Below are 144179 nucleotides of genomic sequence, written 5' to 3'. Positions count from 1 at the left end.
TCCCTCTTAAATTCCACATGGATTCTATAGATTTTATTTAAGCAGGGCCAAGTTGCATGAACAGATCTGCCCTAGAGAAGTTTGCCTCTTTTAGCATGCAACCCAGCACTAATGCTCCTTTTTCATTTAGGTTTTCAATTTGGATGAATTCCAAATTACCATTTATTCCAATAGAAATGCAACTAATTACACAAAGCATCTTAATAAAGAATGGAAACAAGATTAAAAGCCCTCCTCCTTCTGGTGTGTCAATGTGTAGAATTTATAAAATACAGAAAGTTGCTTAATATCAGTTGTAGTTAAGCCTCTTAAACAATCTTTTATCCATTTTTTGCTACTAACCAAATAGAACTGTATTCAAGTTGAAGGCAAAATATAATCACCTTACATTTATCTATTACACAGGCTTTTCCTTAATCACTGTGCTTTCTCATGTTTTGAGAAAAAAAACAAAACAGAGAGGCTCTTCACACATGGTGTGTTCAAAGCACCTATTCTGACCTAGAAAATTCCTTGCCTTGTCTGTCTTCAAGAGCTTTGCATACCTGAAGAGATAAACAAGAATGCAACTGGGGCAAAGAACAGTAATAGATATTTTACAGGTCAGCTTAACTGAATGCAGTCAAAACACAGATTTATACAGCCTCTAGGAGCACTGTCCAGTTGGACAAAGAGACTTCAAACAAGCTTAGGTGTAATGGTCCTAAGCAGAAAGGAGAATGAGGAAGGAAATGACCAGATCAGAAAGAAATTATGAGAGATGGAGAAGAGCAGCAAAAGAAGAGATATTTAAGGAAGATAAATATTATGTGAGTCATAAAAGCAATGACGCTGATACAAAAAGAGATGTGAAGATGGTGACGGAAATACAAAAGGGAATAACATGCTCTGCAAGTGACCAGGTCTGATGACAAGCTTTTATACTTGAAATTACCCAACATGTACAATGAAGGTCAAAGAATTTATTTTTCCCATGTAGTTATTGCCCACAGACAAGCCTATATAATTACAGATTTGTGCTGGCAAGAACAGATTGTGAGTACAAAGGAAGGAGGTATTTCCTTCTGCTACCTCCTCTGCGCCACAAAGAAGCTCTGGCAGGATCCAGAGAAAACAGTCACTGTTCACCACAGTACATCATTTATGCAATGTTGAAGAGTCAAACTCAATCTGTGCAGGAGGAATCTCTCTTATACTCCATGTGTTGAAAAAAATACAGTGTGGTGGTCAAGTATGTAGAAAAAATCTGATACTGAACTAAATGAGACAGCTATAACTCAAGAGGAACTTGTGGAAATACTGAAAAACATTACAGCTGGACAGGAAATTTGAGCAAGGATGTACTTTAAATCAGATAATATGTCTCTCTGAATATTCATGTTTGCAAGAATTCTGCATTTATTTTAAGGCTACTTGTGAATGGGTGCTATGGAAATTTAAAGAATATCAAAGGAAAATGGTCTGGCCACACAGCATGACCACAGCAGCTGCTGGCCTCTACTCCTCCTGCATTCAGTGTCTGTATGTCCTTTCACAAATACACAGCACAATGTTTGTTTCTTTCCTTGTCAGTTATTCAGCTCATGGTTATACGCAGCTTGGTCAAAAATAGCATCTCCTGGTGCTACAGCAAGTGAGCATGTAGGAATTTTGAAGAGGTCAAAAATGGGATGTGGCCCAGGTTGTTTTCTTTCTCCTATGTTTAGCTTTCAGAGGGATCACCATGGGAAACAAATGACTATGCAGAAGAGATTTCCAGATCACACTGAAAGGGCCAGTGAGATTGAACAGGGCCTTATACAGACATACACAGACACCAGTAAGATTCATCATGCTCTCTGGTATTACATTCAGTTTATAGCAGCAAGCAAATAAAATATCTGAGTTAGGGGGTACACAAGAGGAAAAAAGGCTCTTCAGTTATTTTAGTCAATCTATTGCTTTTAAACCTTTGAAAGTGTCAGTTGCATTGGCAGTTCATGGGGGAAAGCAGTACAAAATAGATTTCAATTATTCTAGGGGAACTGGTCTTTCAGTACAAGTAAGAGGATAGCACAAAAAAGTGAAAAAGGTCTCTTTATCTATAGAAGGTAAAAATTAGTTATTTTCATCTTACACTTCCTAAGCATCACTTCCTCAAATGTAGGGCTCTGCTAGCTAGTAAGCAGCTACTTACAAAATCAGCTCACAGTACTTCCTGGTACTATATTCCTGACTGGTCTTTGCAGGGCTGTTAAACATAGGACGACTAGGAAATCCCACAATCTAACAGCATAAAGGTCAATAGCTGGGAGTGAAACACAGTAGAAATATGCCAGAGGCTACAGTAAAATGGTCATTATAGAGCCACAGCTTTAACCTTTTAGTTCCCTCTCCCCAGCAGCTTACAGCAAGCATGGCCTTTGTTTCCACAACAGCTTCCTTGAAAACTCAGTATTCCCACTCTTCCCCACAATATTATCACAATAAACAGGATATAGCTATTAATAACAGTGTTATGGAAATTATGGAAGTGTGGTATTTTTTGTTGTAGCATAGGCTATGCCCAACTGTAATTCAGTGCTAATTCTGTTCTCAGTAATCTTTTTATGGGCAATAAGGAAACACCAAAACCACTATGCACATCGCAGCTGAGTATCCATTAAAGAATACCAGTGCAATATCCACCTATATTTTTTATAGGGTATATAGGCTGTCTTCATAAAACTGTTTTCTGAGACCTAACACTGCAGCTCCCTGTTCCCTTTGGGCAGCTCTATATACTTTTATCTATTTTAAAGATCTAACAAGAATGTATAACTGAAACCTTCATCAGCCCAGTTCTGCAAACCTTTTCCAGGTAAGGTATTCCTGAGAATCTGCAAAACTAAACAGCTCCAGAGCAGGGTGAATTCAGACCATCAATCTTTTTACTGCAGATTTTCATGTCAGTGGCCATTGCAAAAACACCCATTTTTTGTTAATCAAGCTTCCAAGACATTAAGAACTAACAATTAATTTTCTGTGGAGACATATATGATGTAAATAAAAAAAGTTATGAAAAAAGAGCAAATGATTAACATCACTGTTCCTGGCTCTTGAGATCATCCTTTTAATGTCCCTGTGGTTTTCAATATTGTATCAATTGGTTACTGCTGTCATGTTTTCATCTGAAGAGACTTTAGGAAATACAGATTGTTGCAAGAGCTTCTGGACTTATCTAGTGTTTGAATCATATGAAGGCAAATTGAATATGAGCTGACTAGTGCTAATACATTATTTTTCTACAACAATTACTGAGCTATTAATTATTTCATATGAATTAATGAATGTTTACATGGTCTAATTGCATGTTAGTTCCTTTGGTCTACAAATTAATTTTAAGAAATATTTTCTCTATGTGTGAAGAATCACATTTATTGAAAATTTAAGAAATCTGAAATTCGTATCTAGTTTTACTCTCATCTTGAGAAAATATCAAAACCTTGCTACTTGATCCAATAGTGCTATAGTAATTTAATGATAAACCTACATTTTACATTGATCTTGGAATAGATTCTATTTCTTTTTCAAATAACTAAAATTTTACTTTGGTACTACAAAAATAAAAGTGACACATATCAAGAGTCATATCATGGCTACTTAAGTCTGGTTAATTATATAGCTGTAGACTGAGTTATCCGCAAAAAATGCATTCACAAATCCAGCTAAGATAAAAATATATATAAGTATCTTGTGAAGGCAGTATTTTATGGATAATGAATACAAATAGATGAGTCTACATGTAAGACTGTTTTAACTCTGTGTGTGGAAAAAAAAGAACAGAAGTTAATGATAGTTCAGAACACAAAGAAGGGAGAGGATCCTTAGTTATAATTTAATACTAGAAATAGTATCCCAAATGTATACAGCACAGCAAAGGCTTCCCAGCTGTTATATGAACCAAGACATCTGTGAATGTGTTAAACTGTCCAAAGATGGTTTGCTTATGCTCCATTAATACAGCAATGCTCTGCTTATCATCTCAATAACAAGTGGAAATCCCACCTGAAGTGTTATCTCAAAAGAGAGAGCAAACTGCATTAAATGCTGAACTGACAATCCAGTAAATTATTTGATTGACCCAACTATTTTCCTAAAGATAAAAATTAATACTGTCAGAATGTTTCTGAATTCACCACTTGCTCTTTTTATACTGAATGGGAGAGATGGCACTTAACTAGCTGACTAAAAGGGTATCCAAAAGCTGTGTTAAAGCTGTCAGGAAGAAGCAGGGAAAGACACAAAGACCAAGAAGCTATCAGGTAGCATTTGTAAACTGCCCCTGTAAAGCCTCATAGACTAATTCCAGTGAGGGGCTAGTTCCTGGCAGTGGGATCACATAGGAGAAGATTATCAAAATCATTTAAAGTCTGTGAATGGAACTAGACTGAAGCTGAAGCAGTGGGACAGGCTTGAAGGAAACAGCAGCTTCTGTGTACTCTGAGGGAAGATAGGAACACCAGCAGCATCCCAAACACTTCTGGGACATCATTGCATGGCTGGGCACCCTGAGAAAGATGCTCAGAAGGAATATGAGCAGCAGAGCTGACAATTAAAGGTACAAATATTAGAAAAATAAGAGGAAAAGGCTGCAACAAGGAGACATGGCCCCTCCTCAGGAGTGATTTAATCACTAAAAACTGTGTCTCTAGTTTTTTCTTTTCACACTGTCACCCTTCAATGCATAATGTAAAATAACAGACATTTGATCCTTGTTAGAACTTCCTCCCCTACTAATTTTGTACTGAGGGATAACTCCTGTCCAATAATTCACACAGAAGAGGCAGCATGATCTCTCTTCCATACCAACTGGGGATGCGTTGAAGACTGGCATCATTGCAACACCCTGTTGGAATAGGCTGAGATACAAAATGTTTTCTCACATCCCTCCTGAAATGAAAACGTTAACACATAAGTTCTTTGTAGATGCCAGAGCTTAGAAACTGGAGCTCTTATTAAAAGTGAAAAAAAAAAAAAAATAAAGAAAAAAATGCAACAAAACCCAACAAAAAACCCAGAAGTAGCTATTGACATCAGCTAATTGCCATGTGGAAGGATCTGGGAGGAACAGCTACAACAGCATGTGCCTTCTCCAGATGTTGCCAAGAATGACTTTTGCACATTTATATGTGTAAGGACATACATGGGCTGTAGGCTGCAGTAAATGATGAGGCTGGTAGTGTTTGGAATAGTGCTCAAGGGTTTAGGTATGATGTGTTTAGGTATGATGTGTTTAGCTTTTCTATGATTCCCACTTGGAATGGAGTTTAAGGGCTAGATTGCCAGTGGTTAAGCATGAATTAGTGGTTGGTAGTACTTTTTGGAGTCCTCCTGTTTTTTGAATGTCCTGTTCTCTGATGAGAACTGAGTACTTTCCAAAACCCTTTGATACATCACTTAATTCTGCCTCACCTTTCTGTTCACACCCCCTTTCTCCTGTTTCCCATTTCCATGCCTTTTTTGTCCCCAAACAAAACCCTACCTCTTTGAGTTTTATAAAGGTGCAAAAACAGTGTTGTGGTAATAATATGACATCTCAAAATGTCACTATTTTACATGTTTTATCCCCTCCTACCCAAATCCTCTCTCCATCTTGTCTCTTCAACTGTAAGTTCTCTCAGATGGGAAGTTCCCATACCTTGTCTGACACAAGTAGAACCATTCTCAACTGCAATTTCCTGGCACCATTGTAAATGTTAATGCTAATAAACTCCTATCTTGGATTTCCCTGAGTATAAATGCAGATAACATCATAACACAGATTAAATCTTTTAATGAAAAAGTTTCTCATACTCTCTCCTGTTTCCCCTCCTGCTCATTACTTTTAAGTATTCTACCAAAATAGCCGTTTAAGGTGTTTTTTTTTTTTCTCAAGTACTGTAGATTTTGGAGATGCAACTTTTGAGGCATTTCTTTCATTTTTTTCTATATATCTTTATGCTGGTTTTGTCTGCTTTTATTGCATATGCTTTCTCGGGTGGAAGCTGCTGTCATGTGCATTTCAAAGCACTTGACCGAGTCCTGGAGAATTCACACACAGCTATGCTAAACAATACATCCTCATCGGTGACAGACGGCAGAATAATAAATCTAAGAGATGCCAGTGGAGAGTCACTGGCACTAGGGAATGATCCAAGCCCTGTCTAAGGATTCCAGCTTTCTGAGCTTTCAGGCAATGCACCTAGAAGGTGCCACTGTAAATTTATCAGTCGCATCACTGATTCACTGCCTCCATCAGAGGACCAAGACTCTGCCAGAGCGTTGCCAAGCAACATCGTCTTGGGCTAACACAAATATAGGTGCCACAAAGGCTTCATGATTGACTGCAGTCCATTTTCTTCACACTGAGAATCTTGCCTTCAGTTACCATGCAGGTCCACATTGCCCTAAAAATGTTTCTGCTCAAAGCTCTGCATGAGATGTGTGGGAATCCAGAGCCGTAACTCACTGTTGCAGTCGTGTAAACAAAAGGCCTTTACTCAGCCATTCTGCTTTTGCAAGAACATTTAGCTCAAATTATGTTTTTGATGCTGCTGCCATTTGCCATACAACCAGCAAAAGATCTCTAGGCTTTTGGATCACATGCTGTATATAAGATTGTAATGAGGTCTATCATCACAGAGTCTCAATCTATGTCACAGAGCAGAAATGATAAATAGGTGTTTGCATTCATTTGTTTATTTCCAGCCGCCTTGATAAATACCAGTTCTTTCCCAATGCTATTCCTTAGCACCATTTTGAGAACACCATGAATAAAAATGTCTCCTTTTTGGAAGGGAGAGGGTAATGAAAGAATCAGCTTTTACATACCTTTTTATTACAGAGAGCTTAGGTAATGATTTATTTTAGTGTGGTTGCTCTTGGTAGTATTTTGGTTTTTAATGTTACTGTCTGGTTGTCCATTTTTATCCGAATTATTCACAAGGGTGTTTTGTTTAAAAATGCACAAAGGTATCTTATTAAATAATGTCACAAACATGAAGTTCATTATTATGCAAATGCCATCCTCAGAACAGATTTGTTAATTGCAACTCATTTGCATAATTAATGAACTCTCAAATGAATAATGCCTTTGCAGATTTGTGCAGCATTGTTTTAAAATAAATTATAAAATACATGTCAAATGAAGAGTGCTTCTTAGATTCCCATAGCATTGTTTGAAAATTAATTACCAAATGCTTGTCAAATTAAAATGAGTTTATAGTTTTTACAATGTTTTTTTAAATTAATCACAAAATAAAATGTCACCATAGTAAAGCTGATAACTTGTTCTATTTTTTCAAAAAATAAATGTGTAGAAATACATTTAAACTTCAGTTACATTGTTTGTTATCGTGGTCCTGAGTTTTGTCATAGTGTTATGATTTAACAAAGTTGGTAGCTGCTGGTATGTTAATGTTTTAGTAAATTGAGATTAATTTAGTTATATTGTGTTGCTCTTTAATAGTACTAATGATTAATGATGGTGAATGTAAAATTTTGTGCAGGCAAGGTCATGATATATTAGTAAAAAAAAAAGCCTGGACATCCAAGAACTGTAGATTCATGCTTGTTTCTATAAAGGGTTATGGATCTTCAACAGTCATTTGGTATCTGAATATTTTCTAAAGAGTGCCTTGGGCCAGAACTCTTATTTCTTGTCATTTTAATATATAGTTCCCTTTTTTTTTTCCATAGAGAAAAACAACTAAAAGTTCAGGAAGCTAAAAATTTCCCTGCATTCATAACCATACAGTCTAAATTAAGTCAGATCTATCCCAGGAGTTCAATGCTACATCTTGATATCCCTTAACTTGTCTTATATTCTAAAACCCAAATTATGGATGAACTTCTATTCTGAGACACAAAACCTTAGGCAGATTCTCTGCCTTCTTTAAATTTGTGTTCACAGATTCTGCAGCAGGAAAAACTCATGGTGTCCTGAGTACCTGAACATCTCTGTAAATGCACTGTTAGGTGAAGCAAAAAAAGGCTATGGAAGCACTTTATTACTCTTTAGGTTTATCCTTGCTAGTTAAAGAGAGAGCTTTCAACCAACAACCTTCTGAGTTATGCTAAAATCCATCCCAAGTAATAAATAAGGTCCACGGGTTTTTTTTTTAAGCATTCTGGAGGAGGAACCATTCCTGTTTTCACATTTACCTTGGCCATAATTCTTAAGAACAGTTCCATTCTTTAGATGCAATCTTATTTATGATTTTACTAAGCACTGTGTTGGTAACACATGAACATACATATGTGTATACATATACAGATATATGTGTGTCTGTATGTGTGTAAGGAAGTATCATTTTAACTTAAGATGAGAAGTTAAGGGTAAATTTCGTATATTTAAAAAAAAATCCAGTTTCTGGAATATTTTCTGTGTTACTTAAGGTTGCTGATGACTGTGGTGTGACAAATGAAAACATAAATGTCGAAAATAGATTGAGCCATTTCAAAGAATTTTTCAAACTGACAGTTCTTGGGATATCAGTAGGTTAAATAAAGATCAGGTATGTGATGTGATCAAAGGGAATAATCTTTTCTGGCTTTCCAAAGCAGCAGCCTTGGGATTCATGCTTCTAAAGAATGAATAGGGACTATGAGTAAAAAAGGACAAGACTTCTCTTGGGTTAGGTTGGTTTAAACTTGAAGCAATGACATTTGTTTCATAGCCTGTAAAACAGACTAAAAGCATGCAACGCATACAAGAGATTGCAGTAAATTATATCAAATGAAGGAACACATTTTTCAAATTTTGGAAGAAGTAATGGGGGTCAGATGATAACCAAATGAGGGGTACAGTTATAGGCACACACACTTGGTCATGCAGATGACAGAATGTCATTCTGTGCCTTCAGATGCCCACGGATGCCACAGCAGTACTGCTGCTAAGGGAGAAGGATTTGTAAAACACAGTAAAGCTGCTGCAGAACAGGCTTCTGCAGATCTTTAGCGTGGTGTGGCTTCTGACCATAGATAACCCATGAAATATACTGGGGACAGGGACACACCAAAACTCTGAGGTGATAAAAGATTACATTCAAGAAACGTTAAGCTCTTGATCTTAGATGTCATCAAGTCAGTCGCAGGTGTGAGAGCTTCTAATGAAGAGTATAGCCACTATCACTTTAAAGTTTATTCACTTGATTGCTCAAGAGCTGACTTGTTGGGTACGAGTCATCTATCACCATGTCTGCTGCCCTGGAGATTTAAAATGCTTAATGTGCTGTTGCTTTATTGTGTCAGTGAGTTTCCTGATGTACAGGAAGTTCGTTATGTCTTTGCACTGAAAGTACATGTAGAGAATACTAGTGAGATTAAATTCCCTGCTTGCCTTTCAGACTAATCCCAGCCCCTTAACAACAGGCAGAAATATTTCCTCTGATGATACAAAGCCTGTTTGATTGCCACAAATAACTGATCTGCACTAAGCAGTCTGGAAAGAGTCATCAGTTTTAGAAATTTCACTGGATTAAGCAAGGAAATGGTTCCTCTTAGCAGTCTCACAGATATTAAAGGACCCTGGATTACTTTTTATTATAATATACATTCCTTGTTTATAAATCCTTGGTTATAAAGTCTTTCTGCATTCCTTGTTTATAAAAGCTTCAATTAGATAAAGAAAGGAGCAGTTCAACTTAACTTTGCAACTGTGTCTTCTTTCTTCCTCCTTTCATCTGCAAAATAGTTATAGAATTTCTGGAACATGGGGCATAAAGTTTCTGGACATCCAGAAGGATGATATATTCTGCAAATTCTCCGAATGGTTGAGAAAAAAAACATTAAGGCTGTCACATGCAGGTACAGGTCACATTGCATTTCCACTAATGCATGCTGCCAACGATGCTGCATTGACAGAGATGCTGTCCAGATCATAGGCAGTGTCCTGTGTGGATTAAAATCTAACCTCCACAAGAAAATCACCTCTGTACCAAAAATAACATATATTGCAACAAAATTAAAAGCATATATATATATATTGCAACAAAATTAAAAGTAACAAAGATGAATATGACACACTTTATATGTCCACATATGTACTGATTAATTAAAAAACTGCTTGCAAAGATTATGAAGTACCTCAATCTTAACTAACACTTGGAGAGACAGGAGAAAAAAATAGTTAAAGATCTTGCCTGGAACAAGGCAGTTCAAGAAAAATAAGAACAAGATCAGTATCTTAATCTTAATCATGTGTGCTTTATCTTGATTCTACATCTTCACTGCAATGAGAATTCTAACATGGTCATTTCTTCTGAGCTCGAATTTTCTAAATTCACCGCTGTTTCTGTGTGCATTATTATAAAAAATAAAATATTTTATCTAATTATGTAGCTAAATTTTCTGTTAATGCAAAAATTTACATTAATTTATATGAAGTTTTGAAACACGCAGAGTTGAAAGAGAGTTTTGGCTGTTAACCACTCTGACTTCAGCTTCAATGCATTCAGTGAAATTACACTGAAGTGAATGAGATATGGCACTGCTGCACTGCTGTTACACAAACACTTCTATTACTCCACCTTCTTCCCCTTCTATGAAGTCAGTTTTTCTTGTTCATTTAAATCTTCTCTTAATCCAATAAAATTCAATGAGAATACATTAATAAATCTATTATTTATTTTCCCTGAGACTTTTGTGAGTGAAGGACCAGAATTACTGCTATTCAGCAGACCAGAGAGCAAGCCTGTGGAAGAGGCTCTGGCAGCAGAGAGGAAGCAAGCTGAGCACGCAGCAGTGGTGTGTCCCAACTGCACACACAGCCACCAGCACCCTGCCCAACCCAGCCTGGTGCGACATTCTTTAATCAAAGCCAGACATGCAAAAGATTTTATTCTAATAACTTATTCTTTAAATTTGCTTAGGGAACGAAATGCAGGGAGAGATGTTGGAAAACTGTTTTTTTTGCTTTTAAAAACACTCAACCCTCTTCTTAAAGGGAATCAAGGTGCAGATTTCACTATGAGTTATAAAAAAAGTGGAAAAGGATTTTTTCAATCCTATCAGAACTGAAGTGAACTAGTTATATAAGACAACTCAGTGCTCTGGAAAATAATAAAAAAAAAATTGGTGAAGGAATTAAACTCTAATAGACCTGCCTTTAGAAAGTCACACATCCAATGTCAACTATAGAAGGATTACAGGGGACTTACTCTGCAGTAATCTTCAATTTATAATCACTTAGTTTCTTTTGGATTAGATTCAGTCCATTTCATTAACCTGTAGTAAGGTTTTTTTCCTTTCTTGCATTTTAATCCACTCTAGCCTGATTTACAAAGATTAACTTCAGATTGAAGTTCTTGAGATCCACATCCCTAAATCAGAATATTTGACTTGGAAACGCACAACTCATAAAATATGCATTGAATAATGGCTCCTTTAAATTTTAATAATTAAAAACATATCCGTCTGAAAATTATAGATAAGTTTGTAAGGACATCATTCTTCTCAGACATTCCAAAACCTACTGTTGAACCCAAAAACAAACACCAAATTTGAATATGCATTTAGTGACCTTAAGGATAAAAATTATTCATTCTGATCTAATGAATTAAATTATAATTAATGAAAATATATATAGATAGATATAGATATATAGATATAAATAAATATATATATATATAAGAAATAAATGAGAATTAGAATGAGATATCAACAGCAAGCAAGATAGTTCCTATTAGGTAATAAAATCTGGAAGATGCTGTGATTTGCTTATCTTCCGCAAGTTGGAGGAAAAAGTGTATAACCAGGTAGTATGACAACCTAGTTCTGTTTTCAATTATCATGTTGCAAATTGAGTCAAACATTACTGGACTCCAGTGGACTTAAGCTGAATACTTGACAGCCCCTTAGCTCATATATTTTACATATTAAACTCCACCTGAAAAGAGGATGCAGGTAGCTGTATTTTGGAAATGTAATAAGATACTTATATAACTGTTCCTATGGATGGTGACTGTTGCCGCTGAAGATGAATAGATCACACAGACATAGCTTGAGGTGTGGTGAAAGGGAGAGTTTATTTTTTCTCCCTGGATTTATAGGTTTCTGACCACGGCCAGGGATTGGATGGCCAGGATAACACTTTCCCACTGCACTGGCCAGGAGAGATGTCCATCACAAGATGTGTAACAGAAGGAATGCATACCTATCTCTATGTTTAGTTACTGTCCTGGGAAAGTCTTAGAAAACTATGTCAGCAAGCTCATAAGCTGAGTTTTCAGGGCCACAGTGACAATGAATGAATCGATTCCAGATGTTATAATACAACTTCATTTGTGAAAAAAGAAAATCAAAATGTTAAAATGCTGTTGTGTTAAGATACTGTGCATTCATTCTAGCTGTTTTGTATGTAATCTTGATATTTCAGTATTTCTGTATTGCTTTTAATCATAGATATTTCCTTCCAAAATATTTCTATTTCACGGTAGTATTTGGATTTCTAAGTATTTTCATGCAAAATAATAAAGAAAACATAAGCCTTTAAGCCTTCTGCAATGACTGACATTTTTTCAATCCAACCTGCATTTTTTATTCCGAAAGTCCTGTATTAGAATGTAAATGGATTACCAGTTTGCTTAATGTATTTTGTCAACTGAGATCATTAGAATTACAAAAAAATCAGAACTCATGAACTTAGTCTGCACTGTTGCCAGTGACAAACATAGTAGGCTTCAGGGGGTATTTTTCTCTGACTCATTCGTATCTTTGCCTAGAATGATGTCAAAAGCAGTGGGAATGTATTACAGAGAAAGCATGTGAGTTTAAAATCACGTACATTATAAAAAAAGAACTTGAAGCAGAAAAAACCCTTTGTATTTTTCATTTCAGATTTGGTTTTGTCTCTGCCCTTGGCTGACTCCAAGGAGGCAGCCCCACCTCTGTGTGGCTCCAGCAACACCAGGATCCTCTCTCAGCACAGGGTGTTGTTGTGGGTAGCCCTCAGTCAGTTGTTGCTCTCCAGGCCCTTCATATCCAATCATCATGATCTCTTTGGAGGCAGGTGCTTCACAGTACTTTTTCTAAACAGTACTGTCAAAGTAGGTATATTTTTGCATCTTTTTACTTCACTAAATTTATGTACAAATTAATTCAATTCCAAAATATAAACTTTTGTGTGGGAAAAATTCCTGACCAACCTGAACTCCTGTGAGCTCCGGGATGAGGCATTACTTAGGCAAATGTCTTAGGCATTACTGAAGCTACTTAGGCTGAGTTGTTTTGGGGTCAGGGTTGTTTCGTGGGCTTGGTTTTTGGGGGGGTTTTGAACTTCTGGAATCACATCCTGTAAATTACCAGGAAATCATTTAAAAAACACTTTTTCCATACTAAAGGTACTTTGTTATTGGAATTTTGTCAGCTTCAGGCTACACTGTCATGCTAATGTAAAAAATCAAACAATTTGGAGCACCAGGATTCCTGATATATTGAGTTCCCAATACACTGGATTCCCAAATTCATCAAGAATATGACTCATCAGGAATAAGCCTTTCTCACACAGAGAAGATAGAGATTTCAACATGAACCCCTACTTTCTAGATGAACATATTGGCCACTTGCTTATTTGTTATTTGGATAGCTCTCAGTTATGTTGTTTAATTTTAAAAAATTGAAAGCTCAAGGTTGTGGGTTGTTTTCTTTTCCCCCAATGTAGAATGAAGGCCAAATGCTTGAAATCATTCACTAAACAGAATTCTTGTTTTACAGCCAATCTCACAGCTGACTTCACTGGAGTTACTTAGGTGAATAGGGGAAGCAGAATTTGACCAGAGTAGCTGTGTCTAGACTAGTAGACTTAAAAGTGCCAGGAAAATGCTTCCAAGCACTGGAATTTGATTGTCTACACTGTTAAATTGTTAGAAGAGTCCCTGACACACTCGCAGCTACAGCAGTTCCAAACTATTCTCAGGGATATTTCCCCACATGTAGCATGAACACTAACACCCTTTGGACAAGTGAGACAGTTTCATAGCGTGGATGTGGGCCAGTTTGCTCCATATGCCAGAGAGCAGTCACAAGTAAATTTAATTTACTGGTGTGGAAACAACCAGTGTAGATCAAAAAAGAAAATCAAAATGTTGACCTTCTCTTCATGAAAGGGAAGAGAAGGAGGAAAAGGTGGGAAGGGGAAAAAAACAATTATTTAGTTTAAACAACCAGAATTTTTTAAATAGAATATCCCTTTCACTCATCTTCTTGATGCTAGGAAAACCTGATATTTCTTCTGACCTTGTCCATGTTTTATTTTTATTTGATATAGTTATAGATATAGATATAGATATATAGACATAGGTTATATAGATACAGATATGGATATAGGTATATAATATTATTGTGAATATTTATCTAATTTTTTTATTTTCCTACTTTGTAGTTAGATATCAAGAAACAGACAATTTAAAAATGTGAATTAAATTAATTCGTTCATTTAAAAATTAATTTATTAATAAGCTTCTCAACAAAAAGCACAGCTATATTAATTCTGAGCAGGCCATTGTCCAACCTAAACATTCTATTAAAGTTTCTGTGCCAAAGGGCAAAAAAGGAGGCGCTTCTCCTCCAAATAACCTATGGTCAAAAGAGGCTTTTAAATAACGCGGATTGGCTTGGTTGGGGAACTAAAAGCTAAATTGTGTCCATGTCTGCAGAGATACACAAGGGCAAAGGGGCACTCTCAGGCATTCAGCCTCGGCACAGGGCTGAGCACAATGGCAGAGATTGTACTCTTGGAATGACAGGACTCGGCAGGGCTAAAGCCCCTGAAATGATGTGTGAGAAGTGCTATGCCTTCCCACCCACTTTACTGCACCACGGATATGGCTGGGTTTGAAGCAGAGTTTCCAGCCACTTAAGTATTTCTTTTGCCTGTAGTGATCATGTTCACCTTTAATATTCCTAGGACTGCATTGAATGCATTGAAAGTGTCTGAACTCTCCATTGTCACTGCTGCTGTTCAGGTTCTTTTCAAGGACCCCAGGAAAAGGCAGTGTGTGCTTATCCTGATAGAAACAGATTCCTTGCAGCAGGAAGCTCTGCTAGATTCAGTTTGAAGTGGCTCACAGAATCAAGATCAAGATTCCGCTTTTCCTTTATCTTTCTTCTAATTGGAATGAGGCAGAACCCCAAGTAAATGCCCATTGATAGTTTCCCATCTGTGCACTGCAATCTATCCCACGGAACTGCTTTCTGCCAGAGTTTGGGAATGAAAAACAGTCAGCTACATAATATCTATCTTTTCTGAGAGCACAGGACAGCCTGAATATAAAAGCTGTCTTAAATAATGAAAGGTCACGTGAATTAGTTGTTTTGAGGATTTCTCCAGCATTTCAGTGGGAATTTATTTCAAATCATGTATATTAATAAAGCAAAGCCCATGGTGTTTCCAAGCATGCTTGGTGACATGTGCAGAACTGCCAAATGGTCCATTATTTCTAAAAATTATGTGTCCCAAGGCAGTAGCAAACTTGTTTTCCAGACTGTGGGCATCAGTTTATGTGCTACATTTAGCATGTCCCTTTTTCTTGTGTTTTCCAAGATAAGTTTGGTTTTAAAAATCCCATTCTTTGAGTAACATGTCTTGTTTTTTTTTGAAAATACATCTTAAAGTGCCTGCCTATTCTGTTGTCCACTAAGCATTAGCACAGTTTAAGATGCAGGGTGAAAAAAGTGAAGTATAATAATTAAAGATATGAAATGTAATGGCTGTGTTATAACAGTATATAAAGGTCTATATTGTAGTCAAAAAATAAGATATGGCTGCACTTTTATATGCCCTGTGTATTTTATCATGTTAATTATCTGATCATTAATACTGGTGAGAGCAATTATTTTCTTTAGGGGCATAGCATTCCATATAAATCATGGTGCCTGAGGATTTTTAGAGGTTTTGCCTTTGGTTTCAGCATCTACTGGATTATTTTCTACTGTAGTGACAACATTTCAGACCATCTACTTAGGAAAAAAAACAACAGAATTTCCTTGCCTAAGAAAAAGCTTTTAAGGAAGCACATAGCATTAAATTCAGTCAAAACTTCCAGTAATGGCATCCTGTTAAAGATAAAAATACAGTGTACCAGTGACAAATGCTTATCAGGATTTTAGATTTTATACAAAAGCAGGGAAAAAAAAACAGGCAAAATAATGCAACAGGGCACATCACACTTCAGATCCAAGGGCTACTTGTGAGCATGTCAGCCATGCTGGGTATTAATTCAGAAACTAAAATGCATGAATTTTCAATTTTAACAGGTCTGCACTTTGGTGCAGCAGACCTCTACCAGGTCAACCCATTTATAAAGCAGTTTCCTCCATGAATTTCATATTCATGAGAAATCATGGAACAGATCTCAGCTGACCCTTCAGCCTATAAACTAGATTTCAGGGTTAAGTTGTGATCAAAAGCTTGATAAATAATTTACCAAATAGCTACATTTTCTCAGCACAGTATGTTCCTTCCTGCTTTTAAATAGGTGACCTTCCAGTTTTATAGAGCAGTGCTTGATGTAGAAGACATATCTCTGGCTAAATATCTGACTTCAGGAAAGCCCCTCTATCCATTTGTCTGCCTCACTCATGTTCTGTCATGTGCATGAGTCATGTGCACAAACACAGACATTAACTCTGCCTCAGTTTCTTCTCTTTACAGATACACATAATGCTAATGACCTCTGTAAAGTTCTTTGGAACTGCTGATATGAAAGATCATGTATAAGTGCTACTCATGTACAACTACTCCTCCTTTTCCCTTTCTGGAGATTATAGTGCCTCAAAAATAAGGAAAAAATAAAACTTTTGTATTTGTAAACTAGTAATGTGGTAGAAGGATGAATGCTTAGAGTTGATCAGTTCTGCCCTCACCAGCAGAGCTGATAATAATCAGTCACTTATGTGCTATTTCACAGCTGATACCTCCTCCAAAAAAAATTAATTGCAAAAGTTTCACAGATGTCTGCAGCAGTTGACCAGAGCTCTTGGGTTATTGCTTGTCAGACTATTAATGGGTTTGGCTAACCATGACAGTCATTACTTTCCCCCTCCTGTGAGCTACTTTCTGTGTAATTTATGCATAGGTTTTGCCAAGATTTGACAACTTTCAGGATATTAACATAAAATTAGACTGCAGAGCTGAACAATGGGTGGCATTAAAATTAGCAGCAGTGGAAACCCATCAAAGAGAATTGGTTTCTCTCCTGCTTTGCTTTTAAGTTAATATTTTTTTTTATTTATTTAATCTTATTTCATTATCATTTTGGAAGGAAGAGTAAAAGAATAAATGCTGAAAACTGTTTTGTTTTGCTAGGTACCTTAGGAACCTTCAGAATGGGGGAGAAATTTCAATTAGACAAAATGCCTGGCAGCATCTTAAACAACAGCTAACCTGAAATCAATCACAGAGGAAGAAAAGTTAGAAGTGTTTTTTTGAAAAAGGGACTTTAAACAGGGCAGAGTGTGCTCTACACAGATTGTTTAGTGAATGCCATTACAGAATGCGATGTGTGTGTTAATAAGTAAGGACATCTGGTAACCAGCTTTTTTCTGATTCATTAACTGACTGCTTCTGTGGCCACAGGGCTTGATAGGGAAGGCTGCAAGACTTTTGCTCATAGAAAATGGGACTTCGATGTATGCTTTGTTCCTTTGACCCAACCATATCCTCTAAATTTTCTCCTATGCTGCCATTACAAATATTCCAATTTGAAATCTAGCAGAAAACACTTAAAAGCTCAGAAGAATACTTCCTCCTGTTTAATTGTACAGAAAAAAGAAGTCATGCTTCCTATTCCTTCATTGATCTACATCAATTCACCCCATCAACACACATCAATAAGTGTTCTCTACTTGTTAGCATTTACCATGGCTGTGTATAAACTGTTTCTCAATGATTATACATTTTCAAATATGATTCATTACCATGGATGACAATAATTCTGAAAAGGAATTTAGAAATTATTGCTTTTTTGTAACACAACGGGTTTTGCCAAACCAATAAGGATGTTGGGTTTTTTTTAAACCCTCCATGAGATTAACGAGCTCGGACAGAGAAAGTAAAACCATCACATTGCTCATATCAAGTGCCGTTTTTCTCCATATAATACAAGTGAAACAGCTCCAAATGCTCTAGAGAGAATGATTGAGCAAAAGAAATCTAACTTGATAGTACATGTTGAGGGATGAAATGGACAATGAAGTTTCCATATGTTGTTTTTACGCAGTAATTAGAAACTGTCACACACCGTTTCATTTTTTAGTTTCCTTGGGCTTATTTGCATGTATGAGGCTTTCCTTAGAGCAGAATTGCAAACATCAAACTGGCACCCAGTTGAAATCTGAGGCAGTGATACGTGGGCTTCTTCCACCTTATGGACAAGAAGCCAGCGGCAGGTACTGTGACAGCCCTGAGCACAGCTCATCAAGAGCCAGCTGCAGCCTCACCCACCTCTTTGCCTCTGCCAAATTTTCTTTTGGAGGTATTGGTCATTCCTGTAGTGTGAGTCTGTACAGTCTTGGGCATGTAGACTAGCTTTTTTTTTCCAACAGAAACAAGGAATTTAATATATTAATATGCATGTACATTCAGCAGGAGTTTGGCTCCTTATTCCCTAAGGTTCCTTTGAAAATCCTAACACAGTATCTCAAAGGCAAGTCAGGAAAACAGTGCTCTGGCTCTCAGTTTTCCTCATGCCTACAAGATTTTGACAAATTTTTCCAGTTCTTTGGTAATGATTCCTTTCTATATCCTGGTAAACAATTGGTTCACTTAAAGCATCTGAATCTGGCCCTCAGAATTACACCAAAGAAAGACCAATAATACTATTTGCATTTTATCTTCATTATCCTGGTGATAATAATGACTGAGAATATACTGGATGCTTTTTCCCTAAAATAAGGGACATATATATGTATATTTTTAATTCAGCTAAGAAACTAAGTCAGTGTGTGTGTTGTGTAAGTGGGTTAATGTTTCCTGCCTCTGTTTTCCAAGAATTTTTAAAATCCCAGAAAGCTGGATGTGTATCTCTCTTGTCCATGCAAGACATATCAGCTTTCTGGATAGCTGTTAAATCCTAATTCTTAAAGGATCTTAAAGGATCTATAAGATCCCAAGATTACTGGGACTGAAAAACATCAAAGGATGTTGATTACATTTATGGTTGCATCTGAAAAGCAAAATTCAATGATCTTCCATGAAACTACTGTTTTTTAAACACTGAACCAGATCCCTGATGTTAATGATGCTTTTTTGTTCATTCCTGACTAAGGCAAAATTAGGTTTCTTTTGAAAAAAAAAGTCTGAATCAAGTTTTTCAGCAATCAGAAATTTTTGCAGTGTAATAGCACTGAAATGCTCCCTTTGTCAGCTACTCTGCAACTTGCCAGAGATTCCATCTTCACACTTGATTCAGAGATGGCTCTAATATAAGTCTAATTCTTCCATCCAAATGAGCCTTTTAGAGGAATAGGTCATGCTTATTCACAGTCATTTAAAACTGCATAACATAAAATTATTTAAAACTTTTATGGGTTTTTTGCTGAATATTTTTAGTTTTTACCTATACTACATTCAAACTACAGCTAGAAGCTTTTTCTAAACATGGAGGCAGAGATCCACAGAAAGCCATGAAGATAGGCTATTGATTTATACCAGAAAAAGAGATGGATATTATATTATACAGGAGCTTTCAAAGGCAGTTACAGTATCTTGCTATATTTTTGCAATCAGAAAGATAATGAAAAAATTCAGAAAGGAAAATGTTCAAATGGAAATGATCTAAAGCTAGTTTGAGAGATAGCAGAGATATTGGTCAACACAGTGGAAGGCATGTCATTGGTTATAGCACAGCTGCTGGAGGTGACTGTGTTGGTATCTGTAGCATGTTGATGTGTGAAGTGCAAAAATGAATCTTATTCCTCAGGAGAGTCCTGCATATGTCACGTATATTGTCTCATTAAGCCAATCCATTTATCAACCCACTGAATGCCAATTAAATTGCACAGGATGGTGCAGGTATATGGTGGGCTGATGGTGCCAAACTTTATTACAGCTGAGCTTTTCTGGCTCAGTACATTCCTGCATAGCAAAATGGCAGACATATCAAAGCCAAATTAAATGTTCTTGAAATAATGCCTTTAAAGAGGAAGAAATGCTACAGTCTGGCACAAAAGAGTATGAAATGTAATGTCACTTCTTAGTGTACTTTTAGTTCCAATGAAGATGTCACGGCTCAGATCCAGCCAGTGCCAAATGTCTTCACAGCGTGCAAATTAGATCAGTGTAATTTCATCAGGATGATGATCAGACTCTGTTGCAGTTCTATGGCTGCATACACAACTTCTGCTGACTGCTGCAGTCAGACTGGCACAGCTGAGCTAATGCTGCCATCCTCAGAAAGAGACAGAAGTTGATTTTATAGCATTCTCCTGATGCCAGAGTCCAAAGGATATTCCTAATATCCTGGGAATATGTTGATTAGTATTTATTCTGAAGTTTTGACTCAAAGTACTCCCTTTTTTTCTCTGACTACAGTAACATGAATACCTTTATTCATTATATTCTTATTATACATTATCAGATGATCAGGCTTTGACTGAAAGTATTCCAACTGTTAAAATGTGTGCAACAATAACCTCACTGACAAATCCATTGCGCCCCACAGCATAAAGGCAGTGTCTGGGACAAGATCAGCTTTAGGAAAGATCTGAAGCCTATCATGTGAACACAAACCTACCCTCTTTGGCACTACTCATTAAGGGCCCTAACAGATGTATTCTGTTTGATTTAGTATCAGTCAGTATTTTTCTGACTGTCCACATGACTCCTTTGCTGGAGGTTAAGGCCTGTATAGCAGGGATGCGAAAAATGAACATTTTCCTTCAGCTCACAGTTCACAATTCACCATATTAACTTGACTTGTGAATGTTTCACCCAGTGTATCTTATCTGCTGAATCCTTGGATATCAAACCCTCTCCTAGAGTGGCCGGCGCACACATTTTCTTCTGCTAACGTGGTGTGGGGCCAGTAACCCTGAATGCTGCGGAAGGACAGACAGATGGGATAAGTATGGGTTTAAAAAGACTCTGCCTGCTGCCTTTTTTGTATGCCAGGTCTCCAGGTATGCAACATGAGCCTGGCTGTTCTCATAAATATCATTGTTGTACAGCAAGATTGAATCTACTGAGACAATAATTTGCAGATAAATGCTGTCAGAAGCTGGAACATGGTGTTTGGTGCTAGAAAACAGTCCCAGTGCCAAAGCTTACCTTAAATATATTGAAGGTTTGGGTTTGCTTTAGCTTTTTGCGTGGGGAATTTTATGTGTTAAATTTTTAGATTTGGTGATTTTTCTTCTCCCTAAAGCATTTGGTAAAGAGCAATTACTTATACATATAACAGCTAAAATCCCCATACACCATGGCACACAGCCATTTGAGGCAAGTTGCCAAGTCTGTAGCTTCAATTAACCTTCATATATCCCCCCAAACTTGGAACACTATCAGAAGGCTATTATGTTCAAGCCTTACTCATGTGGTGAGCACTTAGACACTGAAGTCTGAAGTATTGAAATCAATAGCACTGGTGGATACATGATTGCTCATGCATTCAGGTTTACACAAGCAGACTTGTCTTTGACTTTTTCAGTCTGAAGCAGGCAGATGCAGAAACTTGCAAATACACAACTATTTCAGGATTTTGGCACAGAGATCAAGTTCATTGTCCCTCATACAGCATCTGTCCTTTACTAACCTGTTTGGTCTCAGAGAGTAGCCACCAAAGGCAGGCAAAGGGAAAGGAACACAGCAAGATTTGGATATCCCATTAAATCTTTGAAGTAACCACTGATTCCAGTAATAGCTCTGTGTTCACCAGACATACTGTGCAAATGGGTTGCTCTCCCTGGAGATTGGAACAGAGACTCTGCATCCCAGATGTTCCTAAGCAGTTTACTTACCCTCCCCTGTGTGCATTTAATTCTCAAGATGGATGGAGATGGAGCAGAAATGGGAAATGAAATAAAAAGTCATTTTTGGCTGTAAAGTGCAAATGTTACTTATGCTCACATGGAAAATGTAAAGCTTCAATAAAAGCAGATAAACACAGTTTTTATGTGGGGGCAGACAAAGGGCTAAATGCCCAGCTGGTACAAACTGGCATAGCTTCACACTGAAGTTGATTAAGCATAGTGCAGCTTGTGCCAGCTGAAGATCTGGCTTACAGCTACTGCTCAGTATCCCTATTGTGTGGGTGAAACCCTATCTGTCTAGGACAGAATATGGCAACCAACGATGGATATATCCTGTGCAAAGGCTACAAGAACCTCATGAGACTCAGCCTGAAAACTTACACAGTTTTTTAACTTCATGAATGCCATTACAACTCCCTATAAATTGAGAGACAGCGCTACTACACAGAGCCTGAAGTCTGGGGGAGGGGGGTGTGTGTGTGAAGAGCTTCTTGCCAATAGAAAAAAAGGAAATCAAATTTAATAGATGTACATGTTTTTACATAGAGTGAGAAATATTTAATCTGTGGCACTTTTACTCAAATATTTCATATTTGTGGTCTAGAGGATCTACACTCTGAAGCAAATCAGATCTTTCAGCTGAGACGAGAAGCAATTCACTCAGCCTTTATGTTTGTGCACCTACCCTAATGAGGGGGTAGCACCCCAGGCTGCTCCTGGGGCATGCCAGGACCCAGATGCCAAGCTTGGGAAGACTCTAGCAGCAACATCTGGCTGTGTGGCGAGGTCTAAAGGCAGTTGTGCTAACAGATCTGGAATAGCCTCTGGGTCTGGGCTCACTCACGCTCTCCTAGGACACATTTTCCTTCTGCTTACCTTTGTTTCGTCAAATGTGTGGGGTTTTCATTTATTACACATTAAAGTAATATGGACAGGCTTTCTATCTGATCAGCAAGGATGTTTCCTATACAGTACTTTTTATTTTCCCACACATCCTTGCCTCAATAACTGCTGCCCATGTAAATTCTCTCAATTTTTGCATCTTTCATTTTATCAACAAATACTTTGTAAGATTGAATTGCTGACTGAAAACTTGTGACATGAATTTTTCATCTAATTTTTAAACAAAAAAATGTATTTTGACAAATCAGTTTGCTAAAGTTGAAAAATGGCAAGGTTCCTAGCATCTTTTGATTCCACTTACATTTTTGGACACATAGAGGTAGAATTAAGCAATATTGATTGCACACTAGAATTTGCTCAAGCTGCTTCTGTAAATACAAAAATACCAACAAAGGACATTTAGCTACAAAAGTTGGTACTGCATTACATTAGAGGTAAACCCTTTCATGGTAATCTTATGTCTTTAAGCTTTTGCTGTGCATTTTACATGCAACACAAAACTTAGGAAAAGATAGGTCCTCGCATCATTAATATAGAATGAAAAGTTAAGGACTTCTGAATTCATGGTAAACATTGTTCCTGTAATTTCTCAAAATGTACTTATATGACCTACAGAAAAGAAAATTTCCAATGGCACCAAGTCTGCTGCATCTATACTTGTGTGCTTCCAAAAATTGTGAGTTCTCTTTATATCCTTTAATTTACGACAAAAATTTATTAAAAATGGCCAAACATTTTTAAATAGTATCTATTAGGCTTAAATGGATCATGGCTTAGGAACTCACTAGGTAAGCTAAACAATATCTTGCAAATAGGGCACTAGCTTTTGGCCCTGAGCTAGCAAGAAATATGTCATCGCACATCTAACATTCGCTAATATTTAATAAATTAATGCTTACAGTATGTGATTTTTTCCACAGGCAGAGTACAAAAAGAAGTATCATGGGATGGCATATGTTAGGTGTAACACTCTGTGCACTGCTAAAGGTATTCAACAAATTTTAATGCAAGCTGAAATTTGCTTTTATAAGCCTCTACAAAGCAAACCAAGAAATATATGATAGAAAAATTATGCTGCAAGCATTGTAGGTGTCTAATGGCAAAAAATTATTTTTCCCTTTTTCTTGTGGGAATGAAATATATATCATATATATATCATATATATCATATAACTATGATAGTTATAATTCTGTAGAACTAAGGAGATCTTATTCTTCATGGATCAAAAAAAAAAAAAATCAAGAAAGCATAAATCCAGAAAACATAATCCAAGGGAATCAGAAAGGACATGTGGATTAATATGGAGAAAATTAATTGGAGCATTAAATGTTAAAGAAACCATGAAATGAATAAACAAGAGATCTCTAACTTAACATGTTTTTTAGGGATTTATGTGCAGCTCTGCTTAGCTACAGGCCAATTCATGGGCTCAGGTTCACTTTGTCTTGAATTCAGAGTGAAGCTTATGGTACATTTAAGTACCCACACTAGGGTTATATCACGTGTGTCAGAGAGCTGGAGCTGGGGATAGAGATGGTGCAGTGACAGTCATTGCCATGATATTGTGCTGTATTTGAAACTGTCTCATGGAAACTCAGTTGACCATGACAACCCCATTTATGCAGGTTTATGACTGAGGTAATTAATAATCTGGGGTTATCACTAAAAATAACTTGGAAAAGAGTGAGAAAGAGATGCTGTTAGTCTGCAAACCATATTTACACACACAAATTGAAATTTTGGGAAGGTGTTTACTAATAACCTAGTTATTAGAAACCCCCAGCTATGTGCCCTTGCATCTCTAGGAGGAATGTAGCCTGCTGTTCACAATCTCCTAGTATATCAAATACTAAGCTTTTCTGCTATTTGCATGCATCTGTAGGTGGGTAGACCACTGAGAGAAGCCATTCCTTCTAAATGAATTCAAAATGACTGGAGCTAACTTCATAGGAAAATGAAATGTGGAAAAGAATTTTGGCACTGAAAAAATGGTAAGTATCTCTGACAGATTTTTCTTTAATGTCTAAACACAGCTGAACTATACTAGGGTGAGTGGTTAACTATGATTAAGAGGTGATGTCACTAATTTTTACCACATAGGAAAAACTACATTTACTCAATGAGAAGGAATTTATAACTGACTGTTACAGTCTTGCCTGCCCTTTGCTACACAAAAAGCATCAAAATAACTCCAAAAGAGTAAGAATAATGATCAAAGCTTCACCCTGAAGGAGATTTCACACCAGTTTCCCTTGACAAGGGAAAGCTTATCCTCATAACAAAACTTGCCTCTCTTCCAGGAAAAACAATGAAAGTCATTAGTTTAATTCCCCTTCTGTGACATATTGAAGAAGCACGGCACTAACCCCAGAGGGCGTGGGGGGCCAGCCCTAGGGAGGCAAGAAGAAACAGCACATGACCTTTTGGATCAGCTAAGAGTGGTTAAATCTGCTTCTTGTCATAAGTGTCGACATCTAGGTGATATTACACAGAGCTTTATGAAATAAAATCACCTCACTCACTGTTCTCCATATTGTTTTTCTTAAATAATGTGCTCCAGTGAGAGGAATTTGTCCAAATCTCTTCACAGAGTGGTGCCTAGTAGGTGGCTTTGCCAGAAGCCCTGACACAGCAATATTTTCTTTATAGCAAATCCAGATACAAATACATGTACATTATCTGGTCCTCAGCTACTCTTCTCCTTCTTCAGAGATGATGTATCTAGCCCTGTCTAATGAGTGGTGAGGGTAGGTAGGAAATCCAGGGAATCTTTAGCAGTAATAAGTGTCTCACATTTCTGAGACACTCACATTTCTCGTTGGACTCTGAATTTCTTCATAGGGCACACATCAAAGTCCTACTTTAATTTTCAGTACATCAGTATTGTTTAATTTCACTTTAAGAAAAGCAAAGGCCATAGTAATGGATACTCTAATCCTTGTCTATTTCTATTTATAGTTTCTCTGTTCATCTCATTCCTCTGATATTACTCCAAACAGCAGAATGCAGTCTGTTCTTTTTAATTTAAAGGAGTCTCACAAGACTATTGAAGACATGAGCAAAGCCTGTCCAACTTTGCAACCGTGATCCAACATTTCCATCTTAGGCACAACTCCAATTTACACAACTGCAGCTAGAAGTTTGATTCTATTCTAATTGAGACATTCACAATATAACTGCTCAGGGCACCAAAATCCAGGTAATTTGGAGAAATTTTCACAGAATCTTTCTTCTCTCCTGGGCACACATTTTCCTGAAAGTTAATAAAGGTTTCAGATTTTATGATTTCTACTCTTCCAACAAAAAAAATTGTTAAGTTTCTTCTATAATACTTAGAGTAGAACTTCCTTTTTTAATTAATGCATACTACAAATCAACTTAGTCCACTGAGTGACATACAACATTTGATAACAGATCCCTTATTTACAGTGATGCATCTGCTAACAAGAGTGGTCTCCTTGACGCATCCAGATCTTTAGGACTGTTTTGTTACATAAGTACTCTCCAAACTGAAAATTAATATGAAATATTGTATCATGTTCATCTTTTCTAAATTAACATTCTTCAATATGCCTCTTTGGTTAATGCAAAGAAGGCACGGATTACAGTCTTTTCCATTGGGAATAACAAGGGGAATATTCTGTCACAAGATACTAATTTGGAATGTATTTGGCAGATTTATGGCAATGACTTTGGAAAATGCTGGGTTAGAGAAGTAATTTCAAGCATTCTTTTCAATTCAAGCAACTTGGCTGCTCTGGGGAATTTCCTCTTGTTGGTACCAATATTGACTGTATAAACTACAGGGGACTTGGAGCAAATACTTGGATGTACAAAAATGAGCTTTCACAAAGGCCATATAAAATAAGCCCTTGTCACTTTATAAGTAACATGATCAGATCTGCTATTTATTAAACGTGCTAGATCCAGGGGAACTTTACTTCAAACATCCTTGTGGAAGGATAAGAGCTGTAGCATGGCTCTGCTCTGTCATAACCCTGAGGCTGATTTACACAGGCTCTGTCCTGCCACAATTTATTCTAACTTGATGGCCAAGAAGATCAGTACTGAAACAGCAATAACATAGCTATCATTACTAAATGCTTTTTCCCTTGGGCAGTCCAGCCTGAGCAGTTGAGGAAACTTGAAGTGAAAAGCTGACTTCATAACTTTCCAATTTCTTTGATCCAGGTCACGAAGGGAATCAGAGTAGGAACAACAAAAAGAGTATATCAGACAGTGATCCTCTTAAACAGAAACAGTCATTTAAGCCCACCCTGGGGCTGGCCTGCAGAACCAAAAGAAGCTAAACATGCTGGAATACTTAAGAAAAGGACTCAGTTTTAAAATGTGTGATTGATACCTGAAATTGTTGCTGAATTACACAAAAAAACCTATTTTTTGGCCCTAACTGTACTGGAAACCTCCTTCCTCTGTTGGGAATTATCTAAATTAACCTTGTTGTTTCTTTAAATACTTTTATATCATTTACAGAGACTTGACTGTCATAATAGGTTACTCTAAGGTTTGTGGACAACATACAGATGCTTACCCCTGTAGCTCTGTCTGAGGTTAGCAGGACTCTGTATGGTTAAATATCACTCATTGCCTTGACAGTACATAATACCCTTAATTCTTTACATAGAGATCAAATGTTAGTAGTGGAGAACATCTGTTTCTTCTCATATATTATGGAAGAAAACCCAAAGACTAAAAATTGGTAGCAGAGTTGCAAAATTTTCTCTCAGAACTTAAGCAATCGTAATGTTAGCAATCCCTTCTTTTCTGGGTTACCTGGTTTCTGGGCTTTATTTATATATATATATATGTATATGTATATATGTTTAGTATTTCATTACTGATTTATTACATAATTCTCACTTTAAATTAAGCAGCAAAAGATACTCTTGTTAATACTGAATAAATATATTTTGCACTTGAAACTTGAACAGGAAAATAAGATAGTTGAAGATATTTAGGAGTGTCAGCCTATTTCAATCTATCATGGGGCATTAAGAAAGCAGCAGCAGCAGGAACAGAACCACATCACTCAGTGGCACAAAATCTCCAGTCTGTCTACTAAGCAAAATGGCAATAGCATGTACATGGTGATTTCTGCTCTATGACCGCTGTTCCATGACATGTCACACTCTTTGGAGACACACAACTGCCAAGGGCTTGCGCCACGATTCAAGGGAGCACAATGCTCCAACAACCAGCACATCCACATCCACCCAGACTTCAAGGTATAGTACTGCAGCCTCTGGCTTTGCATGGGCTTGGGCTTTGAGGAGGTGTGCCCAGTCAAACTATTTTCCCACGATTTACTGATTTCTAAGCTGGATGGTCAGGATAAGCCACCAATGGCCTTATTAATCCACTTATTAAATCCCCTAGCATGTCATTAAAAGGCACAGGCAGGAATCTCTGGAGCCAGAGCCCAAGGATAAGGTGAGCCCATTAAGTGGGCCTTTCACTGTCCCTGCAGGAAGCTCTGTGGGCTTCCAGCCTTCCCACCCTGAAAGGCAGCAGCTCTCCAGTGACCAAAGTCCCCAGGGCAAAGGGGGATGAGCCTCTCTCAGGGTCACAGTCCCATCCTGAGGCAGTCCTGGCTCCACTGTGGCTTTGCTGCGTGAACAGGCAAGGATTCACAAATCCAAGGAACCACATCTTTCTTTTTTTATTTCCCCTGTAAAAATTGTAATGAATATTAAAAATTTCAATCCATTTGACCAAACTGAGACTGTATGTCTCAACAGAAAAGGATTCTCACGGGAAATTTCTACCTAGACACAGTAGCTTCTGATGGTGACTGAGAGATTTTCTTCCTAGCTTTTCCATGTATCACTTTTTTTCAACATATATGTCACAGATACTGATTTACTAAATCAAGGTTTTTCAACAGAAGCCTAGACTTTTTTTAATTCAATGGGAAAAACTCCAGGGTCTTGCCTCCACCATTTATCTGGATTATTTAAACAGTTTAAAATCACATTATTACATAATATATGTTCTATTTGTCACAAACGGTGATGATTTAATTTAATACAGTAGCTCTTCAGTTTGCATATTTTTAAAAATACTTAACAAGTTAACTTTACAAAAATGTTCATGCTTGTTTCTTTTCATCAATGTTTCATTGTTGCAAAATTGTTCAGTAACATAATAAAATCATTTTATAGCATGCAAGACATTAAACATTTTATAAGAGGTTTTATTTGGTGAGTTAGCCAGGTGTTACCTCCTAGATAAAAATTCATCTGCAGATGAAATACCTTCCTTTGTGTCCTTCATTCCTTTTTCCACCTACTGCTACTGTACTACTGTATTGTACTTATCTTAAGAAAAAAATTCTAGAGATAATTGAGAAAATACTGTATCAGTTTCAACATTTTCTCTTCTTTGTTTTCTGTATCTGCTTCCTATTCAGTACGGGAGTCATGCTTAGAGCAGACGTCAGCTGGATTTTTCTCATGTATGGTAGAAGGTTATCGTGTAGATAACTCCAATTAGTGTAATAATACTTCAAAGTTTTGCTTAGAAAATGTTTTACTTTCAGAGAGGAAATAGAACAGTATAGGTAACGGAATAAATAAGCTGTGTTCCTTTCTTCTAGTTCAAAACCAAAGTGGCTTGCACAGTTTCAGAAATGAAATATTCATGAAAGCTGTTGTCTCCCTACATTTTAGAGGGAGCTGCTGGTAGTGAGACCTTTATCTTGAACTACTTCCACCTGGCTTCATTTCTAACCCACGGGTACATGACATGATCAAACCTTTGAGTGAGAAAATTGTTCCTCTGTTTTTGGCCCATGCAATTTCATTTTGATTTCTGTTGACAGCAACCATAATAATGTCTAACAACAATTCTAATGCAATCTCCATCTGAATACATGAGAAAATACTATATACCAGCAGTCCTGAACTTCCTTTACCCCATTCTCCCACCTATTTTATTGTGTCCTTCAGAAATCAGCCCACTTTACCACTTACATAAAATAATCTCTTTGTTCTTCACTTGAAATCAGATATAACTTTCATTTATAAGCACTGCTTCTGCTCAGTAGTATTTAAAGAATTTTAAGCCTTCTTTATTGTTGTTTGTAACTAAAGTCTCTGTTACCTCCAAGCCCCTTCACAAAATTTTATCCACTACTAAAATATATATAGAGAGGAAAGTGCTGTCTTCCAAAAACCCAGGCCTTATGGAAAAGTGACCTGGAATGGCTTTTCCCTGGGTCTTTTCAAAAAGCACTCAGCTATGCATTCTGTAGGGCAGCAGAGCTTAGATTTTCTCTAGGGCAAGTCAGAAGACAGTAAGAACAAAAATTCACTAACAGGAAATAAGAATTGGTAAAAACTAATCTGAAATAAAAAGATATTCCATCCCTTCTACTCCCTTTAAAAATGTCACCAAATCTGGAAATAGAATTCTCTTAATTTGTTTTAAATTAAAAGTTTCTAAAGAGGAGGGAAATTATGTTTTATTATTTGAAAACAGCAAATTTGGTTGCATGAATATTGTTGTACTGAAATAGGAGTTTTGAGTGCTTCACAATTTTCCCTGCTTTGTACAGGCTGAGTTACTGGTTTGGATGTACCTTCCTTAATGCATTTTATACTGTTTAGTATAAGATATTTGCAGGACAGAAGACTTTTTTTTCTTGCACATCCCTGGAGACATAAGCTAGCTTGTATCTGTGCTTATTTCAGCATAAAGAAATAGATGAAGTCAAACCACATGTTTGAAGCAGACCAGAAAGACCTATTAAAAAAGAAATAGTTCATTTTAGCTGCTGTGTCACTTCATTGCCCTCTGAGATGGTTAAAGTACTTGGCAAATTCATGTTACAAAAATTCTAGTTAAGAAGAAATTATCCCAAGAATCTAAAATACTAGCATGAGCAAGGTTTATTTTTCCATAAGCCCCACATCAAAATTGTTCTTGATTAATCACTTTCAGGAAGACCAAAAGAAGCATGAATATTTTGGCATTACATCCTCCTGATTGACCTTGGCTTTGCTGAAGTTTAGAAACCAAACTTAATTCAGTAAGTGCCTAGCTTTGGTTGCTTCAAATATACTCTGTAAAATAATAGAGAGAAGTGTTGTACTGCGCAAACAGAAGAAAGAAGAAAATGAGAGACTAAGCTTAGATACAGAGTTAAGATACTGAGTCTTTTCATGTTTCCTGTATGCATGCTGTGTATTTTTGCAGTTCATTAAAACATCTAAAATGCCTTGCCTTCCTGGTGTTGCTGTGTTATGCTATATGCTTTGAGAATGAGTGAATTACAAAATATTTCAGTTAGAAGGGAAAAACATAAATTTGCAGTGAAGTGAAAAATATGCATCATAGAGCATAGTAAAGAGGAAACCCACTTTGTTTTTTTCTTTTATGCTTTACTTTCAGCTCAAGAACATCCTAATCTGCATTGAAAAAAATCACAAAACTGAGGACTGTTTTAGTACAGATGAATGCCTTAACAAAAATACCATTTACTAGCAGAAGTGATGCTTTTTCTTTCAGAGGAATTTCCCCAGATTCATTCTGCTTAAAAATGCATGAAATTTACACTAGAGTATAAAAATCAGCAAACCCCCACCACAGGATATCGTGATAACTGAGATGCAGCAGTGTATGGCAGCTCTCCTTTGCGAGAAGATAGGAGAAACACCATTTCTATGGGGTTGCAGTTGACACTTTTAGTGTTGAAAGCTGTGCCTCTATGAAGAAAACTGATCCTACATGGATACCAGACCACACTTAACCTTAGATGGTCACCTGGGAACAGGGTCCACGAAAGGAGCAGCTACGTAACCCTACCATCCACTGTTTCTCTAACACAAAATGACAAAAATGATTAAGCAAAGGTTTGTAATGCAAGCAAGCTTTAAGCCAAGGATGGCTGTAGAAGATCAGAGCGTGATTCAAAAGGTGAAAGCAAACTTGTGTAATATGGAAAAAAGGACAAACAGCATCATTACCTGTAGGTTTAAGGTTGGACTCAGTACTCATAATAATTAAAGCAAGCTAAAAAATAATTTATGCTATACTATGTCTCTCAGATCCTATGATTTTTATTCTAAATTTCTGAAATTTCATACTTAAATGATGTCAGATAATTTGGAGTGCTCTCCAGTGTACCTTGGCTCCTGAAAACAAAAATCTTTAGGAGACAAAAACTGGAACACAAAACTCACAAGAAAAGCACACATGAAAATATTATACATTTGGATTAATGCTGTCACCAAAGAATGTTTTATTGTACACACAGCTAGAGTTGCTCATATTGTAAAGAGCATTCTTGACTTGCTGTCTATGACTTATTTGCAATAAAGAAATGAATGGCTAAAAATGAGAACTGAAACCTTGTCATCTTTTTCCTTCTAGCAGAATTAGATGAACATTCAAAATTAACACTGTTTACTACATGTCATTTTTCCTGTTAGAACTGAACCACAAACTAATAATGATTTTACAAAATTTGCTTGCTATTCATGGCTGCTCACTGACACTTGTTTAAACAAATAACTGCTTATGGATTATCTGAAATGTAAGGCTATCATTTGCACATAATTATATGTGATAGATCACTCAAGTCACATGTTATTTAGCTGTTAATTAGTTGATCTCTGTTCCATAAAAGTGAGCATACCTGAAAATAATTTACCTTTAGAATCCCTAAGTCATTAGACAAAGATCCAATTCCTTGGTTTGGGGTTGGAGTTTCATATTCTTTTATTTTTTAATTTTTAATTTTTTTATTTTGTGCAGAAGAGACATCTTTCCTGGTAATATATGGAGACATCAGATTTCAAAGCTCATCCTGGTCTGAGTAAGCTGCCTAACCAATTTTTCATTTCCTTTTTCCTTGACATAGTAACAAGTATATATAGGAGAGACATGCTTGATGCCATTCATATACACCGCTCACAGATCCTGCTCTCACTTTGATTGCCTATATGTGCATGCTGGTCTCACTCTATCCCTCCTCAATGGCACACCATTTCAGACACCTGTTTCATGCTTGGTCTGAAACTTTTGCCCTTTGTATTACCTTGAAGAGTCTTACCCAATATTGCTCTTACTTTGCTCATTTTAGAATTCATTACACCTGTCCCAAATCAAAAAAACCGTATGTAGTGATTATCAGTCCAGTGGTAATCAGCCCAGTGGTGGCTCCTATACTAGTGGTTAACAGTGGCAAAGGCTGTAGCCCAGAGTCCTGCTGGAACTCTGAGAATCCCAAATAGCACCCATACCCCTCTCCTCCTGCCAATGAAAACTTGGACAGAAGACAGAAAACCAAGACAAATGTTAGCTTTATGATTCTCTCTGCAGCAAAGATCCCCAAACATAATTTTACTGATGAGTGGTTGCAACCTTTTCAGTACCTATTTATGCTTTCTTTTCAATACCTAATTTTTTCTTCTTTTCAGCAATTACCTTGAGGATGGGTTTTAGCTTCAGATCTACCACTTGGATCTAAAAGAGTTATACATGATTTATACTTGGAGTTCCTCACAGTTGTTGAACATTATATTTATGTTAAAGTTACTATAAGCAGTCTGTTTCATCTGGCATTTCATCCTGATCTCTGTCATTCTATTCAGGCAACACATTCACTTCATTCAATGATACTTTTGTGGAAGAGCTAAAAGTGTGAGCCCAAGACTTTCTCCCACTATTTTACAATGGTGTATCTGTATTTCAAACAGAAACTAAACACAGTTTTCTTTCTTTTTGATATGAAGAAAATTGAAGAAATATTGTAGGTTCTTTAACATGATATTGTGCAGGCCAAATACTACTAATAGTTTAAGAAAATATGTAATTTATATGTTTTATATGGAGGCCAAATGGCATTCAAAGTATTTCCAATATGATTAAAACCATCCTAACACAAAGATTTCAATATATTTCCTTAAGCACTTCAAGTATTTTCTTTACTTACTTTCTTTATCTCCAATAGTTCTTCTTTGTCGAAGATTCAGTAGCTACATGCTGTGGGAATTTCCTCTCATTTTTGGGAGTAATTTCCAATGTTTTATGATTATTATATTTGTATGGGACAGTGATTATAGCATAAGAGATTACTGAAATACAATTATTTTTAGACATCAGGGAGTTGTACATTGTTCTTGACTGCATCTGTTAAGATCCTGTAAAAACCAAGCCAGATGCTGCGTGGTATGCAAACACTCTGAGTTGCAGAGATCATATGTGCAAAGACTATGAAAATACTCTCTAAAAAGTAACTGTGATTATGATCAACGTGACAGGCAGCTAACACTGAATTCTGTCCATTTAAATTGCATAATTCACGTAAGTTTATGGGAAAACTTCAGCTGTCACTGAATCTGGTACTACTTGTGGCAAAATTGCTCTCAAATATTTAATGTCAGCAAAAGCATGCTAACAGAGGCAAGTGGAGGAAAATATTTTAGAAAGATAAAAATAAATACCTACTGCTCAAGAAGTGATTGAAAATATTTCACCATACCAGATTCTCAGCAGGTATAAATCAGTTTAACTCCACTGACCTCTCATCCTCTACCCCCTCTCACTCACACACCATTTAGCTCAGACATGGAATAAAAGTCTGCAGTCTACCTAACAAACTGTAGTGCTGCATGGTATAGTTTTTAATATATGATCTGCATGATTTACTATGGTGCATTTCTCTACAAGTCACGGCTCACTGTAAGCTCAGCTGGCTGTTACAGCCTTAGATGGCAAACACTTACTCCTACACACGCATCTATTGAAATCAGACCCTGTGCTCAACTGATTGGATCCAGAGCTGCAATTCTGATCTAAATACCAGAACTATACATGACACTTCCTTTGTGTTTATGAATCTGCTTCAGATATCACCCCAGATTTAAACAAAGATTTCCCTACTTATACGTAGCACAGTGCTTGCTGCATTCTCTCTTTACAGCTACAACAGCCCTTGCTGAAATAGTTTGCCATATTTAAAATGCAATTTTAAAAGATGCGTAGGCACCAGTTTTAACCCTTTTAAAAGATAGTTATTTTCCCTTTCATGGGTGTATGTGTGTGTATACAGCTGTATCTATAGCTACATCTGCATCTTCTATATTTACATATGCTACATCTGCATATAGCTACATTCCCCATCTTCCTGTATTTAAATTACATGCCCTCAAGGATTACTACTGAGCACATTGCTCTTCAATATTTTCATAAATTATCTGGATGATGGGATCAAGTGTACCCTTATGAAATTTCCTGATAATACCAAACGGACGAGGGAAGTGGACATTTCAGAAGGGAGAGCCACACTGCAGGAATAGGCTGGAAGAGTGGGCTAACAAGAACTGTAAAGGCCTTACACCTGGGAAAGCATAATGCAGGAGGCACAGCACAGGCTGGGATCTCCCTGGGGAGCAGCCCTGTGAAAGGGACCTGAGGATCCTGGTGGACAAGCAGCTCAGTGGGAGTGAAGAGTGCTGCCACTGTGGCAAAGAAAGCCAGCAGGAAGGACACTGGGCTGCACCAATAGGGGCATCACCAGCAAAGATACAGAAGTCCTTATCCCACACAGTATCCTAGCATCATCTTTCACCAGGAAGGGGCTACTTCCTGGTCACACTTGGAATACTGTGCTGGCTGAAGAGGATCCAGAGTAGGGCCACAGAGATGATCCAAGGACTAGGAAGACTGCCATATGAGTAAATGTTGTGAGAACTGGGTTTGTTCACCCTTGGAGAAAGGCTTAGGTAAGACCTTATCAACATGTTCTCATATTTAAAGGATGGATATAAAGAAAATGAAAATTCCCCTTTTACAAGGACTTATATGGAAAAGACAAGTGGTAATGGTTACAAGTTGATCTTGGAGAGATTCCAATTGGACACAAGGAAAATTTTTCACGAGAACAATCAGCCATTGGAATAATCTCGCCAGTGAAGTGATGGATTCCCCAACACTGCACAGTTTTAAGATTCAGCTGCACAGAATGCTGAGCCATCTTGTCTAGACTGTGCTTTTGCCAAGAAAGGTTGGGCCAGATGATCCTTGAAGTCCCTTCAAATCTGATATTCTAAGGTTCTGTGATTCTTTGACTCATTATGGTAATAGACTCCAAATAATTCATGATTGTAAGTGAAACATTTCTGTTTCTGATTACTCTCTTTTCTCTGAAATTTTAATACAAATACTTCCTTTTGCTTTATCTTTTGTATAAATTAATATGCAAAGGAAGGAAAATCAAAATCCCTTTTGAAAAATTACCTATTGCTTATACTTAACAACAAGGAGACATGAACCATGATAAACAGAAGAAAACCACAATAAAGCAAACTTCAGGGAACACAAACATTTGCACTAAGATTTCCATCAGTCAATTTGTTTCATTTAAACATGAAGACATTTGAAAAGCTACAATTCTTTTTTCTTGTGGAAAGCAGGCCCCATTACCATTAACTTTTGGGATTGTTCTACCCCTCTCTGAAAAATAAACCTGAAATCCAGAAGTCATTGCAGCCTCTAATGGTTTAAGAAGCACTCCATTGCCTTTTTTATAGAAACTTTAAAAAGTGTTTAATATTTTATGGCTACACCTGTAAAACTGAGTGAGTGTGAACACTGGACCCAAGTATCTGTTTTGGGGCAGAATTGTACTACTGGACTGACATATGTGATTAAACAGAACTATTTGATTTCAGTCATCACAAACTCTGTCTAATAGCATTTTCAAGAGCTAAACCATGAAAGAAGAAGAAGCAGCCAACACTAGATGAATATTCAAAAAGCTTCTGAAAACTGAGAAGACACAAATCTAAGTTTAATTTAAGAATAAAAGTAGACAGTTCTGGCCTTGAAAACCAGAGATGAATAAAAGAATGGATCTAGACAAGAAGAAAGAAAAGTAATGCAGATATTTCTGCATGTGACTCAGTTGGGTTGAGTAGGCAATTACTGTATTTATGAAGAGATATACCAAACTGAAGCTTTCCAAAATATAAAAATTTGGTTGATTATTAGGTTTGCTCATGTATGCCTCATTTATTGCCTCAGACAAGCAATAACTTTGAAAATGACTAAGTGGTAAAATGGTCAAAATTATCTGGAACAGATTTCTTTTTAAACTGATGGCTGCCTTTATAACTCTGTATTTTCATAAATTTTATGTTTGTAAAGACCTTTAAGCTCGCCTTTGAGAGATTTACAATCAATGGGACATGAGGAAGGCTGTTTATTGATTTGTTCCTCATAGTAACTGCAATAGATTTATAGCAGAAACAAAATTTGTTCAGAAAGAGATGTACAATATTACACTTCCTTCTACTTCTGAAGAAAAAAATGTAGCAGCTTTTCACAAAAGAGAAGGTTTATAACACTGATACCATGTAGTAAATTATAGCATACTGTATCATTTCAAAATAGAAATATCTTGGGAAAACTCCTCTGACTAGAGAACTTACTTTTCACACTTTTGCCAAGTATTTATGTAATCATATTTTAAATAAGTATGCCAGAATTTTTGTGAGAGTTTTAATTAGAAGATTGATTTTCATTAGCCAGAAAAACCTAAAAAACAACAACAACAACAAAAATTTTAAAAAATCACACTTCAAAACACATTAATCTGATTTCATCAAATGATCATGCTTTAGTTTTCACACAGTCCCAGACAAATACACAGATTGTGGCCTGGTTGAAAACAATGGAAAAACTCCATTAGCTATTAAAAAAGCTAGAATTTCAAACCCAGTCTTAAGTAGTAAATAGTATGGGCAAATCTCTGTTTCATTAAGTAAAATGCCAAACAGCTGTAAAGGCTACTGAAGGTCACAGAGACATGGCCCATTGCTGGAGATGATCAGCCTGTAGTAGCTCTAGATCTGAGTTTGTTTCTCTGTGAAATACACAGTTTTGTCTTAGCTACATGAAAATACATATTCAACATCTTATTTTTATCCATCTGTGATGACACTTAAATTCTGGTTTACTTTTCTCCAAACTGCCTTCTGTGATCTCAGTAAAGAGAATTTTTTTTTTGGATCAGTAACACTCATTTCTCAAAACAGATATTATGTTTTATTACCCCACAGGCATGTCTGTGGTGCAAACTGTATGCTCATTTATGGTCAGTTTTGTGCATGAAATAATCCTGACTGTGAGAATAAAGAGAGAACTGTGATTCAGATATGTCACAAAAAAGAAGAAGGCTAAGTTATTTTTGTTGTTTTCTTATGTGGCAGATTAATACCAACATAATTTTTCATAGAAAATGAAAAATCACTTAGGATTTATAATAATGTATATATAGGTGTGGGGTTTTTTTTAGTAATCTTTTCACATGCTCTAAAATCATGACATAAAAAGATGACTATTTGCCTAAAGGAAGAAAATATTTTGTTCTTAAAATTATGGTGCATTTTCATATCTTTAAGCATTATGTCATAAATACTGTAGATTCTTCACTCACCTTATCTCAAACTGACAAAATTCACACATAGAGGACAAGACCCTCAATTGTTTTTAAATTCTGCAACCCTCTGTACAGGCCCAGGAAGGATCGTCATGGGGAAGACTTGGTAGGGAAGGGCTACCAGAGGTGAGATCCCAAGATATAATACTGAGATTGTAACAGCTGTAAACCTCAGTGAGATATTTGGATAACCAAGAGCTGGAACCTTTGCTTATACATTATATGAGAAACTCAACATCACTTTAAAGTCTGTAAAAAAAATGTGTGGTTTCTTACTGCTTAATTGTGAAGAACTACCTTGATTCTTCTGCAGGTACTAGATCTTGATTAAGCCTTCATTTATCATGACTCTCACGGAACACTGCACAAAAAAAAAAAAAAAAAAATTAAAAAAAAAGCCCTAAGTCATGTTTTATGTAAGAGAGTTAATTAGAGAACATAGTTGTGATATGACATATTTTAATTTACATATACATTGAAAATTGTCCTGAATATTGGTTATACCTCAAATTTTATAGTCCCAGTCTACTTACACTGAAAGCAGCATTGTGGAATACGAAAAGGCCTGGAACTTCATGTTGGGTTGACTTTGGCTGCCAGAGAGCCACTTAGCTTCTTTCTCACTGTCCTGCTCAAGGAGCACTTGTAAAGTATAAGGGGAGAAAATATGATGAAAAAGCTTTTGGGTCAAGGTAAAGCCATGGAAATCACAAGTCACTGGTATCAAGAAAAGATTGAACAAGTTGTGGGAAAATAATTTCATGTCAGTTAATATAGATTTGGAGGCAAATGAAAACACCATCTTCCCTAACACAAACACTTTTGTCACCCACTCAGTTTCACGCTTTCATTCCCAGGTCCTCTACATCCCCCAGCCACGTCCAAGAGGTACAGAGGGGATGGGGTGTGTGAAGTTACTGTGAGTACATGACAGCCCCTTTCTGTCTCTCCCTCTTCCTCACGTTTTACCCCAGCTCCAATGATTGGGCCCTGTCCACCAGCTGCAGCCATGGGTCTCAGTTCTTGTCAGGAGAAGCGGCTCCAGTGTAGCCTCCTCAGGGCCACAGTGACTGTCACAAGAACCTCCTCCAGCACAGGTATAATTCCTGTCACTTGCTACAATGTGTGCTTTATGGGGACATAGTTCCTGTCAGGGAAACCAGCTCCAGCATGGGCAGTCCATGGCCACAGTTCTTGTCAGGAAAGCTCTGCACTAGTGTGAGCTCTCCAGGGCCACAGCTTCTTCCAGGAAAGCTAGCTACAGAATGGGCTCTCCACAGGCAGCAGCTCTTCCAGGTCATAACTACTGGTTCCAAGATGGGGTCCCGGAGGAGCCACAGCCTGGGTACCTCTAATGGTTTTTTGTCTTCCCAGGCCGCAGGTGAGTCTCTTCTCTGGCACCTGTGGCACCTTTTCCTGCCCCTGGTGCTTGCAGGGCTGTCCCTCACTCTTTTCCAGTCCCACCTCACCAGCTGAGCAGCGCTCTGCCCTTTGTCAGGGACTGTCAGAGGTGCCCTCAGCATGGCTGCCTGGCACAGCCCTCAGGAGCTGGCTGGAACCGGCTGGAACCGGCTGGAACCGGCTGCGTGCAATGCAGGGTGGCTGCCGGCCTCTCCCACAGGGCACCTGCAGCCACCCTGGTGCCCATGCCCTGCCAGGGACGGCCTAAGTGACCTGCTGGCAATCCCTCAAGGCTCAAGGGCAAACCTGGCAATCCCTCAAGGCTCAAGGCACAACACCTTCCCTGCCAGGTGTCATGGATTCGGCCAAGCCTCTTCGGCCTCGGGACAAGATGGGACAGAACACAGGGAACATGTGGAGGACACGGCCACGGCCTGAGCTCCCCAGTGCAGCAGCTGGGGGAAAACAAATACAGCTCCCCTCATCTTTAACGAGGAGCTCATGAGCTGAACTTTCAGTTCACTAAAATTCAGAGCCATGCTACAGCTGAGCACACACCTGCATGGTCCTCCAGGACATGAGCAATTTTCTCACTGGAGTTATTACACAGCCAGTTTCACTGTGCTTTCCGCTCCTTAATAAATTTATATGCAGAGAGCAACTGTTCTATGCGTCTGTATGGCTCTCCCCACAAAAACAGAGACCAGCAAACATAGTTGGATGCAAACCATCACTTATGTGCAAGACACACACATGGCCTTTCCTTGACTTTTGGAAGTACTGTTTCACTAAAAGGAAAGAAAATGATAGCTCTTATTCCTTCCTTAGGAAATCACTGGCGTCTTTGAATTATAATATATTGTTTTTATGGGAAGACTCCTTTGCTAAAGTTTGTTAAGGTATCTTATTTATTGTGTTGCTGCAAAAACAAAATTGTTTTTGAAATGATGTATTTTAGCCACAAAAGCTGAATATCAATATTCTTTGAAGAAAAAATACACTCAGAACAGATATACTGTGGTGCACCTGCTCAGGTATAATAAGCACTCACTGAAAAGGGATATAACATTTTTCAGACCTGATCCCAGTGTATCTAGGATGTGTAAATTTTTAGAGTAAGTACATGGAAAAGCATGAGTGTGCTATGAATGCTCAGGTCCATTTTACAACAGAAGACATAACCCATGTAATATGAGATTAAAATACATATGTACATAGTTTATACATGTATATTGGGCAATAAGTCTATAGCTTTTACATGTGCACAAAAGGCCACATACATTTCAAATACATCCAGCTGCAATTAAACCATTTCAGAAATAAACTGAGAACTAGGACATGTCAAAATCAAACCTAAAAAAGAAAACATTAAAGCTACTACATGCATTACTCTAAAACAGAGCAAGGACAACTCAGAAACTTTGTCAAGTAAAACATTGGTTTATTTCATTACTAGTTTTCTAGCAATGACATTTAACATGGTTTATGCTACCCATTATATAGATTACTGTACTGAGAAAAAAACAGCCAAACAGGCAAATAGACACAGCCTACTCTGGCAAAATAACAGGAACCAGGACAGCTAAGTTTACCTGTTAGTGTATGAACTCTTAGTAGTATATCCTCTATATACTTGGTTGTCTACCTAGTCTCAATACTACTGCATTTTCCTTTAATGCAAGTGTAACTTGAAAAAAAATCTCTTTTAAATTACATGACAATGATACAGATTTGGTCTTGTTCCTGCAAGCCAACAAAAATTCTTAATGTTTAAATTAAATTTAAATTGTCTGGGTTGAAACTTGGACTGGACCTGAAAACTATGAAATCACAGATACACAGCTGGCAAATAACTACTTACTAATGTGATGCCAATACTAAGGTCATTTTAAGTTGACATTTTGACAACTAGAGCTCTGATAGCTTGCCAGAAAATTTTTGTTTTCCCTAATTTTTAAAGAGGTTAATAAATCCATGGAGACACAGTATGAGGAATTGATGGGTTTTGGAATCATATTAAGAGTGTCCATGAAAGGAATGCTAGAAAAATATTAATATACATACATAAGAAACATAACAATCTAGAAAAATCTTGTATTTTCATCTCTTTTGAAGAGTTCCAGAAGTGTCATGTTATTCATACAGATATACAAAATCACTCAGTTTTCACTGCTTTCTACCATAATTCCTTCTTATCATATTGTTGTTCTGGATTTAGTTGTGGCTTGTCTTAGACTTTTCTCTGCAACTCTCTTGAACTCTCAGGGCTGGCTCCTGTTTTGAGATGCCTGCTTCCATCCTCACATAGATTAGGAGCTTGTGCAGCAATCATTTTGTGCATATCTAGGATTTCATGCTAGCATCAAAGAAATGACCAATTGATGAGAAATATTTTTAATATATTCTCTCAGGAAGCAGAATCAGACATAATGATTACCATCCTTCATATAGGTGACCTGGAGTCCATATTCAGAAGTATGATCTCATTGTGATGTTGTCTGATGAAGCACAGTATCACATCTTGAAAAATGTATGTTATGGTATACTGAAGACAAAACTGAAATTGGAATGGCATTTCCTCCAGATGTTTCCTTTCAACAGTTCTGTTCCAACAACTGTTTCAGTTTGGGTTTTTGGTGGATTGTTTTTCAAGAAATAAGGGGCTCTTGTGAGGAATTTTTCCTATCTAAAATATAGCTGTTGTCACTGCTGAAACAACATGGTCCACACACATTCCCCCTTTCTAATTTGGGAGCTGTTTTCATAGTGTTTAGTTTTTCTATGTAGCCAAAGGCTTCCAGACTCAGGATTATTTGACTCAGTTTCTAAACCATTAATTGTCCAATTTGCACCAATCCTTGACCACACATATTTTTTTGTTAGAAATTATCAAAAAGAAACTTAAGAAGAAATGAGAGAGACAACAAAGAACCTTACATTCCTCTCAAAATATTCAGTCATTTAAGTGTGTTTGTGTGGAAACAAGCCTTTGGGAAATAGCAACAATTAAGACAGTCCTGTATAACATAACACTGTCATTGTATTGACATATGCACATACAAACACTGATGCAAATCAAATTGAAACTAACATTGATGGTAATTGCTACATAAATTCATACCTTAGTACAGAACTGATCCTCCTTTTCAGTAAAACTAATATCTACTTGTTTAAATAACCAAGGCTTGTGCTTTTACCTTGTCCTCTAATTTATCTTGCTTAGCAGATGCAACAGACCAATGTCTAAGTTAAAGTTGCTTTGCAGCTAAGAAATGCATCTAGGCAAAGTTTTTTCAGATTCTGTTCCATTCCCAATGCATTCAATCTCATCAGCAGACATATGGAACCTACGGAAGAGAAGAAATATGAAAAAGTTATAAACACAATATCAAGAAATGGTCAGAATTTTTTTCTGTAATGAGATGAATATGTTGAAACTTTAATTAATTATGGAAAATTAATTCTAGAGAAGTGTTGATCAAATAAATTATTAATTTTAGAAAAAAAGAAAACCACATTTTTTATGTTGAAATTCTCTGACCATACATATTTCCTTTTTATCTCAAATAAACTATATCTAACTAAAATATTTCTTTTAAAAAGTGATAATCATGAAAAAATGCTACAACTGTGCTGAGCCAGACTTTTACAAGGGAAGACACAGAAATGGTGCATGAAAACATTCTTTGTTTGAATTTCAGATGGAAAAGTTTCAAAAGCTCAGCAATTCCTTTGGGATGGGAAAATAAATTACTGCCCAGTTCTGCTCAGAACCAGTTATTTACTTGCATTATGTTGATCTTGCAACTCAAGAATCTTAGACAAAATTTTAAGAAATAAAAATAGATATGCAATGCATCAATCACACATACACATATAATGACTAATTTCCAGTCCTACCTATCTGTAAATCAAAACACAGTTATTAGTTAAGCTGTTGTTAACTATAATCTTTTGTTTGCTTCTTCTAGTCATGTTGCCATAGGCATTGTCTGTATGACACTATTATATGTTTAAATACTGGAAAGCTCTTTTGGCAGATCAGTCTTTACTTCAGCAGCACAATTGCTCAAGGGAAGAAAAAACTTCTTTAAAGTATTTCCTAAAAGGACATCATATGAGTGTAAATATATTATAAGCTGATTAAATTAAAAGATTGTTTCTTTTTAACTGATTCTAAATGATATTCAGTTCTCTAAAGTGAATATAAGTGAAATGATAAAATTAAGACCCTTGCTAACATTTGCTTCTTTTTGGTGCCTCAGACATCTGTGTTTAATTATACTTGTCAGTGGACAATATAACCTCTTCATGCGAGCTCACATGTATCTTAAAGCAGAGGGAAGATGAAGTTTCTTGAAGGGAGCCTTAGAGGTAAGTGTAAGAGTATATTTGCCTTCTATAATTTCTCAGATTACAGCATATGAAAATAGACTTTGTGGCCCACTGCCATTGTTGGGGGGTGGCAGAGGAGAAACTTGCATGAAAACAAGACACAGTCTGACCAAAACCCTAGATTTTCCATGTTTCAGTAAATCAGAAAGGTTCAGAAATTTCAAATTTGAAATAGCACTATTTAAATATTTGGACAATTTAAAAAATAAACTTTCAAGTCTTTCTAATTAGGAACACGAACTCAACCACTGATTGTTTTTATTTCTAATTCAGAGTAGATTTTAGACACTCTTTCATAAGCAATGGAAGGCTTACATGACACACAGGAGACCAGGGACAGACACTGAAAGCAGCCATATCCATGAATATTTTTAGCAGTATGTGCTTTCATTTATTTGCAACACAGCAAATGCAGTCATGTGATCAGTTACCCAACACCAGCCCATACGCAGGACTTAATTGAATACAAATGTCTTCCAGCTTAGGGAATCAAAAAGTATATGTTCCAAAGAAGAAAGCTGACAGACACTCAGAATCTGTATGTTCTTCCTTCAGTACTTTTCTTTCCCTTCTTCTCACCAGCGCTGGGATGTATTACAGGTAAACAATGCTGACAGTGAATAAAGACTCCCACCACTGCTTTTCCTAAATTGAACAGCTATGGATGGGGAAGGCAGATTTTTTGTTTGCTCGTTTTCCAGTGACTTTCTTTCACACTGCTCCCAAATGCAAAAACTAACAAATTAAAATCTCAGCACTAGCTACTATTTCATAATTGCATTTGAAATATTACATCTTGGAGGACCATAAATTAACTTTTATAGAACCTGCTCACATGATGTTTGTTGAAATTTAGCACCAGTAATTCTGGTTTACTCTAGTATAACTCCCTTTTTAGCTGGACCCATGCAGAAGAGTAGTTGGACCAATATCCTTGAGCTCCAGCAGGAGATCAATGCTGGGGAAGTGGATTTCTGCTTCATTTTAAGTTAGATGTGTAGGCTTTCTTCATAGACTTGCTACTTCTAGAAAGTTAAGGCTGTTGCCTGAGAAAGCTCCTAAAGCTGCAGCATCAGTTTAAACCGTCCTATAAATGCAACCAATAAAACTGGCCAGCTACACAATGCAAAAGCTACAAATCTGATCTAGGTTTGGGGATTTTTGCTGAGTTATTTTTAACCCAGATCACTTCTCTGATGTGTTTCACTGCTCAGACACTGAACAGTATCAATGTAACAGGGGCAGCAGTATGATTCAAGAATAAGCAGCAAGAGATGAGAACAGTCAGATGAAATGTACACACCTGCTGTAAAAAATGCTGCCAAACTGTGGACTAATATAATTAACAAATCATCCCACTGGCTCCTCTGAAATTGCCTTAGATGGTGAACCAAATTCAAGCACAAGAGCGAGTCACTGCGATATTTTGCTTCTGGTGTTATTAACCCACAGAGGACTGTGGGAGATGTGCTGTTATGATTGCATAGCAGCAAGACATTTGGCGAGAGCTTTTTTTATTATTTCAGTATAACTTATATATAAACTGATATTTAATCATAAATATACATAACTGATATTTAATTTTTAAATACAGGTGCTTGGTTTCCAGTGTTGGTTCCATCTTTTCTGTAAATTCTCTTAATTCCTAATAAACCTCAAGTTCTCTCTCCATTACTCCATATTGTCTGTTGCATTTATGCTGCTTTCTGACTGGTCCTGCACCTGAACATTGCTGAAACCCGCAAATATTTCTCAAAATACGGATTTCTGACTGCAGTAATTTCTGTTCTACTGATTTCACTGATGCCTGGTGATCATGATCACATCTGCTCTAGCAGAGTCTAGGAAACAACACACAAATTTCCTCCTGGCAGGTGAGGTACAGGTCTCAATTTCGTATCATACCTGATAAGCAGCTATTTATGTGCCAATAATTGAATCCCAAAACTTTAAAATCTACCTTTTCCCGTCAGCTAGGAACCCTGCCACCAACATGGCTCCTGCATCATGGTGGTGCAACCCTGTCACAATTTTTCACCAACTAAACCACAATCTAGCATTTCAGTTTTGAATGATGCTTGTTTTGGTGCTTTGAAAATGGGGGTGAAAACTTCTTGAGTGGTAGAAATGCAGATTCACAGCTGCTGTTGATTGTTTTAACTCCTTTGATGTCAGTAATTGGAAGGAAGATGAGTAGCAGCTGAGGAGCTGTTTGACTCCTTTACACGAAACAGCCACTGCTCCACATCAGTGTCATCCGGAGAAGCCCTCTGATGGCTCTAGAGATGAGGGCTTAAAAAACATACACTGCTGACTGACTGTCAGCTCTTCCACTGTGCTGATCTCATTCCAGAAACTACACATCTGCGTGTGGTCAGGATGACAAGATGTTTCACTCTGCGTTGCCTCAGTGCCCCGCTCTGGTTGTTGCTCAGCAATTTGAAGAAGTGCGAAACTTTCCACATTTCCACTAACTGAATGGAAATGAAAGGGTGAAAAATTGGGTATTTTCCCAAGAAGCTTAAAACGCCGTGTTCTGAAGTTCCATTAGGGGAAAATAGTCAGCCATCTCATTGTTATTCCTCGTATGTATAATATTTGATAATTGCAATCATACCGGATTTTATTCCAGGTAGAGTAAGCAACCTTTGTAATTAAAATTTTCATTTAGAAGTTCTTCTGTTCTTGTTCCTCAGATTCAAAATACCGTTATACATAGGTTATTCATATACAGGGATTATTATAGCAACAGGGAAGCCCTGGTATTCAAATGACTTCAAGGGGGCAAGGTTTGCAGATAGAAGTAAAAGCCTTGATTTCAGGATGAACACAAGTCAGTATCAGCTAAATCAAGAGCCAGCTACTGATTGCTGAAAACATGCTCCTCACTAAGATCAAGGGAGCCCTTTCAAGGTCTGCCAAATACCAGATCTCTTGCACAATGCTCATTTTCCTTTGTCTCTTTGCTGTCTGAAGGCACGGCTGCTAACTTTGCCAGCAACTTAAGAACTGAACAGGAATGTGAAAAAGTTACTCTAAAATGTAAAAGAAGCGACGGGGGGTTGTTTTGACCACATCACACGTGAAAGGAAGGAGCCATCAGCACTGAGCAGTCTTGCGCAACCCGGGTAGGCCAGGCTCACTGTGCTCTGCTGCTGCGGCACTGGCTTCAGGAACCAAATACCCCCACCGGGGACAGCAGGGAAGACCCCCCTCTCACAGCGACGGTGGGGAAAGTTTTCAACAAATGGGTACTGGGATTTCTTCCTAAATCTAAAAGGAAAACAATCTTCTCCACACTTCCTTTCTCAGAACACGGTCCAACGCTTGGGTTGAGCTGCCCGCCCGCTGCTCGGCGGGAGATTTTAGGGCAAGTTTGTAGCATCTCCTTCCCCCTTTGCCGGCCGTGCCGGGCAAGTGTGTCGAGGTTAAGAGAGAGGGACGCTGCCCCCTCTGCTCCACCGGTGTCGGGATAGCCGTGGGGGCCGTGTCCCTTCCGCAGCGGCCCCGTGGGCGCGGACGGGGCGGGGAGAAACCCGACCCCCGTCGCCTGGCAAGGGAGAGGGGCTGCGGCCGCACGGGAGGAGGTGGAGGCGTGGCCGGGGGACATTTGCGGGGACAGCCCAAGGTGCGGAGAGGGCAACCTAGGGCGGGGCAGGGCAAGGCGGGGCGCGGCGCCGCCCTGCCCTCTCGCTCAGCGAAGAGGCGGGAAGCCGGCGTCGGTGCGCTGCCGGTCGGCCGGAGCCATGCGGAGCTGCGGGAGGGCGCGGGGCGCTGCGGGCTGGGCCGCCCCGCTGCTCCTGCTGTGCCAGTGCCTGCCGACGGCGCGGCCCTACAACCTGGACACGCAGCACGGGCTGCTCTTCCGCGGGAGCAACGGGACCCTCTTCGGGTACTCGGTTCTCCTGCACCGCCACGGCGAGGAGCGATGGTGAGTGCCCGGCCCGGCCGCTCCCGCGGGGGCCCGTCGCGCCTTGTCCCGGCCGCGGCTCCTTACGCTGTCGTCTCTGCCCCGCAGGCTGGTGGTGGGCGCTCCCCGGGCCAGCTGGCCCGCCAACGAGTCGGTGGTCAAGCCCGGGGCCATATTGCGGTGCTGGATCGGGGGGAACTCCAGCGGAGAGTGCGAGCAGCTCCAGCTGGGTGAGTCGGCGGCGGGGCGTGGGTGGGAAGAGCTCGGCGCGGGGCGGCGGCCGGGGACGGAGGGTCGGTGCCAGCTGCCCTGCGCTCCCCGCGGCTCTGCTCCGCTGCCTTGCGGGGTGTGCTGGGCCCTTTCGGCTCTAAGTGCAGAGTGCTCTGCCTCTCACTAAAGGGCTGTCAGCGCTATTGCCTAAGGACTGTAGCGGCGGTATCAAGAGAGAAAACACTCACCAAAACTTAATTTGGGGAAGTTAGGTGTGACAGATCTCGTTCCCACAGCCGTTTCGCACCTTTCAGCCTATGGGTCGAAAGCCCCATGAGAGTTTCGCTCTGACACCGCTCTGCGGAGAGCTGGTGCGCCTTTCAGGGCAGTGGGTGAATGCAGTAAGCTCAGGGATGGCAGGGTGGAAGTCGTGCTTAAATCATGTTTTCTTCTGCAAAGCCTTCTCTTCGTAGAAGCCGCCCTAAAGTTACTGAACCACGTTTGTCTTGCTGATGGGTTCTCCCTGCTTGCAGATTTATTGGAGTTTCAGGTGAACAAAGCTATTTTTGACTGAATCGGCTTTTACGGGTCCTGCATTTAACTTCTGTCTCCGCAGTCTCCATACTTAGGAGATGTAACTGGCTGAACTTACTCAACTTGCAAGTGTTTAATAAAAAGGGGAAGGCTTTGCAGTGGGTTGCCATGAACATGTGTGAATTGCTTTGGGCTTTCTTCCTGTTCCACTTGCACACAGTTCTGTTCACACTATTCACATGCTATGGAGAGAATGTTCCTCATCTTGTGCTCTGCCACCCTCTGACCAAGTGTCCCATCCGTTACGAGCACACCGCCCAGGGAGGAGAAGCACGGGAAAGGACTATCAAAATATTTGAAAGCAATAACGCGCCATGAACTGGTGGCTGTCAGGGCAGAGCTCAGCATTCTGTGACAAAAAAAATAAATAAAATAAAATGGTGAAACAGTTATTTCTCTACACATCTGTGCATAAAACTTATAACTGACAGGTTCTGTCTGTTTTAGTTATTTTTGCTACAGATGGATATAAGAGTTATATTTTGTAACTGGGCTACAAAAACCTGAGGTACTTCAAGTGGTGTTTTACCTGTAGCTACATAAGAAAAAGAAGACAAGCAGTTGCTACTAGAAAGAATAGAAATTAAATTTATACCAGCTCAAGTAGTTTCTTGGGGTTTTGTTGAGTAATTTTGTTCCAATAATATATCTACTAAAAAGTTATATGTAACAAAGAGCTTTTTTTTTTTTTTTTTTTTCTCTGACTGCCTCTTTTGTACCAGAAGGCTTGCAAAAAGCCAAGGAGGTCAACTGAAGTGGTGAAATAGCATATGCTAAGAGGCAATAAACCCCTGTTCCTGGATTGGTGGTAAAAATAGTCCTTTACTGTGTAAAGGGAAGGAAAGTTTCATGTTCTTTGAAAACAATATACCTCTGCAGTGCCTTTCAGTTTACTCCTTTAGGCAATGGAGAAACAAAATCTCTAAAGGAATAATATGATGGGTTTTTCTTCAATAGCTTAGGGGATTCTAAGTGAAACGAGGCAAGAGGTACATGAAAATGTTTATGTGGTTCCAAAGGCTTAGTAACCTAAGTTACCTTACTAAGTTACCTTAGTTAACGTGGCCTCTATTCCCAAGTTTAGAGGCTGCAGGTTACACAACATAATTTAAAAAAAAAATACTTGTAACACATGAGATTTTTGAAAACTGTGGATTTCTGTTACTGCTGGATGACATCTTTGCATCACTAAGGTTCGCCAGTAGTATTTCTGAAGTTAAATAGATGCTGAAAAGAAGTGCTGTATTGTAAAACAGGTCATTGAGGTCAGTGAAGAAGCCAAAGGCAGCTGTGGTGCATGGGATGTGAGTGAAGTGGGGTACTATCTGAGGTCAGAGAAATATGCAGGGGAACTTGCAATTACAAAGCTGAACTTAATTATTTCTCATCTAACTCATTCAAGATTGGGTTCTGATCTCATAGAATAGGGAATTTCCTTAGAAAAACGTGTGGCGATATATTTCACTTCTGAACAGGCACAATCAGAAGGAAGTGTTTCTGTCGTGCTCTTAAATAGTTGAATTCATGCTTTGTTCTGGTAGAAGCGTCTTTGAGGTGGTAAGTTTCTAATTATAAGTCATAAAAAAGTAGAGGTGATAACAGGCAATAGAAGTGGCTTCCCAAATTGGGCTTCTGTAATAAATGGATGCGAATTACTTAAAGACGTAAATAATGTTAAAATACTTTGTCTCTCCTTTTTGCTAAAGTAGCCTTGAAATGGCCATAACTAATTAATGAAAGATTCATGACCAATTGGGAAGCCTCTGATCACACAAAACTGCTCTTGTATTTTTTAATGTCACAAGTTCCTATCTGCTTCCTCAGTAGCGAAAGAGTTGTGGGGAATAGTCTTACGCTGCAGTCATCACAGACATCTGGGATAACTCATCCAGACATATGTTAAAGAATTGTAATGTTCTTCAAGATCTTGCAGTCCCTGGGCTGGTTTAAGAGCTGAAAAGAGCCATGAGATACATTGTCTTCCTTGTCCCTCCCTCATTGGCACTTTTAAATCTCTCTCTGATGAATAGAAGAGTTTTCAGTCTCTTTTTGAGTTCTAGTACTTCTGTTCATGGTGTGAAGTGTTCTAGACCGCGGATATATTTGTATTTGGAGTACTTTTAAATATTGGCTTATGTTAGATGCAGAGGCTTGTAATCAAATTTCAGGCACAAGTACAAATTACAGTGCTTCAACCTGAGGTGTCCATCTTCTGGTCTTGAATTTCAAATCCCTGCCCACATAAGTTTGGGATACTCACAGTTTGTTGCAGAGGAACTTACACAAGTTCTTTAGACATTTTGCCCTATTGAATTTTGGACTTAAAAAATGTTACAGAAATTCTCCAATAGCACTGCTTTCAGATTTTAAACAGTGATTGACTGGCTAAAGTATATAGGAAATAATTTGTGCAATTTGCCATACAGTCTAAAGAAAAAATCAGTTCTGGCTACAAATGAGTGCAATAAATTCAGTGCATGCTGTTTAACATAAGGCCAGAAAGCTCTTCCTGCAGTTTCAGTCTTGCTCCCTTCCTTTAAGTCTCTGCTACAATTAACCTGTGAACAAATTGCCCTCTAGCTCCCCCAGCTGAATCATTACAATGGGAAAGTGAACAGTTAATGGTTTTCCCCAAAAGGCAGAGAGCTGTGTTTGTGCAACTTTGATTTTGGTAAGTTTGGGTTTTGGTATTTTGACTTCTTGTTGTGGCTTGCACTGCTCATACCTGGCAAATGACCCCTTCCAAATAGCTGTACTAGTCCAAAGAACATGGGATCTTCTGGACCTAGGTCCCTTACAGAAGAACGGAAACAGGTGTCATTTAAAATGTTTTGGGTAGAAGTCATTTGGGGGATGTAAGAGGGATAAAAATTCTGTTTTTCTGTGAAAACAGAAAAATACTTCCTGGGTGAGTAAAAATAGACTTTGAGGCTCTGACGTCTAGGAGCAGGATATCAGAAGGCTTATTGCCTTTGCAGTAGGCTTCATAGTTTTCATCAGTAAACAATAGGACCAGAGGAGTTACGGGAGGATTAAATGGTTCATGAGATGCTGTTGGGCATGGAAAACACTGGAGCAAGTTACATAAAATTGGTTTCTCAGATTGCAAACATCTCATTGCAGACATCTGTATTATGATCCTTGAGGCCAAAACCAGAAGTGGCTTTATAAGTTATGACCTTATTTATCTGCAGTTGCATTGTTCCTGTGGATGTGGTCAGAGGGGATTATAGCAGGAGTGTCTTCCAGCTGTAATGTACACAGGCATGGGCAATTACTTATTTCTCAGTGACTTTATGACAGCACGTGCTCCTTTTCCCTGAGGCTACCAAGCTGCCATGTCCTCTTGAGCTTATGCAGTGCTGCTCTGTTGCTTGTGCAGAATACTGCATTTTCTCATTTGATAAAGCTTTTATAATGTCGTAGCCTGTGAGCAGGGACTCATCAGGGTGTCTGGGATGTCAGGTTCTTGCTTCTCTCTCCCACAAAGGTCTGTAATTTCAAGGTGGTTGAACACTTGCCAGTCAGAGAAAGAGAGGAAACATAAGGCAGTACATCAGCAGAGGGCCAAAATAACCCATATACTGGAGCAAAGGAGAAGGAGAATGCAATCCAGTGAGTGTCGAGGAATGTTGGTGCTTTATCTTTTTACAAACATCTGAAACAGGCACAGGAATGAAGCACTGAGACAGGCTGAACTTACTCATCTCTCACATCATCATTGTCTGGTTTTATTTGATTTACTGATAAAAAGCCTCAGTCTCTTAGGGTCTAACTTTATTGCCCTGGTCTTCTCTACTTCCTGCAAATCCACATAAAAGCATGTCCCAGGTAAGTCTTTGTTAGGAGAGGATGGAACACATTGCTAGAAGGGAGCTACTTTTGCAATTTAGAGGAGGACTACTTCTTATACACCAGAGTGTAATGGAGTTTTCTTTTCTGAGGAGATTTCAATCAGATTAATGTGCTCTATAATTCATGCAAACCATGGAAATGTCTCCCTTAGGAAGTGAGAAGTTTTCCATTACATAACTCCAAAACTAAATTTCACACTTGTTTCTGAAAAGTGGTATATATTCAGTACATGGAAGTTCACATCTCTGACATTGGCCAGAAGGATAATCTATGTATTCATTTAAACTCTCTAATGCATTGGACAGTAATAAATGCCAGTTCTGCTCTCAGCACAGGTGTTTTGTTTGGGGGGTTAATTTTTGCAGGCTTTTTGGTGGGGTGAGGTGTGATAAGGTGTGGGCTGTGATTTATGGGGGTTTTTTCTATGCAATGTCCCATCAGCATTAGTACTCTGCGGTCTGTACTGACATCCTTTTCTGGGTAACTAAACTAATCCTTAAACCTCAAAAACATTTTGAGTTCACCTGTTCTATAGTCAATCTGAGAAAGTCTTAAAAATTATGCCAAAGGGTTTGTTTGGGTGACGTAATATGTTTCCTAATTTTATAGTAAGTTTTTTTCATAAACTGTCATGCTGATGCTTGGAAAATACGGATTCAATAATTTCAATACTTTTTCATACAAACATCTTAAAAATGAAAAGCTAACTTTATATAACTTAGAATAAATGTGTAGCTTCTCCTTACCCTGGGGACCACTACTGCTTCCCAGAAGACAGCAAATACTGGCTAACTTGGCAATACTGTAGCCTTTTGGGCTGTGGGGGCAGAGTTAGAAGATATTTCAATGTGTTCTCTCAAGGTTTTATAAAACAATTCTACTTAAGAATAAACACTAAGAGCTGCTGGTGAATAATTGCAAAAGTGAAAGTAGCATGCAGGATATGCATGGGACATCTGCCATCCCCAGCAGAGATGGCAGTTATACAGCCTTTATTTGACAGCCATTTGCAGTAGAGATTGTTTTGAGCTCTGCTACCAGTAGGCACATAGTTGGAGAGATGTTTGCTTTAGGCTGGAGTTTAGGTGGCACTCTCAGGTGTGTTACTTGTGTTTCTTACAAACTTTTAGGCTGAAGAGCACTTACAGGGATAGCCCTTCACCAAAATTGAGTGTAATGTCACTTTGTACCTGAGTAATGATGAAGTCCATCCTCACTGCTGGCCTATCCCATTCAGAGCCAGTATGTTCCCTTTGGCTACCCACAATCATACCTTTGCTCAAGAAGAAAGTGAAAAGTCTCCATGGCCTGTGTAAGACAGAGGTCAGATCCACCAAACCCAAATTGCTGCATCGTCCCCCAGAGTTCTTGGGTGCTCCTATTATTGTGGTGGGTACCACATTGTTCTTCATCTTGTCCCTCTGTTCAGGGCATTGGTCTTTGTCTCCTAGGCCATCCCAGTGGAGAGCGCTGTGGGAAGACTTGTTTGGAAGAGCGGGATAACCAGTGGCTGGGTGTCAGCTTGTCGAGGCAACCAAAGGAGAGCGGGTCTATCATTGTATGTATCAACCACTGTGTGTGTGTGTCTGTCAGACTGCACTCGGCTTTCTTAGGCTTCCATGTCGAATGCTATGTTGCTTTTATATCCATAGGCTTGTGGACATAGATGGAAAAATGTGTTTTACGTGAAAAACGAGCACAAACTGCCACATGGTATTTGCTTTGCCATCCCTCCTAATTTTCGAACTGAGCTCAGCAGAAGAATATGCCCATGCTATATAGGTAAGCAGAATGCTTGAATCCTTTTGCAGGGAAGGGTGAGATACAATTGAGTGGTGCAGAATTTGTGAAAAGCTTGTGTTGCTCTGAGCAGGTGTTCCGCAGCCAATGGTTAGGAGGCTGAGTGCTGATGATATGAGCCCTGTTTGTGATGTAAAGATGTTTATCACTTCAAAGAAAACTTGCTTTCAAAAGGCAAAAAAATACTTGACACAGGGCATCAGAAGTTTTTTTTTTCCCTGAACTGCATTGCTGAAGTGTGTGTGCTTCTCAAAAATAGGCCAGTAGAGGACATCCTTCCTTCCTTTACTCTTTTCATTGCTCTGGAGAGTCTCACAGCAGAGCAGCAGAAATACCTGCAAGTGATTGTTGCCATCTGCTCCTTAGCCTTTGATATAAAGGTGCTGCAGTGCCTGTCACAGTCTGTGTCCTTGTCCCTTACTTGCCGTCTGCCAAGGCTGCTGCTGTGGCATGAGACCTTCATGGATTCCTCCTCAGAGAACTCCAGGAGCAAAATAAGAGTAAAGATATGAATCTATCAAATTATTCCATCCATGCTTTCTCATTCTTATCTACCACCCACCCAAGAGAATGATCTCGTGTCCCTGTGCTTTGGCAATGCAAGGATCAATCTGACCTTTCTGTGCAGAGTAATGCCATCAAATGTCCCACTGCTGGCTTTGGAGACTGCTGCAAGGGGTGGTGAAATCATGCTTTTATCTTTGGAGATTTTAAATGTACAAATCTATGTATGGAATGAAGGGAACCATGATGGCAGGCAGTCAGCAAAGAATTGCAGGAAAACAGAGCTGGGACAGTGTTGGATTGCTAGGATGAAAGTAATCTGCCATAATACAAACCCTTCGTGGCACCAGTGGAGCACAGGGCAAGTTCTGTCAAGATACATAAGTGTGTCAGAGTATGCCTGAAGTACAGAGTGGAAGAGTATCCAGATGTGGTGCTCAAACTGTTTCACTGTGGTTCATGGAAAAATCCTGAAAGAAAAGTATAGCTTTTAAAGTCACAATATTTCAAGACAGGTGTGATCAAGTGATACATAGTGTTTAGAGTTTGTTAAAGTACTGTATTGTACCTAAAGGCTATATAGTGGAAACCAGTGCTTTTAGATTTATTACAGAACTGAAAACCAACTTTTTGGGGGACATGTCGTTTGTTTTTGCTTTGTTTTCTAAGTTGTCTCAACCTCTGTTGAAAGCCTGGTAAAGCTCTGGAACTACATGCTTCTCATCCTTTTAAATATTTCTTGCCCATTCCCAGATCATGCACGGAAGTTTGGAGAAAACCATGGGTCATGTCAGGCTGGAATGTCTAGTTTTTACATTGAGGTGTGTATTAAAGATACCAAATGTCTCTCTGTTTATACTTACTTTTATGTATAATATATAAAAGTAGATAATTACATGCACACATCAATGCTGTATTTTATTGTGGGAGGGAAAAATCACTCTTCTAATTTCTTTTTAATTGAATCTTGCTATGACTTGCATGATAATTCCCAAGTAAGACTTTGATTTTTATTCCCAAGAATACTTTTATACCTTGCTGAGTCCAAAGTTATTTTTCATCTGGAAAAAGGGCACGGATAAAGCAGAGGATGAAATTTTATTACTCCCTTTAATCTGTTTGATGTAACATTTATAATGCTTACCTTTGCTTTACAGAGTAATATTCTGTATTATTTAATCTCCATCTCACCCTAAGATTGTAATTTCTAAAAAACTCTTTTGAGAAGAGAATATCCTGATTGTTGCTCTATTTTGTTGTTACAGTTCATAGCTTTTAATAATGGTATTTTTATGAAGTCTGGAAAATATTACCTGTAATTTAGTAGTAAACACCAATGCTGAGCCAGATGCATTTCCAGTAGCATTTCATAGAATTCTCAGAAGAGCTAAAGAAGAGCATTTTACTTGTTTTGCTTATTTTCATGAATATTTCAATGTGAATAACATGGCTTTGTTTTACTTTTCTTTTAGGACTTAATCATAATGGGAGCCCCTGGATCATTTTATTGGACTGGTTCTGTTTTTGTATACAATACAACTGCGAATACAATCCACGCTTATACAGATTCAAATAACCAAGTGAAATTTGGCAGTTACCTAGGTACTTAAAATGTTTAAATACTTAAATGAAATATAAGTTAAATAGCTGGCCTTGGGATGAGTGCACAGTGTTTTTCAGAGTCTTCACTGTTAATCCCAGAAACAACAGTTCTAAAGATGTGCTCTGATTTTTTAAAATATTATTTAATTATAAGGCTTCCTCTCCGCTCTTTTTATGAGGAAACTTCTTGAACAGTGGATTTCTGTTCTTATCATCTCACCACTGACTTTTAGGCATTTCTTGATTTAGAAGGTAGGGGTCCTTCTGATTAGCAATTTTCATTTCACTCAAGTCTGAAATGCTGCTAAGAGCTTTCACGGGAAAAGACAGTGGTTTCACATATAACAGAAATATGAAAAGATTTTCACAGTGAAAGCTTCAAGCAAGTCTTAATTGTGTTGTCAATAAGGGGAAGTATGCTGTGACCTTTAGAGACAAACTTTCCTCCTATGGTTATCTCTCTTCTTTTTTATTCCAAACGTATCTTAGTCTGGATATATGAGAAGGAAAACCTCATTTATCAATGTCAGTAACCAAGGCCATGAAGTTCTACTTATATACCTATATCCAAGTAACTAGCTGAATTTTGTGCTACAGTTTGGAAAGGTTTATGGCAGAAAACAACAGCAGCTTCAGTCTTGTCACTACACACTGAGAAAAGCTCATCTGTCCTTCCTGAACTCCTGAGCAAGAATATTTTTGCTTGTGACCATTGGTTTTTGCATTTTCCCATTCAAAGTTCCTGTTCATGTGGACAAACATTTCCTGTTTCTGATTCCACTCCTCTGACAGTAGGAAGTTAGCATGTGTTACAAAATAGCTATTGTGAAACACAGTGGAATTCAGTTCTGAGCCTGAAAATGCTACAGTGGCTCTGCAGGAAAGTCAAGCAGAAGAGAGATGGGTGGTAAAAGGGGATCAGACACAGGATCCCTAGGTTCAACCAGTAGAACTTCTAACCTTTCACAGGACAAAAGAAAAGCTTCAGAGAATGGAAAGCTCTAGCTTTCCAATAGTAATCAGCAGAAAAAGTCTAGGGAAAAAAGGTCATTCCAGATTTCTGCTTCTACAAGTATAAGAAGGAATCAAATCAATGACAGTGTTGGTGAGAGGTTAGGGAAGGCCTTTCCACACATATGTGGTCTCTTAATTACCTTGGCCATCCAGGACCTGAAATCAGGTGGCATTTGCTTCACTCTAGTGACCTGGTGCATGTTGGCTGAGCAGAGCCATGTATCTTCTAAACCTGCCCTTTTACAGGAAAGTGAAGAGGGGCACCATTAACTCATGTGTGTCTTTACAGCAGCAGCTGTGATGAACTTGGAATTTTGCAATTTCATGCTACCTCTGTTTCCTTCCCTCATAATAATCCATAGTGTGGTTGAAAGAATTGAAAGGTACCTTCCTACCCTCCCTCAGCTTCTGTCCTGTCCTTGTAATTATTGAAGACGAAAAATCTCTTCAGGGTTAATTCTGCTACCAAATCATTTTTTTAGAAGTCTGAGCTGGTTGCTCCCTTAGATAATGAATAAAATAATCCCTACCAAGTGGTGGAAGTGTATTGTGACCAGAGTGTCACAGCACGTGAGTAGATACAATTATCTACTTACACTATTCTTCCTCTGGTAGGGTGCAAAACATGGGCATCTTTGTATTTTTCATTAAACTGTTAAAAGAATAATAATTAAGAAACTAGAGACTACAGGAAGTGCAGTAGTATTGTAGCATTTTCCATAAGCTGAAAGAAACAAAGCTGTTCATGTACTGGACAACTGAAAAAAAGAAGGAAATTGGAAGACATTTGTAATTTTTAACACTAGGTAATATTTTCTTAATTACTTCAGAGTCTCTTGGAGAGTAGTAGCTGACTTCTATAAAAGGAATTTTCAAAGTTATTCAGTCTTTCGAATCAGCTGGCCTTGATGAAAAAGTAACCTTAGGCTCTTCACAAACTGCCTTAAAGAAATTGTAAAGTAGAAGACAGTTCCTTTTAGAAATCTGAGAAGGGCAAATTACAGTTTTTCAGTTTTTTGCAATCTTGTGATGGTAAAAAGGAGAAAACTATGGAGTTGGAAATAAAATTTCATTTCTCTATGCCTTTAAATTTAAAGGGTCAGTTATGTGATTTCCCCTTCCCCTGCAAAACAGTTTAATAACATTAAAGAGGAATGAGGATTATGTGATTACTGTGATTTTTGTGTATGTTTGGCTTTTTTCTAAAGCTCTTAAGAATTAGTAATGTTTACACTTTAGCAAAACAAAAATAACTAGAAAATAAATGTCAGAGGAGGTAAATTAAGATTCATCCTTAATTTTTTGTTGAGTAAATAAAAAAAAACTAGGTGTTGACCTTCAAGTGATAAATTACTCTGTTAATCTCTTTTTGCTTAAAATATGAAAAGAAAAAGGTGGCTTAATGAGAACTTGGATTTCTAGTTATTTTCACAGATGAAAGATTCAAGGCTTGTTCTCATCTATCCAAGATGATTTTTCTATTTTCTCTCCATGCTGTGAACATCGGCAGTCATTCAGTAAATGCAAGAGTAGCAGAATAAGTTCTCTGTTTTCCCTGTTTCAATTGAGCTCTAATATATTCTGGAAAGAGTAAGGATGACTTGTGCAGCTACAGGTTAAGATGTTAGCCTTTCTTTTGCAATTCTGTGTCTGGATGTCTGCACCAAAATATGGTCCTGTTTATGATCTCTCTCCACCTTCAGAAATGCTTTGTAATGTAGATTTATTTACAAATGCTGATCTAATGTGTTCTTATTGCATAATCAGGCTTTTGCAATTCGTTCCTGATGTTTTCATGTGTGTGTCCATGGTGCTCTGTGTAAGTGCACATAGAAATAGCACTGCATTTAATTTTTCTTTCATGCAGTTATAATAGTTAAAGGGTAACAATTGAATCAAGTATTTCCATGGTGCAGTGTGTGTACTTTTGATCATTTTTATTTGTTATCAGTAGTATGGACTCACTGAATAATTGCAGAATGTGCATTAACAGAAAGTGTTTGCAATTTATTGTCTTTTGAAGTATAGCAGATAATTGAGTTCTTGGGAAGAAATGAGTGTTTCTGACACTTCGTGCTTGATGGAACTTACTGTCTGTACTGACCTTTTGCTTCAAAAATTGTCTTTTCTATTTTCATTGCTGACTTGCATGAGGTCTGAATGTGAGACTCAGGATAATTTATGGTGTTGACAGCTTTTATAAGGCATGCTCCCATTCTTTCTTTGTTATATAGCATTTCTAGTGTTGAATAGTGCATTTCTGATTTGCAGGATATTCTGTTGGAGCTGGACATTTTCTGACACCATCCAGTACAGAAGTAGTTGGAGGAGCTCCCCAACAGGAGCAGACTGGTAAAGTAAGGAATTGTCTATAATATTGTCTTGAAGACTATAACCCCACAAAAACACCTATGATCTCCCAATTTAGATTAATATATTAAAGATAATTTTCAGATATGACTTCTCAAGGGGGGAAAAGTTGAAGAAGGAATTGGGGTAGGCAGTCTGGATAACATTGGTGTGAACTAGGGTGTTACAGAAAGGTTCAGGTAGGAGATAGCTGTACTTTGTGATATTGTGCATTGTTTTGCTGATTCTGCAGTACATGTGTAGAGAAAACACTGGGAAGTATTTCAGATTAGTTTGCTAAATTCCACTTCTATTTTCATTTCATTTTAGGCATATATTTTCAGCAATGAGAAGCAACTAAATATTCTATTTGAACTAAGGGGTAAAAAGGTAAATCTTCCTACTTTTCTGCACCTTATAACTTCTAGTCTTCATCAAAATTCAAACATAATAATGAGTTCTTGTCTGCACACAGCTTGGTTCTTACTTTGGAGCTGCAGTTTGTGCTGTGGACCTGAATTCAGATGGCTTCTCAGACTTACTAGTTGGTGCTCCAATGCAAAGTACCATCAGAGAAGAGGGAAGAGTTTATGTCTATATTAATTCAGGTTCTGTAAGTATTTTCTCTTAAAAACATATGGCAACACAGCCATTCTGTTTCAACAGGCTAAGAGGAAGAGTTTTCCTCTCCTTATCCCATATTTCCAGATATGGAAAAAACGAGTAGAGCTGTGATGACTACCCCAGCAGGAGTGCATAGCACACCCCCAAAGCTGCGGTGTCGGCTGTAGCACAGTTACTCACACCAGTGCTGGAACTGAAGACTGGGTTTGTTTCCTGGGAGCTGTAGGTGGTGACAGCTTGCCACTGCAGCCCCTCTCCAAGCTCTCCTCCACTGCTGTGCTTCCCACTGAACTGCCATCTGAAGAGCAGCTTGTTAAGCCCTTCAGAAACAAAGAAAGAATGAAACATTTGCATGCAGTTACTGGTACCAGTCAGGAAAGAGGACTGGTACTCCTCAGTTTTGCAAATAATGTGACTAGGCAGATCATGCATTAGAACAGGCTTCTTTTTATTCTTTCTAAGGTTCTGAAGTGGAACCTTATTATTATTATGTATTCTTACACTAAATACCATAAAATATATTTGAAAATGCTTGCTTCTACATCAAGTAGTTTGGTAGGCTTATATATTGGTATCCAAGACAATTTAAACATTTTGAGCAATATTCCAGGTCACCTGGAAGGAAGTTAACCTGGAAGTTAATGTGCCATTGACTCTGTTTTCCTTCAGGAAGCAAAGATGGTAGAACTGAATGTAGAGCTCAGCGGGAGTGACTCGTATGCAGCGAGGTTCGGAGAGTCCATAGCCAATCTGGGAGACATAGATAATGATGGCTTTGAAGGTAAGAATGCAAAGAAAACTTGCTGGGTTTAATTCTCTGATCAGTGGAATGTCATGATAAACAGAAGGATTATAACAGAAGTCTGACAATTCTTTTGGTTTGGGACTCTACTTTTCTGACTTGAAATATAGCTGCTTCACAGTCATTGATGTGTTATGCCAAGGGACTAGATTCTGTCTAATAAAAAATATGAGCATAAAGTGATGACATAATCTGTAACTTTTGATGCTGGACCTCAAATGGAATCACTAATCCCGTGTTAAATATCTGAGACAAAGATTAGGGAACAATTTGGCAATTTTGTAACAATCATAAGGGAAAAATTGAGTCAAAATCTGCTTCTGTATCACCAGTAAGTACTGACTACATGGGGATGTTACAAACAACCTTCACAGTGGGAGACTGCTGTGGAAATATTGAAATAAAAATTTGTAATATAATGGAAGTAATATAGAGAAATAAAAAGAGCAATTTGGTAATATAAAGAATTTTTCTGTAGTAATTAAAAAGTAGAGCAGAGCCAACTTCTCAATGATCTAAACCATCAAAAGCAGCCCTGTAAAGATGATGGGGTGTGTGTTGGTGTAGAATCTGACCTCAAGAACTTGTGTGTAATTTTAACAGGAAGCACTTTTCATCTCACCAGTAAAGAGATACATAATGTGCTGTATGTGGTTTAGTCACCACAGTGTGGATTCGGTCAATGTGGACTCAAACACAGAATTGCTCCACAAAACCATTCACAGGTTTCTTCACACATTTCTTGTGATTTTGGTTCAGTGCAGCATAAAGCATTTCTGATTCGCAGATAGTTCAGCTTTTGCTTATTTGTAAATGCAAGTTCACAGTTATTAATAGTGACTTTCAAGATGGTGTAAATAATCACCCCATCCCTCCCTCCACTGTTTGGTTGACAGCCTTTGGCTATTTGAACCATGGGAGTTTTTGATAAGGGTTGTTGAGGGTGGGTTGGTGATTCATTCAGTTTGTTATGAATTGCCAAACCCCTCTGGGATTAGGTCATCTAGGCATAAAACATATCCCTTTGCACCAACCAGCTACCTTAATTTCCTTGTTACATGCCTTTTCAAGCTTATTATTAACTGTTACAGACATTTCATAGAAAAATAAATGGTTTGTTTTGGGCACTGTAATAGGAGTAATTGTGTTTCATTGACTTAATCCATGTGGGAAGAGCAGGAAAATCATCACTGTTCCATAAATATAAGGGGCTTTTTTCCTCATTTTTAAACATCGTGATAGTTTTGTCCTCTTTCATGGTAACCTTTTAACCTCTTAAGGGTCAAAATTAGTGTTGCTAGAAATAGACTTCATCTTTAACAAAATGACAGTATTTGATTGTTGCTTTTCACACATAGTAATTAAAGTAGAATCAGATTACTGAGCTGGTCTAATTGTTTCTGTTTGCATTATATCTGTGTTCAACACTGCTTTTGAATTCAGCCAAGTAAATCTGCTTTGGCATCGCATGGTTTGCATTTCTTCAAGTGTTCTGTGGTCATATTTCCTACTCAACAGATCATTCCTAAATTGTTTTTTCCACAGATGTGGCAATTGGGGCTCCACAAGAAGATAATCTAATAGGGGCTATTTATATATACAATGGCAGGAAAGATGGAATAACACCATCATTTTCACAGGTATGCTTTTTCAGTGCAAAATAGCCAATCTAGAAAAACCCCAAGTTTAAATCCGAGAGGGTTTTCCCTTCATTTAAGAGTCTGACCATCTGAAGTACATTAAAAGACCTCAGAAAATTTTTACATGGTGTGTGATTTCCAGTCATAATATAACCTGTAAGAGAGAAAAAACTTGTTTGGGGGTCTTTAGAGAAGGTTCATGGGATTAAAGTTCAGCAGCAGGATTGTTTTGCTAACATTTTTCATTGGAAATTGTAACTCAGAGATAAGCTTTCCAAGAATAATTTTCTCTTATATGTTTTTCTCCTCAGAGAATACAAGGACAAGAAGTCAGTTATTCTTTAAGCATGTTTGGACAATCCATATCAAGTGGCATTGATGTAGATAACAATGGTTATCAAGGTAAATTAAACAATTTTTTGTAATATTTAAAAGAATAGAAATTCATAGGGAACAACTCTATGGCTTGATACTTTTAACAGAAGCAGAATCTGTTATTGAGATGACATGTCACATCTCATATTTTGGGAAGAGAAAAGAAGAGGTAAAGCTGAGGCCAGGCAGTCAGTTTTCACGGTCATCTAGCTATTATTTAAGGACTGAGAACAATATAATAGTGAGATCATAGTGCACAAGGGGAAGAGAAATGTGATTTATATTTTTAAAGCAGATGTCTCATCTACAAATGTCACACTGAGCTGGTTTGGGCACTGCAAGCATGTTTCTTGTCCAGACTAGTGTGTTAACCTAAATATATTGCTGGCCTTCCCAGAGCCTGGATTTTGACAGGAGTCATGGGCTCCTTGACTCTCAGTCTGAGTGAACAATTCTTTAACCTCACTTAGGGCTCATGGCATTGAACTAAGACCATTGTGGAGTACTTGTGGCCATGACAAAATAGTGCTAATTTGGTGTAAAACAACTTAACTGCCAAGTATATATTAATTGCTTTATACATATCATCAAAACATTTTGACATTTTGCAGATAAGTATTAGGTCAGGTATGTCTGTCCTGCTCTTGGGGATGTAAAAGCACAGTTACCATTAGGTGGATGTTGTATGTTCTGGCTCTGTCCACAGAAATGTTATCCAGGTTAATTTATAGTGCTGGCCTAGAAGGTGTAGGTTACAAGTAGTCTGCTCTCAGGTCAGCTGTTGGTTACTAACCTGACCATCACTTCCTCAGGCCTTTACATCACTTAGTCATCTAACAAGTCACTTTTGCTACCTCATTTGAGAGATATATATACTGTCTATATTTCTTTCCTGCTTGCATGAATAGGTTTCAGTTAGTTTGGAATAAAGTAAATACTTTTCTCTCTCTCTCTATGTGGATTTTCATACCTATAATAGAAATAAGCAAATCAGTTATATATATAAAAACAGTATGTATCTGCATGTATAGCAATATTGAATATCTGGATGGAGAAGAAGGCAAGTATCTCCTATTTAGCTGAGTTGTCCTTCAGTATCAATCACTTAAGTATGGAATAGAAATCAAATCATCATGTTATCAATATCTGCAAGTCCAGCAAATTAGCATGCAGCACTTAGGGACAGTGGACAAGTATTTGAGGAACTGTCTTTGAAATACTGGCACATCACTTCTAATAAATGAAGGGCAGATAGTGTTTTAATGCTGACCAAAAGGTGAATATGCTATAAAACGCTTGTACCTAAGAAGTAATTCCTGTTGACAAATCATGCTTATTGATACATTCTTCTTGTGCAGATGTAGCAGTTGGTGCATTTTTCTCTGATTCTGCTGTGGTGCTCAGGTGAGATTTCTATATTTCAGTGCTTTTGAAGACCATATAATTTAACTCTATTTATTTAGTGGAATTTATTAAAACTCAGTAGTTTAATTTAACCTCATTATATTCTTGATGTCTTGAACTTCATTTATTAGGCTCTAAAAATGAAACATTTAAGTAGATATGCTGAAAAAATGACAGTATCATTCTGTAATTTTTTGAGGTAACAAATAAGGTGCATACAACTATTTGAAGCTATCTGAAAAATACAGACAAGTTTAAAATGATAACTCTAAAATACAAAAATAGATTGTCAGGGTTGGTTAGTTTTCGCAGAGGTTTTGTAAGCTATATCTGAACACTGTTTGTAAACACTTACTCTTTTCTATTCTTAGAACAAAACCAGTGATTATTGTTGAAGCTTCTTTAAAACATTCTAATTCAATAAATCGAACTACTTTAGACTGTATGGAAAATGAGCAGCCTGCCACCTGTATGAATTTGAAGATATGCTTTACCTACAGAGGAAGAGAGGTACCTGGTTATATTGGTAAGCTACTGAAAAAACAATCCATTATATGTGTTCATTTTAAATGCACCTATTTACAGAATAATGCTACAGGTATTTAACAGACCATCAGTTTAAACTTCAGTTTAAAACATGGATACCTTTATTATATCATGACTACCCTGTAACACTTCTGTTCCATTTGGAATAACAGCACATCCCTCCTAGGACTGCTGGAGTTACGTGGCCTTGGAGAGACAGCAGCATTAAAAAAGGGATATTTCAATGTCCTCTAACAGCAGTCCTCTCAGGCAGGGACCAAACCAGATGGGTCTGCTGGACTATGCTGCCTTTCATTTGGCAGCAGAGAGAAAGCATTTCTTCACAAACCAGCTCAAGCAGCTGATCATACCATTGTGGGGCACTATGTGAAAGAGAGGGAGTCCCACCAAAATTACTGAAAAATAAATACTGTGTTATATGTTATATAATGCATATTTTGCTTTTGGCAAAAAACTGGTATTGTTAGAAGCGGTATCTATCAGAGGAAATATTCATGGTGAATTAATTTTAAATAATTTACTGCCTAAATTTGACTGTATTGCCTGAGTGCTTTTAACCTACTTGTCATGTGTTATTTGTAAACTGCAAACAGCCCCACGAGTACATGATATATAAAATTAAATTGCTCAACTCCTCTGTGTGAGAACAGACAATAACCTCTGGGAGCATGTTACATGAGAACACAACAACACAGGGATGAAACTGTAAAGTCATATGTCTTTGAATCTTTATCAAATCTTTTGAAACTCATATTTATTTGAAAGATGAGCAGTCAGACTGGATCACCCTTGCTGGATTTGTACATAAGACTTTTTAACTTACAAAAAGGACTAGTAGAAATTTTAGATAATGTAACTCTTGGCAAAAATCTAGAACTAATAGATCTGTAATGCTCTGAAACTTACTTGCAACTTGTTATCATAGTGGTTCTTGTTAATTTAAATAGAAAAAACTGAAACAGTACTTAAGTCAAGTTTGTTGACTTACCTGTTTGTTGTAATTAACAGGTTTAATTTAATTAACCCACTGAAGTGGCTTTTCTATAAATAGATTTTGGTAGAAAACTATAAATACAACCTGATAAACTATCCCTGATATAAAAGCATGTATCAGGGGATACATGATAGCCATGAAGCAATCAATTTTCAGGGTACTTGTTTTTATTAGCTTTGGATTCATGTCAGAGTGTTTTTAAGCAGAGCACTTTAAAATGGGTGTTACAGAACATGCTTACAGAAGTGACTCAGAAATGGTAATTTCTACCATAAATTCATTAACACTGCAACACTTGAAGATTTTACAACCTTTATTTTCCCTGGTTTTATTTTGTAGTATTGCATTATAATCTGAGTGTTGACGTGAATAGAAAAGAGGATACACAAGCAAGATTTTATTTTTCCTCCAATGGAACATATGATACAATCTCAGGAAAAGTAAAGATTTACAGCAATATTACTGCCTGCAAAGATCATCCAGCATTTATGAGGGTAATGTAGTTTTCAGTATGTATTGTCTTTTAAATCCTTTGTCCTCCTTTGAAAAGCAGACCCGCTGTGAAAGAACCTATTCTGTTTACCATTGCATCAATATTTTGGAAGTGAAATATTTGTATTCAGAACTTCCATAGTTAGTATATTTTAATTCTGATGCTTTCTCTGGGGAAGTCAGTGGGTCTGTCATCTCTCATATTGGTGAGAACATGCATAATAATAATAATAATAACCACAGTGATGAAGTTGGATGACCATAAGCATTCTTGAAATTTTTTCATCATTTTTATGGATGACAGATCATACATAGATTGAGGCTGGTTTGGAGCAACCATGAAGATACAACAGTCATATTCTGCTGAACATTTCTGATGGAACTTTTTTATGTAGTCCTTAATGCAAAATCTTAAAACTTGTACTTTTTATGTTTTGTCATTTGTAACTATTTCAAAGAACATGTATATTGTCTTACTCCTGTTTCTGTTGTGAGTAGATAGACTCAGCTAAAAAAGGAAAGAACCCATTCCTGATTCATAGGAAGTGAAATGAAGATGATTGCTAGAAAAGTCTGTAGTTCAAGGTTCATAGTGTGGTGTGCTTTGTGAATTTGTTGCAAGGAGCCAAAGCCTAGCAGGGTGTGAAGAAGAGCATTGCTTGGGCTTGCTTGATTTTTTTTCCTTCAAGCACTCAGCCACAATCTGAAGGTGGAAATGGGGTAGGAAGAGCACACATGAGAGGTCCATGAATGAATTTAGAGCTGAACAATATTAAGAATGTGTGCTGTGCTGAAAAAGGGATCTCTCTGCTTATGAATGTGAAGCCTGCACAGATATTTCTCTTCGACCAGACTAGTAATGAATGTGGTTACAGTTCTCCCTCTGTGATGGTGTAGAGACAACTTTGCTGTAGAAAAATCTGCTGGCAGAAGTGCTTCAGAGAAGAAGCCACTGAGGCATTGGCCAGAGCAGTGGACACAGCAGGAGGCTGTTGGAGACCTGCAGGGTGCCAGCCAGGGACGCCTGTCCCAACACCAGGGACAGACAGCACCAGCTGCTGGGTTGGCTGCTGGCTTCTGCAGAAGTGGGGTTTGATCCAACAGCCACCATCCTTTAAAATTGGGCATGGTACTGACCCAGAAGTTAGCAACAATCTCTCAGTAAGATCTGAACTACAAAAGTCATCTCAAAGTGGCTGTTGCCCTGGAGGGAATGAACTGATTTCTTCATGCTTGATGTATCCCTCTGAAACATGAATGAGGGACTTGTCTTCAAAGTGGAAAAAACCCTGTAATCAGGACAAGGATATAATATTTTTAAGGCCATTCAATTAACGTGAAAAAATCAATCACTTTTATTCTATCAAACATCTTAGAAGCTTGTCTTCCAAAACAAAAATTCTGGAAAAACTTGGAAGTCCTAAACCACAACAAACAATAAAAATAAGTGGATGCAAAGAAACCATGTTTTATTAAACTCAGAAAAAATAGACTTCTCTCCTGTCAGACCTTATATCTAGGGGGAAGAGAGGGAGTATTTAGTTAAAAGGGGAAATAAGAGCAATAAAATAATGGACTAGTTTGCCTAGCCTTTTCTTTAAAGTCCTCAAGGTAGCTATTCTATGACCTTTTGAAACAAATGTCTGTCAAGGTGACTGGTGCAGTTGATCCTGCACAAAGGCTGGAAAATAAATTTTATTTTCTACAGCTACAAAAAAACCTGAAGGAAAATATTCTTCCATGTCTATTTCTTCTTCCTTGGTTTCCCTTACTTTTTGTTTGTGAGACAATTAGAAGCCAATTCTTCATCATAAAGCTTCAGGGTAGAAAGGGAAAGCTTATGTTACCTACTGGAAAATTGCCCAGATGCATCTCAACTGATAGCTGCACCTAAGTGAATGTTGATTGCAGGAGCAATGGCAAATTGCCACTTACTTTTTAAGAGTTTTGTAAACCGAGAGATGTGATTGACAGCTGACCTTGTATATGCTGTACCAGCATTAGCAGGTATTTGTGTAGGAGGAAGGAACTGATTTGCCTCATCACTTCCTATAGTCCATCATTAGGGGTTTTTTTTCCTCCACAGAATTCAATTTTCATTTCAATTCTTAATTAATAGCATTATAAGCATCTCCTCCCACCCAGAAGGTTTCTGTACTTGCATGAAGCTCCTAAAGTTAAGTAAGTGTGAATGTCTGTCAAGTCCTTGCAAGAGACAATATAAATTTTATGTATTTTGAGTAAAGGCTAATTAATAGCTAATTAGTATAATGGAAGTAATATAAAGCAGATGCAGAGAAGACCTTGTGGAAAATTATTATGAATTAGATAATACGTGATTTGGCCAACACAAGCTTGCAGATAAGAATTAAAATAGTGGCCATGTGGAAGGACAATCAGTGTCTGTCTATTCCCTACACTTAGGGAGTAATTTAATCAGGTTTGTTACTGTTGGTGCTTCAAGCTGTTCAGTTTTCACAAGTAGGGCTCTGATCTGAACACTCCTACGCAGGCAAGGCTTCATGTACAAAACAGGCACTTACTGAGGAGTTCAGTCTTTTTAATACAGAATGGGAAATAAAGGGGCACAAAAATGAAATGCAGTCACGACTTGATTTGGTTGTACTGTGGGAGAACTCCTTTTGATTTCACACTTAAATACCCATTGGGTTGGTCTGGCCTCATGCCACTGGTTAACTTTCTCCATTTTAGCCAACTTTGCCTATTTTTCTACTTAGGCAGTGCAGCCTTTTGTAGGTGTGTGAGGCAGGATTATTGACAGAAGTAAGCTTGCCATTCAGTAAGATTTCTCCTCATAGAAGAATTATCCATTCTGAAATGGCTGATGCTGTCGTTAAACATATTATGCTTTTATGCATTTCTGATTGCCTCCTTCAGCAACAAAGATGTCTGGAAAAGTATATTAACCATATGGAATTATTTTACATGTGAGAAATACGTTTTGCTCTTTTAGTGAGTTCTGGGCAACCTTGTAACTTTAAAACATAAGCATACATGTTTTGTCTTATATGATTAACTCATTAGGTTTCCAATTTTCATAGAAAGATGTAAGGGATATCTTGACTCCTGTACATGTTGAAGCGAGTTATCGTCTGGGGCATCATATTCTACAGAAAAGAAATGTTCAAGAATTTTCACCACTTCAACCTGTTCTTCAGCGCAGGAAAGAAAAAGATGTTATAAAAAGCAAGGTTAGTGTATGAGTTCTCTATTCCAGTGCAGTGAGTAAAGGTTCATGTTTGAATCTTCAGTTAAAAAAAGCTTCACTGATTCATAGTATGCAAAGGAATGCATCTTCCAGACCAACACCTAGAGATAGTGTCTTAATCTTAATTAATAAACCAGAATGCTAAAAACTTGCCTAATTTTTTGCTAAAAAAACCCCAACTTTGCAGAACTTGTATACAATCTGTATTATGATTTAAAAATAAAATAGGTATGTGCAGAGAACTTGCCACCGCATATAGTATATATATCTCAGTACACATATGTATGAAAATCACTCTTTGAAATATCCTTTATTTTTCAACTACACAGTGTGAGTCACTTTCCAATATAAAATTGTACTTTAAAATTATTTCTGTGTTAAATACACAGTATAGTGTTGGTATTAGTCTTGAAGTGTTGATGTTGCTGAAATGTTAGTTCTGTAATGGTACTGCAGGTTTTCAAATACAAAATGTGTGAGAAAAAAGAGAGTATATTTTTTATCCTTCAGTAACTATGAAATTAACCATTTTTCCCAAAAAAATCACAACTTACTAAGAGACTTTGACTTTAGTGAGAGTCAGAATGTGCTGAATTTTTAACTTTTCACAATGGTAAGCTCCCCAGAAAAGTGGTCAGAGCACCAAGCCTGGCAGAGTTCCAGAAGTGTTTGGACAACGCTCTCAGGCACAGGCTGTGACACTTGGGGATGTCCTGTGCGGGCCAGGAGCTGGACTCAGTGATCCTGATGGGTCCCTTCCAACTGAGATTCCTCTGTGATTCGTGTAACTGAGACAGAGTTGGCCGTCAGAACTCCTGAGATACATAAAAGCTGCTTTTAAATGGCATGCTTTGACTTCTTGTTCTCATTCAAAATCCTGATTTAGAAACCTCAGAGTTATAGAGAAAGAAATAAAGAAAGAAAGAGGGTGATGTTGAATATAGTGACATAAATGTGCTCTCTGACATACTGATAACCAAGGCATGAACACCTGTAACTCTTGGTGTCTCTGCTCTCATCAAACCTTACTCACAGTAGGATAAGTAAGGGCTGTACAATTACACTCTAGCAAAAAATTAATAGGAGAGACTGCACAGACAACAGTTCTGCATCTTGAAAAACATTCTGCCCTCCTTTATGTAGTGCTGTAAAAACTGCCTGAACATACACCCACAGGTTTAACTGACAGACTGAGTCTAGAAAGCCTCTTCACTGTTACTCTGGATGCACAAAATGCGTTTGAAAAATGGAAAATCGTAGCCTGATTGAATTGTGTGTTAGCAGTAAGAACTATGAGACAATTCCTGATGCTTAGTTAGTAGGTGATGGGTTTCTTTCTCTGGAATACTGTCACTCACTATAGGAAGCATAAGACACTGAATTGCCTTTTTTTTTTTTTTTTTAATTTGGCTTTTACAGTTTATTTTTGCAAGATTTTGCTCCCAAGAAAATTGTTCGGCTGACTTGAGAGTTTCTGGAAAAGTTGTTTTTCCAAAGTAAGTATAAAGTAGCCTTCATGTTCTTTGGACAAGATTTAATAAGATTTTACTTAAATTATTCCTTAATATTTCATATATAAGTAACAGTAATTGGCAAATTCTCAGGAATCCCTGAGAAAAAAACAAGAAGTAAAGCTGTGCTTAATTAAAGACTATTTATAAATCATAAATCTTCCAGGAAATGTAACAGAAATCTATATGATTGAAGAACTGTTATTGCATAATTAGAAGATTTTACAGCTCATAAAATACATAAATTTGTGTTCTACACTTCATATATAACGGGGCACAGATAACTGCACAATGCATGCTCAATATGCAGACTTCATGACTATTGTAAAATTGACAAGCTCTTTTGGATATACTGTACTTGCACTGTATGAAGTCTCAATCAGTAGTATAAAACTGAAGATGTAATATTCTTAAATGAAAGAACCGCTTAATTGTTTTAAGTTCTATTTTATCATCACCACCTTTTTTTCTTTATTGACTGTTATATTTTAAAGTAAGAAATAAAGGTAGTTGGTGAGGAAAAAGAGGAATTGTACCTGTTGTGAATCTCAGCTATTTAGATATTTTATATGTAACTTGGATTTTCTTGTGTCATTCATCACTTTTAAAGTTGATTCTACTTAAAGCAAAATACTAGGTTGAACAATCTAAAATGGCATCAAAAGATGCTGACAGTCACATAATGCAGATTAATCCCACCTGTGTGATCCTGAGCACAAACCTTGTCATCTTCATAGATTTCAGAGTAAGATGAGTATCTTTCTGCCCACTTTAATGTGTGGCCTGTAGCATGAGTCTTAAGTCCTTTAATTTTCTTAGGTTATTTTATTTAAACACTCATAAGCTTTTCAGAAAGAATGGTTGTGCAGCATTTTCATTTGTGACATTAGAAATGCAGTTTTATAAATGCCTCCAAGCTCTAAGAAAGGAAAACAGATTACAGCATACCTGCTTGACATTAGGCACCAGTAGCAGATTTGCAGTGTAAATAAATAGTCTAAATATCTTGATAGTGTGAAGTGTCACCTTAAATTACCTTGTGCCCCTAGAATTTCGATTAAAAATTAGTTAGCTGTAAAGCGATAATTTGTTTTGTCTTGACAGAATGCATTCATTATCCTTGAAGAGCAAAGCAAACACCTTTGGTTTTAAAAGAAAGAAATCAAATAGGGATGGCAATGTAATGCTTTATTTACTAAGTTACAAGTCTTCATGTATACAGTATCATGCTTTGTTTAAATTGCTTAGCTTTTGGCCTGCTCTGTAAATTTCTAGTCTGCATCATGCATTTTTTAATGAAGAATGAAATATGATTACCCAGGAAAAGCTTTAGTTCAGCTTTGTTGTAGTCCCAGATGTGCACCTGGTGCTTTTGTGTACTTGTGTGTTAAGCTGGGAGGCATCTTTGTGACAGCATATTGTTAATGAGCTTGGCTTTAACGTGGGTAAAAGGAGTGAGTGGTGGGTACACAAGTACTAAAACAACGTTTAAATTTAACCTAAACTTGACAAGCTACCGAAATGTTAACATTGTGTTTTTCTTTAATTTGCTTTTGTCTTGGAACCTATCTGCTTATGCAGTGCTTTTGCCTTCTGTTGCTTTTGTAAGTGCCAGCTTCTTTCCCAAAGGTGTTCAGTGACTAATGCTTTGGTTTCAAGCCAGAATATCTGATAAATGTCTATTTCTAGGCACTCTTTCTACAAGTCTTAATTAAACTTTAATGTCAAGCTGAAGTTTACTTTTAGCCCCCGATAGGGTGTCTGTACTTGTAACATGATTATAGAACATTACATAGATCATAATAGAGCCATGTTCACTATGCCCCTCTTCAAATTAACTCAATCCCAGATCTTGAGTGCAAAGAGTGAATGATAAAATAATGTCTGAAAATGCTGTGGCAGTGATCAATTGCTATTCTGGCCTGAAAAGGAAAGGACTGGCCCTGGAAGGGCCAGAAGCACCACTGGGCTGGTGGCAATGTCCTTGTTCTCATTAAACACTTCAGGCTTTAAGGGGTGACCATCATGTAACACCTTAGTTAACTCAGTAAAACCTTCCCTCACATCTCCAGCTGAGCTTTGTCAGAACCAACTAAAAATTACCTAAAAGAGCCTTTGCCCTCCAGGCTGTTTCTAGAATTACTTTCCATTTATATTATGATAATTGTTTTTATAGGCCTCATGATAAGAAAATGTACTTTGGTGTTGGAAGTATGAAGACTTTATTGTTGAACATCTCTCTGCTTAATGTTGGGGATGATGCATACGAAACTTTCCTCCACGTTCAGATTCCTAAAGGTCTTTATTACATTAGAGTTTCAGAATTGGTAAGGAAAAAAAATCTCTCAAACAGTAACACCTTGATATTTTTCTTTTTCAGCCAGGTGTTTCTCAAATTATGCTTATGAATCAGAGTTTCTATAGATACTTCATGTTCTTTTCATTAAAAGCTGCCAAAAGATCAATTTTTAAGTTCTTAGACTTCAAGCTACCTAAGTCAAGTGCAATTCAATCAATACAGACTTATGTAATTTCAGTAATGACTAAAATAAATAATAAAAAAAGGCTTAAAATTGTTTCAGGATGTTATGGCTGGTTTTTGGCTGATGGTCATGTTTTCAGTGATCACAAAGATCTCATTGAATCTGCTTTTTCCCAAATACACAGGCTTAGAAAAAGTAATAAATCTAATTGTTCTCTCTTTCTGCCTGTTAAAAATAATGTTCTCCATGTAGCATCCCCCAGATCCACCTTTGTGAGTTGGCTTTTAACGAGGTTGGGTCTGGTGCATGTGCCATAGCTTCAGTAAAAGCAAGAAGCAGATGAAGTAACTGATACAATAATCAATGTAATCTGTAATGTTCAAGTGGCCATGGGTGTTCTGGATATTGGCATAGTGAAATAACACCTGGGTCAGGAAAATATAAAGCACACAGTTTTAGTGTGTGCATGTAATTTGCAGTGTCTGAGACAACCCTTTTTTATTTTGATCATTAATAATTTGTCCTTTATTTTAGGAAGAAAAACAGATACATTGTAAAGTATTAGATAAAGAAATTAATGCAGTGACACTTGAGTGCAGTGTTGGCTATTTGTATGTGGATCATAACTCAAAGGTAAGCTGTAAAAAATTTCTGAATCTCTATTTCATTCCCAACTAACATCTCTTATCATGTTGATATCAGTGTCTCTCCTCCTACTTTTAAATGAATTACTTAAACATTCCCTGGAATAATTAATTAAGGGACAACAGTGTTTGTATTAAGCATGAACTGACTAATGCCATGGACATATGCATCAGGTCAATAGAAAGGGAGTAGAAGACACAAAAAGCAACTGTTTCCTTAGTTCTGAATTTTTTTAGGGCAGGAGATTCTAAATGAGCTTAATAAAATATTTGCATTGAAACTGTGTCAAGATACACTATCATTTGATATAAGGAAAATTTTATTTGTTCTACAGCTGGATTATAGTTTCACCTTGGATGCAAGCTCGTTAACCAGAGCAGAAGAGGACCTCAACATCATCATTAATGCTACCTGGTAAAGCCTAATAAAAATTGCTACTTTCCAGATAACTGGAAAGGCTTAGTAAAGGAGGATTGCAAGAAAGTAAATTGGTTGCAAATCAAATAGAGAAACTACCAAAAAAATGGATGTTCGATATTTAAATAATAAGTAGGTTTCTGGCTGTAAAAAATGTGGGGGGCATTAATGCCTGACATAATTGTTACCAATTAAATATTTTAATAAGCTGAAAAGTCTGTTTAGTATTTTTTAGAGAAACAGTGTATAGCTTATGATGATGCCTTCAATACAGTTTTTTCTCTCTTTGCATTTTTGTAGTAAAAATGAAGACGGGAGCATGTTGCTGGATAACATGCTAACTTTACCTATCCCTCTAAAATATGAGATTGAGTTAAATACTCATGGGTAAGTCACCTATTGGTATTACCTGCACATCCACAGGACTGTTGTCTTGGTACTATTCTAAATTCACCAAGTTTTTAAGCCGAAGTGTGACGTAGCTGAAAAATCCTGTGACTGAGTTGGCACAGCCATTGTAAGAGGTTTTTCCTCTACTGTGAGATGAGACAATCAGCATCTGTGGTGCTTTGAATTTGTTTCTGAACAGACTGACATGTTTAAAAAAGTGGAATATGTTTTACAGGAAGATGTGTTTAATAAGAGCCCAGCAGATCCTCAGATTCCTTGCTTAACAGGAACCATACTCTGGGTTTGTTGTGGGGCATTCATGGAGCATAGCTTTATGACTTTTTATGATTCATCTGCCATTTTCAGAGGAAAGAGTACAAATGTAGAGGGTTTCTATTCCAAAGGCAGATGATTTCTACTCTGTTTCTAGATTTACTTAGAGGCAAACTTGGGTGTTGACTTATAGCCAGTCTTACTAGAGGTAGCATGGAGCAAAAAATTATGCTAATGATATATAGAAATCCTGTTTATTAACACTTTCTAAACCATTGTAGGTTTGTGTCACCAACTTCATTTGTTTATGGAGCAGAAGAGAAAGATTCACCAGTGACATGTATGAAGGAAAATATCAGCTTCACATTCCATGTAAGAGTTTTCCTTTGTAAACCCTGTCATCCTTGTTTTGAAGGTTAATGTCTAGTGCATCTAATGACAGTCTAGACAGTCAGGAAACTTTTAAGTTTAAGAGCACAAGGGCACCATGAGTAATTTTTGTGCATTAGTGATGGGAAGTTGCTGTTAATCCCTCTTAGAACACTTTTTTTGGCCTGGCAAATCTTCCACTGAGTGATCAGAGAAAGATTTCCTAACACAAGGCAGGATTGAAAGTGGTAGAGCAGTTCTGACTTGACACTTTTTCCTTTGAGAAATGCTTCAAGAGGAATTATTATAAGAAAAAAATAATTAGGAGGTTCTTAAAAGAGTTATCTATAGCATCAAATTTTTCTGCAGTGGATTAAAAGCAGGAGTTTGGACATAAATCTCTCCTAGTTCCTTTTGCCTACTCTCCTGGCAGGCAGTCTGCATGACCTCAGGTACTCATCACAGATTAGCACTACTTACTCATCAGCTTTGGAGGAGGGAAAGGTTCAGTGAGCCCACAGAATGAATGAACAAAATGTTAACACTCCTAGCACAATTCACTTTTGTGACAGCACAACAGAGCAGATGCTCCCCCATTCTGTGCAGTTTTATGAATTTGTATGTGTATGTTTTTATTCCTTGAATAGCTACCCTTGAAGCTTTAACTGTTGAACTCTTCACCTCTTCCCCACAAGGTTATCAGTGCAGGACCAAGCATGTCTCCAAATACCAGCTTAGAGATAATGATACCAAATGCTTTTCCACCCAGGGACTCGAAATTATTCAACCTATTGGATATCAAGGTAAGCAAAGTTTACTTACTGTATTAGTAGCTGCGTAAATTCTATGAAGAAGAGAAGCAGAACAAAGTCAGCTGGGTACTCAGTCTGTGATTTGCTAGCTGTGGTGAAGCAGAGTGAACTAGAACAGGATCATCTTCAGCTCCACGTGTTTCAGAATTCTAGAAATAAAATGTACATTTTTAATAATGATGTTATATTTATTTTCAGACAACAGCTGGACACTGCTCCTATAATAAATATCCCAGAAACTGTGCTGCAGCAGAAGAAAATGAAAACATATTAAAGGATGTCATCACTTTCTTTTCAAAGCCTACTAGGAGGCACATGGTAAGGTCTGTCTTTTGGCATCAGTGGGAAATGGCTATGTGAACAAGCCTTAAGAAAAGAGTGTATCTTATATAATGAATCACAGAAGATTCTTCCAAGGATGTGTGGTGGGACCTGTGGTAAGTTCAGGGTAATCAAAAGTGATTTTACAGAAAGGGGTGAGAATTGAGTGGAGAAAGTTGATTAATGACACATTGCTGAAGTCAGGGTGGATGACAGGCACCTACAAAAAACTGCCAGAGGGGTATGGAACCGAATGAGTGGGCAAGCAGAATGGCAGAGGAAATTCAGTAACAGAAAATGATGCATCAGGGAAAAACAGGCTTTACTTTAGTTACATGAAGTAGGCATATCAAATAGTCATTTTCTTCTCCTCATCAAAACAGTGCCATCAAACATAACTAACAGGAGCTAGGTTAAAAAAAAAGTTAAAAATAAATAAATTTAAAGGAAAACTATTCAAGTTAATGTGACTGAAAGTCAATAAAAATTACAAAATATATGGAAATAATTTTTGGCTGGGAAGCTATTAAAAAAATTTGGGAGGCTGGGAGAGTACCATACATGTGTGGCCTGTTCCACCTTATCCCTCTGTTCCTGCTCACAGACCCTGCTGGAGATGAGACATTCCACTCCACAGTCCAAACCAGAACTGCTATTTTTTAGCATTGCATCGCTGAGGCTTTGTCCTCATAGAAATCTTGTCTTAGTTTCCAGCACCTGCTTTAATATCCTCTTAAAAAATAACAAAACTAGAAAAACAAGCAAATAAAAAAACCTACCCATTTTTTAAAATGGCTAATTTGGGACTATTAAGTAAGCACATTACAGGAAATATCAGCCAATGATTGGGATAGAGCCTGCACTAGAATATATCCAACCACTATTCAGCAGGGTAGTCTTGGATAAAGATATAAGAAACATAATCACATACAGCCTTGTGTTCTTGTCTCCTCCACAGTTGTGTGAAATGGTGCTAGCTGTCAGTGTACAAATACAAGGATCAACCAATTACACTGTTTGCACTATGTAACTGTATAGCGTTATTGTCATTCATCATTATAGATACAATTTGCAATAACAGTGTAAAAATAAACCCTAAACATATAAACAAATTAAGACACTTGTTTTTTTCAGTCTTAAAATAATTGAATTTTTAATAAAAATTACATGTTTTGTGTAACAATTAGGTTGGTCTCTTGTTACTGTACCTTTAACACCTCTGGACTGACAGTGATGGATGACAACCTCAAGTTATGCCCTAAGTTTTCAAGAATAAACATGAATCTTTTTGTTTTGGTCAGTTCCTATTGTCTTTAACCCTAAGATTATACAGTTGATCAAGTTAAGTTTTAATCTTTCCCTCCCTTGTACAGTACTGCATGAAAAATGACAGCCTTTGCTTAAAAATACATTGCAAGCTGGGAAACATGGAGAGTGGAAAAGAAGCAACTGTTCACTTGCATCTGGAGGCTACTCCTTTACTTTTACAAATGGTAACACATGAACTTTTCATACTTGAGGGGAATATTTCAAGGCAAATTTGCAGTATTCCCTGCATATAAATATTCTAGGTGTTAGTATTTATTTTCTAACAGTGAAATGTGATTTAAACATGATTAAATCTAAATCTTGTAGATTTTAACCTATTTTATGTTGCCAATGCTAGGGCTCAAGGTGCTGTATGAAAAACAAAAATATGTATTTTAGTTTATCACTTTATATTTCTGGTATATTTATGTTTATGGTATATTGCCTATTCTTGCTAGGTTATGTAGGATGGGATTTAATTTCAAGTCAATTGTATTTTTCTAAGTAAAGCAGCATGGATGTGACTTAAGTAAAATCCAACATGGCTTCATTCCAGCTTCTGGTACTAATTTGTTTTGTGCCTAGAAAAAGACACCATTGTGTGCTTGTGTGAGCCACTGTGTTATCATTTTTGCTGGGCAGGAATCAATGTTTTAAAGTTATTTTTTAAAAGACAGAATTATTTTTATTTTTTTTTTATCAGGATGATGCATCAGTATTGAAGTTTGAAGTAAGAGCAACAGCCTGGCCAGAAAAAAATGGAAAAGTTATTGAACTACACAAGGACAAGCAAGTTGCATACGTAAGAATTCCCTTATGAATTTGTGATGAACATGTTAAAGTAGAAAAACTAATAGCAATTAATATTGTAGAATTCTATACATACCTATACATCAGCAATGAATATAGTATTAATTAATTTTCCTGGGGTTTTTTTAGTATCTATTAGGGAAAAAAACCCCAACAGTTAGCACTAAGCTTATTTTCTGTTTTTCAGGTCTATTTGGAAGGAGTGCACCACCAAAAGCCAAAATACCATGTTACTGTGCTAATTATTTCCCTAGGCTTAATAATTGGTGTTACCCTGTTACTGGTTCTTTCATTTATATTATGGAAGGTAGGTTTTTAGTATTCCTTAGTCACTTGCTTCAAGTCAGGAATTCTGTTGAAGGATTTTTGGATCTGGGTTAAAGAATAAATAACATTTTATTATGATCTGTCCTTTCTAAAGAAAGAAAATTCCTCCTGTAACTTGGGGTTCTTCAAAAGTATGTCTCCATTTTTTCCATTTCATTTCATCTTCTGCATGTTCTATGTTTTCTGTTACTCAACACTACAAATACCTTTACAATGTTTTATATGGCATTTCATGTTTGCAAATGATGTATTTATTTTATTGATATCAAATGGATCATTTTTGTGGGATGGTGCTCTGCATTTAGTATCACTTGATGTGTGATGACCGACAGTCTAAAACACAGTTTCATACCAGTATAAAATGTTTAAGATCTCAAACTGCAACATAAATACTAAAAAAAATCAGTGCCAAAGAGAAAACTAATAAGGATGCAGATCCTCTGACAAGTCATTAAGAGACTGTTAACTTCTTAACCTACATTGAGACTTTCTCCATCCATTAGTTTTACATGGACATGTAGAAATGAAACAAATTTAACAGGAACATTTTATTACCGTATTTTTTAAAATACTGTGTTCTGTGGACTGTTAAAGTTCACAAGTCCAAGTCTTTATTCCATACCAGAGAGCATTAGCCTCTCAAAAAGTAAAAGAAGAAAAAGCAAACCTACTTTTTTGATTGATGAGTAAAACTTGATTACTTGGTATGACAAAGCTCTAGCAAATACCATACTTCATAAATGCCATACATATGCAGTTTTATTTTAATTAATCTTTTATGGTTTAAATTTGATGACAAAGATTTGCTGACAACAGATTACAAATTATGTGTTTCAGATTGGCTTTTTCAAAAGGAAATACAAACCGGTCCCTCAAGACACGAACAGAAGAGACAGCTGGAGTTTTAAAAGTGGGAACAAAAATGACTAAGATGGCAAATAACTGTTTGATTTTAAAATGAAGAAATTAAAATTCAGATCAATTCACAAGAGAAACATCAGCAACAAGAAACCTAGGCTCTGAGCTTACTAGCTGTCTTATAAAACATGCTTTATTTCCTTGAACTATATGGAGGATACAACTTACAGTACTGTTCTAATGTGGAAATGGTAAACCAGTTTGTTCTGAAGTCTCCCAGTAATATTTGAAATGCCATAGATATATATTTGTATATCCATATATATATATATGTGGTTTCAAACAGACAGAAGAACACTAAACACAAAGAGAAGAAGAGTTACCTACCAAAAGGAATATTTGTAGAAAATTTTTGGCCAATCCTCGAAAGTAAGAACTCAAACACATTAGCATGAGTTATTCTATTATTTTTGAAGTTTCAATAGTATTTTGATCAGGCATTCAGGAAGAAATCCTCTCTCCTCTTGGTCTGGCATTTTACCAAGGGTAAATGAGGTGAAATCCACAGGACTGTAATAAAACACACAGACATAGAAACTGGCTCTCAGAAGCTCTTGGCTTCTGCAGGTAACCTCGTAGGCTTTGGCGTCACAGGCACAGCCACATCACTGAAGGTACTTAGGCACCCAGGCAAGCCAGAACCACGAAGGCCAAAGGTGAATTCAGAGCAGGGAATTGCGTGGGGTAGCCTGGAGCTGCAGCTGTAAAAAGATTAAAGTATTGGAGCTCATAATTTGTAGCCATCATAACTTGGTACTTGCAAGCATGATAGATTTACTTGTTTCATCCTTTCCTCAGACAGTGCTGCCATAAGGTTTTGGACTTCTCCAATGAATTCTTTCTATGTGGGGTTTTTTTAAAGCAAGTATTTATTTTTATTTATTTGAAGATTTTTCTATAGTACTTATAATAGGATTTTTAGTGCTGGCATTCTTCCAGAACCTGAATAAAAAGACAGGCTGCAGCTGACAAAACAGAGAGACACACATACCCAAAAACTCCAACTGCCAACTGTAATGGGCCAAATTTTATCTTCAGATTAAGTACTTTAGGAAGACTTAATAAGGAAGTCACTTGGAGAGCCAACTTAGGTTCCTGGGACGGTGTCAGATAAATACCATCCAAACAGGCACCCTCAGCAGCCGCTCGGCAGAAAGGTGAATGACTGAACGGAAACATGGATCAAAACCACTGCTCTGCTACTCCAGGAAGTTTCTTCAGCTAGCTAAGTTTGCACTGCCACCTAGCTTTAGTGAAACAGCACAAGCCACAAGGGAAAAAACGCTTCCTTCACTCCCCAGAACAGCTGGAGGATGTTCAACTTCTTCAGTAACTGAATTTATTGCACCAGAAGGACAGAGTATGGCCGTGAGGCCGCGCCTTGGATGTCTTTCTGAACTGCACCGAGAAAGGAATGTCAGCTGTAGAAATGCTTTGAAGCTGCACCATCCCATGGGAATTAGCCTGAAACTCAAACCCACAGCGAGTGCCTTCAACAAGCACTTCTGCTACCAGAGTGCCTGGTGCCATAAAAGCCATGTTGCCACAGATTCCAAAGGTATTTGGGACCATTTTGTAACTTCCTTTCACTTCATTTGATGCCAAAGATGTGGATCACTCCAAAGTATGTTTTCCTCTTAATATCTACAGTGCAAGGACAAATGAATGTGCATATATTTTTTTAAAAAGTCAAAATAAAGTATGTCAAGAATGAAATACTTTCTTGCAAATCTATGTGAAAACTGTACTAAGAAAATGCTTACCTTCCACGTGGCTTTAGTGAATTTTTGCACTTTAACCAAAAAAACCTTTGAACAATTAACTCGTTTGACATTACAGCATACTGTGAAAAATATACCTCAAATACTGGAAGAAGCATTCGTGTCCTTTTGAGTACAAACAATGCAAGGAAGTGAAACAAAAGCATTTTATTTATCTTTGAAATAGTTTACATAAATCAGTACATGTGCTAATGATGCCTTGGAAATTGTACACTTTCTATTCAGATTTGATTGTTAACACATAAATGTTGGTTGTCTTTTCTTAGGATATGAAGCAAAATTATGAAGCTTTTATAATCCAGGTTGACAAAAAATGAATGTACAAGGACCTGATGGTGGCAAGATTATAAAGTATTACTCAATTTCAGTTTATTAAAAAAAACCCAATGCAGTTAAACACATGAATGCTGTTTGTTCTGCAAGATCAATCCTTTTTTTAAATTTCATTTAATAAATAACAGTTAAATCTACTAAATGTTGCCGGAATGCCTTTTTAGACAACTTAAGCTTAGTTTGAATTTGAGCCTTAGCATATTAAAAATATTTGATGGGATAGAGTATGAATGTTAAGTGGAGACTGCTCCCTGTGACTTGGATGCCAGGTAACAGCTTGGGTTTAGGAGCCAAATCCTCCTCTGCAGTACTTTGCTGCAGTACTCAGTCCTGTGTATTTATCACAGATCAGAATTTTTACAACTATTTCAAACCATAGTAGCTGTAGATCTCTTGTAAAGGCTTAAGCCCATGACTTAGCAACATCTAGTACAGGGACTGGATTTCACATTACCCTTGACTGCTTCCTGAAGAAAGCACCTAAAACAACTCATTCTTGCCCTGACCCAATGCAGCTTGCACAGGATTTGTGCACTGCCTTCTGAATGACTCCTAGAGGAGTGACCAGGAAAACATTCCTTACCCATGCTCCTGCAAACACAAAAACATGGTCTGCTACTTCTCATCTCAAAGGAAGCCTGTTCCCAGAAAAAATTGTCTTAATCTGCTGTCCTCTGAAATTTTCTTCAATATTAAGTAAATTACCAAAAGAAACAAACACGCAAGGAAATAATAAAACTTTAAGTCAACTCTAAATTATTTATCACAACTTTAGTCTCAGCAACAGAAACTATGCTGAATAACATTTCAGTTCTAAGATAGAGAAAATACTGATTTTACACAGTGGTTTTTAAAATACATTTTAACAAAGGAAAGCCATATAGGACATCAGCATATTCTTTTATATTATTTGACTAGAAACATTTTGAGAGTGAATAGATTAAGGCAACATTAAATATTATAACTAGAAATAGAAGTACTTGATTAAAAAAATAAATGCATATATTTTTATTTTGCCACCACTCTTCATCTAGAGCTGGTGAGTAGAGCAATGGTTCTTCCCTGCGTTGAACTGAGTTACCTGACAATACGGATAGCAGCAGCAGACTTAAAAGTATCTCATTCTAAAAAAATCTAGACTAATGAAAAAAAAAAATTTCTTCTATTCTGATGGACCCTTCTCAAACCCCAGATTTGTAAGAGACCAATATAATCAATTTTTTTCTTGTTAAAGCCTAATAAAGCCTACAGCTTCGATATACTTAAACAGAACCGGATAAAAATGTATAATTTAATAAGAATTTAAACCCAGAAATAGAACAAACATCCCTATTAAGCTTCTGCTACAGTACAAGTACAAGCTTCTTGCATCAGTACAAGTCCAGACCTTGGAGAGCTGTACATAGGGGTGAGAACAGAATTCTTTATTACAGAATTTCCAGTGTCTCCCTTCTATATGCAGTTGCACGTCACTTGGGAACTCTCCAGGTCATCAGTGTTCACTCCATAGAGATCAATAAGTTGAGGATGCACCCTGTGAAGCAAGGAAGTCAAACTTCATCAATCAAATGTCATCAACTCTTGCAAAGGGTGTGCTGCTTTTTGAGGTTGGCAAGGAGAACAAATATGTATGAGCTTTTATATGGAAATAATAAATCAGGGTGAATTAACAATTCCTATAGGATCATCTTTAGAAGAATATATTATATATCCTACAACATGATCTGCCTTTTATTTTATATACCAGACTGAGCTATGTGCCTTCAACTAATCCTGTGTGCACTGCAGAAAAATGAGCCACTGCCCATTTAATTCCACTGATAATCTTCCCATTCCCTGTGTATTTGTGGTCTCATTCTTAGATGCTGGATATGGAGACTATTCTCAAGCAGCATTAAGTTTTCCAGAATTGAAGAACTACATGTTTTCTTAACCTGACACATGCTGCTTTCCAAGTAGGAATCCTTGTCCCAAAAGGAGTTCCTCACGGGAGACACATTATATACATCTCTTCTCCAAGAAATGGAAGGGCAAAGTAACAGGAAAGAAGAAACAAGAAGTAGTAAAGTAACAAGAAGGAAGAGAACTGCAGTGGAAGCTGATGAAGCACCAGGATGGAAAGGTCATGTGAGTTAAAACAAACCTTTCCAAAGATGAACACAAGGCAACCAAGGCAGAGGCCCAGACGATGTTGAAGGGCCAGACCCTGCAGCACACAGTGGTTCTATTGTAGCAGCATTTAAAGCACCTAACTCTGGTACCATCTGTGCTCTAGAAATGCAAAACTTCTAAGACTGCAGCACTAATCTCTTATGGGTATATGGTCCCTAAGTGGGATATTTAGCCTTACCGAACATGAACTTCTGATGCTTCCTTCATTAAGTCCCCATCTATATTCCAAGGGTAGCTTCCTTCTGCATTCAGACACACATTTTCCTTGGCATCAGGTCCACTTTTCTGCCTTGGTTGTACTTTTACTTCTCGAACTGTGTAGGTCTCAACAAAGGGAAAATTGAACTAAACCAAACACAGACAACAAATGAAGATGAAAGATATGGGTGGTAGATTAAAACAAAATGGATTACTTGAAATCAAAAAGTAATTGGCTTTTTTTTTTTTTTGTCCTAAGTGGGAACATTTAACTCAAGCTTTGACCACATGAGCCATTATATATTCCAGCTAGCATTTATAGATTAACATGGTGTTTTTATCCTAAGTAGTACCTCAGGAAAAAATGGTAGTGTTCCATTTGTTTTCCCATATTGGACTCAATCAACCTGCAGGTAAGGGGGTATACTTTGTGCATATCAAATACTTTCAGAATATGTGAAAGTCCAAGCAGATTGTTTCTTGTGCTCTGTTCATCATTACCAGTGATCTTGTCCTAAACCAGGCTAGCTTAGAATTCTAGTAAATGGTTGTCAAACTTAAAGGAAGACCCACATCTCCTTGTCTGATTTATAACTACAAAGGCAGAGAGAAAAGCAAGGCCTTCCTCCAAATGCATAATGTAAAGCTTAAGCTATTTCCTCAAGTCAGCCATTAATGCTGTCACCTGGAATTGTCACCCCAAATTCCCTGGCTGTAGATGGATTCAAACCCAAACCTTCCTGTTAAAGTTATTTCACATAATCCTAGAACATCTGAATGAGTACCAGTGTGTTTGGGCCATGTAGTGGGGCTTTAGACAACAGTAAGATCTGTGTTTGAATTCTTCATTTTTCTCTTCCAAGACATAATTATGACAACACTTCTGAAATACAGTTCTGCAAACATCATAACTAAACAGGATGCATACCTGCTAAAAATCAATGCTCACAACCCACTGCTGCCAGCACAGCATGGCATGACCCGATGAAATCGCCAACTTTACCAATTTCTGACAGAGTTGTGTGATGCCCCTGCAGTTCTGCATTCTTCACCTCTCTACTACACAAAATTCAGACACAGCATGCATTTCCTTATTGTGGTGAAAGGGCTTTACACCCATAAAGCTATGGTACAATACAAACACAATTTAAACCACAACAGATGGACTGAAATAGGCTAATCTGTATTAGTCTAGTGATTTAAGAAAAGAAAAAAAAAATCAGATAAAAAGGGGCTAATGTATTCTGACAGGAAGCTAAGTCTCCTTACAAGGATGCTAACATTAACTCTTGCAGCTTGTCTACTTTCACGATTAACTGTTCTTTTTATAATCACCAGAAAGAAATTAATGGTACCTGATTTTTTACACTGGTGTATCTTTTCAGATGCCTTATAAACTCTGTTCGAGAAGTATTTTGTACAACAATAAGAGCCATGCTTCCATTATTCAACCTGAAAAGCAGACCAAGAAGATAATTCATTAATTTGGAAGTATAGCAGGCTCTTCAATAGCCTAGATTAGAAAGAAAAAAATTAAAAAGCCTACAAGAGTAAATTAATAAGATAGTCTCAATGTTTTTTTCAAATCTTTTTCTGAGCCCCGCCCCATAGACTGATATAAATTACACACTGAAGTTATTCAGAATTGATATATTTATGACATATATTGTAATAATAACTTGCAGTCCTTTATCAATAGCCATAATTTCTTGAACACAATGCATATAATCTAAGAAAAGCTTGCTTTTCTACTTTTCAGATGATTTCTAAACATTGGGGATCACAAACTGTCCTTTTTACTTTTCTCTCCAGCAACATGTAACAGTTACCATAAGTGCTGTGAGGCAGAGCTGTGCCCAGAGAACAGTGCCCTGGTGCATGGAAGCCCAGAGCACAGTGCAGGAAGGTTCTCCCACCCCTTGCACCAACACCCATGCTGTACTAACAAAGGCTGCCATCTCCAACTCACACTCTCTCTTAGCAGTCCTTAGTACAGTTCTATTTCTACAATTCACAAAACAAAAGTTAAGGACTAAAAATTTTGTACAAGATGAAACAGTCCTGTACTAGAGATTAAACAAGAAGAGCTCCCACAGTGCAGAGGCTCAGTGGCTCTCAGCATCCAGTTACCATGGGTATTTTAGCACCTTTGAGAACTGGGGTCAGTTCTCAGTGAGCCAGTGTCAGCTTCCCCATTCTTTAATAGAATGTACCTGGAAACACAAGCTAACAACATGCCTAAGTCCCATCTGAGTTATAGAGACAGATCAGTGTTCAGCAAGAGTAACTGATGAACATAGCAATCCCTGCTGACACTGCCTTCTGGAGAGAGATGGTGTATTTCCAATCTTCTGCAGATATATGCATACATATATTTATTTATTTATTTATTCAGTATCTATGTTTGGGTAATTTCTTAAGAGTGTTTTAAAAAATTACTTCCAGGTTCCAGCACTGAAAGTGATAGCTCAGATAGCTACTGAACAGCTGCATCAGAAATGTTGTCAGACTATGGTAACAGCACTATCTGGGAGGGTAATTGTTACATAAACATTAAGTAAGTCACCTGGCACAGCAGTACTTTGCTGATTCAGGGAAGAGTGATGATGACATTTAAAAAGTTGCCTTCTTATCATATTTGTTTCAATAAAAGAGCACAGCAGACTACTGGGCATTCAGCACTAGGGCCTTTCATCCTTAGAAAAGAGAATTCTCATTAACTCTCTAGAAAGGCCCATCTGCAGTGAAGCACAACACCTATGCTGTGAAAAGCACATCCCACAGGGCTCACACAGCACAGACGGTTAGATGTATCTGGACATGTTTCTGCAAATTTACACCAGTGTAACTGGAGTCAAAGGCAGCAACCAAAGCTTGCATCCCACTTCAAATGTCTTCACATGGCAGAAACCTCTTGGGGAAAAAGAAAAGCGAGAAGAAACCCAGATGAGTTCCTTCCATAGTGGGTCTCGAGTCTCCAACGATCAGTGCCACATCCCCATATTGAAAAGACTTACAGTCAATATGCTATTCAAAGGAAGCTCCTGTCTGAGTCTACCCTTCCTACTCTACTAGCTCACCACACTAAGATTGTTTTTTAAAAGAGATGGAAGAATCAAGGGTATTCTTAAACACAAAAAAACAAAAGGGAGATAGCTGAGCAGCTACACTGGGAGAGAAACTGGCTCATTCAAACCTGCAATAATTGTGTGTTGCTATCATAAAATTCCCTGTCCCTGAGAAATGGGGAAGAACGGATAGAAAGAGAAAGCAAAGCTAAAATTTTCATCAGAATTTTCCAAGTGACTGGAATATAAAAACACTAAATGCAGAACTAAGTTCCTAAAATGGGACAGCATCAGAGCACTATATTGAGGACTATGAGATTAGCAGGACCCTGGTAGCAAAGAAAATTTCTCATTAAGGTTTAATCATAAATAATTTGGTTCTACATTGTTTCCAAGAAGTCAAATTCTACTAGGTAAACCAGTAATTTTGAAGAAAAACACCTAATGAATTCTTCTCTAATTTCACCTAGTGACAATCTAATGAAACAAAAGAGACTCATTCCATAACCTTCCCTGAGTGCCGGGGGATTTTTGGTACACATTCATGCACACACACGAGTCTCTGCATTCTTTTTTGAGGGAGCATTTTGTACTTTGCATACAACTACAAAGTTTGTCCTTGCTATTCTGCTCAATTGCCAACTGGATACAACAGGTGCAAATATTTACCACCTAAGAACTGCTTTGGTCACCACAAAGCAGGCTCTCAACAAGGAGCTAAAGGGAAAATGAGTCAGTGTCAACAACCAGGTTACATACTCTTTTGTTTCCCTAAACCCTGCATGTAAAGCTTCATTTCCCAAGTTCTGAGGGGAACCAAATAAAAAAACAGTAGTAAGAAAAAGACAAGTGTGAATTTTAGTCCTTAATAACATAAGAAAGACTTGTTTCATTTTTGCTGGCTGTAGAGCAGAAGACAAGGGCCACTTTAATATTTGAAAAAAATAAAATTAAATCTAAGGGCGAAGTTTCCCCATAAAGCCAAATCCTATGACAGATGACTGCTCGATGACTACTACTTAAGTCAGACTTGCCAACTAATTTAATCACAGCAATTATCCACTCATAATTCTAGTTAGACTGCTTGACCTTATTTGCCTGATCCAAAAACTGATTACAATTCCTGGGATTATCAAGTCTGCTGCAGTCTATGGTCCCACCCCCAGTCCAGAGGGACTAGACTACCTAAACATAGGCTCATATTCTCGGAAAAGCCAAGGTCTTAAGGTAAGATGTCAGAATTTATAGACATGACTAATTCTCTAAACCCACACTGACCTCGTATTAGGTGCCAAGCCTCTTGGTGCCATTGAACACAGACAAGGGATTGCCATAATGCTCACATTCAGGAAGTGACCCTGAATTTTCTGCCATTGATCCTTGCTACCTAAATATAACAGAGTAATTCTATATTACTCCAGTTAATCACCCATGGCTCACTTTTAAAAAATTCTAAAAGAAGAAACTCACCTTTTTTTGTTCTCTCTTTCTTCTTTCTAAAAGGGTGGAAACATGTAGGTAAAAAACATTGAAGTCATTTACACATTTAAGCAACTTTTTAAAAAAGTAGCATATTAGCAGAACTGAACAAATCAATAATAGTGAGTGGAAGACTGCCTTGTAACAAAATCCTCTGTAACAGTCTACAGGAAACACAGTATGTACAAATTTGCACTTGTCAAAATAAATGTTTTTTAAGATTATATCACCTGTTGATTGAATTTGAACAAAGTAAAGAATCTGTAAAATTTTATTCTTCAAGACATATTTTTGTAGCTTTGGAATTTCTTGAGTCAGTTTTACTTACCCATCCTTCTCATGAGAGTCTTCCTGCACAGTTTGTAGAGGGAGAAATGATAATTCACATTCCTCTGCCCTAGAAAAGTAATGACATTTACTATGATGTAAACCAATATTCTGTTAGACAGACTTTTACTGAAGTTGAGATTATTTTAAGGAGATCCTGAATGTACAGAATTTATCTCCTTTTCAACTTGTAAGGGATATACATCACATCTGAGTTAAATCTGTTTGCAATTAAGATAAACTACTGCTCTTTCTTTCTTTATCAGATTTACTATTTCACTTTCCTCAAGAAAAGGAGAAATAGCAGAAAAACACAACATCTCTTGGCGTACTTGAGATCTGCCAGTGTTTTGATGAAAGCAAAATCCTTCCTCTGACTGGAGGGCATCCAGCGGTGCTTCTCGGCCAAAGCCAAAGTCCTCGCCCCAAACCCAAACATGGCCGAGAACCCAAAGCGCAGCAGCCTGCTTGGAGTGCTGAAAGTACACACATCTACTGCTTGAACGTGTCCTGAAATTTCATAGATAGAGAACAGGACAAAAAATAACATCTACACTTCAAATGACACGTAACTTAACATTTCTTTTTCATCTACTCCAGCTGGGGGAAAAAAAACCCTCCAGACTCTTCTCTCTCTAGGAAATTAAGTTTGACTGATCAAAATCAGAATCAACCTAGATAGAATTAAGACTCTATCAAAGTAATTTCAGATACTTAAAAATGTTAAAGTTATGGTAAAACATTTGGCTACTTTGTAAGGCTGCAAAGGGTCTGACTCTTAATTCTATGCACATTTTCAACAACGAGAATCAAGGAAAATGCAAAATTGCCAATATTTGCATAAATTTCTGCAACCATTTCACCAAATAAATGTAATGACTGCACATTGTACTGGAGGATATATGGGAACTCTTAAATATAGGTTTTAAATATATTCATATTTACAGTCATAAGATATAAACATGTAATTCTGTTCAAGTTAGGATATATACACTTTTTTTCTTTCACAGACCCTGGGCATCTTCCATTGGATTTAGTGTCTCTGATTTCTAAAGAAAGACAGGTTTAGATTTTGCCTGTAGAAGGTTTTCAATTATGACTTCAGAAACAGAGCAAAGGCTCTTGCACTGCAGACTGCAAGACCAAGAAAAGAGATACTCAAGAGGAACCTTACTATTTTCCTCTTTTGTTTTAATTTTAAAAACAGTTCTAAAGAAAGACTGCTTTGAGAACAAAATTAACATTGCCTGACAAAGTATTTGCTATTTCCTAAGACCCAAAAATAAGGTTTGCACTAGAAACCTACTTCTCCCTTTTAGCATAATTACATTTTCACATTCAAAACCCATTTATTGTGCAGACCCAGTGGCAAATGATACCATTTTTCTACAAATAAAGCTCTCTTATAGAAACTGTTAGCATTTAAAAGAAATGCACCCGTAGATAAAACCAGGATAGAATCATTTGTGTTTAAAAGCCTTCTAATATAGGTTATAGTGACACAGCAAAATGCTATGTCTTTACTGAGCATCTGGTTTTGACAAACTTCTACATAATGCTTTATTATTTAAAATCTGGAAATGAATGTAAAAATATTTACCCATCACAATGTGCAATGTCGCTGTCACTGCATGTTTAATACCATAGAGTGTATGGGCCAAAATATTTGTAGTACCTGTGAAAGAGAACAAAACTTCCTGTAAAAAACATGAGAGATACAGAACAACAAGAACAAATATATGCGGCATTTTTAATTACTGCATTTTCAAAAAAATAAAGCCTCCCCATAAACTGTCCTGTTAACAGCAGAAATGCTGCACAGTATTAAATGACAACCTTTAAAACTCCTGAGGTCTATAAAATCTCCTCTGCAAATTCATTCATAAGTGCCATTAAAAAAAAAAAAAAAGAAAAAAGAGGGGGGAGAAACAAGCTTTTCAAAATATTGTCTGTTTGGGGGTTTTTAAACCATCTCCTTAATAATCACCTCTTATATATCCAAGTGCTGTACTAAGGAGCTCGAAGGCAGATTATCTAGTAAGATGTATTTGGGGAATATTTTTAGGTTGGTAAAATAATACCCAGACAGTGGTAAAACTGTACATTTTCCAGGCCAAATGGTATTTAATCTAGTCAAAGATAGCTGCTGTGCTTCTTGCAGGCTACATTTTAGATTCTTAGAGAGAATAGTGAATGAAGTTAATTACTGCACATCAGCTTTATAAATAAGATGACTGAATGACTGAAAAACAGGGAAGGCAGAATGTGACATGTGACAAACAGGTGACCTGCATTCAGTGCACCAAAACTGATCCATCTCACTTCTATTTGTCACTGCCTGGACACTGGCAGCCAGTAGATCTACCAGCCACCAGAGAGAAGAGCAGATTCTGAAACAAGGGAGTGAGCAAATCAGGAGTGGAAAACCAGCTGTCAGTTTGTAAAAGAAAGCAGCAGAGCTCTGAAGGCCCATGACTGGTGGTGATTGATATGTCAAGGCACTTTACCTGTGCAAGAAACATGGAGCTACATATGTAAATTTTGCCCTTCTCCTCTAATGCCTAGGACATAAAATACTGTGCATCAGCTGACTTTTTAATATAAATTTATTTTTAAAATCATGAAGAAGGAGCAGTTGTGTCTTTCCTAAATGGGTATTGTTTAAAAAAAAAAAAAAAATCAGATTGATTTTTCTCATTCCTGGCATTACTTAGCCAAGCAGCAGAGCAAAAGAATTCACCTAGAAAAATAAAGGCCTGCCACCAAACAGGCAGAATGTTGACTTCTTTGTATCACTGATCAAGGGATGAATAATTCAATTACAGTTTAATTAAAAGAACAAAAATTACAAAAGAACCGTTTAGAACCAAACATTCCCATATATAAATGAGCTCACATAGATTTTTAAATTGTTTTCTTGTTTGAATTCTCTAATAAGCTACAGGAACAACAGACAATTCTGGATGTTAAATTTGCCCTAAGTTTTATGGAAGAATTATTTGTCTTTCTAAAGCAGGGGAAAGAAGAGAGGAAAGGGAAAGACTATCACATGCCAAACAGTGCTCAATATTTAAATAAGCACTTTTAAAGCACCATCTACCAGACTGAAAAATTTTGTTCATCCCCAAATTCTGCTTTGATGACATGCAAAGTATAAAGAAAAATACTGAATTTGCAAAGACTGCTGAACATAATTACAAAGTTCTAAAGGCATCATGCCATTCTTATTCAGGAATATATCTTTGACTTTTTTCAATAATCTCTCCAAATAAAATAATTTAGTATAACTGAGAATCTCACAGAACTGTTAAGTCCTTAGAGCAATTCGGAACTTCATGGGAAGCTGCCATAAGATAAGAGAGAGGAGCTCTGAGTTCTTGCTATATGAAGCAAGTGAGGAATATCCCTTAAGGTAACAGATACCCAAAAACTACAAAAACCCTACATTTGACCTAAAAAGCCATTCTTCACAGAATACTACAAGTATATGCCCAATATTGTTTCATGTTTGAATGGCTTCATGGATTTAACTTCCAGATTGAACTTTGCCAATAAAGGTAGCTGAAAGATGTAACTCAAAACTACTCTAATATTTCCTTCAATCAGAATTACACAGCTCTTATCAGCTGTTACGGGCATGTCTCCAAAACAAAGGAAATCACACATACAAGCAGCAGGTCGTTACAAGTCAGGCAAATCATGCTCACTTCCTGTATGTCAAAATAGAGCAGTTGTTATTCTAAAAAAAAAAAATTCACTTCTCACTGAAGATCAAGCTAATAAAAGAGCACAAGGTGGAATACAGTTTGGAAGATCAAGCTTGGTATGAGTTTAAGCTTCAATCCTGATTTGAGAGTAATTTATCAATGCAAATGGCAACAAGATACCAAATGACCACAGCTGAAGTCGGTACCAATCTTCAAACTGACTTTAATGAGACTTAAATCTCATTCCTACTAAACAGGATAGGCACAAGTAATTGCATCCTTCTCTTAAATCTTTGGAGCTCATTAACATTTGCAGAAGTAAACAAGGCAAAATCCCACCCTTTCAGTACTCTGAGGAAGATATAACAAGTTCTGTGTTCAAAAACAAAAGTACCACATCCACCCTTCTATGAGTCAAAGAACTAGACCAAGCACAGTTTTGTGGGAGCAAGCACCATCATATTCTCTAAAAACTCCACCCACTACATGCCTACCAGCATGTTTGATCCCAACAATGTGCCTCATTAACTAATTCCTATATAAGCAGGATGCCAGACAAAATAACCCAAACCAAAACAAACAGGCAAACCCAAAACATGCAGCCCATAAACCAAGCAGAAACTATAAAAGTTACACAAAAATAATGATACAAGCCTTTCTGATTTAAATGGTGATTCAATAATGGTTTTAATGCCATTATTCATACTCCCAAGTAATCTGTTTACCCCTATGAAAGCTCAAGATATTATTCAGCAATAACAACCGTTCCCCTGAACAATATCATATCACTTCAGAGACTAAAAACCTTTGATGCTCATGACCTGCACTGTTCACACATTAGTAAGTCACATTTTTAAGTTTCACTTCAGCTACTCAATTTAATCTCAAAAGGTTTCAACCGTACAACTCTGGTATCTCCATCATCAGCATGGTTTTTACAGAAACAAAGAAGATTTTATTACTCCAACAATGTAATTCTGTTCAAAATATCAACCCATTTTCCTGACATTACAAACAACTTCCTACCACCTCCTTCCCACCAAAAGTGCAAAAGCATGAGAACAGAGTATCTGCAGGTCATGTAAAGCATGACTGATGAAGGTACCAAACAGAAATTGTAGAGAAAAAAATTGTCCTTGGAAGTGCAAGCACTTCTGCAGTACAATTAACTTAATTAACCAGATGACATGAATATTCATAAGGCTGTTAATGTCTCCCCCATCCAAACAGATAAATGTGATGTAATGACTTCCTAGTCAAGCATAGCTAAAATTCTGATGAAAACTGCACCAACATTTTGGTTCTTTGCCTGAAATATCAGAGAAATTAACAGTCCCCCAGTAATATTTTATTTTCTGAATTAATTTGGAATCATGAATTTATTTAAATTAACCACTTTGGACCAAAAGGTTCACAGGTATCAGATATAGATTGTCTCTTGTTCTGTATCAACTGGAGAGCTTTTTTAATGTCCTTCCGCAGTTCCCCCTCCCCTTTCTCTGCTTCCCCCTCGGTACAGTTCCTTAGCAGTAGTTCCCATAGCAACAAACACTCTTGCTAATGGCCAGCAGTACAACTGCAGGCTTCCCCACATCCCATCCATTTGATTTGGACCACAATAAGGCAGCTCAGTAGAGTATTTCAGTAAAAACATACTCCCCTCTGGACCTCTCTCTTCAGGAGGTAAATTGTTTCAAGAGCATCTCCTTCCCATCAAGATGACTGAAAGTTCAAAATGCTGTCTTAAGTACTTATTATAGAGGCTAAAACCAGATTTTAAGCCACCCACATAATACTATCCTGTAATTCAGTTGTTGTTTCTACTTGCCTGGAAAATCCTAATAATTTTGTACAGTGGATTTCTGGTGGGGGAAAAAAAAGTTAACTGACCAGAGTTGTATCCTCATGACAAGTATCATATTTACCTGTTTCCTAAGTGACTACCTCATGGACTATCAGGAATATGGTAATCAAATAAACAACAGATTATTTTAAAGAACCTACTAGAAGTTTCTCACAGTATCATTTTATAAACTGTTCTGATCCTCTTTTACAAAATCTATGTCATTCTGTGTAAGAAACTGTACAGAATTCTTTTGAGTCTACAAGTCCTTTCAGCTCATGCCATATTTGTGTTAAACTGAGGAGAGTAAGCACCGATGGTGAGGCACAGCAACCATCACACAACATGGTGTGGAGAGATTCTGTCTCAGCACCATCAAAATATTCAGAGTAACTGAGCTGGTAAGTGATGACCCAACTTCTGTATTCAAATTCACTACCTTTATATGTCTTTGAGATTGCTGTCTCATTTACCAAGGGTTTCTTAACCCGAGAAAAAGCTACTGTGATCTTGCTCCTAAACAAGCAACTAATGCTCCTTTTATATGTGCAAACCAAATCAAAGCATTTAAAAATCTGCTTGCTCAGTTCAAAGTGAGGTGCTCTTTTTTTTTTTTTTGAGAAAACTAAAAACAGTGATTTGCTGTTTTACTGGCTGTAGAAATTTTTTTCCTTACCAGTTAAAAACATCTGAGAAATTATGTCAACTAGTCTTAGCAAACATCCACACCAGAGAGTAGTGTTCATGCAAAAATACCTCTCTTCTTTTCAAGAAAAGTGATTCATATACTAGTCCAGAATCAACCCTGACTGTACTAAGTTGTGCTGGTTTTGGCTGGGGTAGAGTTAGCTTTCTTGCCAGTGGCTGCTATGGGGCTGTGTTTTGGATTTGTGCAGAGCACAAGGTTGATGATACAGAGATGTTTTTGTTGCTGAGCAGAGCTTACACAGGGCCAAGACCTTTTCTCCTTTTCACACTGCCATGCTGGTGAGGAAGCTGGGGGTGCACGGGAGGGTGGGAGGAGACACAGCCAGGACAGGTGAGCCCAGCTGACCAAAGAGATATTCCAGACCATATGACACCATGCTCAGTATAGAAAATGGGGGAAGGGGACATAAAAAGGGACATTTAAAGTGATGGCATTTGTCATCCCAAGACACTGTTATGTGTGATGGGTCCTGCTCTCCTGGAGATGGCTGAACACCTGTCTGCCTACGGGAAGCAGGAATTAATTCCTTGTTTTGCATTGCTGGTGAACACAGCTCTTGCTTTCTTTAATGAAACTGTCCTTATCTCAACCCAAGAGTTTTCCAGCTTTTACCCTTCTGATCCCACTGGTGGGGCAGTGTGTGGGGCTGGGCTGCTGGCTGGGGTTAAACCACAGCAGCTCACACTAAAGACCTTCCTGCTGGGCAAAGCTGCACTCCAAGGAGGGCACATACTAAAACTGAGGAGAGGGACACACAAACCCCCCAGCATAAACAAAACCACACCACAAGATAAAAGTTAATAAAAGAGCAGGATGACTTTTTAAGAGAGACAGATTTTCATGTCTCTGAAACAAAAGAAGAAAGAAAGAAGTTTTTGTGCACAATATATATATTTTTTTAATATAATGCCCACAATGTATTTCTGGGACACCATTTTAAAATAGACCCTAAGCATGAATCCAGCTGAGAATTCTGCCAAGAAAACTGGAGATGCAAGAAAGGAAAATCTAAAAAATAAAGTTTTCATTTTGTATAATTTCTGTCAGGAAATAAGGGTGAAACTTGACCTTTTATGGATCAGCTGAAAATTATTTTAGTTTTATTCTTTCTCAGCCTCTTCCTTCAGGCAAAGAGCTCATCTGTGCCATTACTTCAAATTATCATTACAATTTCAAATCAAGTCATTTGTAATCAATATAAATCACTAATTTAGGACATTTATTCAATAGCTTCCTTACATAACTGAAGCTTTAGCATCAAGAATTGCCTTTAGTAGCCAAAACTGTAAAACATACCAGAGGGACTTAAAACAGGTGACTAACAAAATGTAACAGTACCTTCCATTCTCACCTGCTGGTATTACTCCAAGAGGAACTGGTGCTCTGACAGGTTTTGATATATAGTCCGTGTCTTTCCCAGCATCCATCTGGGCTCTGAGTAGTAGCCCATGAGCAACTTCACTGACAGATCCATCTCCACCAACACAAACCACCCTATTACAAAACAAAAATGCCAAACACTTCAAAACAAACTCTTTCACAGCTGAACAAACAAGTGGAAGGCAGCTACCCCACACTGTATATACAATGATATTTCAGAAAGCTAAAAAACATTTTTTCTTTAACAAGCTTAGGCTTCACTGTCAGATCAGTAAATGTTTCCTGAATGTTCCTTAAGCATTCTTACTTCTGCTTTCTGTCTGAGTAGGAGTAAATATACTTAAAAAGCTACGAAGTTTTTCTTACCTTACCACACATCATGCACATAAACTGATCAGATGGAAGAATCAAACACATGTTTAAGTGCCTCAGTGGAAAAGCTTTTTACATCTTTCAGTGCTGACCCATACAAACATTCCAATGCCTTTTAATTGCCCTTATAATAAAAACTCAACAAATATTACAATAAAATAAAAAAAAACACTTGAAAACAGCTATTTTCATACACTGTGCAGGCAGTTGAGGGATTTAGCAAGATATAAAATCCTAGTGCCAGCAATCCTTTGCACAAAGGTACTTAATCACTGCTTCTGGAGCACGTAATTAAACTCCCACCTGCTGTGGCTATAGAGAGGAATGCATTTGTCTGTAAAAGCTCTGTTACAGCAAACCTTTTTTTTTCCTTGTTTTTCTTTATTTAAGTACATATTATAGTGATTCTCCAAACTAGTAAACATATTTTAATGATAAGAATACTAATGATACATTACAAGCATTTATGACAGAAGAGTCATAGTACCTTTGGGAGGAATTCACCTAAATTATATCCTTTCCATATATCTGTATGAATGTTGTTGTGAAACTACATCTAATCATTCAACCAGGTAAAACTGGTCAGATCTTCATAAGAAAAAACTCATTATGTTATTAGTGTTATCAAATGTTTAAATTCAATTACCTCATCTCCTTTAACATTTTTCTTCAATTTCTATTATTATTTCCAAACTGGTTTTTAATCTCTAATTTTTAGGATTGTTTCCTCTATCTAGCTAAACACTGCCACATTAAATAAAAAAACACAATACACAGTTTGAATAATAGAATATAAAAGTTTGAAGTACATTTTATTCCTGCTTGCACTCAGGAGTCATCGCCTTTCTTTTGACTCATTTTTTGTTTATTCTCAGGCTTAAAATTCTCTGTCACAGTTGTAAAACCAGTTAATCTTTGAAGTCTGAAAAACTGTATACCCAGAAGACAAAAGTCTTCTGGCTTTTAAAACTTTTGAAAACAGATATACTTTCCTCTGATTTTGGAGGGCTGTGTAGACAGAGTCCAAGGAATAACATGAAAATGCTGCTAATTTTGATTTCTATTATTTTAGCATTAATCATCAAGAGTTGCCTTTTTGGCTAGAAACAGAGATACCACCAGGCACCTGGGATTCCAATGCTAATCAGTGAGAACCTGCTATGCATAAGGAGTAGAAAGTCTTGAGCGAACAAATTTTACTTAAACCTTGAAGAAGGCTTCTGAGAGAAAGAAACATGTATTTAACCATCAGATGCAACTTCCTTAATCAACTATTCACTAAGGGCTGACTAACTCAGGCTACTCTAAATATCCTTGATACTTTAGACTCCTGACTAGGGAAGAAATATATGTGTGCATGGGCATTGTCTGTTTCTGTCTCTGTACAAATAGGAAAACCCAGCTGAGATGGCAGCATCACAAATGCAGTCTCTCTTTTTGTCACCAAAGCTCAGCCATAAGTCAGGGTGAAAAAGCCAAATTGACAAAGTGCCTTAATTTTCAGTATCCCTAAAAAAATGTGGATAGCAAGGAAGGTAGTGTGTATAAGACATGTGCTTGTGGTCTTTTGAAATAAAATAGTAACGGAGGAAAACAGAAATTATAAATACAAACAGCTTTGACAAAGAATTAACACACAGGAGTGTTACTTTCAGAGAGCACTAAGACATAAACTTCCAGTTTACTACTGCAAATCATAAGCTTCAGTTTACTTTATAAGCAGTTAACATGAAAGGAACCATAACTCTCTTAGAGAGAAAAGCAAGCCCAGAAATTGTGTGTTGCTATATTTTTTACATACTGCAATGAATAAAAAAATAACCCCGTTGTCTTGGCATTTCTACATTTTTGTGTCTCTAAAAAATTTAGATAGCAAAAAAGGTACAGTATAAAAGACATATGTCTATAGTCTTTCAAAAGGGTTATATTCTTCCAGCTTAGATCTGGCTACTGGAGAAAGCCTTACGGGGAAGTTCTCAGTCTACCCAAAGATCAAAGATGAAACAATTCAAATATGACTCAGTGTAGAAGATATTTGTGAAAGAAGATACAGTCCAGGCTCTTTCTTCTTTATCTTTGTATTCTTACAAATACAGAGACTGAAACCCTCATGAAGCAAATTTCAGAAAGCTTTGTTTATTTACCATTATATATGAATCCAAGATACATTTCTGTTGTCAGTAATTAATAAATACCAAAGAATTTAATGAGAAATTAATTTGCCAGGTTTCATATACATGAGAAGCAGAGTAACTCATGAAATACCCACTAGCATAATTTTGACTGGAATACAAATAAAAAGTAACATGATGAGGTTCACTAACATTCATAGTCACTAACCAACTTACCCATCAAATGCCTGCAGTTCACATTCTTTCAGTACTAAGAGAGCATGTCCTTCATATTCAGTTACTGTGGAAAACATCGATTGTCAGCAAATTAGATAATTTTAAATTATTTTGTCCATCCAACATAAGGAACACAGAGTAATTCAAGTCAGATTTTTTTTAAGCCATTAAAGCATTAAAAGTATGAGAAGTTATATTTTACAGTTATGCCAGTGGACAGGCCAAACATTAAATTTCCGCTGTTATCAGATACATGGCTATTTCATGCATTTAAATTCAGAGAATTCAAGAAGATGTTTGTTGCATCAAAATGCAAGTTTTAGCATTAACACATTTGGTAAACTTCAGGAAAATAAGCACATCCTCAGTTAAGATTGAATAACTTCAGGATCAATCAAATTTAATTGCCTTTGTGTTAGGATATGCAAATTGCTAAATTAAAAATAAGAGGAGTTAAACGCAGAAGTATGAAATCAAGCCAAATACCAGTGACAACAGCATATAACACACAGAGGAAGGTGGCACAAGTATACACCAGAGTTCATAGCCTCTGGAGGAAATGAATCTGTCACTCCACATCGATGTCTCTGTGTTTGCTGATACCCTATATAGTACTGTAAATGCCAGTGAAGACAGGATAAACTGGCATACTACAGATGGCACGAAGCATCATAACTACATTTAGCATTTTCTAGGGCAGCTTTGCCAGAAGAGACAGCCCAGCTGCAGCCACCCATCAAAGATTTTTGCTGACTGACATGACACTTGCAGATGGATTTTTTGTGTAAGAATGTGCATCATTATATGCAAAATTACATTAATCTTTCATGCTTGTCTGTCCCTGGTGCTCACATAGTTCAAGGCTTTTCTCCAGTGTTCCCAAACATTGCTAAAATTATTAGTCTTGGTGTCTAAAACAATCATTCCATAGCTGTACCTGTTCCAACAGTATTTCTACAGATTATTCAAAGGCTGCTTACAAGAACTGAAAACACCTCTATCTCTTCCTATACACACACACATGAGTATGTGTGTGGATATAGTGAGTGTATGTATCTTTTCTCCTAAAATATAAGAAGGAAAACAAAATCAAAAGTGACAATTTTTACACTTCACACTAAAAAATTGCTTATACTGCCTATAACTTCAAAATTCCCCAATCACTACCAGCAAAGTTTTAGTGCTTGGTGTTTAGAAAATCCTTAATTAAAAAACTAGAGTTGTTTTGATTATATGGAAGGCAGAGATTTATCATTTTGCTGCAGAAACACCTATCACTATAATAACTTTTAGGAATTATTTACAGAATTTACTTCCATGCAGGGCCTCTCTGGAACATCAAAGCACATTTAAGCTACCACATTTGCATTACCAATGGGAACAGTGCTTTTATCAATATCTGTAGGCTGTGTGAAAAGTGACCAATAAAAGAGTGCATCATGCAAAAATGCAGAAAGGTTCAAATATCTTACCATTGCTTAGCTGTGAAAGAAACTCTTCCCATGAAAACAGAGTTGGTTACCAGGTTACATGCCTTTTTAAATGAACACGATGACATTTAGAATGTTATGAGTACAGTCTAATTAAAATGGAACAGTAAATAAGATTTATTTTGTAACAGAGAACATGCTCAGTGCTTTCCTAATGTAATGTAAGTTATGCTTACTGTTACAGAATTAATTCACTCAAAGAACAAGGACATGGAAATAAAGAGGGCTCATGTTTAGACAGAAATCAATAAACACAGTAAAAATTACTAATGTTAGTTAGATTGAGAGCAAATCCATCCTCTTTACATCTAATAGCTTAAGTTTGGAAATTATGTAGAAGAACTGCTCAAGGCTTGAGATTAGGGAATTCCTAGAAATTTAAAATTTGATGAGAGAATGACAGAGAATCTATTTTGACACATAATAACAAAAAGGCACTGAAAAAATTAGGTCTTCAGGAAAAACTTTGTGAGAACATATAGAGAATCATTCAAGTAGAAAAAAAACCCTAGAAAAATCCAACACAGACATAAAAAGACCATGTCTAAAAAGTTTTCTGCAGGCTTGACAACCTCCAGAGGGGCATGTATAAATCATTCTGATAGCTGGAAAAAAAGCTAAGTGTTTGAATATTTGGCACTGTTCCAATTCAGGGGGAAAAACAAACAAACAGGAAAAAAACCTATTCAGTGTATTTTGGTAATAGACAGAAAGCTTCTTTCATTGTTTGAGAAGGATCCAGATCTCATATTTGTCAAAATTATTATCACAAAAATATTATTTAATTAATTTTTTTACCATTTCTAATGCATAATAATAATGCATAATAGAATGTTTTGTTCCTAAGTGTCAGATAATAGCATTCTGAAGGAAGGACACCAAGACTGCACCTCATTTGACCAGAGTTACTCCAAAAACACTTTAACATTCTCTTCACATAGCAAACAAGAACCAAGGGCTTGGCCTCTACACACAGAAAAAGCAATATACAGTTAGGTCAACACTTCAGAACAGGGGATGCTTTCATGTGACATCTAAACATACTGGCACTCATGGCACAGACTAAAATCAGTGGGACTGTTACTGATAACGGCATTTTCCATCCAGCATCAACACCAATTATCTGTTGGTATTTATCATGTGGTAAGTTTAAACCAATGCTATTTGTCCAGCTCTCAAATATTCCTTTCTTTTGTGGTTCTGCCCTAAAAATAGGAGATTTGGAACAGAAGTTATTTTTGTCTAACTGTCCAGGTTGTAAGTGTGCATAAATGGAAGTAAGAGTCAAAACGAGGAAGAGAAGTGAGACAAGATTGAATTCTGTCTGTTTCCTTTATTTATTTTTCTTTAAATTTAATAAGATTTTGTAAGACTTTATGTATTTCTAAAATACATAACGCTCAAATTATCACAATCTGCCAGTACTTGCAATTATTTCAACAGTGGGATTGGGCTTTTGTAGAACTCAATTTTTGGAAGAGTCACTGTTCTTATCCTAGCAGCCACATCCCAGCTGCAGCACAAAAAAAAATCTCCCAATTCTTAAAATAGAGTTAAAATTTTGTTTCACCTGAGCTATAGCTAGAAGTACTGCTTCAGTATAAATTTGCTAATTCATACTTTGTAGTGCTCTAGGTACTTCAGAGATTTGCTTACTGCACCTAACAAAAATAACCCAAAAAAACAGCAAAACACAATCCACTCTGTAATACCTTTGGTTATTTTTACTGAAATTATTAAAGTGTAGCACACAAAGCCATTTAGGGGAAAAAAAAAAAAAAGAAAACTTGAAAAAATTTTAAAATAATTTGAAAAAGTAAATGTTACTTCAGCACTCACTTATTTACATTCATGTCTTTTAGATTGCTATATGTCCTTGGGTAGGTGAGAATATTTCAACCGCGAACTTCTTAACACAAGAATTTTATTCCAAGAGAAGCTACAATGAAGAATAGGATCTGGAAAGTTTGATCAGAGAGGAAGCAACAGCTAGCAGTATACAAGACTGGCTGAGGAGAGCTGTCTTTCAGCACTCCACTGCCAATCTTTGATGTTCTGAAGTGCTTTTAGTAACCTGCAATTCTTTTTGTATTTTATATGCACTAGAAGCCACTTCAGAGATTCAAAATTGGTATAAAATTTTTGTACTCAACCAATTTTAACTTCACGTTCAATGAATTTTAAATATGTGCATGTGGAAAAGTCGAAATGTAAACTGTCTTCAGGGAAAAAACTGTACAAAAGCCTTCACAATTCCAGTACCTAACACACCTTTGTACACCACCAGTTACGTAAATATTGGCCATGTTCCAAAACAGCACGGACAGCAAGATGCACACTCCAGTTTCACAAAATTCAAAACAATTATGGGAGGAAAAAGTAAATTGAACTGACTGATTCAAGTCAGTTCAATTTACTTGAAAGAAAGCACTTAGTTTTATTGGAATAGGGTACCAGTGGACAGGACTTTTACTCAGCACCCACCACCACCCTCTTTTTTTTTTTAAACATAATTATTAGTTATTTAGTTCTCTACTAGCATTGAAAACTGCAATGTAGTTTTCTCATTTTGCCTGTAGGAGGAGTGTTAGGCAGCTAATAAGCACAGCAGTATTTCAACATTGCCAAGATAACCTTAATTAAAGGATAGGCCATTAAATATTTTTCTGGCTCAACTCGGAACTTTCCTATTAAAATTTCAAAGAAAAATAATTTAAAAATAAACTTAAAACTGTTTCTATTCCACTAGTAAAAACATTTTTGAAACCTCTACACATTATAGTCACAACTTGTACTAAAACTATTTGTTTTAAATTGTGACCAAACAAGGCTAAGTTCAATTTTTAATATGACAGCATTATTAGTCTGTTCACACTATGATCCATGCCTTCCAGGTGGAAAAATATGTCTGTGAGAATTAAAATTTATATCAAGCTGCTGGCATTCCCTCTCAATTCAGGGTAGTTAAGAAATTATTGCTACATAATTCTAATACAGACAGTCTTTTTCACATTTATTGTAATGGGTCTTTAATCTTCAACTGATTTTACTTTAAATTGTGGGCTAAATAGTTAAAAAAAAGACATAGATACAGGGAATAAAATTAGCAAGATAATTTTCATCTACCATTATTGCATTAGTATATTCTCATGGCTAAATCAGATTTTATCAGAGTAATTTTTGGCCTGCAACCTGAACTAGTCATCATGTCATAAGAAATCTAAGGAACAACTGCAAGATGAGACCTCTTATAATTTGTTTAAGCTGAGACTGATAACTTTTCAAGTCAATTACAAGAGACATAGGAAAAAGACTAGGTTTACTAGTATTGATTGCTATAGGTGAAAAATACTGAATCAATAACAGAATTACTAAATCACTTTTTGACAAAATAAACATATATTGTGTTGTATTAACTAGAGTTCCAAATGCAGTACTTGCAGTCAAAGGCAATAAGGATAAGCAGTAAATTCAAATTGTCTCACATGCTTAACTGTTAGTTTCACAAAGGATTAAGCTTTACTTCTGAAGCAACTTACCTGTGACATCAGTTTTTATGTCAGCAAGTTTAAAAAGAGGTGCAACTTTTTCATAATAAATCTGAGTGGCTTCTCTTTTGTGGCTGCTTGGATTAACAAACACTTTCAAGGATTTAGGTCTGTTTTGAAAGCCTAAAAAGAAAACAAAATATTTAAGATCACACGCAACCCGACTATTTTTACAGCTTAAATGGTTTTCTAATATTGAAATCATTACAATACTTTGACAGGGTAAGTAAACTACAGTCTAAAAAAAGTCTCAATTTCTTCTTGCATGTGCATTACTTATCTTTAAATTACAGTATTGATTAATTTTCTGTGTGCAGGTAATAAACAGTTGTAGGAACCAGAAAAAAAAGTGCATGTGTCACAGCCTAGTTAAAGCCTGATTCAGGAGCAGGGTGAGTGGGAAGTTTGAGCACCTAAAAAGGAAAGAAACCCAAACATAAAAACGTATCTTTGCTGGAATTTAATATGACTCACTCCCAGCAGTATACAAAAGCAACACCCAATAAAACTGACACCATAATCCAACACTTTTCTTTTCTTAGAATGCAAATCAAACAGTCCAAAGGAAATTTCCTCATTGTGGAAGAAGTCCAAAAATATACAGAAATACAGAATTGGCAGTGTCATTTGGAAATCTGAGAATTATTGTTCATTTAGGTCTTTGACCTAACTCCAAGGAACTAACACTGAGAAATACTGCTATGCACAGCTGAACCTTGTCTTGCACATTGACTCCATGAAGTAATTTTATTATTTGAAACCCAGCATTTTCCTGAAGAGTAAATAACTCATACCAAACACCAATAACATTACTTTTCAAATTCCCTTTTCTAGAATTCCTACAATTGCCATGGTTCAGTGAGGCTGCTTTGCTACAAGCAGCAAGCAGTAGTGTGCAATATCTGCTCTTCTTCTGGTATTTATTTAAGTACTTGATTTGAACAATTCTAATTTTTGTTTTAGTAACAGGGTAGACTATTACTTTCTTAGCCAAATAAAACCCAGAACATCTGGCAAGTGTACTGCTTTCAACACACAAGAAAAATATTAGTAGTGGCCCACAACTCCAAAAGGAGCCAAGAATGAAAGCCTATTTTCTTCCCCATGAAGAATATTACTTTCATTTTTACAGCCACATATACCTTCAGAGTGTCAGCAGGGACTTCCTGCAGCTCATTCCACTCACTTTACCTCAACAACTGAACAGGAACAATTACTCAAAGAAATTATAGCTAAATACTATTTCTGCATTGAAGAGGAAAGTATTCCTTAAGATCAAAACATAATTATAAAATCACAGAGATTATTTTTTCATTTATTTAAACACATCAAACAATCTTGAAAAGAAAACTAGCTCTTTATCCAGTTTGTGTCAGATAATTTAGAAGATTTCTTAAAGCTCCTGAAGGAAATTATTGGATCAGTTTGCTGCTATAACCTCAAAATCATGCACAAAAAAATGCATAACCTTATTTATGTCAAAATGTTACACAGATTGCCAAGTCATTGCGCAGCAAATTAGGCAATGGACACAAGTGGCACAAGGAATATTCCAGTGGGAAATAAAGAAAACCCCCTTCACAAGGAGGGCAGTTAAGCCATGGGTGACACTGACTATCCACAGAGATTTTCAAAACTTATCTGGACATGGCTCTTAGCAACCTGATCTTTTATTAGAAGCTCACCTGCCCTGAGCAGGAAGCTAGAATGGATAATCTCCAGAGGTCCATTCCAACCTAAATTCTTCTTGATTCTCTGGAAACAAAAAGAAGCACTGCAGGTATGTACTGCAGTGGAATTTCTTATTACAGGAACTATAACACAAACAAGGAAGACTAAACAAAAAGTATTTATTTCTCCCAAAGACTATTAATACATATAAATCATCATCATAAAGACATTATAATAACATCTTAATTGAAATCTATTAACTGGTATTGTTGCAATCTTTTAGAAGTTATAAAAATATTAAGACCAAAAAAATAATTTCTGTGACTTTATCATTTGCCTAAAGCATCGGTAAAAATTAAATAGAAAACTTATAGGAAAGTACAGTTTGTACAAGTAGAGAAAGAAGAGGAAGGGTCAAATAATCTGTTACCCAGACAGAGCAAGTTACGGTTCTGTGAAACAGACATCGGGAAAAACTGAAGGGATAAAAGCAAACATCACTACCTCACCTCAGTGTTTTTGCATATGAGATATAAAAATTTAACCTTAGGTAGCAATATAAAGTTTCAAAAGAAGTCATATGGAGGCAAAAGAAAACAGACTTTCCAGTTGGTGGTAGAAAAAAATCCTAGATTTTTGAGGAAATTGTTGAAAATTAATTTTTAAAGAAAAATTAATTAATTAAAACATTCTAAACCAGAAACTGTATTTATGATTATGTATATTGGGCTATTGCTGAAAAGTATATCAGAGTTAATACATAAATGCTAGCAAGATTTTCAAAAACCAAATAAATTCATAGGATCAAAGTATTAAAATATTCTCTTTATGACTATTTGAGTATCAATTTACTTTTTTAGAGAGCTAAAATACTACATTGACAGAAATATTTTTCACAGACAAGGTGTTTGAGCCGAGATGGTACACTACTGATTTTGTTTGTGCCAAATAATTGCCAACTGACGTGAAAGGATGATCATGAGAAAATGTATTGCTTTATCCTTCCTGGTGTGCACTGGACATGTTAAAACACACTGAATAACTGAGTTTAATGAAAGCATATCCTGTAACTGCCAAAGATTAAACGTTCACGCAACATAACTGTGAAGCTTCTTTACAGCGTTTTTAAATAATAATCTTTTAATTGTCTTTAAACAACATCTATATGAATGAATCAATGTCATTGACTACTGTGTGCAACTGATCCCAGCCTGCCAGCCTTTTGGGGCTCTCCTAACTGGTATTCTGTTATTGTTTTCCGTGGCCGCTCCATTTGAAACGAGCCAGCAGCCTAAAGCAGGAAGGCCAACTGTTCCCCTAGTACTAACAAATGTGCTAATATGCACTAGTTTAAACTTGATCTATCAAGTGAATCAGTGAACCATGAAGGGTGGTGGGTCAATCAGGGTGTTCAGAAAACAAAGGCTCCTAGGGCAGCAGAGACGCTGTGCTCAGACATACATCTGTGCTGCTTTCAGGCCCCAGCCCTAGGAAAACGGGTTTATGTTACAAAAGTTAAGAGCCTGGAATCATGTCATTACCACCTACATTTATAAATACTTTCTACAGCATTAGGAATATTATACATGAGAAAAACCAACAATATGAGACAGAGTTGTTAATGTAACTATGGAGACACCACTGTTAATATTAACTAACCTCAGTTAATGTTTAACATTAATGGTTTAATTAAAACTTCATGCATGAAGTTTCAGGCTTTTATATCAAATCCTTGTGTGATAGATACTATGAAAGAGTAGATAAAAATAAAATGCACTTTGTACTTTTTTGTTACTTTATCATTTATTCTTAACCACATTTACTGCCTTTTGTTAGTTTACAGTGTTCCTAAGTAAAGCTTTTTCAAATCAACTGTTAGTAAGTCTTATCTTGTTAGAAAAAGTGGATGAGCATTGACAACTGTACATTTTCTCTCATTTTTGAGCCTGCCTCAACCCTTTAGGAGCGACTGTGTATTTGCATGTGCAGAGGATTTTAGATGAAACAGTGAATTCTACTGACATGGTGTGTCTCCACGTACCATGCCTGGTACCAATTACCTTGTAAATCCTGTACAAAAGGTTGTGATGTATGAATGGGAATCACTGAGAGAGGGGTGTGCACCAGGGCTGACACGAGATAACAGCACACCCCGTCTAAGCTGCCCTTTGGGGCCTTCCAGGAGCCAGTCCAGAGCCAAGGCTCCAGAGGTGTATGAAGATGGCAGTGGTTATCTTACAGCAGTTTAACAAACATGTGATGGACAGATCAGATTTCAGGAACGCTCTATCAGTGAGCAAGCTCTTCATATCTAGCTGGCATGCACTGGAACAGCAGCAACAGCAGGCAGAAAATAAGAACTTACTTAAATATGGGAAGATGGTGGTACCTATATTTTGTTATCCTGTCACACACACTCAGAAAGAACCATAATAGCAGTCATTGTAACTAAATTCAAAACACTTGTATATGAGTGCGCTCACTTACATGATAACAGGCTTCATAAAAGATTACAGACCAGTGAAACTTTAAATTGAAGTACTCTGAACACAAAGTCAAAGCAACAGAGGACACTTACTGTGAAGATAATAAAAATGAACAGGGAAAAACCCATGTATGAAACATTCATGCCAGACACAGATCACACTTTAAAAAGGAAACTGTGTTCATGAAACTTCAGAAAAAAATAAAATCTTCATTAGAAACCTCCAGATAAACTTTGGCTCATATTATCACCGATAAACTCGCTATTGTTGTTCCTTAATTAATATATGCATAAAACCCTAAAAACTTGTCAAAGAATAAGGTAAACAAGCATTTATCTGCAGAGGAAACACACCTGTCAGTAACATATACTCCCATTTGTCAGAATGTCTAAATATTATTGACCTAATATATATAGATATATATGTTCTACTTCAATAAATCATCTGCTTTTAATTTGATCCAGCCCAGAAAAAATAAAAAAATCCTTCAAGTCAATAATGCAGCAGTTAATGAAAAATTACTTTGTGTTAAGACAGACTGGGAGAGGAGGGAGGGCGGGGAAGTAATTTTTACTGTTTCAGAAGGATAAAACCAGAAGTAGCCAATTTGAGCTCATTAACAACTCCAGCACTTTTACAAAAAAATAAAAAGGCCGCAGCAAAAACTACGAAAATACTGTTTCACACAGAAATATCAGCCACCAAGAAATCAAGAGAACTCAACTGCATTGTATACTTTTAGTTCAGACTCAGAATATACACATTAGCAACTGGTATGATGAGGTTTTTATTTGGTTATTTTTATCTCTCCGAGTCCTGCTTATTCCTGAAGTAGAAAGCAAGAAGAAAAAATGTACTGATCAGAGATCCAAAAAAAAATCTGTACAAGGTCTGAGCTTCTAGAGAAAGACTGAAGAAAGAACTTGAAAGAGCATTGCACAGAACACTTTTTTTTCAGGTTCAGGTGGCTTCCAATTACAAAGCTATAAAACAGAGACTGCACCTCGAGGTCAAGGCAACCTGAGCTAGAGATACTGGAGCTTTTTTTTTCTGTGAACATATGGTATGACTGCTCCTGATAGATGGAGAGTAATCTAGGAACAAAACAGACATTTGCTCCTTATGCAAATGTCCTCGCCTTTATGGGTAGCTGGAGATCTACAGGAATCCTGGCACTTCTGCAGATTGAGATATTTCATGATAAAATCTTTCAAAAGGGGAAAAGGGAAGGCATTTTTAATGCACATCTTCACTGGGAAGTCCAAAGCATATTGTAAACAAACAATACAAGAACACACCATTAATAACTCGTGTTGTTTCTATAATATCTTCTTGTGAAACTTTAGTAGAAGTGCACTATAAATTATTATTCAAACTCTGGTTATAAACACTACAGATGTACAAGATTTGAATTCCATAATCTGGCTCAGTCTTAACAATTCAGCTGGAGTTCTAATAGTGTGTCAAAAGATAGACTGCTTCCCTTCTGTAATAAACAGAAGAACTAATTTGCTATAAACTGTAAACAGAGGCATCTTTTGGAGTTAAATCAGAGTCTGGGATTGGGGAAGGGATGTTGTTTTGGTTATTTAAATCAAAATTGTGCTACATTCTGTGCCTTTCAAATACAAACTAATGTGAAAACCTTGGATTTCTTGTGGGGATCTTTTCCCTATATGGTGAATATTTTTTTCTTAATTTTGATAGAGCTTCCATAAAATAAAAAAATCCCAAACAACCAATCACCCAACCAACCCTACAACTGGTTAAACAAAGCATCCTGAAACTGGAATTAGCCTAGGCAAACACAGGAAGATATTTTCAAAATAAAGAATTGCATCCCATCACGATTGTCAATAAATGTTGCATCAAATTATGCAACAAGAATCCTACAGAAATCTTAAGAGCACTGCTACCTGTGAATTTATGAAGATGAGAAAAGTCTCTCCCATTAGTCTCCTAAAGAATATGGAGGTCTAAAGTTGGATTTCCTAAACCATCACCAGAAAGTTCCTGAAGAGCTCCCAGAAAGTGCAGCTACTTAGTACCATCAGGTGTGATGCAATTTCAAGTGAAAATATCAACAAAATATGTTATTTCTTTCAGAAATAGATTTCCCAGAAGACTCTTCGGTCAGAATAAAGAAAACCACTTATTTTCAGTAGCTTCCAAAACTCTTCAAAAATAACATCAATTTGTTTCATTTTTACAGATACATTAGTCAGTTATTGTCACTTTCCTAGATTTTACACTTGACCATGTAAAAACTTCATGAGTAAACATTTGCCATAAATAAGATTCATATCTGTGTCTTAATTTTTTTTCACAGGCAAGATGTTTCTAAGCTTCACTCACCTTCATGTATTGCAAATAGAAATAAATATTATATCAACCTCAATTAGATACTTACCATTCAAAATTTCCTTCAGATGTCCAAACCATAACTGACAATGATCTTCACTTAAGTTATTTAAATGGATAGCACAGTCTGTAAGCTTATTCTCTTCTTTATTCAAGCATTTAAAAATTGTGATACCCAACAAAGTACCACCTTTTTTCTGCCCTGCAAAACGACGACGTTTCAGTTTTACTGAAAATACATCTTTCATTTCAATAATCTCCTCCTGAACTTGCAAAGCCACACTGGAATCACCTGTAAGGGGAAAAAAAAATAAAAAGAAAAGCATTACTAATGTGTTTGGGAGTAGCAGCTAAAAGTATTGTTAGGGCTTCATCTCTAGGTTCACTTCTTGCATCTCCTCATGCTTGCATTGAAACTTATGGCATATCATTTCCTTCAATCACTGGTCTTTTATTTCACCAAATTTGTTACGTATCCAGCTGTACAACAAAACAACTTCAAAGAGCTTATTTACTCAGCTTTCTAGTGTTCAAAATAATTAATAAAATTTCATACTCTAAGAAACACTTTTTGAATTCACATTTAAAAAGCAAATTCTTTATTCTATTCACCTAAATCATAGCAGTGATACTTGTAAATCATAAATCAGAAAGTGTGCTATGACCCAAGGTGATTATATGCTCACTATATTTTTTTCATTTGATACAACCATTGCCTTTTTTGTTTACATCTAAAACTTATCAGAAAACAGTTAAGCAAAAATAGACAAATAAATCAAAACTGTGTTACCCATCTTTGCTTTCATCTTTGATTTATGAATTCAGTTTAGAAGACAAAAAAAAAAACAGTTGCAAAAAAGTTCTTGTGACAGTCCTCATCCCAGGGGAGATTTGTGTTAGGCTAAGGGAAGGTTTTGTTATCTTGGGGCTGTTATTTACATGGATGCTGCAGCTGCAGATGCTACCACTTGGAGATGTATCAACTGAGGCACTACGGTACAGGCTTCTCCCTTTTCTGCTCTCTTGAGCTGCATTCCAATTCCTCAAAAACAGTCAAATACTCAAACTGAAGGAAAAATGTCACTGTTCCTTGTAGCTATCAGATTCTTTGGACAGAGAAAGAAATTTCCCTGCTTCCTTTGTAATTGCAGCAGATCTGATACAGTGCACCAATAAAGGCTCCTTTGCAGCCCAAGGCAAGAAATGCTAGAAACCAGAAAACTTCCCCAAAACTAGCAACAACTCTGTCAACTGGTTTCTCAGTAGCGAAAACTGTAGCAGATTCTGTTTGATGAATGTTGATACATGCTGTACTGGAGTGTTGGGAAGACCTATTTTAACTGTCATCCAGGGAAAGATGGACAGCACCCCCTACTTCATTACACCACATGAAGCTGAGGGTTTCAGAAAGTCATATACTCTTTCTGGACAGGAAAAAGATGACTTTGTCAATCCTTGTAACAATTAGATACTGGTATTTCTCAACATCATTTCTGGGAGACTACACAGTGATCATCTCTCTATCCAGGAACACTGGATGACTTCTCCTCAGCCATGCTAACAGAGCTAAAACTCAAGTCAATATGACTTCTCACAATTCTCAACCAATTCATTTTTTCCTGTTCTATACCAAATAATCTGCGACAAATAGAAGCATGACCTTGTCATACTTCCCACATATTTTTCCCAACTTGTTGTACTTTATCATCTTAGTATCTCCATAAATCAGCTACTAAGCTGTAAAACTGGACTGAAATTACTCCACTCTTCACAGGAATACTGTGACAAGTAAATGTTGGTGTGTACTGAGATAGTACACAGGAAATTGTCTGTCATGCATTTTTTCAGATGTACACAAAATATTTTTGTCAAACTTTGTACTGCTCTTCTAAAACGTTTAAGGGTAAGTAGTCTTTGTAGATCTGAAATGAAAAACTGACTGGTGATGTCCCAAATTTCCTAGAACTACATAGTTTAATACCTAAAGACTTGTTTTCATTTTTAAAACAGAATTTTTGAGGGGTCTGCTTATGTTTTTTCACAAAGCTTCACTGTCAGACATACAGTACACTGAAAATGCCAGCACACAACCTCAATGTTTTAGGAAAAGGAGTGAACAGAGACACATGAAATATAACCACAACCATTCTACTGCAATAACTCACCTGCAACATTCATTTCTCCAGACCAATATAAATATTCTAAGTGGGCTTGCTTTTTAAATACTTTTAAACAAATCATACTTTAAAATAAATCGTATTTTTGATTTAACTCTTAGTTTCGCAGTGTGTATCATGAACTCTTTTATGCCAATGTTATGGATGTGCACCACATAAAAGTTACTAACATTAGCCTATTTATCCTGCACAAGTCAAGGAAAATGAAAGCATGATAAAACACTTTTAATTCCCCACTAGCTTTCATAAAATGACATTTAGTCTTAAGCCAGGTAAGGTCTGTATTTTCTTTTCATCACTATTTCAGCCAGTTACTTACTTGCTTGTGCATCTTCCTCTCACTCTGTATTTATAAATACAAAATAATACTCTGTATTTATCAGATTCTTATGTTGCTCAGATGCATATCAAAACTTTTGATATTTAAAATAAAACATTCTTACTAGGCAGTACTAAACTTTCAAAACCACTATCTGACTTTGTTTTACAGGAATACATTTCGAGATGCATTCTGGAAAAGGATATAAACTCTAGGAATGCTGAATTGGAAAAAAACATCATCCTTGAGTTTTAATTTCTAGAGAATATGTTGAACTAGCCAGTAGGATTAGGACAACCCACTTTTACTAAAGTTGCAAAGAAATCTGCATAAAATCCCAAACATAAGCAAGAATTCTCATTTTCTCCGCTTACTGAAAATAAGACCATCACAAATGCAGTACAATTTTATAAAACAACTCAGCTAAAGAAAATTTAAGTCATGAGCTGCATTTATAAAATATTTCTAGAATGACATAACAATCAACCTCACTTTCATAATAAAGTATATACTGGATTAAACACTTTTTTAAACTTTGAAAGCCGTATTGGCTTGTTAGTATCATATGGGTTATTGCAAGCAGTTTCAGGACATTAACTGTCCTCTCACATTACTTAGAAAGATATTGGGTACCATCTGTTCTTGCAAGAGATTTAAGTACACATCTATTAGATATCATGCTATTTATTTTATTCAGTACCCACTTCCCATTGTTGTATCTTCTGAAAAAAAAAAAGTCAATTTAATTACAAGGAATAAAGATAATCTCTTCTACCAGGCTGCCCTGTCATCATGAAAGCAGAGAGGGGACCTGTATAAAGTAGGTTACAGGCGTTAGGGAAGAGCAAAAACAGCACTTAACATTTAGAAAAGATCTAACAAAACCAGAATATATGGCACTTAAAAAAAAGTAACTATAAGCCAAGGGCTTGTCTAAATCAATCTCAGCACATCTGTCTGATGTAGAGCGTAAACAGGATTAGAGTTGGATTTATCTGCTTGACGCTAATTGTACTCACAGTTTCTGCACATGTCCACTTTTTTTTTTTCCAAATACAGCATGAAAAAAAGAAAAATCTGCCTGGATAGATGAATTTCTAGGAAGTTTTATGCCCCTATTTATCATCCCACTAATTTCAAGCAATGATCCTATCCTACATTTTTCCTATTCATGGTAGTCAAATCTCTTATTTAACAAAAAAACATGTCTGCATCAACCATACTGAGCTAAATTAAAAGATGAGGAACTAATACACTCAAATAGGGTTTCACTGTAAATAGTAAACCAAATTTTAATTAGTCAAGGATGTTAAACTAGGCTTTAAACAAAAAGACTACCTCACATTTACAGCAAAAGTGATGAAAATATTCACAAAAGGAAAAAAGCACTACTACTGAAAAATAGAACATTTGTAAAGAAAATGTGGTATTTAAATATAAATACCAATATTCAATAAGGAACCACTTTTTGGACTGCTATCTTACTACAGAGGCCCAAAATCTAGAAGTGGTACTTAAGGACTTGATTTCCATAACAAATCTGGAGTACATGGAAAATATCAGAAAACATTCATGAAATGTGACTGTAATTCAGGTACAAGAATCAGACACAAAGCAAAGAGTGTTATACTCCCTTGGTCACAAATGCTTCCTACGACCTTTGGCAAGATACCTAGCCCTCCTGACTATAATGAGTAAATAAATCTTTTACACATTTTAGGCTCTCTGCCCCACTCTATTCTCAAAGCTACTTCCTTAATAGTTGATGGAAATATCTCAGTGCAGTGTAACTTAACAGAAATAATTTTAAATTTAAAAAAAAAACATCAAACCATACCAAAGAAAATACAGTGATCAGTAATTATTAAAGAAGTGTTTTATTATACAACAGTTATTTATTATAAAATTGATCACAGACCATCCTACACTGTACGAACATTACTTTCAAAGTAACCATTCAGGACATACAATAAAGCATAACTATATTAACACAAACCCAAAAATAAAATAAATATAATTAAAAATTAAATCAGCATTGACATTTAGCCCTATTAGTCCATCAGTTACTGAGCCCATTTTTCCCCCCACTGTAAATCAGAAAAGCACAGTAAGCAGCATGCACCTGATTCATAAAACCTCTACAGTTTTCAGCTACTTATTGATCAAGCTGACTTGACTCTCGCTGGCAGTGAGAAAAGCAGACACAATCGTTCTTGCCAGAAAAGCCAAGAAAAACTATAAGGCCTTTCTGGCTATTTAGCGCTTATTCAAGTACTCTAAACATGCGACAGAAAAGCTATTTCAAAACATATGAATTTTGAATGGTATCTTATTTCAAAAAGATAGGTCATGCAATACTTCTGGCAAAATTTGATGCTATGCCTCTTACACTCTTCTGCAAGCAGAGAAAGCAAAATTCCAGTTTCTGCTTGCTGAAAGTATCAAACAGTAAGCTGAGGAGAAGGTGGTACAGCCAGGGCCAGGTTGGGGAGATGCTGGTTTTTGTTTGAAGATTAGTTTAACATTACTGTAGTCCTTTTAAAAGGTGTTACAGGAGAAGTTAACACAAGCAAGGCCTTAATCTAGAAACACGTTTCTCATACTGTGTGCAAAGACCTGCTTGGGAGCGGCAAGGAGCTCAGAAAGTATTTCATGGGACTGAAGAGATGCAGCTCAGTTTCTGCAGAGCTGGAGAGAAAAAGCAGGGTGCAACTACTCACTTCACCTTTTAATGGCAGCTATTCACTTGCAGCAGCAGCTGTATTCCTTCAGGGCAGAAAACTGAGCTTAAAAACATCTGACAGGAATACAACCCATTTTCGTTCTCCTTCTCTAGAGAATCTTAGGGAGAAGTGATGTATTTTGCCAAGCAAATGCAATACCTCACTGCTAATCCCTCTCTCAATAGACACCAACCCCCGACTCACCTGCCATGACTGTGCACTCCAACCCTTTTCCTGAAGTCTGGCTCTGGGCAAAACTCAGCTGAGTCAAATCAACTCCCTAAAGTAACAGAGATTGCCCACTTTTCCCCGGGCTTAGTCTTCTGACAGTTGTTTAGTATAATCAGTTCAACACAAGTCCTATAAAACCAGAGATGCTACAAAGTGCTAAGAAAATTCACAGCAGGGAAGAAGGAAGAACTGGGACTGTCTGCTTTCATCAGCAGGAAATCAACATGTCTTGAGCCAATCTGCTGTGCATTTTCACTTCCAATTGCTAACTCCCCAAAGATCACACAGATCAACAAGAGTCAGCCAGAAAGGTAAAAGATGCACAATGGCTTCTCTTAATTCTTTAGAGCTCTAGTGACATCTTATATATTAAAAAAAAATTATAAGTCTCAGAACAAAACTCCACTTTACAAAGCAAAAATGACACATTCAGTTGTGTTTCACTGGACAAGTGAAACAAGGAGACAAGAAAAACAAGGAGTTATTCACTATTCTAGCTTAAAGAAGTCATCTTATTTTAAAGTACAGATAAGTACCCTTAAAAAGAATATTTTTATGAAGAATAACAGACAGATTAAAAAAATTAAATTTCAGTACAAATTTGAACTTCCAGTTTCAATTTTTCAACACAATACCAGCCAAAAACAAACAATAATTTTTCAATGTAAATCTCAGTCATGGGGTAAAGGTTTACATTACATAACAGAATAATTTCACTTATTTCTAAACAACTTTACAATATTCACAGCATGGGTAAATCCATCTAAAACTGTAACCTCCTACCTTTTATCTTCCCCTCTTGTCTCTCACCATTTTTCAAATGGTTCTTCCCCACAAGACACCACAGCCAGTTGACTCCAGCCCCTGTTCTCCACCATATCTGGGAAAAATTAATCCTCTGAACTTCTGAACATCCCCACTGAACCAAGAGGGCTGTTGCATGTACAGCCCCTGTGCACAGCATCGTATCACAGCAACTGAAGGAAAGGCAGCTTTAGAGAACATTTGGTGTAGTCCTTGAAGTCTTGAGCTGGAGCAGACTCAAGCACTTAAAATTTGGTTAACTTTCACTACAGCTTTAAAAGACAGCAATAGGCAAACTTCTGAAAAGAACAACCATCACCAAACTACTTAGTTCTGGCTGATCCAAAAGAAAAGAGGATCCCATACTGTCAGAGCACAGTCCAGTACAGCTCAGAGGCTGGTTTTGCTGGAGCTGATGCCCTGTGAATAAAGGCCAGGCTTGGGAACTTCCCCTCTAAGCATGACCAGATCTCAGAGTGACGCTCATACACTTGATGCCCAGCAGGCCATGGAAAAGGCCTTTCCTCTTGTAATGAGGCTCATCAGACATCTATCCATCAAGCTTTCATTAGTGCTCTCACATAGAGCAGTGAAGCAGCTTGCTGATTAACTACAGGCTAATGGCAGAATTCCATTAGAAAAACATACTGAAACTGCCAGTTTGAAAAGAAGTCAAATAGCTTATTGAATGAATACCTCTGCAAAATAGTCTGACTGAAACTTTAGCAGAAGGCCTGGCACTGTTCCAGAGAAAAAGTTTCACCTTAAGGAAGAGTTTGCCCTTCATTCCAGAAGAAAGAATTCAAGGGAGATGCTGAATTTGAAAATAACACAGAGTTCTATTGGGAATAATGCTAGAACAACAAGGTAAGCTGAAAGGAAGCAAGGCAGACAATGACTGATTCCCATCCTGAAGCATTTGAGAAGATGCATCAAGCAAAGGCTTTGCTTTTAATAATTACATTTTCTTATTAACACCACAGCAAGAAAGAGGTCACTGGAAATATACTATAGAAAGCTCTACATTTTATATTAAAAATATGGCCCATATACTGGCTAATTTCATAATATGATTTGAAAAGTAGCTGCAAATCTTTTATTTAGTGGCTGAAACTTTGAGGCTTTTAATTTAGTAAGAAAACTTATGTAAGAAACTTTAGAGTGACAACAGGGTAAAAAGCATCACTGATTTCCATCATTTCCCAAAACCTCTGCAAACATATGTATCAGATTAAATGAGTGGTCTTACACAGACCAACCATACACCTATCATAAAACGGAATCTATTTGCAGAGAGACTTTTGAAATAAACAGAAGACTGGTATCTAGTGGCCTACATGATTTAATAGAAACATGGCTAGCAGAGCTGAAATACACTAAAGAATCCCCAAAGAGGAAACATGAGCCTAATTTTACATTTCCTCGAAAACATCTCACACACACACAGTGTTTTGTACCTACTAATTTATGTTACAATCACAGCAATTACTTCTGTCATTTCAGAAAATAAGGGGAAGTGGGGAAACAAATGACCTCTTATGACCACATGACATTACTGAGTTTGATTAAATACAAGTTAATAATTACTTTTACTTGGAGCTTTACTTGCACCAGATCTGCCTCAGCCTCAAATACAGATTTAGAAACCACCCATATTGCTAAATACCAGTGTTTCAGGGATCTCATTATGTCTCAAATGTCTGAATTTTAGTCTCTTCTGGAAAAGGTTTTCAAGAAACATTTTCAGGAAAAAAAAACAAGCAGCCCATTCTAAACACAAGTCAATTTCCTCCTGTAAACTACTGATAATTCATGTACCCTAGCAAGTCATGCTTTTAGTTATCAAAGCATTGCTATCAGCTGCTAGATGAACTCATCCACTAACTTCTACATGTTTGGCTTTATCCTCATTGATCTCCAATCTACTTTTTTTCCCAGAGATTTATGAAGAAAACTCTGCCATCCTTTGTATCATTGTATCTGCATCTCCTGCACTAGCCCAAGGGCAAGAGATGGCAATAGCACCACCAGAATCCTCTGACAAGCATAACACCCTTCCCTCACCCCCACGCTCAGTTGCCACTTAGGAACAGGAAGAATGCAGGCTACACCACTTTGCCTGCAGGGGTGAACTAATCCTATTTTGTTCATGTACACCACACTTGTAACAAACTTAAAAGAAAAGCATAAAAAAAAAATAAAACCCAGAATTTTGTTAGATGATCTTTATAATATAGATTCCCCCCGCCCACCCCTTTCTCCTTATGGACATTGTTCGTATTTCTCTAACTTTTAAAAACTAAAAAAATTAACTTTTAATTTATATTAAAAATATAATTCATATTACATGATAGATGTACAATAAAAAAACCACTTAGAACATAACACCAAATTTACGGTATTCTTAGTCAATTGTGCAGTACACAAATTAGCACTTAATAGAAAGCTTACATAATGCAACACTCCAGAAGCTTCCCAGTATTATAATTATTTTTATTATATAGAATTGACTCCGTTTGCAATGATGCATAATTCTGTGACTGAGGAAATTACATTCTCAGACTGTCATCAATTTCAATTTTTTTTTTTTTTTTGGTAGCTTAACACTATGACAAAGCTCTCACAAAAGATTTGATACCAATATGATGTGACACAACTGAACCAAACCTTAATTTCACTCACAGTGAGAAATCACAGGATTGAGTAACACTGTGCAGTCTTTTAGAAAAGTTTATTGCTTCCAGATGGATGCAAGTTTCCTTTCAGCACTGATTGTATCTTCTGTACACAGGGTGCCAATGTTACTATAAATACAGTCCAAAGCAGTTATAAAGATAAATTATTAAAATATTGACATAAACAAGCTCAGACAATAGCTCCTCTCTGCACAAAGTAAGGACAGCTACATTAGAGCGCTGTCTGTCTCACAAATGTTCAATACAACAACACGCACACCCTTTCTAGAAATTACAACCCCGTACGCGAACAAGCACACATTTCCACGGTATCCATAAAATGATTTCTAATTCCAACTGCGTGCTCTTTGCCCCATGTTGTGTAGTGCCATGTGTTTCCCTGCATGGTGCACGCCACCAGGACGCCCACCTGTGCCCGTGTGTCTGCACCGAGCTCACCGAGAACTGCTGCGTACTCACTGCAACACGCCCGTGTCAAACGAAAACTGTAAATAATAAATCTCTTTGAGCTAATTTAAATTGTGGTCCCTGTACATCAGGCGCTTTATAAAGTCTATCAACAGGTCTACAAAATGTTTAGCAGAAAAAATAATTCTAGGGAATAGCTCATTTGTCTATAAAAAATTATAAATAATGCTATTTTGAAAATTAAAATACATTCACAGAATTATCATGTGAAGCCTCTAATTTGAGTTGTTTTAATATTTTATGTTGTTATACTGTTCAGAAATTACATTAATAAATGGTAATGAGTCATTTTAAATATTGTTTGAAATTTTCATAACTTTCTTAAAAATCTGGAGATCTCCATTTTGAATTGACACATAACCAGTGCATAAAATAGGGTAAGTTAATGCATTTCAGAGAACATGCAGAATTCATAAAACGTTTTATGAATAAAACGTCGACATTGAGCACCATGAAATTCAAAATTTAGTACAGAGGTAACTTTCACTTTTATATCAAACTACATTAGCATAGTAAGTTATATATAGAAACCTACCTATCTTCTGACTGCTTTAATCAGACACTGGTAAAAAAAAAACCTTTAAAAAAACCCACCCCAAAATGCTCCCCAATGTCTGCTTTGCATCCTGGCACACACCAACAACTTCAAACAAACCTCTCCAATGTACTTTAAGCAAGTTCTTTGGCATCTACCACCAGCTCCCCTTATCTCCAGTATGGTAACTTCACGCACACGTCACATTTACATATCCATTCCTAACCCTAGCAGTAAGTACTACAATCAAACAAAAAGATTACTGATTGACACAGCAAAAAAACAAAAAAAAAAACCCAGAAAAATCAAAGCAAAACTAAACAAGCCAATTTCTGATCAGTTTTCATTGTTGAATAAACATGTCAGATGACAAAGATATACTTCAAATCTCCCATAATACAACTTTTTGCTCCCACAAACTCTTAAATGCTAGCATTACACCAGTATGCACAGAAGAGGCTGAAGCATCTTACTTGCAGATCCTATGAATTTTACAGCATCACAATGCTGCATATGGTTGCAGAGTCAGGGAGCAATTCCCATTCAGAGCACCCACACAGCAACAGAGATGCATCTCCAAACACTTCAGCACACATTTACACAGTGTTATTGTTACTATTTCATGCAAATTTTCCTCTATCACAATATTAAACCTATTTTGCTCATCTAAAAGTAAATTTAACAAAAACTAATTTTTGCTGTAATTCTACACGTATCCAGCTGCACATTACAAATCATACAATAATCTTTGATTTAGCCATAAAGTGAATTGTTCAAGAAAATTATCACCATTTGTGATCAAGAAATAATCAGCATTGATACCTTGGCACACATCTTTTAGTGGCTGACATAACAAAAGGACATGGATGTTTTATATTAAGGGTCATCTTCTGTGAACATCAGTAATCTTCTCAAATGTATTTATGGAAAAATACCAGCAAAGCATGTTGAAGCTACACTTTTTTCTTATTTTGAGGCTGATCAAAATAAATCATTCTCAATGGTTTCAGACATTATCCTATACAAGTCTAACTATGCCTTTGGAATTTAACTTCCTTTCTCCACAATAAAAAATAAATATATTAAAAAACCCCAAGACTATAATAAACATTCATATGAACAATATTTCCAAGGGAATTATGGCTAAGAAATTCAGGTTTCCTATACAGTCTACTACTGCACTGTAATTCTTAACCAGCATTTAATAAAATTAACCCCTTGGTATTTTGTCAGGCAAAGAACATACTTTCTTTAACCTGTATTATTTATAACCAATAAAAGTAAGTACCTTGCAAATGGAAGGCTAGGCAAGCTGAAGCTCAAATTTTATCATTAAATCATGCTTGGCACTGCAGACACAGGGGGAATTGCAGACTAGTGATGTGTGTGCTTTTACTCAAAATATCATTTAAATATAATTTAACTGGTTTCTTGTATTTAAGACCAGCAATACCAGGACAGAGCAAACGTCCATCTGTCCCAGTATCTTATATCAAACCATAGCCATAAGCAGATGCTAAGAGAAGAGAAGGAATAAAGGAAGCATTTATTCTCTTTCCCACTAGTACTTTTCCATTCCCCACCTGTTTTCATTTGGGACACCCTGAACTCACTGGGGTTTCTACACATTTAACAGCACTCAAATGAGACCATCCATCTCCATCTGAATCCACAAAATCTTTTAGCATCAACAATCTTTGGCAGTAAATTTTACATTTCTCTTAGCTTTTCATTTGGTTTTCAGCCTGGTTCTTCTCAGCCTTATGCACCATATTTCTTATGTTCTACATCTGCCACCTACTTGGTCCAGGCCTCATCTCCCGTACCTTCCTTTCAGACCAAGAAGTGCCAGCCTAGTCTGCCACTCTCATCCAGAAGCCATTATGTACCTTTAACCACTGTCACCCCTTGAACCTTCTCCAGTCCCACACTGCCTTTGCTGAGAACACCAGAACTGCACACACTATTCAAGATGTGGTTAAATAACTGCTGGTTTATAGAGCATACAAACATCTGCTTTAGTCTCTATTTATGTTCTAATTACCCTTAGAATAATAATCCTAACAACTGTTTAAGTGACAGATGACATTTTCCACATGATAAACCTATAATCATACACATTAGGAATGGTATAGCTACAGCTCCTGATCTTTATTCCAAGCTGATGGCATTCAAATAAAAGATCGATACATTACAATGTGTGTAATTATTCCAACTCTTGGACTCACTGTCCTGCCACCTAGTCAAATCTGCAAAACTGCCATGGCTTTAAAGCTGTGCTGTAGGAAAGAACTTACTTTATTACTCTGCTCCCACATAAAATCAATATTGCTAAAGGCTGATAAAAAAAAAGCAGTATCTGCTTTAAGCAAGTATTCATATACATATAAATCATTATAAGCTCAGTACTGAATTTCTGTGTGTACCTTCCCCAAATGGTTTCCATAAAACAAGTGAGACCTAGGGACAAAATTTCAAAATCACCACCTGCTTGTTTCCGTCATATTTTAAATAATTAACTACTCAACAAATGTAAATCCTAAGAAACAAACAAACAAACAAAAGCTCATATTTAATTTTAATTTGTACTACAGTCAAAAAAAGGTTGATCAACAAACATTGATCAGGTACCCTTTTTTCTGCTAAGCATTGTTTTCCAAACCAACTCCAGTTACTACCAGCCTTGTTTAATGAGCGTGTTGCAGTCAAGTGACCAAGAAACATTACATTTGATATTAAATACTCAAAGTATTCTTTTTCCTTAAATAAAATCAGTACAAAATTAAAAACAGATATCTGTATACAATCTTTTCCCAGTCATGGTAACTTACAATACACTTAGGTTTAGCAGAAAATTTGTCAGCTGCAGAATCCACTGAATGAAATCACAAATCTGTTCAAAGTTTGATGTTGACATGAGTTACCACCATCTACAGCCATCTAACTGTTAGTGCACTATTCACTGGCACTATGATAATTTTGATCCCTAGCTAATCACCTCACTGGAAGTTAAATTACATAGATGTGACAGAGCAGGCCTTTGGGAAACCCAAAACCATCCAAGTGTGAAATCTTTCAGTACCTTTCTTGACAGAGTATTTTGACAAGCCTCCAAAAGGCAAGATGCAACAAACAGGAGAGCAGGGAGAAGACTTGGGCAGCAGTAATCTCATTTTGAACCATCTTCAGAACAGTCAATAGATCAGCCAGGCAAAGATGTGCTATTTTCACACAGAAACCCAGCAAATCATCTTGAATTTGAATTTACTGTTAGCAATTTATTTACGAGAATTGTCACTCCTTAGACTCACATAGGCTTTTTTTCAAAATACATTTTCAAATGTTATTTTTAAGTGAAAACGCTTATTCTATTTCTACTATGGTGTACTAAAACAATGCAGAAAAATATAACTGCAAGATAATTTTTAAACTTTCATCAAATGACAGGAGGGTGATATAACAATGAGCACTTAATTACCCAAGCTCAGATCAGTATGTACAAAACAGCATTATATTTAGTCATAAGGATTTATTGCTGTTACCCTTAACTTGATCATTCACGTGCCAAATTTTGTTTTTCCAAGACTGTCTGTACTGTGTAAAGATCTGTTTCCAGGATACCTATAATTGTGCAGTACATAACATCTGTTGCTTTGCATTTTCAGAGCCTCACAAAGAATACTTTCCTATATTCACTTGAGTGTATGGACTGGCAGAACAGATATATTGTCACAGTTCAAATAAACTGACAACTACAGCAACTATTCAGCACTGAAAAGCATCCAACTAACTGCCATCTGACATTGCTCAAACAGGCAAAAGCCAGGAAATTCAGAGTTCAGTGCTGAATTGTATTAATGAACTGACCATTTGTTTCAACTTGCAACACAGGTGAGAAATAGCCACATGCTAGACTAGAGAACTGTGAGTTAAACCAAGTCATAGAAAAAGTTCTCAGTGATTTATTATTTTCCTATGACATCTAAGTGAGAAACTGGGGAAGGAGGAAGTTCCACCAGATCTTAAACATAAGTGAATTGTGTTTCATCAAATCCCTTACAGGTAGGCTACCAGACATCAAGTCTAATACAAAAATTCAGGCTTACAATTTCAATTTATTTTTTTTAAATAATACCTAGTTTTACTGTTCAAATCTGCTCTTCAACTCAAGGGGGAAGGGTTCCTAAATTGCAAGACAAGAGTTGCAAAACTACTTCCCTAGTGAAATAGTTTGAGATCCACACCTTTAGTCTACACACACCAGTATTTTTGAAACAACCTGAACAATTAAAAGGAAGACATTCTAGTCACTTATTTCAAGTCAGCAATAAAAAAAAAAATCACAACCCAAAAAATTGACAGTTAGTATCTATGAGACAGGAATCAATTTAGAAAAAGATTCTGGTAAAACAGAATTCTATAGCAGTCACAGAACTAAATGACAAAAAGGTCAAATTTTGAAAGGAAACAGCAGATACCACCACAAAACTAGCAGATGTTCCTAAAGGATCATCTGTACAAAAACATAAGCATATGTGAGAGAAATCCAACACTATCACAAAATCAGTTGGTGTCTAACATAATAGCAGTTCCTTATGGCAATATGGTAATACATGTATCAGATACTCAACACATTATGGTTTTTTGTCTGCACATACTGTTACAACATAAGTCATAAAAACCAGGACCACTGATTTCCTCAAAAGGAAAACATTAGTTCCACAACCCACTAATGTTAAGGTACACAGACTACTCAGTTCTTCAGGTTATGTTCTCAGATTTTCAGCCATTTAAGCTTTTTCATAAATTGTCTTAGTAGAATAAAAATATCTTTGGAGTACTGGATGTGTTGAATAAAAACTTCCTTCTAAAGTCAGTGCATAATATGGCCAGATCTAGCTAAATGAAACAGCAAACGAAAGGGGATCTTCTATCCAATATCTATTTGTTTGGGTTTTACATATTTGCAACAGTAGTTATTATTTACCTGCTGCTTCTGTGATACACATAGTTAACAAGACATTTACAAGGAGAGGAAAATTGTTTTTCTAAGTTTAGTTTTATTGATTCCAACAAGAGCAGATGACAGACTTTTCTGCTTTTATTTCTATTTTGCAACTGCAAAAAAAGTCACTCATTTTCCAATTAACTACACTTAAAAGTCAAGATAAGCAGGCAACATTTGATGCAATAGAAAAAGACAAAAGTGCATAATAGGCGGTTACAGATTCAGGGATGATATGGTAAAATGACAATCAAAGAAAGAATACTACAGCATCTAGGATCTGAAAGAGGGGCTAAAAAATTAGTGTGAAGGGCCAAAATTATAGTGAAGGATCAAAAATCAGGATAATTAAGAAACTGAGATAAGAGACTTCTACTTCAATTAGGGATTTGACTGCATATTCTTTAATTACTTAAAAGAACAATAATCTATACTGAGAAAGGGACTCAATGTTACAGCACTATTGTGGATATGAAAATATCACTAACATGGGCATCAAAGATAGGTTAGTCTATCATCTTCTTTTTTAATATACATCTTTGGATTCTCTCCATCGTGCTATATAAGCAGGACCATCAATTGACTCTTGCACACCTTTGCCCAAAAGGCACAGTCAAGAGTTGTCAACTACTCTGTGGACAAGAAAATTCAGAACTTTGAGAACTGTTTTTGAAAATAAACTCACATTCTACTCCTCATCACATATCTCCTCTAATTCTTCATTGATTCCCCCACCCTGTATCACACACCCCCCCACACACACCACAGCATCACCCTGCATGTTTCCCTGTCTGCCCAGCAACAGCTCCAGCGTCCCCTCCGTTCACTCACATCCCTCTCCACAGCACCACAAATCCCTCCCACACCCACAGGGCACTGCACCAAAGCCCCTACACTCCCATAATATATCAGCTCACCCCCAACCACAGTGCTCCTGACTGCCCCCTCATTCCCACCTCTCTTTCTTCAGTCTGCCTGCTCAGCGGCCAAAAGCCAGCACCAGCCACGCCTGGCCTGTTCCTGGTGTGCCAGCTGCCCAGTGATGCACAACGTGCCAAGCACCCAGCCAGGCACCATCCTCACTCCCCAGCCAGGAAGAGGAGAGGAATAAAGCAAAGCACAGCCTTCTCTGTAATAACAGAACATGGCAAAGACCTATTACACAGTGCTATGGGAGAAACAAAGGAAAAAAACCCAACCACAAAAGCAAAATCCTTTACCCAAGTCTAAAACTTGCTGAGTTTATTGCCTACAAGAGCTTTAAGATAACACAAACCACAAATTCATCAACAGAAAGTTTTGCATAAAAAAGGGCATAAAGAAGGGTTACTTTCTATGAAAGATAAATTAATCCTGTTATTTCAAATTCCCATAGCATCAGAATCCAACTCACTAACACAGGCAGCACTAAATGTGTATGCAGACCTGAACACACAGATATAATTTTCAAGAACTAGCACAGAAACTTTTTTCCAGGAACAAAGATTTAAATATCCGAACCCTCTTTTTGGAGGTACAGAATTGAGGTGCATATAAAAGGCCCTATTAGATATCCAGACTATGTCAGCCCCTTTCAGTATAAGCACAGAGATGCACAAATGTGTGAAATACAAGAAAGAACAGAAAGAATGAAACAATGTAAGCTATGCCACAAACACATGAACTGATCTTCTGATAAAGGGGAAAAAAACCACACAGTCAGTCAAGATATTAAGTTCAAAAGTCTCCTGAAATAAAGAAAAAAATTTAAGACTCCTTTAATTAGTGTATCCTACTTCCATAACTATTTTTCAATTTCCACAATAAACTGCAGATTAGTAAATTGTTTTGCAGCTTAATGCACTATTTTTCTAAAAGACGTTAATTTTAAGAACTTCCTGGAAAAAGATTTGAGTGTCTTGTAACTTCAGACACCATGGGACTGTTTAAAACTTCATGCTTTCTTCCTTCAATTTACATCTGAAAACCATATATTAATATGGCACATGAACACCTCACTTTTAGCTACACTTCATATTCTTTATGTCTCTTCCTTGAAAGTAGTTTTTCTGTTTGGACAATACATAAGCCACTTAGAGAAAATATGTTTTCTATACGTCAGAAGTAGAATCAAAAGCTTTGAATTTAGAACTTCAGTAATTCACATTTTGTAACAGCCAGTTTCCATTTCCATTATTCCTGACTGACCGATAGACTGACAGATGTCTTACTTTAGAGATCCCAAACAGACTATTGGTATCTATTTCAGCCACATCTGTTCCTAAATAGCCTTGGCAACAGGCCACTATGCACTTGGAATTAATTTTAAGTCCTTTATTGCTGACTCTTTCACTGTTAAAATGCATCAGTGATTCGTTTTCCTTATTGCTGCACTTACATTGAACATCTATAAATCCGTATTTTAGACGAATATTAACAAGAACTAAAGCATACTATAGATAAGAATAGCATACTTAAACAATATATTGATTAGTTTTAACTAATTAAAAATATATTTTTATTTTTATTTTATTCATTATTAAATCTATACTCAATAGCACATTAACTAATATTAATAGCACATTAAGATCTTATTTTCTTGTTCATTAATTGAGAAATTGTGTTCAATTACCAATACTTAAAAAGCAAGCTTTATCCAAATTATTACTATTATTATCCAAATAGTCAGCCCAGCAAGCTGTCAGTCAGAGAATAACTTTATATACCATTCAGTTTAGTACACTACACAGACAAGAAATTACACTTATAAAGTTTTTCATAATGACCAAAATCCTCCAGACTTCACACACCAGCAAAGTGCTGGACAGTTGCCAGTTTTGTTACACTTCCTACCTGACAGAAATCCGCTGAAAAAATACAATTATTGTTAATCAGGAAACTCTATAGCAAACTTTAAAAACATGCTGAAGGCTTTAGAAATTATCAGCATTAAAGTCTTTATTTAACAACAACAACAAAAAGCCATATTCATAAAGAGGATACAAATGATCTTCTGGGAACTTATAAAAATCACTTAATATTCAAATCTGTACTTAATACAGTTTTCTCTGCTATAGCTTCGAAGCAGCACTCAAAATGAAAACCTCCACAACTCAGGGCTGGATTATTTTAATAGAGAAGTCTTGCCTTTTTCTTGATTTCCATTATTATATTTACAGCATAGGAATGCCACATAGAAAGAAGCTAGATAAAAAAACTATCTACTACCGAGTGAGAGCTCTGCTTCTCGTCGGGGTGCCCAGTGCCCTGTTAAAGCAAGCTACCTGCTACAGGCCAGAGGTTCCACACCCATTGAGGAGAAGAGGCTCAGCTGAGCTGCACACCCAGGCTGTAGCTGCAGCCTTTCCAAGGGACAGCTGAGCCATGCCTCACACTTGCCCATATTCCCACCTGACACGTTCTCTCCACCAGGCTCCACACCCAGTCGCCTGCCCAAGACTCACTTCTGCCATAAGCTTTGTTATAATAAATAACACACAAAATTCATAATGGCTCATGCTTATTTGAGAGGTAGGAACTCTGCCGTAGAGTGAACAACGAAGGAAGCCGTCAAAAATCATCAGCAAGCACGGGTAGCCAAAAACCTCTTGGAGAAGCTGCAGAAATCCAGGACAGAGTGAAGAAGGAAGTGCTCCTGATAATCAAGCTGCCTAGGGCCTCACAGGAACAGCACAATGGAGCAGAACTACACATACATCAGTGGGACTCGATTGGGCCCAGGCACAGCAGATGTCCCCTGCTTGGGAACTTTGAGCTGCAGCTTTTGTGCTCTGGTAGAATCTGGAAGAGCCAAGACTGCACGAACTACCACATGTAAGAACAACTGGAACCGCAGAGCTGCGGATGACAAATGACAACATTAGCAAGACGGGAATTCATCTGGAGAGCTATGGGGAATGGGAGGTTAGGAAAACACCAAGAAAGCAACTACCTTATAGTACTCTGATTTTGACAGACTGTAGCAACTATGGTAGAAGAAAGACCTTTCCATAAAATAGGAAGAATTGCTACATACTAGTCCAACCAAGATGCATTCAGCAGCACTTGCAAAGCGTGAAGATCTGGCTTGACCTCTTAGAGCCTAAGGCAAACTACATTATGAAGCTTTTGAGTTGAAGAGAGCATGCATAAGCCAAATCCCAGTGGAAAGACTTGTCCAGAGAGCTGTTAGCCATCTCTGAACACTCCACTACTTATCTACGAATGAGACCCTACCACAGATGGCTCCTCCCAGCACCAGTACAGAACACTGCAGGGTAAAGGCTACTGGGAGCCAAGAATCAGGGAAAAGAAAAACATTCAAGCTTCAGAATCTGCATTTGACTGCTGCAACTGCAGTCTCTCAAAAATGAAATTATTCAGCAGCTCAGTGCCATATAGTATAAAACCAAATTGTCCGAGAAAGAAGTTTCAGCATATATTTAATACATGTGCAGTAAAAGCCCAAATCCTGATAAAATTTGAAGCAGCTTGTCAGTGCTGCTTTCCATAGGACTCCCAAAGTCCTGCCATCTGCTACAGGTCTGACTTTAGGCACTGCATACTTCATTACCTTTCAGGAGCTATGAAAAGTTTCTGATGTCTGTATGAAAGTAGCAGCTGAGAGGGATCAATTTTTCTGATAAAAACAAACAAACCAAACCAGCCAAATAAAACAAAAAAAGCCAAAACCACACAAAAGCCAAGACACAGAATACACTCCCCATCTCTGGAAGCATGGAGCAATATACACCAAGATTTATTCTTCCTGTCTGCACCTTAATATCCTTCACTATTGACAATTACAGACCGTAGATCCTGATATATGGCAATTCCACTTACATTAAAGAGGCAGAACATATAGTGACACTCATATTAGAGCTCTACACACAGAACTAAATAATTAATAAATCACATTGCAGATCACATACACAGAGACCTGTAGTTAGTCCCAAATGGGAAGGAAGAGAACCTTCAGCACTAACAGCATTATTTACCCACCCAGACTGGCTCCCCAAGAGGAAGGACTGTGCGCCCACACCTGGTGCAGGGGTGTTCAGAACTCAGCGGTCCTGCTGCAAAGCAGGTATTCAAGTGTAGCCCTGCATTAACACAGTTACACTGTACAGAGGAGAGGAGTCAACAGCAGGGCATGACTGTGTATTTATTTGTTCAGTTTCGGTAGCCCCGGTATCCCAACTTTAAATTTAACTTTCCTTCATTAAATGAACTATATTGACTTAATCTGTGAGCATTTGAGTACTCTGCTTCTCTAAATGCTAACTCTATGGATCTCACCTTATCTATGAGATCTTACCTATAGGAACTTTTAAGTTCTGTTCAATACACTTCCAAAATAAACGTGGTATTTTAAGCCTGGACAAGCTGACCATGCCATCCCGGAAGGCAAACATGCTGCCTGGAAACTGCATTCCTGAATACAACTTTGATTTCTCTTTCATGTAAACACTGGGAGGTCACTGAAATAAACAAGCAACTTAAGGAGTCTCTGTGCAGTTTTACAACTACGTATATGTACACAGTTTCTAGGAGAAGAATATCTATTTGGACACGTTCGAGCAGCATTCCTTTGCTTCTTAAACTTCTGTGTATAATTTGCTTCACTTGATAAAATCTTTTAACCACACTTTCTCAGCGTGTTGCCGTGTGAACACCACAGAACAATGACGACCAACGCAACAGAAGCCTCATCACAAAACTCAGGCACATCCACAAAACCATACTCTCCTCTCTGTGCTCTAGTTTATGTACCTGCCAAAGAGTATAAGCCGGGAAAAGTTGATGCCGCAGAAACAAAATTAAATCCTCTTACTGCTCTGCCTGGGGCTAAGAGGCCACAAAAAACATCCTCCCTACCTTCTGTCCCTTTCGTATGACCCACCAAGAAGGCAACTCTTGCCAGAGAGATTTGGTTCAGGTACAAGACACTCAAAGCGTTACGAACAATTTCTTTTTCTTTTCAGTCAGTAAAGTAACCTCGAAGGGAACGGAGGCGCCCGGCAGCTCTGCCTTTAAGCACTTTACTGCAATCCCGGTTTAGGGTGACTGCCCCGCGCTGCCGGAGAGCCCCGGCCGCCTGTCCCCGCTCGCCCCGGGCCGCGCCGCACGCTCCCGGCCGGGGCGGACAGCCCTGCCCCGCCCTGCCCCGTCCCACCTGTGGGGCTCTCGGGCAGGATGGGGCTCCAGCGGAGCCGCCGGGCGCTCAGAACCACGTCGCAGCTCCTCTTGCCGATCTCGAAGATGCCCCTGAGGAGCGGCTCGTCCCCCGCCCGGGACGGCGCGGCCGCGGCCAGCGGGGCCACCCTCCGCCGCCGCTCCTGGGGCGCGGCCCGGGCGCGGCCCTGCGGGTGGGGGAGCGGGCCGGCGGCGCCCGGCATGGCGGCAGCACCCCCGCTCCGGCCCCGCCGCACCGCCCGCGGCCCGCCGGGCCCGGCAGCTCCCGCCCCGCCCCACAGGCGGGGCCGCACCTCCCGGGGGCCGGCGGGAGGGCGCCCGTCCCGGGTCCTCGGCCGGCAGCGAGCGGCCGCCCGTGCCTCGCCAGCAGCGGCGGCTGTGAGGGCTCGGCTGCCGGGGGCGCGCGTCCCTGCCGGTGCCGGGCGGAGCGCAGGGCGGCACGGCCAGAGCCGCCTCAGGTGCGCTGCCCACGGGGAACAGCGGCCCGACGGCACTCGGGCATCTCAGCGCTCTGCTCTCCTCAGTTACTTCTCCAAGGAAGGAACGCTCCCACTGCAGAAATCAATTTTTCTTGTTGGAGTCCCACGTCTTCAACTTTTCTGCTATCATTGACAATATTGCTGTTACTTAGCTTTAGAAAACTACATGAAGCTCTGATAGCCCTTCCATACTAAAAAGGCTGAGTCTTTCACAAGTCTTTCACTCTGACATAACCTTAATGTAAACGCCATGTTGGCATTACTGCTGCAAAACAGATTATTGCCATAAACCCCGGTGGAGACGTCGCCCATTTATACCCTTCATTCATAACAACCGAGCAAAACAGTGGTTCGGGGTCTGGTACTGACCCGTACTAGAACCGATCCACTATCGAGTGGGCCAGTGCTGAAAGAACACCCACAAGGCTTGTGTAGTCATCCCTCATCCTCAAAACTTGAATGCAGGGGAGGAACACCACTTTATTCTTGCTCTGTCAATGATAGACTTTATTGCTTGGAGGTGTGACAGCTTTACTCATATGTGTTGCAAGATTCACTGATGACAATCACGTTAGAGTGCAGGGCCAACTCCCATTTATAAAGTGCTTCTGTGCTTGTAAAGGCTAAACTTCTACATTTATAAAGTTTTATAATGTCATGGTGGCTTACTAGGGCATGAAAAGGATATTCTTAACCAAGAAGTTTAGTCATTTTATTTTTAATGTTTGTAACAAGACAAATGTAACTGTCCTTCTGAAAAATAAAGCAATAAATTTAAAATATTGTCTTTTGCTGATGGATACAAGGTACAGTTTAAGCCATGTGTTCGAGTGTCCAAGGCTCTTCCTGTGATGTTTAGCACTGTAGAAATGTTGTTATGAGTAAGAAAATCTGATTGCAGTCAAACCAGCCAAGAGCTCATGAGATGATGCATGTTCTCAAGACATGTGGCCTTCCTTCATAATTCCATAATTGCCAGTACCAATTATATTATAAGTACTAATTATGTAGCTGAGAAGATAGGTTTAAGACATGTTTTAAAAGTCACCATGGTACAACTTTTTGATACTTATTTCCATCTATTACTTTGCCATGTTTAAAATATATTCCAAATATTTGTTAAATATACAACCTGTTTTCAATTTGGATTGAGCCACTAACACAACTTTTACCAAAATGCAGCCCTCACCAATTTGTCTTTCTGAATCACAACATGACCACATAAAGTTTATGTTTGCTTAAAGCTTTTAGTAATAGTGTCAATTTTTGTTTTGTCCCTTAGGTCTTCTTTGTTGGGATACAAATATCTCAACTGCAAAGTAATCAGATAGAATAAGGTATAAATAATTGAAATTATGTGTAGAGTGTAGAAGTTTTGTGCAAAATAGCTTTAAGCAAAAAAAATGACTGATGAGGCCGGAAAAACTGAGCCAAACAAGCTTGCCTTAACATTTGTCATTCTGATACAGGAGTAGATGAACCAATTTAACTTCTGCCTGTTATTTGGTGTCAGTGATCTTTAATGTGTTTGCACTGATCTCATTCAAAAGGAAAGCTAAATCATTAACTGGAAGATAAAGCATAATGTGAAGCTAGATATAGTCAAATCTCTTTTGAGGCCATATGCCCTGTATAATCCCCTGCAGTAATTTATATTTGTTTCTGGGACAATTTATTAGCCTATACCACCTAGTGAATATTACATATTATCACCCAATAATTTCTCCTAAGGCAGAGGAAAGGGTGAGCTGATAACCGGCTTAGAACCCTACAATAATAGTGTTTTCAGTACCACTAGTGGAAAACTACTGCAGTTCCTTAGAGACCTGTAATGTCCTTCAACTGGTGTAATTAAAGCTTCTAACACCTTCTTATAGGCATTACTTGAAAAGTCTATTAAATCAGTAACAGTTAAGGTACTAAATGTATTAGATAAAAACATAAAATAGTAAGAGAACTGTATATAGTAAAAAAACCCCTTACAAGTCTGTTCACTGCGTTTTGCCACTGTTCAATCTTCAATCCCCACAATTCCTTGTAAATCTGAGACAGACACTTTTTTCCTGTGCGGGGGGGGGGGAAGTTCTAAACAAATCTGTTCTAACAGACTTTTTATTTTACTTATCACAAATTTCAGATTTGCACACTGAATTTAGAAAAGCATGGAATAGTCCAGGAATTTTATATCAGTTTTTCTATTGATTTTATAGAAAATCAATATCAATTTTTCTATATTGTCTGGAACTCTCACACATAAAGCTTCCTTGAGCTTTCTTGTCAAAAATGGTTGTGTGAATAGATGAGCTAATGTAGTATCTTCTGTGACGTTCCCATATCAGAGAAAGAAAAAGAAGATGCTAGACAATCGGTAGGAATTGTATAGGAGGCATTCAAGCAGCATGGAGCATTGAGCCTACAGTCAACAGTCTTGATTTCTTCAATATCTTTGATAGTAGCCAATTTTGGAAGTGGAGCATTTCACTACCTGTGACAACAGAATGATCAAGGGTCTTCTAGAAGCACAGTGTGCTGCATGTGGAAATGGGATGATGCAGGAGACATTGCAGGTCAGCCAAAGTAGGTAAAGTGTGGTTTACTTTCCTGTTCTCTCACATACATTTTGATTCCAGTACCTGAAAGGAGCTTACATGAAAGATGGAGAGAGACTTTTTAAGAGAGCACATTGTGACAAACAAGGGGGACTGGTTTCCAGCTGAGAGTAGGTTCAGCTTCCGTATTAGGGAAAAGTTCTTTACTATGAGAGCAGTGTGGCACTTGAACAGGCTGCTCAGACAAGCTGTGGATGCCCCAGCCCTGGAAGAGTGTAAGGCCAGAATGAATGGAGCTCTGATCAACCCGGTCTAGTGAAAGGTGACCGTGGACATAGCAGGGGTATTGGTATGAGTCTAGGGTCATTTCCAACCCAATCCATTTTATGATTCAATACCAAGATACAGGAAAATAGAGAAGTCCTGTTCTTCTCTTAATGAAGATTAAGTTGAATAACATTTTTTATGATAAACCTTCAAATTAAGTTTGAAACTTTCCAGATGGTTTCCAGAGAGGTTGTGGAGCTGCCTTAGAAATGGTCTTCACGTATTTATTTGATTGGGTTTTTTAGACAAGTATCTCAAGTGAAGTCAGGGAAAAAAAAAAAAAAAAAAAAGAGGGGAAGGGGGAAGAAGGGAAGCAAAGCCATTGTCAAGAACAGAAAGGGCCAGCTGCTCCCCAAGAAACAGGGAGCCAAAGAAGATGCCAGGCCTAGCAAGGCAGAGACCTTTCTGGCCAGGACCCACCTGGAAGTACCTGAGCAAAGAAGTCTGGGGAGGGTGCTAGAATCCATCAAAAACCCAAATCATCAGCCAGGTTTATAATGATGAGGCAGGTCTAGATCAGCAGGGCTTGGAGCCAGACCAGGATTGTGGCTGATCTGAAGACCAGCATCCCACAGTAACTGAAAAATTTTAGTCCCAGACTGGACTTGAATAGAGTTCCAGGCTCATGTGTCAGGGAGGGGGTTGCAGGTGGGGATGCTCAAGGTTTTTAAGGCTCAATAGTGTCCTCATGACCCTTGCAGCCAGAGGAAGAATTCTGAGGAACAGCAGGAGCAGGCTGCTTCATAAAGGAAGAGGGGTTTAGAGTCAGGTAGGATCCCCTACACCTGACCAAGGTAAACAGAACTGTGTGTAGATAAGTTCAACAAGATTCCAGACAGTGAGACAAACCCCTTGTATCAAGGTAGGTCCAGCACCCAGCTGAAAAGCAGTCATGAGGTCAGGTCAGGTGACAGCAGGTGACAGTAGCCAGTGTCAGTGCTAGCCCAGCAGCCAGCCACCAGGGAAGCCTATTTTATCAAGGCAGGTCCAAAGTCAGGCAAGAACATCAAGTTTGTGGGTCAGGACCAGAATATGGCACTGACATGACTGCAACGAAGGAAGACACCATGCAAAAGAGCCTCTTCTAAAACACAGATTTTGCATGAGGAAGGGGACATCTCCCTTGTGGCTTCTTTGAGTTTGTTCTCAGCAGTCTGGATCCAGAGGAGATTTTGCCCCAGGTCGGGGTGCTGGCCTTGAGCACAACCAGATGACCTAGGAGAGGGAAGCATCCTCTGGACCCTGAAAAGGGGTAGTAGGAAACAAGGAGAGGAGCTAAGCTCTCCTTAACTAACAGTATTTCATTCTGGAAGTCATCCCTTGCTCTCTAGATGCAAAGAAGTAGTGAGAGCCTCAGCACTCTTTCCCAGAAAAACCTTGTGACGAAGGAGGTAGGACAAACTGTGCCAGAAATAGCGAGTAAGGGAAGTACAGCTAGTGTTTACTGAAGGACAGCAAGCAGTAAAGCTTGCTCTTGGAAAACTTGTCCTCCCAAATCAATAAAAATGTCTGAAAAAATGCAATGAGGTAAGCAGGCCAGTCTTGGATTAATTAGAAATTTGATGTTCAAGCTAAGGACCAGGAATTTAGACAAGAAGAGATGAAAGGACACTCTGGGGAAAACACCTTATTCCCATTCCAGAGCTTTTGACTGAACGTTTCTGGTAGCTGACTTGTTTTCTGTAGCTAATGGAGATTTCCTTCTGGAGAAACCTGAATTTTGAAGTTGGCAGCATACCCTTGGCTTACATGTTTTTCTGGCTGCAGCATGTGTTTATACAATGATGGTTTTGTATAGCCAGTTATACTTCAGCTGTTCATTCACAGATATTAGCTCTCCTAAGTATGCTCCCTTCTTACATTTCTACTTTAGAAAATAATTGCTTGTAACTCTCAATATTAATTCAGCTCTGTTGAGTTGGTTTGCTGTGAAGAAGTGACATTAAGCAGAACACCAAATTTTTGCACGATAAGCAAAGCCATAACATATTCTGAAGGAAAATGGCATCAGTGGTCTGTAGAAGAGAGCATTATTATTGCTATACATCTTTAAATTTTCAGAAGAAGGAAAGCTTTAAAGAACAGAGAAAGAAAAGTGTGTAAGGAAATGGGCAAACCTTTGCAAAGAGAACAACAAGAACAAGTGAAATTATTGTGCAGGTACAAGAAGCTGCAGAAATGCAGTCTTGAAGTTTCAGCCATTCCTGATACTCCCGTGAATGGAAATTAATCTTAATCAGAACAATAGAGAAAAATGTGGTAATAGGAAGAATATAAAATGGGAATCTATTGATCAGGGTATATTGTCTTTTCCTTGCATTAAGGTTGGTATGCTATCTTTTAAGATTTTTTTTTGCCCCTTTGAATCTTATTTTCTATTGCTCTGTCACAGTGTTGGTAAACATGTAAATATTCGTTGCTTCTATTTTATTTTATGGAAAATGCAGTCAACTCTATGCTGCAAACTACTATAAGCTAGGGAACTGAAAACTAGGGCTAATATTCTATGTTTTACATACCCTGTAGGCAACCTAAATACTTAAGAGAATGCTTTGAGAGCATTGTCAGTTTTAATTTTGTATTGCATAGCTTCTGACAGTTTGTTAAATACATATATGAATTATTTAAAAAACACTTATGTAGATATCTAAATAACAGTGTATTTTTAGGTCTTCAGCTCACTGTTTCGGTATGTATTTATGTACTATGTTTTTCAAGGGTTCTTTGTAATATGGGATTTTCAGCTAAGGAAAGAGTGTAGACCACTTATAATTTCTGAAATAATTACCATACAACCCATCTTGGTCAATAAAAACAAAGACAAATTTCTGCATATTTTTCCTGATACAGCACCAGGCAGAACTCCAAGTTTCATTTCTGTTCTTCCTCATTAGAAACAAGTGAGATATGAGTGGGTTTCATTTGATTATTTTATCTTTTATATATACCTTTTATATATAAAAATACCTTTATATATAAAAAGAGATAATTAAATTTAACTCTGTAATTTCTAAAACTATTTGACAAGATGGTTGTCTGAACAGATCAATTGTATTATTTTTAAAAAGAGACTCATGTATTTAATATGTCAGAAGCAATTGATAAGGTCTTGGTGGATCTAGTTTTAATCAGTTACAATATTGAAATAATGGCAAGATTTCCTTACTGTTACAGAAGATAGAAAAGAATTGTTTTACTTGCTCTCACTACTTAGTTTAGAATTATTTATGTTAATCCATATTACCTCTGGAACTGCATATTGCTTTTCCATGTTAGTTTATTAATATTCTGTGCTAGTATCTTTTGGAGAAGGTGGCTCTCTGTTTTCTTCTGGTGAATTCAGGAATCTTCGTTCTCCTTGAATCTACTTCCCTTTACCTGGAGACTCCTTCTGAGAGCGCTGGGCCAAGGTCTGGTGTTGCTCAGGCACATTGTTCGTTTGGGCTAGGTAAAACCAGAGGCTTCAGTCTCTCAGACATCTTGTGAATGCAACCTGGAATGCCACCATTTCAGATTCTTCTGCCATAGCTGGGGATTCAGCTGTGTCTGTCACAGCCAACAATGGGTCCACAACCTCCACAGATCCTCTTCTGTTGTTCCAGATCACCAAGAAGGGAAAAGCTGCACGGCGTGACTGTTTCTTATATACCGTACCTGCAGATGTAACCTCAAGCATGCACTGGTGGCAGAGCAATTTCTGCTGCCAGAAGTATGTCATAAGAGGGGAAAGGCCATTTGTCACAACCAGCCCTAAAAATAAAGTTTTAGGCCTGTGCTGGCTGACCTGGTATGTGTGTGGGTACAAATCAACCCCAAAGTTTTCTCTGCATGCGGAAGTTAGATAATCCCGCTACAGCCTCAGTTAATTAGCGATATGTTCATATGAGGAGAACAGTGTGAGTAATTCTTTCCATTAAAAGAGACCTTGATAGACCTTCCTGTGGGAGTCATGAGCAGAAATTTCAACATTTGGCTTGATGTTAATAGTATGAAAGAAATATCATGGAGACATAAAGAAGCATCAGTGAACTGGGGGAGGGGGGAACATGTCCAATATTTTATAATGGTGATGATAGGGAAAAAAAACACCCAAAATTAATTGAAATAAGTAAACTCACAAGTGATTTGTAAAATAGAGCCTCTAGTTACTGAAATGCCTAATTAATTTTCCTTATTAGATTGCTCATAACATTAAAACATTACTTTCTTTGAAGTATCACAGTAGCAAATATTGAGATGGCCTAGGTAGATCTTTTAAGTAGGTTGCATTGACTGGAGGAGTTGAATTTTGTTATCAACAGTGGAAACAGAAAAGGTAGTTGAAAAGGTTTCTTGTGCTTTGGAAATGCCTTCCAAATATTCATTAAACATTTAAGCGACTAAATTTGCAGAATATGTTCCTGACATTGGCACTGGTTCTGTGGTATTTCTCTCATCAGATGGAAGTACTGTGTGTTATGCAGAGTGCATTCATGCATAAACAATATCATTTTCATAAATTAAAACCTCCCCTGCAGAAGGAACATCTGTGCCTGCCTTTGAATAAAAGATGGTGGCATGTGAGTTGCCCCTTGACTGACTAGAAGAATCCTTGTATTTAGGAAGAAGGCACATAACCAAAAGGCAAGCAAGCCTGGGTCAGCTTTTTCAATTTTATCTTAAATATCGTCAATCATTTATCCGCCTCAGGTTATCTAGGGCACATTTACTGCTGCTGACTGAGAAAGGTTAATGGGTCCTTGCAAAGTTGCCTTTTGCTTGCTTTCTTTTCAGATTCAGCAAGAGTTTTTGAGCATGGAGCTACAGACTCTGGCAAAATGCAGGGAGATGCAGCAAAACGCATCAGCCGGCATCGCAGTTAAATTTTAGCATGTTTTTAACAGGGAAGCCTGGCAGCAGGGGCTGCTAAACTGCTAGGAAAGGTTTGCCATGCTTACACATGAGATTTTTGTAACTACAAACACCTTTAAAATAGACGCCAGAAGCTTGATTTCTCCGGGGGGGGTGGGTGGGGGTGTGGAAATGCCCTCATCCATAGGAGAGTTTGTTTACTTTCTGCTGGGTTTAGCTGAAATATTTATGAAATACCTCCGCTTTGTGACAGGCTTTATATAAAGTATTTCAGGTAACGTCTTAAATCTGTTTCTGATGGTCGGAGGCAAAGACCTGTTGATAATTGTTCCTGGTCATTAGGGGAATTGCTCTCCCGCAGGTCGTGTCTCCGGGTTTCTTAAGCCTCAGAATAATCAGCGAAGATTAAAGGAATACGTTTCCCGTCTGGAAAGAGGAAGGGACGGGTCGATAGCGCGGCTCCAGGTCTGCCTTGCGCGGGGAAGGCGCACCTGCTGCCGCCACGCCGGGGCCGAAGCGTCCGCTCCCGGTGTGCGGGTCCCGGCCGGGGTCGGCTGCGGACACCCGCGGGCCGGGGCCGGAGCCGGGGACATCCTACAGGCCGGGGACACCCTACGGGCCGGGACCGAGCCGGGGACACCCTGCGGGCCGGGACCGGGGCCGGGCTGAGCTGCCCGTGGCCGCCCGCGCCGGCAACCGCAGCTCCCCGGCGAACTGCGCCTCTGCCCCGTTCCCCTCAGTCAACAAATCAGCATTGCAAATAGCCGGGTTCGCTATAAACAAACGAACACCCCCCGCCCCGAGTGCTCCTCAAGGTAAGTAAAGAATCCGTGTCCTTTTTTTTAGTCCAATTTTATTCTACAAATAATAAGTGTTGCACCTTTCATGAGCTATCCGAATAAAACAATAATCCCATAGGAATTACTTACACTAAGAAAAAAAAAAATCACATTTAAGGAAAAATGCAACATTCGACCAAATGTTCAATACTATGCTGTTGCCAAAAGATGGATGTTTTTTCTAAAATCCCAGTGTGCATTACACCATAATATACAGGATTACAAACAAAATTACAGTACAGATTGATTCCAGTTGAACCAGCGTTACATTTCAAACAGCACTTATTCTGGACTGCATTGTACATGCAATAGCTATTGTTCTAATTACGGATTAAATGGTTTGAATTTGTTTCAAGCTACCGTACTAATCGACTACAATAGGTATATAGCCCAACTTTAACAACCTGATTAGATTTCGGTTCAGATTTATAAAATGAGCATATGACAACCACGGATTGTGTGAACATGTATAAAATCATGCATTTATAGCGCCTGGAAACATTAACATCTTCAAGTTATCTTAAAAAAAAAAACAAACAAAACCAACCAAACAAAAAAACCCAAACAAACAAAACCAAAAATCCAACAAACCAAAAACACGGAATGCCAAGGAGTTCAAAGACTAAAAAGAAACAGTGCAAATTGTATGTGATAGTCAAGCAGCTTTCGATTTAAAAAGGGTGTTGGCATTTGCTTATAATCTTTATATACAAGTTTGTGCAAGTAATGTGTTGAAATGATATGTTTTAATAGAAAATAAGTCTATCATTCTTATATCTTCTCAAAACCTAGGGGATCTGGTTCTTATTGTACGGGGGGGGGAAAGGAAAAAGAAATAAAGAAAAATGAATAAAAATGAAAAAAGAGACTTGCATGGGAAAGAAATTGCCCGGATTGTGCATTTTTTTTTTTTTCTTTTTCATCTATTTGAAAAGGAAAGAAGTGCTAAGGCAACATAACTTCTCTAAGCACTTTTCTGCTGGTTTAAATTAGTTAAATCATTTTGTATAAATTAGATATAATTCTACCTTTCCAATATGTATAAAAATTGATGAAGCTGCATGGTTTAAAATAGGAAATTCACGTTATAAAAAGTCATTAAAAATTCTGTACAAAATCACAACAAAATAATTCAGCATGGGAAAGGTAACAAGTAGTAAAACGTTGGTTGAAAAATATAGATTTCATATATATTTTGTAATTGGCCCATCGCTAGTTTAAAAATTGCATAGATCCTAATTATTGCTTGTGATTTTGTTATCCCGATCAGGTAATTGACGCGATCCCAATGCCCCTACCCCAATTTACAGCGTCGCTCGGAGGAGCGGAAGCAAAGACAGCGGGTGAGCGGGGGGGGGACGCGGCGGCCCCGAGGCGGCGGCGGGACCCGCCGGGCTGCCCCCTGTAAACAAGGCGGTGGCGGGCGGCGGGGCGCGGCTCCCCCGGCCCTCCCTGCGGCGCGGGGAGGCTCAGTCGTGGAAGATGGCGTTGAGCTGGGCGCTGAGGACGCGCTCGTGGTGCGGGTGGCCCTCGTAGGGCGCCAGCCCGTCCACCGGGATCTCGCAGCGGGAGGCGGCGGGCGGGAAGATGGCGGCGTGGGCGGGCGCGGCGGCCAGCGCGGCGGCGGCGGCGGGGTAGTGCATGGAGAAGGCGTAGCTCTTGTCGAAGTCGGCGGCCGGCTCGTGCTTGAAGGAGAAGTTGCCGTTCACGCTGAGGGGCGGGCTGAGCGGCCCGTCGAAGGCGGGGCTGGCGCCCTCCGCCAGCCCGCTCTCGAAGAAGGGCTCCAGCGCGGCGCCGTAGGCGTGCGGCGGCTTGAGGTGGAAGAGGTGGGAGCTGTCCATGGTGCCGTAGGGCGGGCTGGGCAAGCCCGGCGACTGGTAGGGGTAGGGATGCGCCGGGAAGGGCGCGCCCGCCGCCGCGGCCGCCACGTGCGGCGGTACCTCCTGGCTCTGCTCGGGGAGGAAAGTCCGCGGGTTGAGCTGCAGGCAGCCGGCCACCAAGTTGGTGGTGGGCTGCGACAGGCCCTTGCAGAGAGTCTGCACGAAGGACACCAGGTCCGGGCTCTTGCCC

General features: G+C 37.6%; 3 protein-coding genes across 5 annotated transcripts in view; 1 reads left to right on the top strand and 2 right to left on the bottom strand.

The window, feature by feature from the left end:
* Window positions 1-47820: 47820 nt before the first annotated feature.
* On the top strand, window positions 47821-82841 carry ITGA4 (integrin subunit alpha 4). The gene is made up of 28 exons (XM_015634836.3): window positions 47821-48062; window positions 48150-48271; window positions 54152-54258; window positions 54353-54482; window positions 55758-55825; window positions 56477-56606; window positions 59892-59977; window positions 60300-60359; window positions 60445-60582; window positions 61263-61374; window positions 62941-63035; window positions 63347-63437; window positions 64769-64814; window positions 65186-65340; window positions 66694-66848; window positions 69909-70058; window positions 71495-71571; window positions 73763-73913; window positions 74604-74702; window positions 75049-75128; window positions 75432-75518; window positions 76076-76166; window positions 76859-76966; window positions 77174-77293; window positions 78670-78789; window positions 79308-79406; window positions 79602-79721; window positions 80579-82841. The coding sequence occupies exons 1-28, from the start codon at window positions 47878-47880 to the stop codon at window positions 80669-80671; spliced, it is 3075 nt and encodes a 1024-aa protein (XP_015490322.1). The 5' UTR covers window positions 47821-47877; the 3' UTR covers window positions 80672-82841.
* Window positions 82573-133267, bottom strand: CERKL (ceramide kinase like). Of its 2 annotated transcripts, none has more exons than XM_015634837.1 (13): window positions 133045-133267; window positions 111982-112224; window positions 105406-105537; window positions 100377-100440; window positions 97628-97770; window positions 91618-91692; window positions 90350-90527; window positions 90019-90087; window positions 89682-89707; window positions 89490-89598; window positions 86499-86595; window positions 85124-85290; window positions 82573-84307 (listed from the first exon to the last, which is right to left on the bottom strand). In XM_015634837.1, exons 1-13 carry the CDS (start codon window positions 133265-133267, stop codon window positions 84226-84228), a joined length of 1608 nt encoding a protein of 535 aa, XP_015490323.1. In that variant the 3' UTR covers window positions 82573-84225. The 2 variants fall into 2 exon arrangements, with proteins under 2 accessions (XP_015490323.1, XP_033371835.1); XM_033515944.1 differs by lacking the exon at window positions 133045-133267 and adding an exon at window positions 132747-132818.
* Window positions 133268-143490: 10223 nt separating this feature from the next.
* NEUROD1 (neuronal differentiation 1) overlaps window positions 143491-144179 on the bottom strand; it is a 2374-nt gene continuing 1685 nt past the window's right edge. For both annotated transcript variants that reach the window (XM_015633961.1, XM_033516190.1), the window contains one exon: window positions 143491-144179. This exon is cut by the window's right edge. In XM_015633961.1, the coding sequence (XP_015489447.1) occupies window positions 143579-144179 (601 nt within the window). In that variant the 3' untranslated portion in view covers window positions 143491-143578.

The sequence above is a fragment of the Parus major genome, chromosome 7, assembly GCF_001522545.3.
Source record: "Parus major isolate Abel chromosome 7, Parus_major1.1, whole genome shotgun sequence".
Classification (NCBI taxonomy): Eukaryota; Metazoa; Chordata; class Aves; order Passeriformes; family Paridae; genus Parus; species Parus major.
This window is presented reverse-complemented; position numbering and strand designations above follow the sequence as displayed.

What these genes read in the sequence shown, in the direction of transcription:
- ITGA4 (XM_015634836.3), top strand. Translation starts at nt 47,878, where the DNA reads ATGCGGAGCTGCGGGAGGGCGCGGGGCGCTGCGGGCTGGGCCGCCCCG. An exon ending in AACAGGAGCAGACTGGTAAA is followed by an intron (nt 59,978 to 60,299) that starts GTAAGGAATTGT and finishes ATTTCATTTTAG; the next exon opens with GCATATATTTTCAGCAATGA. An exon ending in AAGATGTTATAAAAAGCAAG is followed by an intron (nt 70,059 to 71,494) that starts GTTAGTGTATGA and finishes TGGCTTTTACAG; the next exon opens with TTTATTTTTGCAAGATTTTG.
- CERKL (XM_015634837.1), bottom strand. Translation starts at nt 133,267, where the DNA reads ATGCCGGGCGCCGCCGGCCCGCTCCCCCACCCGCAGGGCCGCGCCCGG. An exon ending in GACTCTCATGAGAAGGATGG is followed by an intron (nt 89,708 to 90,018) that starts GTAAGTAAAACT and finishes CCACCCTTTTAG; the next exon opens with AAAGAAGAAAGAGAGAACAA. An exon ending in GCATCAGAAGTTCATGTTCG is followed by an intron (nt 84,308 to 85,123) that starts GTAAGGCTAAAT and finishes CTTGCTTCACAG; the next exon opens with GGTGCATCCTCAACTTATTG.